At 37.6% G+C, this 144,179-nt stretch overlaps 2 protein-coding genes, 1 non-coding gene and 1 pseudogene across 3 annotated transcripts; 3 read left to right on the top strand and 1 right to left on the bottom strand.

Annotated features, from left to right (window-relative positions):
* Nucleotides 1-3,897: 3,897 nt before the first annotated feature.
* LOC130683958 (NADH-ubiquinone oxidoreductase chain 5-like) lies at nt 3,898-10,373 on the bottom strand (annotated as a pseudogene).
* A 63,651-nt stretch (nt 10,374-74,024) lies between these two features.
* On the top strand, nt 74,025-74,214 carry LOC118931951 (U2 spliceosomal RNA). Its single transcript, XR_005032557.1, has one exon. It is a non-coding gene; the product is annotated as a U2 spliceosomal RNA (small nuclear RNA).
* Nucleotides 74,215-85,581: 11,367 nt separating this feature from the next.
* LOC118931941 (sulfotransferase 1E1-like) lies at nt 85,582-101,906 on the top strand. The gene is given in 8 exon segments (XM_057503242.1): nt 85,582-85,732; nt 87,507-87,632; nt 88,464-88,556; nt 88,954-89,001; nt 89,595-89,605; nt 89,704-89,798; nt 99,243-99,431; nt 101,804-101,906. Coding segments are annotated over 8 exon segments (816 nt in total).
* A 6,872-nt stretch (nt 101,907-108,778) lies between these two features.
* LOC118931948 (sulfotransferase 1 family member D1) lies at nt 108,779-132,627 on the top strand. The gene is made up of 8 exons (XM_036924915.2): nt 108,779-108,922; nt 119,535-119,690; nt 121,663-121,788; nt 122,585-122,682; nt 123,694-123,820; nt 126,077-126,171; nt 129,177-129,357; nt 132,298-132,627. The coding sequence occupies exons 2-8, from the start codon at nt 119,543-119,545 to the stop codon at nt 132,408-132,410; spliced, it is 888 nt and encodes a 295-aa protein (XP_036780810.1). The 5' UTR covers nt 108,779-108,922; nt 119,535-119,542; the 3' UTR covers nt 132,411-132,627.
* The last annotated feature ends 11,552 nt before the right edge of the window (nt 132,628-144,179 follow it).

Below are 144,179 nucleotides of genomic sequence, written 5' to 3'. Positions count from 1 at the left end.
TCTCATGCTTTAGTATTTATCTAATATGTTTAGCTATATTTAAGGATTTGAAAAGAGTAATGGGTGGTGTGTGCATGCTTTAGGGCCGAGTTCAGCTGAGCTTTCTATTCTCAGTTTACTACTGAATCCTCCTTTGGCCCTCATTTTCATGAGGGTGTTTGTTTGTATTCTATTTTAGAAAATGTAGTCCATTTCTTTCCAACTCATAGGCTACACCCTGACTTAACATATTTATATTTTTATAATCTTGCTTACTATATTTCCTTTATAGGGTTTGCTGAAGATGGCGGTATATAGGCTGTATTAGCAAGAATTGGTGAGGTTTATCGGGGTTTATCTATTATAGAACAGGCTCCTCTAGAGGAGTATAAAGTACCGCCAAATCCTTTGAGTTTTAGGCTATTGCTAGTAGTGCTCTGGCGAATAATTTTGTTTGACGAATTATTTAAGTTTAGGGCTAAGCATAGTGGGGTATCTAATCCCAGTTTGGGCCTTAGCTATCATGTGTCGATTGTGATTAGTTGCCTTCGTAATCTATTTTTACAATAACCATGGCTTTCTACAGCTTGGTTAAGGCTTAACTTTATTTGGATTGAGTTCATCTTAGCACGTTTTACGCTGATTTCTTATTAACTAGGGTTAATGGTATGACCGCGGTGGCTGGCACGAAATTTACCAACCCAATAAAATATGGCTAAGTCGAACTTTCATTTATGGCCTAATTTTTATCACTGCTGTTTCCTGTGGGGGTGTGGCTTAGCAAGGCATTTTCACTGGGGCGCAGACACTTGCATGTGTAATTCTATTGAAAATTAATAAAAAGGCTGGGACCAAACCTATGTGTTTATGGAGTTTGTAAACTCATCTAAGCATTTTCAATGCTTTGCTTTGATTTTAAGCTACATTAAATTTAATTTCATAATACATAGGGGGCAAGTAGTTTGTGCTACAGGCACTTATAAGAATTAATTGATATTTGTATTTATAGTATATTGTTTTTATTTGTGGCTAACAGAAATTACGATATAGCCACCATGTGGCTTTCCAGCCATATATGTCCAAGCATCTAAGTATTTTACGGGTAGGCAGAAAGCTGCGTTGGTAGTTGTACAGGTCTACATGCTTATGTAATACTTTGTGCTTATAGTACCTTTGTGTATGTATCCTTGCTTTTAGGGTTTGACAAGATGTTTAGTACATAAGGGTTTTGGGGGTTAAGGGGGGGTTTGATATATCAAACCTAAAATTATAAATTTAAATTAATTACTTTGGTATTTGTTGACATCTGTGATTGTGGTCTTTGATTCCTATAGGCTCAACTCAAAATGCTGTTGTAAAATTCTCTATGTCCTGTAACCATTGACTGAATAACACCTAAAGGTTAATATGTATGACCAATAATATTCAATGAATGTCTATCTACAAGTTATCCACCTGCTTGAAGGTCGGTGACCCAGTTGAACCTCGCACCCCAAAAATTAAAAGATACCAAAGGCTTGACAGCACAGTTATGTTAGGCATGGGCTGATTAGTCATGAATCCATCAAGATGTCTTATTTAAGAGGAACGAGTGAGCGGTTAGAGTGGCATGACCCTGAAGTAAGAACCAGATGCCAGATATAGTTTCAACATAGCTACCCCCAATCTCAATGGGCCCGGAGCGAGAAGAAGGACACGATTGTGGGCAGGTTGGTGATTTCACGCAGCATGGTGATTAGGCGGCCTTCAGTGGTAGGGATACGCATGTTGACTGGAAATGATTTGACTTAATGTACTATGTCCGATCAATAACAGTATGTACTATGTTCTCTAAGGATACTATATCTGCTTATATGCATGAGCTAAATCATTAATGCATGATTAAACATCATATGTCCTATGTACTATAATAATATGATGTACCTGCTTATATGCATGGGGCAAACCACGATTATACATAGCATATACTATATAATGTTTGTCGGACTTTAATTATACTACAGGAAGTAGTTTATGAAGAATTTCAGCTTTGGGTGCTGATGATAGGGCTATTGTCTTCTTCTTGAGTCTTGGGGAGGGTTAGTTCCTTTGCTGGTTTACAAGATCAGGGTATTAAGGTATACTACAAAGACTCTTCATTTTATGAGTTTATTTTCGATGATACCTGCGATTGGCATTGCTGCTAGAATTAGTGTGAAGTAGAGAATGGAGGCTACTTGTCCGATTAAAATGAAAGGGTGTTCTACAGGTTGTCCTCCGATTCAAGTTAGGACTAAGAGGTCAGCTACTAGAAGTCAGAAGATAGTTTGACTTAGGGGTTGGAATATTATAGTTCGTTGTTTTGATGTATGTAGTAGTGGGATAAGTGCTAGTACGAGGATAGATAGAATTAATGCTAACACTCCTAGTTTATTGGGGATTGAGCATAGAATTGCGTATGCGAATAGGAAGTATCACTCTGGTTTAATATGCGGTGGTATGTTTAGGGGGTTTGCTGGTATATAGTTGTCTGGGTCTCCTAGTAGGTTGGGGAAGAATAAGGCCAGGGTCATTAATGCTATGATTATGATAAAAAGGCCTAAGATATCTTTGGTTGTATAGTATGGGTGGAATGGGATTTTATCTGAGTCGGATACGATTCTCATTGGGTTGTTGGACCCAGTTTCGTGTAGAAATAATAGGTGTACTAGTGATAGGCCAAGGACTACAAAAGGGAGGATGAAGTGGAAGGCAAAGAATCAAGTAAGGGTTGCTTTGTCTACTGAGAACCCCTCTCAGATTCATTCTACTATGCTAGACCCGATATAAGGAATTGTGGACAAAAGATTTGTGATTATTGTGGCTCCTCAAAAGGATATCTGTCCTCATGGCAGGACATAGCCCATGAAGGTTGTTGCTATAACCGCGAATAGGAGCAAGATACCGATGTTTCATATTTCCTTGTAGGCAAATGATCCATAGTAGATGCCTCATCCAATGCGTATAAACAGGCAAATGAAGAATATGGATGCTCCATTAGCATGTATATATCGGATAATTCATCCGTAGTTAACATCTCGGCAGATGTGAGTGACTGATGAGAATGCAGTAGATGTGTCTGCTGTATAGTGTATGGCTAAGAACAAGCCTGTGAGAATTTGTAGGATTAGACAGATCCCTAGTAGGGATCCAAAGTTTCACCATGCTGAGATGTTAGAGGGAGTGGGTAGGTCAATGAAAGAGTCATTAATGATTTTGAGTAGGGGGTGTGTTTTTCGGATGTTTGTCATTAGGTTCTCATAGTTTAATTACAGCGATGATTTTTCATGTCATAGGTCATGGTTTGAGTCCATGTGGGAATAATGACATATATTGTGTTTACTTTGAATATTATTTTTGTGATCAGTTTTTTAGGGTTTTCTTCAAAACCTTCTCCAATTTATGGAGGTTTTAGTCTGGTTGTGGCTGGTGGGGTTGGTTGTAGAATTGTAGTTAATTTGGGTGGGTCTTTTTTGGTTTGATGGTTTTCTTGATTTATCTTGGGGAGATGTTGGCTGTTTTTGGTTATACAGCGGCTATGGCTATTGAAGAGTACCCTGAGGTTTGGGTGTCGAATGTGGTTGTGTTTGGCGCTTTTATTGTTGGTGTAGTGATAGAGTTCGTTTTAGGGCTTTATATGTTAAAGGGTGATGGGTTGAGTGTTGTTTTTGATTTTAGTAATCAGGGTGATTGGATAACATATGATATTGGAGGTTCTGAGTTTTTTAGTGAGGAAATTGCAGGTGTTGCTGCTCTTTATAGTTATGGTGTTTGGTTTGTGGTTGTAACCGGGTGGTCCTTGTTGATTTGTGTTGTTATTGTTATGGAAATTACCCGGGGTAATAGGATAAGAGGAGGGCTAGGGTGATTGTTGTTGTAAATGATAGGAAGTAGAGTTTAATTAGGCCTTTTTTGATTAGATGTTATTAGAGAGGCTTTTATGTGGAAATATGAGATTGATTTTGGTAAAATGCTTTCTAGTCAGATTAGGTCTAGAATAAGGGATGCTAGTTTTTGGCTTATTGTTAGTATCCATAGGGGTCAAGAGCAGTGGATGATTGTGGGAAAATAGCCTAGTAGGTTCGAGAATTTAAAGGTATTTGAGGGGTTTTTGTGGCATAGGTTTAGGGATAAGTTGCATAGTTCTAGGGCCAGCATGAAGCCCAGGATTGTGACTGTTAGGGCTGTATATTTTAAATAGTGTGGTATGGTTATTTGGGGTGTAGGTGTTGAGGGGATATTGGACAGTAGGAACCCAGCGAAGGTGCTTCCTAGTATTAAGCGTTTGATTGGGTTTATTAATGAAGGGTCATTTTCATTAATGTTGGCTAGGGTAGTAAATCGGGGTTGTCCTAGGAGTGCAAAGAAGATGATTCGTGTGCTGTAGGCAGCTGTAAGAGAGGTGGCTAGAAGTATAATAAATAGGGCTCAGGCATTTGTGTAGGATATGTTGGCAGTTTCGATAATCAGGTCTTTAGAGTAGAAGCCTGTTAGAAAGGGGGTGCCTGTTAGAGCGAGGCTGCCGATGATGAGGGCAGAGGTGGTGGTGGGAAGAGTGTGGAATAGTCCTCCTATTTTACGATTATCTTGCTCGTCATTTAGGCTGTGAATAATTGACCCAGAGCACATGAAGAGTATGGCTTTGAAGAAGGCGTGGGTGCAGATGTGCATGAAGGCTAAGTGAGGCTGGTTGATGCCGATGGTAACTTTTATAAGACCAAGTTGGCTTGAGGTCGAGAAGGCTACAATCTTTTTGATATCGTTTTGGGTAAGAGCACAGATAGCTGTGAATAGGGTTGTAATGGCTCCTAGGCATAGAGTTGCCGTTTGAATTGTTTTGTTGTTTTCTATTAGGGGGTGAAATCGGATTAGTAAAAACACTCCTGCAACTACTATTGTGAAGTGGGGCTGATACTGGTGTTGGCCCTTCTACAGCGGAGGGGAGTCAAGGGTATAGTCCAAATTGTGAGGATTTTCCAGTTGCTGCTAATAATAGGCCCATTAGAGGGATGTTTGTGTTTTCGGGATTTCGTATAAAAATCTGTTGAAGATCTCATGAGTTCAGGTTTATAAGAAACCATGCTATTGATACAAGGAATCCAATATCTCCAATGCGATTATACAGAATAGCCTGTATAGCTGCTGTATTTGCATCTGTTCATGCAAGTCATCAGCCAATTAGGAGAAAGGATATAATGCCTATACCTTCTCATCCAATAAAGAGTTGAAATATGTTGTTGGCTGATACTAGAATTATTATTGTGAATAGGAAAATTAGTAGGTATTTGAAGAATCAATTGATATGGGGGTCTGATTTTATATATCATAGGGAGAATTCTATGATAGACCATGTGACAAATAGGGCTACTGGTATGAATATTATAGAGAAGTAGTCTAGTTTGAAGCTTATTGTTATTTTTATTGTTTGGATTGTTACTCAATGTCAGTTAAAGATAACTGCTTCTTCATTTGAGTAGATAAATATTATTGCAGGGATTATGCTGATGATAAAGGCTTGTGCAATTATGTTTTTTACATGGGAGGGGTAGTTCTTGCTTGTGTAGATGTTTGTGGGAGTGATTACAATTGGTATAGCTAGTACCGTTAGTGTTATAAGTGAAGAACATGTTAAAGTATTGATTACTTTTACTTGGAATTGCACCAAATTTTTGATTCCAAAGACCAACGGATATCTGTCATCCTCTAAAAGTTTTAAAAAGCCATATTTTTATATATGGGGCAGGAATTAGCAGTTCTTGCATACTTTTTTGGTAAATAAGAAGTCAGTCTTCTATTATCAGATTCACAATCTCATGTTTTATTAAACTATATTTACAGTAAAGGTACCCTAGGATGATTTTGGGATTAATTGATAGTATTAGGAGGGGTAGTATGTGCAGAGCTATTAGGGTGTTTTCTCAGGTAAAGGAGGGATTGATGTTATTGATATGATGTGTTTATTTGCTTTGTTGAGTAGATATTAGTATATATAGGGAGTAGATAGCTGTGATGATGACATTCATTCCAGTAAGAATAATGGTAATGCTAGATCATGAGAATGTTGATATTACTACGAACAGCTATCCGATTAAGTTAATGCTAGGCAGTAGGGCTAGGTTAGGTAAGCTTGCTAAGAGTCATCAAGCAGCTATTATGGGTAAAAGGGTTTGTAGTCCTTGTGCTAATATTATAGTTAGGCTGTGAATTCGTTCATAGTTTGTGTTTGCTAGACAGAATAGTATGGATGATGTTAGACCATGGGCGATCATGACAGTGGTGGCTCCTATATAACTTCATGGGGTTTGGATTAGGATTACAATGATTACAAGTGCTATGTGGCTTACAGAGGAGTAGACAATTAGTGACTTTAAATCAGTTTGGCGAAGACAGAAAGAGCTTGTTATGATTATCCCTCACAAGGATAGTATTAGGAAGGGATATGCTATGAATGTTGTTACTGGTTTGAGTATAACAGTGATACGTAATATGCTGTATCCACCTAGCTTATGTAGTACGGCTGCATGTACTGTGGAACCGGCAATAGGAGCTTCTACGTGGGCTTTTGGTAGTCAGAGGTGTAGGCCATATAGGGGTATTTTTACTATGAATGCTATTATGAATGCTAATCAAATAAGTATGTTCCATCAAGAGTCATTTATAGGTTTTGCTCAATATTGTAACATTAATATATTAAGAGTTCCTGTTATGTTTTGGGTATATATAAGCACTACTAAAAGGGGGAGTGAACCTACTATTGTGTAGAAGAGAAAATAGAATCCTGCATTTAAACATTCTGCTTGGTTTCCTCATCGTGTGATGATGATTAGGGTTGGTACGAGTGTTGCCTCAAATAAGATGTAAAATATAATGAATTCAGAGGAGGTAAATGTTATAAGTAGTAGTACTTGAAGGGTAATTAATATGGTAATGTATAATTTTTTTCAGTTTAAAGGTTCGTTGGAGAGGTGAGTCTGGCTAGCTTTTAGTATTAAGGGGAGAAGTCATGTTGTTAGCACGACTAAGGGTGCTGATAGGGGGTCTGAAAAGAAGGTAGTTGAGAAGTTTATGCTGTTGTGGTCATGTTGGCCTATGGTGCTTAGGGATGTTAAACTGATTAATATGCTGTATAATGTGGCGTTAATTCATACTATGTTTTTGTTTGATAGCCATGTCAGGGGGACTAGTATGGTTGTGGGAATAATTAATTTTAGCATTGGAGTAGGTTTAGATTTTGTACGTAGTCTGTGCCGTATGTGTTAGACATGAGCACTAGCAAAGAGAGACCCAGGGCAGCTTCACACGCTGCTAGTACGAGGAGGATGATGGGTACTATGTTAGCTAGCGTAAAGTGGTTGCTTAGAATTGTGATAGTGATTATTATGAATAGAGATAGTATTATGCCTTCTAGGCATAATAGTGAGGATATTAAGTGTGATCGATATATTAGTATTCCTACTAGGGAGACGGTGAACGCCAATATTGTGTTAATGTACATTAGAGACATTTGATAGCTATGAGTAGGCCATAATCTAATGAGTCGAAATCATTTATTTTGTATAAACTAGCTTCATATTCGGTTCATTCTAGGCCTTTTTGTGTTCATTCGTAGGCCAGACTGATTGCTAGTAGTAAGATGAGTATTAGGGCTACTGTAAGTATAGTATTTAGGTGATTTGTTTGTGATGCTCATGTGACATCATGTGATGTCAAAATTGGGATTCAGATTCAGTAGTCTGAGGGGTGTCCTGAAATCCTGCCTTTAAAAAGCATGTAAAAATTGTAAAATCATGTAATATATATAGCAGAAACAAAGATGTTGAAAATGCTTGTAACAGTGTATATGCCTATATAATAACAGCACTACTATCTCCTCTTACCGCCAACCCAAATTCACTCACGTTACCACCGAGGCTTTTACCTGCTTAAGAGATCTGGAAAAACTGGGCTAAATTTAACAATCCTACCTGTTGAGTTCTTTCTGAAAAACCATGTAATGTGATGGGTAGAGATTTTTGCCTAACAGAAATACATCTTCTTCTGAATTGACAACATAGCTTTCATAATTCATATGCTTTTTCTGGGTATAATAACTGAACATTCTTGTTATTATGGTGATGTATTTAAAAGACATTATTAGCTATCAGGACTTTAGTTTACCAGATAGGTCAATAAATCATCGATCAGCAGAATGGAATGTATTCATATTAATTAATTATATGGTTCTTTATAATGTTTAAAGTCTTCTTCAATTATTATTATTCCATTTCCTCCTCACAGACAATGTAATATAGGGAAAACAGGCTTTAATTTCTCTCATACATAAGGAAACCAAACTTTCCATAAGTTAAGTAAATTCATTTCCATATGAGGGCATGCATCAGTTAAGTAAGTGGTGGCTCAGCTTTTCCAACACCAGAGCCTATGTTGTTCCTGACACAGCATGCTGCTCACTCTCCCACTGAACAAGAGCACTTAGCAGATGCGAGGTATTGTATCTTCAGATAGGTGATAGAGGAGTAAAACCATGGCAAGGGGAGAAGGCATAACATGCATAAAAGATGAACTCATTTAAGCCATGGATACTATGAGAGTAAAAGGAGCTGGTAGACTAAAAAATGGCACAGCATTGCTAAAGACAAACTTCACAATATTCCCACAGAAGTCTGCAAACTGTCGGATATGCAATTTCCCAAATCTACCATCATCCAGCCACAAACTTCTGTTCCTTCCTCATTTTGGTAACTACAATACCAATAACAACGTTTCTTCGTTAATGCTAATTTAGTAGCTCATAAGAATGTTTGGCACTCATATGGAAGTACTGAAGTGCCTACAGTTAAGTACTACAGCAGAGAAAGAAGTTTTAGAATAGAAAATTTTAAAGAAAAGCTCTTGCTAATAAGAGGCTAACTAGTGAAGTGAGGTGAAGATCCTTTAATTGTAGAAAGTCAGCAGTTGGAACCATTGTGTGGTCATTACCCAGGAACTTGAGAAGGAATGGGAAAGAATTCTGAACAGGATTGGATTAGGGACCCTGAAGGCCAGCAGATGGTAGCAGTGATATGAGGACAAGGGCCAAATTTTCCAGTAACAGAAACTACAGGAGGGAGGCCTCTGAATAAAGTTTGTTCAGGAAGTGGAAGTAGAGTATTCCTTCCCTTTCTTCTGACCCACAGATGCTGGTGGTTGCAGAGAAAGGGTGCCTTACCCTGCTTGAAGGAGTTATAAAATAGAGTAGTTTTATTTGGGAAGATGCAAGTCCAAACTTTTGTCTTTCTTAGAAGTAAAGGAGATGAAAGGGGAACCTGGGAATATAACTGAACTTTTAGAGACTCAGTGAAGGAGACCATGAGGCGGCTGTGAAGTTGGAGTGCCTCAGAGGAGAGCACTGAGGTAAATGAGGAACAGGACATAGCAGGCTAGAGAGTTTCTTAACATGGAGGGTGATTAAAATTTACAGCAATGAAGGATATAGAATAGTAGGAAAGATTTCACAGAGGCACATGAAATGTCATGCAAATATTTAATCAGCAGCAGTTATTTCAGGATTTAATTTCTAAATGGCTAATAAGTGAAGTACAACAGAAGTCCAGAAGACCAGCAGCATATGATGGGATGAGGTGACCAGAAATTTGAAGGGATTATTAACATTTGGGTAATATTTGGAAAGTCAAGAAGTGAGAGAAGTTTACAGAGGAGGGAAGTGCTAATGGTAAGTATGTGGAAGCATGAAATTAAAACTCTAATGTAGTTCTTTTGGGGAAATGAATCTATAAATTATATATATTGAAAGGTGCTGTAGTTGTTGAGGAATCCAAGAACTCTGAAAGCACTAAACAGGATGTGTTCTTCTCAATATGAAAGGGTTAGGAAAGAAATTTTGAAAGATGAGCAGAAGTGAAGGAGCTGAGGAACTGAAGAAGGGCGAGGAGATCCCTGTGGAGCTGGAAAGGGGCTTTGATGCTACCGGTTTGAAGTGAACCAGAGCTAGCACGAAGTCCCAGCGAGGAAGTGGTGATGGGTGTGGCGGCAAAGGGAGGCAGCCAGCAGGGAATGGAAGACTGGGCAGTACCGAGAGGATTTGGACTTGGACTTGAAATTGAGAACTGAAAAGCAGCCTTCCTCTAAGGAAGGTGGAAGCCTGACAGGCTGGCACTCTCCCCTTGGGCCTGGAGGTGAAGCTCTGCAGTGCTCTTCACCCTGGCCCCAGCCCTCCCCTCCAGCTCTTACCTGGGTGTTGTAACTTCCTCCTGTTGTTTCAATTCAGGATGGTCACCAATTTCTGGCCCAGATATCTCCAGGATCTTCCTCTTCCTCTGCCTGGAAGCTCTCTGAAGAGGATGTGGGAGTTGGGTCCCTGCTCCAACAATTGGCATGCTGTTTCTAAGTACTCAAGAGAGGACAGAGGAAGGACATTCAAGAGTCAGTCCGCCAACCCAACAGTAGTACAAGCTGACATTTGTTGAGCACTTTTAATAAGCCAGTCACTCAGGAACTGTGTTAGCACTCTTTCTAAGGGTTTTCTCATGACAATCCAAGGAAGTAAATACTATTTTTATCTCAATTTTAGAGATAGAAAAACTAAGACTTACAATAATTACACAACTTTTTCAGGTTAGTACATAAATGGCCAAGCTGAGTTTGAACCAGGCCATTTTATTCCAGAGACCCCACACCTAAGCACTGTGCTTTATTTTTAAAAATACATCTCAACAAACTTTTTGTGCCCCAGTAAGAGTCCTACAAATTGCTTTATTGTATATCTGTGCTTTATTATTTAAATTTTCATACTCAAGTAGATTAATGAAACATTGAAGTCAGTCTTAAAGGTTTCTGACATGTAACTTGTAAAGTGAGGTATAGGGTTTGAGTCACAACTTTTCACTTATTGTAGAACATCTGTAGATTTGAGTATAGTGACTATCTAAATATTTATAAAATCTCTAAAAATCAGTAAGAGAGAAAAGAAAAAGAAAAAGAATTTATTAACCCATGACCCAAAGAGCATCATTGGTAAACATGTAGAATAGGTTTTTTAGCTATGTAATGAGTGATTATATATATTACATCTATTTTGCAATTAGCAATATTTAACAAAACTTCAGCAATTGATCCTGTTCTTCAGAGCTCAAAACATAAATTAGGTAAATGTGCATTTGGTTAGAATAGTGGCCTTCCTGTTGGAATATTGTCCTTTTTCTTCCCTGGGGCTCTTTTCAAGCTCTATGGACCATACATAGATAAACCATAGCTCTACATGATTTTATAAAATGGTTCTACAGTATTCCGTCTTACTAGTATTACAATTCCTGTAGGTGTTGTTAAAGGAGCATTTATTTTCAGAGTTTGGTTTTTGTTTGTTTCCTGCTATTACGTACATGGCTGTGACATGATGAACGCTGCTGCATACTCCCTAGCAATGTCTTCCACATACATTTCTAGAAGAGGAATTGGAAGTTCCTGAATGAATGAGTATAAACATTTCTGATCTTCAATTCAGATTTTAAAATGCCCTTCAGAAATCATCATTTTCAATTTATAAAAGCAGAATACATATTTGAAAGTGCCTGTTTGTCCAGGAGGTTTGTATCAAATATTTTTCATCTGGTTTAGGGTGTTACATCTTTGTCCAATTATTTTTCAGGCAAAGAAATGTATCATATTAATATTGAGTTTCATTTCATTTATTGAAGTAAGGTTAGCCATCTTCCAAATACATGTTGTTCATGTCTACTCTTTTATATTATTCCATATATTTTGTCTTTCTCTTGGGAAATGCTTTTACATTTTTGTATATTTTTATTCAATCATAAATATGTTTAGTTTTTGTGAGTCATTAATTTTGTAGACATGGTTTCATAAATTCCATTTGCCTTTTAATGTTATGATGGGTTTGTTGTTGAGATGGTTTTAATATTTAATCAAACAAATCAGATTTTCATTTTACGGTGTTTTTTGCTGTATTTATTGCCTCTGAAATTAAAAAAAATAATTATAATTTTATATTTATTCACTGTGTTGATATGATAATTACAGATTAATGGATTAAATGATTTTTTTTCCCAAAATCCAAGGGGAAAAATTCTAAGCATTCAAATCTTCAGAGTGTCTTTTTGACTTCATACCCAGGTCTGATCCTGCTCTAATTTTTAAATTACTGCTTATAATATCTATTTCTATTCCCTGGTTTCATTCTTTACTTTTAATTCTAAGTTATTTATTTTTAAGACAAAACAGAAAATCAAAATAGTCAACTTTTTGTTTCAGGCAACATTAAAGACAGGTTGTTGGGGAGGAAAAATATTTCTCTAACCTTCAAAGTTCTAGCTGGTTTTATGAATTAAATTGACATAAGACAGATTAATAGGAGAAAAATAAACTAAGTCTAATTATGTAAGTACAGGGAATCATAGACATGAGATTGCAAAGACGATCAGGGAAAATCAGGTATATATGTCATCTTAAAATAAGGGGGAGCTGGGGTCTGAGACTACAAAGGAAAGGAAAGCAATCCACAGAAATAAGAAAGTGTAAATGTTTGGTAAATAATTGTTTGCTGTGCCACAGAGAAACAATGAGACATGCCCCTATTTCATATTATACTGTAGTTATTTCTGGTGATAACTCCCCTCCTGGAGCAGGTCATCTATCTAAATTCTTACTATGCAATTAGCAGGAAAGTCAAAGCTTCTTTCTGAATCGCTTGGGTCTTTTTTTTGGCTCTAACATAATTAATATGCCAAACGGCATGTCTTGGGGCAGCCTGCCTTTGCATAAGGTCAAGGGCATTCCATTTACCCTAAAGCAATTGTATCATCTTGGATACTGTTAAGACAGGTCACTCAAGATAAAGAGAAGCATTGATTATCTACGAAACAATGGCTTTTCAAAATGGGTCTTAAAAATGTCCTGTCTCATAAGTAGGTTTATACCAGTTACTCCAGAAGTCTTTGTAACAATGAAATATTTAAAGTCTGAGAAATTTCTGCTTTGATATAAAAATTAGAATAGAGCCTCTTTTTTTTAATCAGAAAAAGAGTAATCAACAAATTTGTATATTACATTACTTAAATGTACATTATTAAAAGCAAATAATTTGGGGTAATTTTTATCTGAATTATTCACATGTAACTTATATATGAATCTTTACCTTAAAATAAAACTTAAAACCACATTTTATTATTTAAAGGTATTAAACCTTTATTTCTTCTCAGCAGAATAGTTGCTTACAAAGCCTTTTCTAATCTCATATTCACATTTCGGGGAAAGGGTGTGTAAGTCTGGGGAAAGGAAATCCCGGGGCAAAATACCCCTAAAAACCAAAATCAGTGAAAGGGAGAAATGAAGTTTAAAACCTGTTTATTGCTCACAAACTGCAGTCCCAGGCCATCTTCTCTGCTCAAGCAGCAACCACACGGGCCCTCCCCCTCACCTCTCAGGTACAGTTAAGCCATCTGTAGAGCAGGTAATTACCCATTGATATGGAGATGAACTTCTCCACCCCTGAGGAAAGATGCAAATGCACTAAAGCCATACTTCTTTCCACTTCTGAATGCCTATTGATATGCAGATATACTAAAGCCAGGCCAGATAGTCTGGAAATATTACAATTTTACCCATAATCTACCCCTCCAGAAATCTTGCCTTACGATTTATTCCATCCCCCTCTTCCAACCAATCTAGTAACATGCAATAGCAACAGCAATAAAACCTTGATAATCCTCAAACCAAAGGATTCAGCTAGGTTACTTTACAGCACAATCTCTCACTAAGCACAAAAACACATTTCTACACTTGTTTACTCATTCCTAACAATCATGCTAGATTGCTCACGAAACTTTTATCAAACATTAGAACAAAGTAAAGCTTCTCTTTAAACATTATTTTCTCGACAATAGCAACACAATCATAATTCTCAAGCCAGAGGATTCAGCTAGGTTCGAAGACCCATGCAGATTAAGTCCAAAGCTCGTCCATTCCAGCCACCACACGGCAGCTGCAGCCAGGGGGTGCATCCAGGACACAAAGACCATAGAAGCAAATAACCTTGATTGTCAGAGGCCAATTTGCTGTTGTTACAGGAATACACAGAAGGCCAGCTTCCAGGCATTTCCCCCAAGGTGCCAGAAGAGCCAGCCATTGCCAATCCATGTGTTGAAATGTCCAGGGCCACATCCATTTTACTCCTAATTGCTGCACCCATCCTTGCAACACATGTCCAATAAAGTGGGTACCTCGATCGCTCTCAGTAACCAGCGACCCAACATAGGCTGGAGAGAGATGCTCTAGGACCCTCTTGGTGGTTTGCTGATCTGCACAACGTGCAGGGCACTCCCTCCGGGCTCGGCTGACTTCTTCAAGGGTAAAAGACAAGCCACACCGATGGACCCACATTGTCTTTTGAGGTGTCTGTGCCACGCCACTCTGTGGCCTTTGGGTCCAGTCTTGCACCCACCCCGCGATGGGATAGGAGGTTATTACCTTGGTTGATGCTGTTCCAGCGACGGGCTCTGTAGCCAGCAAGGCGTGGTACACAGCAGTCAGTTGCTTCTCTATCAAGGTGACCTGGACCTCTGCTCCTTTCCATGGTTGTGGCCAGGCTCCGGCTGGCAGCAAGAGCAGCAGCAGTGGCAGAAGCAGTAGCCTTAGGCTCGGGCCACTGGCCGGGGTCGGCGTCGCCAGCAGCGGTGGTGGCTCCTCCACGACCACACGAGTGTAGACACATGTCCTTTGGCGCGAGCGCTGCTTCTCCCCATCATTTCTAGGGGCGGCCCTCTCAGAGGACGCACTGATTATGACAGATTTTGGGTTCACAGTGAGACAGGGATGGTGGGCGTTGTCCGAGTAGGGTGAGGGCTTCTGGGGAAAAGCAAGGCGGAATATTTACAGTCAAAACAGTGTAACAATGGGCAAAGAAGTCTCCATTGAATCTGTTAAGCATTATGCAAAGTCAAGGTCACACTAATTCTCTGGGGAAAGATACCTACCAATATAGACATCTTCAGTGAGATTAGTTAAAGGTCAAAAGGCCAGAAGCAACTTGGCCTGGAATGTTTAAGTGTTCTGCAAGGGTATCAGCATAACCGATGACTCCACTGTCAGCCCTAGCAATCAAGACTATGACCCAGCCCACCTTGAGAACAGGGAAGGTGATGCAAGTCCACACCCCTAAGTTTTTTTAATGTTCTCGAAAAATCCTCAACTGCCTATAAAATCCCCTAGACAACGCACCACTATGGACTCTCTTGTCCCCTCCTGCCGGGAGCTCTGTCCTTTCACTTCATCTCTAAATAAAAGCCTATACCTTGCTCTTCTACCTTGACTGTTTGTGAAGCTCATTCTTTGGCTCCGCAAACAAGAACCCCGGCATCAACAGGAATCCTGCCAAAACGACACCAATTGTAAGTCCGGGGAAAGGAAATCCTGGGGCAAAATACCTCGAAAAACCAAAATCAGTCAAAGGGAGAAATAAAGTTTAAAACCCGTTTATTGCTCACAAACTGCAGTCCCAGGCCATCTTTCTTCTCTGCTCAAGCAGCAACCACACTGGCCCTCCCCCTTACCTCTCAGGTACAAATAAGCCCTCTGTTGCCCAGGTAATTACCACTGATATGGAGATGAACTTCTCCACCCCTGAGGTAAGATACAAATGCACTAAAGCCATACTTCTTTCCACCTCTGAACGCCTATTGATATGCAGATATACTAAAGCCAGGAGAGATACTCTGGAAATGTTTCAATTTTACCCACAATTGTAACTTATGTATGAATCTTTATCTTATAATAAAACTTAAAACCATATTTATTATTTAAAGGTATTAAACTTTAATTTCTTTTCAGCAGAATAGTTGCTTACAAAGCTTTTTCTAATCTCATATTCACATTTCGGGGTAAGGGTGTCAACTGAAATCAACAGTACTGTATATTTAAGAAAATCAGAGTGTACTCATAGTCCTACTGAGGGCCCTGCCCTGAGAGTGGCCCATTAGTGAGCTCTCATAAACAGCTCCTAAGCCCTCGCACGTAGAGATGTCTTAAATACTTTTTCTATAGCAGGGGATACATGAAGAAAAGAGGTGCCATTTATCAATATGTCAAGCAGTGTGGTCTGGATAAATCTAGTTAGTATCCTGAAAGATCGTGCTACACACATTCCAGTGCTTGGTGTGTGTGAGAGAGGAAGAATAAGGTCTCCTTAGGCCGGTGACTTCAGCTTCCTTTGGGGATAGAGAGGGTGTTTGTGACATTATCTTAGTGATGCTGACCAGATAATTGCTAACTAACTACATTTTTAGGGGACGTTGAAACTACAATTAGGTTAGGAATTAAGTCCCAGTTTGGTGAACTGGCCCAGCTGAAGTGACACCGTATTGGGCCTATCTTTTTAACAAGGGTTAATGTAGGATATTATTTTTACCTAAAATACAGATATAAGAACAATATTTCTATGCTTCTATTTCTCTTCTCTTAAAAAAAAAAAAAGTATCACTATTGCTTTATGTTTCCTTTTTGTGGCCCTTTTTAAATTGTAGAAGAATTGAGAGTCTACCCTATGTGCCTAACAAGTCCCCTTCTTTAAATATCTCCTAGCGACCAGTATTAAAATCCAGAGTTCATTTTGGCAGAGAATATATAAACTTAAACATAAGGACTAATTTTAAAATGAGAAAAATAAATGTCTGGTATAAAGTGTTTTTCCAGAAGCACTTGAACACCTGCCAAATATTGAGTGACAATCTCCCAAGGATCTCTTGCTTTTCTGCATGTCTTGCAAGTGGAGGCACTGGTCATCTTTGTTCTGAACTACCTTTGCAAGGATGTTTTCATAACAAACATCCTAGGAAGATAGGGACAGTGTCTACTTTCAGAATAAAGGGCAGGCTTATTTACTGTCCAGTTATAATAAAAATAATGGCTCCCTCCAGGGTAAAGATCAGGTAAGCTTACTACTCATTCTACAAAATTGAGTTCCCTAAATTTGGCTCTCCTACCTTATAACACAACTTTCTGTGTATGTAGATGTTACCTGGCCTTCTCCACATAGCACTGTAAAAACTTAGACTGGAGAAACCAACGTAAAAGCTGATAATCTACCATGATTGTTGTGTGTAATGAAGTCCTTTGTCTAGGATTCAGGAGTCTTGTGTTTTCTGCTGGTATTCTTGACACTGGGGCAGGCTAATATCTTACAAGGAGTGAAACCGAGTTTCAAAGACATGTTAGAATACTTCAGGATCCATTCACTGGGAATCTTTTCCAGAAAACAAAGTTTGCAGATCTTGTTTTGGGCCCCTGATTTCAGGGAAGAAGGAAATAAAGAAGGAGATGGATACCAGGGAAAAAGTCAGAAATGAGGTCAAGCTTTTCTGTGATGAATGATTCTGGAAAAAATAAAAATAAACAAGAGAGGGATTCTCTTGTCCCCTCCTGGTGTGAGCCGGGAGCTCTGTCCTCTTACTTTATCTCTAAATAAAAGCCTCTGCCTTGCTCTCCTAAAAAATAATATAAATAAATAAATAAAAATAAATAAAATAAACAAGAGGAAAATAATGAGAGAGATAGCAAAATACAAGACAAAAGGCAGTACCTGAGTAAAATGCCAAAGCTCTTTCCCAGTGACTCAAGTAAATTTACCTTGGAAAATGATAGTTGCTGTAGAAATAATTTCCTTAAGTGTTTTGGAATATTGTTGATATTACAGCATTAAGTCAATAGCTTGAGAAACAGTTTTCAAAATAAATATGATTCAAGAAATTGTCAGTTTCTTGGCATCTAGAAACCAATATGGTGAATGTGACAACTTAATGAGATTTTCAAATAGGAAAGTACTTCACTCCACTCAAAAAATTATCAAAATTTTTCAGAAAATGGTGAATCAAGGCTTTCAGTTTTATTCATAATAATATCACATTTTAGTCAGAAGTTAAGCTTTGGTGGACTATATGACCTCTTTGTTTGATCATTTTGTATACCAACATGAACAGAAATAAGAAAGGAAAATTCCTAAAATGAAGCTAGAAAGAAGCAATCGAAGAAAAGAGGGAAAGAAACACCAAAGGAGAATAAAAACAAATAATAAAATGGGCTATGAACTTGTGAAAAGACTTCCTTTTAGTTTTTTATCTTCCTTAGTTGTATTTTTTCTTTTATTCCACCACATTTGGGTGAGTTATAGTTCTTTTTTTTTTTTCCATTACTTTCAGTTACTTCACTTACTTTCATGACATTACTGTCTTTCATCCAGAATAAATATAGAAATGTTTGGATTACCACTGAAAATATGTAAGAATCCCAAATTCATTAAACAAACAAAAAACATGTAATAAAAAAGCAAATCCTGTGTAGCTATGCTTACATTGTATGGTAATGGGCTTCACCAAAAGTCACAACTTCATCTGCTTTAAATACTGAATTTTAGTAAAGGAAGTATGGTTTCAATCAATCATTCCTATGAAGATATAAATTAATTTTCTGAAGTCATTAAACTTTGTTTCTGTTTTCAGAGTACGTAACCTAGAAGAGATTAAGAGTTCACCAGTGAAAGACACAGGCCACCTAGAATTTGGTGGACTGGAGGAGATTTTGAAATGTTAGTAGGAGAGGAAAGTGGCTGGATTGTTGGATTTGTATGAGGTGCACAGCTACGTGAGGCCCTGGGTGACATAAAGCTATTCAGTGCTTGGCAGTGCTGGTAGAGTAATATCACCTATGTGGTCAGGAAAAGACTAGGAAAATGCCTAACTGGAAATTTCACAATTTTGTTTAATTCCAGTTCCAACATCATCATTTCTGTCTTTTCATCTAAATTTCCCTCTATTTGTTATAGAACTAGGGAGTCAAGGGCTATTCAAATGCCAGGAATTTTGGGGTATTGGTTACAAACCTCTGAAACCATCTCTGGCTGCTTTGAGCAAAAGGTGACTAGACAGAAGGATTCAGAATTAAAAGAAAATTTAATATTAAGTCATCAAATTTGCTCTGAAGGATGGAAAATAGAATAACAAGGGCATCTAGCTAGAATAGTAGGAGCCCTGTACAAAAGCTGAGCCAAAATATCTATGCTTGTTTTCACTTTTGGGTTACTCAATCAAGATTCATATTTCCAGGAAAGAGGCTCTGATTATCAAGTTTGTCATGTTGGCTATACCAAAGCATAGGATTAGGATCTGGTTCTTTGAGCTTCCATAGTGGGGACTCAGGAATGTGCACATGGCCTCACACTAAGGGTACTCACACTAGAGGAAAGGAGTACCTCCAAAAGGAATTTGGAGAGCTATTTAGAAGTAGAATTTTGAGAATTTATATACTCTAAATTCTACTTAACCATGGATGGAAAGTCTCTAGTTAACTGTTTGATAAATTAAATAATCAGTAGCTTGATAATATGTGAATCATTTATAATTGATGCATTGTAGCAAGTCAGGATGCATAGTCTATGGCTAGAATTACATTCATTGATAAAAGGGGATAACTAGCACCTAAGAGAGTTTTAGTGTAGATAACACACATCTACATGTTATTTATAATCTGGTAATCATATTTGTATTTATTTACTTCTTTGTTTCTTGGCTTCCACTTTATAATATGAACAGCAATCTTTTTTGTCTTAATTTTAACACACAGCATGGTGTTTAGAGATGTATGTGCTGGATACAGAGGTTGATGTATCTCCCCAGATAGGTAAGAAATGAATATGTCCCCTGAATTTCATTTTCTGAATTTTTCTCATATTATACAATAATATTTGCATTATACTTAACTTGGTTAAGTTGAAATTTGAAGTGTCATACATATTTTTCCAAATTTCTGGCTTTTGATCTCATAAAAAACATCACTCAGGAAGTGCTTTGGGTTGAAAAAATGTGGCTTCTTCTCAAATCTGTGAACAGAATCACAATAGTATTTATATATTGAATTCACCATGGAAGAAATTTTTATCCTTATAAATGGAAGAGTAATTAGTGTGGGATGGGTTTTCTCCAAACTCCAAAAAGTTAGTGTAAACTCCAAGTAATTAATGTAAGATGGATTTTCTCCAAACTCCTACCAGGAGAGACATACCAGGTTTGTCACAAGAAAGGCCTTCTATTTTAACAATCAGGATTATTTCACTCAAAGAATCCTGCATAATATAAATAAAAAGTTATGTGACAATCAGTGATTTTCTAATAATCTTGAGGAAGTTACTTAGATTTTTCTCTGCAGTATTCAATTAATAAACCTGAATCTGCATTTTGCAAACTAAATGACACTCTGTAAAATGTTACCGGGTAAAGGGGAAAAAGAAATCTGTGATCAAATATATTAGGTAGGTATTGGTTAAAGACATCAAAGCTTTTTTTTCCCAACTGCTGGAGCTTTCAGAGCCTTTAACTCACTAATCTACTTTACAAATTTTCAGGAGAAAAGTTATACAATGTAGTATTTCCAAAGCACATTTGATAAAGGAACCTTCTTTTTTTGACCTAGCAATTACACTCTGTGAAATTTCTGGGAAATAACAGGAAAAATAATTAGGAAGAGGTCTTGTTGGTGTATCTTAGATTTTTTAAAAAACAATTTTGTTTGCTGTCATTATTATATACTCTTGCCTTCTGTTGCTACAAGTTCAACACAGACTTCTTCTTTGATGGTGACGTCCAGGCCTTTCAATGGTTTATGCTGTCATTTCCAGGTACAAATAAATTTCCACTGGCTGTTCTGATATAAAAATGATGAATCTCCAGTGGAAAAAGTTTTATTTAACAAGTTGAGTGTTATGAAGACACAGAATACTCATTGGCTGTGTTATAATCCAAAAGTGTTGTACACTGTAGAGCAAGAGCTTTTAGAATTTGTAAGGCATGATATAGAACTTTACCTTTTAAGGATCTACTGTAGAATATAGACTATATTATCTCATAGATGAGAGAAATTATAATTCAAATGGTAATAAAAATAAATCAATAATTGGTCAATAGAGTTAAACTATGCAGATAGATCCAACCAATACATTACTGTTGAATGAATGAATAAACACATGAATAAATTAAGAGGGAAAATACTGAGATCATAGTTCCTGAGAACAGAAGGTCAAAAAATGTATATTTATTACAAAATTGCTTCTTATAGAAACTTAATGACCCTGTACTCATATTAGATCCCTTTAGTATTCAGAAGAATATTCTGGCTATAATAGTATAATGGCAATAGAATTTTATATATTATCATAGCAGTAAAATTATTCTATACTATATTTATGTAATACAGCAAAAAATACCATATTGTATAAATAAAGGAGTAGATTATAGGCTATTCATCCACTTTATAGAATATTCTTTAACTTTTAAAACAAAGCATTTTGGCAAATAACACAGAGGTGATACTGATCCTTCTCATAGAAATAATATCCATAAACTCACATAATAGGAAACACTGTACAGAGATCATACTTAGAAAAAATTCTGTGCCTACAAGATTCACCTGGGCTGCCAACATGCTAAATTTTATTCCCTTAGGGAATTCAGACATTCCACAAATCGTGAGTTAGTTCATTTCTTTAAATGTGGAATTTTCCAATCTTTTGAAATTGGGAAATCTTGATAAAACAAAGAGGCTAAGAACATACATGTCTAGGCTGACTAGTAGGCCCCTAGTATTTCCCTCTTTACACACACACACAAATTCCTTAATTTATACATATATTGCCCTGGCTGGCGGGGAGTTCAGCAAGGGCTCGAGGGGAAGTTAACCTGGATGAGAGACAAACCAGACACAAAGAAGGAGACCAAGTCGAAAGTCTGATCAAGGTCTCAAAGTTTATTCTTACAAGGTAGATTATATAGGAGCTAGGAGGGGGAAACAGCCCCAGTTGAAGTGAAAAGGATTATCTAGGTTGCTAGGATACCTAACTGAAGAATGTTCTCTGGAAAAGATCATGGGTGGGGGTTACTGAGAAAAGACAATGTTTTACTAAGGAGGAGATGTTATCACGGCAGCTGCTTAATCTCTATCCCAGCGGTCTAATCGCAAACTGGGTCAATTGATCTTTCGTAAACGGGGCAGGCTTGAGAAACTAGAGGCCTAGGCGAAAAGGGCGAGACCATTGTTTCAATGGCCTGCGGCTCCCGACAATATATAACTTTATAATATATATTATATATAAATCATATAAAATATATATTAATCATGTTTATATAATCACCTCCTATAAGTAAATTATCTTTTATATAAAGTTACCTTTTACACACAAATTACCTTTTAGAAAAGCAATCTAGCAATAACTGAACAGGTTCTTCTAATCTAATCCAGATGTTTTCCTTCTGTTCATAGCCTTTTCCCAAAGCAGCAGTGGCAGAGACTTTATCAACTTTTTGGATTTTTGGTAAGGTGAAGACCATATGGTTAGCACATACTCTGGAAAGAGAAAGTAGAAAAGTTAATCTTGACATTGGGTATTACTGTGCACATTATACTGAATTAAAAGAAAACAGTTTAGCCTCTAAATTTTGGTGTTATAAGTAAGTGGTCTGAAAGAACCAGAGCAATGAGGGGGAGGGTTTAAAATCATTAGCAAAAACATGGATATATACCTGTGCCTGAGTCCAGTTCAGTCTATGACTAAAGTAGGCAACAACTGGGCAAGTAATGCATTGAATCAAAAGGGCACACAGAACCATTGTGAGGAAAACCAGAAGCTCCGTTGAGAAGCAATAACAGAAAAACCCAGAACACTTTTCAAAAACCTATGGAAAAATAAAAGCATTCAGTAAGAGATAAAAAATTAACTACATATTTGAACACATGAATTTAACATACCAATTCTAAGTTAAGTCATACTGTTTTATTTGTTACTCAATTTTCTGTTCAAGGTAATTGAGGGAGCGAGTCAGGGGCAATCTTAGGAAGAAAGGACAATCTAAATCCTCCATTATGCTACGACAAAGATAGAACAGGCATTAAATTCAGAAAGGGAATATTGCACTAGTGTCTAGACATTATATGGAATATTGGGATCAAAAATTGGAACTAAGGAAAAGAGAGAGCTATGCAATTACATGGAATACTATGGATGTACAAATAATACTTTCAAGTTGGTGGTTTGGACACACTTGATACAGCATCACCTTCTTCTATATTAGGCAGCGAAAGTTTTACATCTTGCTTCCTTTATCTTCCCAAGTTTCCACTTTGTTGACTACATGGCACCTGGTGGTTTATGTCCAAGCACCTTAATATTAAATATTTACATATGGAATGAAACCAACATTATCTTTACAACCAGTTCTCACAATACCGTCCTTAACATAACCTACGCTGCATTCAACTGGCCTATTGCTAATTTACAAATTTAACTTAAGTTTTCTCACCTCCCTGCCTTTGTGACTCTCTTTCCCAAACTACTGAAATATACTTATCTTTATGTGAAAGAGTAATGTAATGAAAAAACAATGAGATCTAAAATAAAATAGATTTCAATTCAGCATCAAACTCCATGTACTGGCATAGTCAGGCAAGACAGTCCTTCCTAAAAACATGTTTAGTTTTGTTCAGTTTTGTAAAATCATAGCAAAATCTTGACTGGTACAGTTCGTGTTGAAGTGGTGTCAAACTTTCTGAAAAATGATGTTAAGAAAATGTTTACAGACTAGTTTGTTTTTGGTGTCTATTGGGTACCTTGAGACTAGGGCATGGGAGCCTTCAATCTAGCTAATATGACAGAATGTGAGTAACTGATTTTAGAAGAGACAAACTATAGCATATGTCAGGAGATTGGGTTCAAGAAGAATGATGTCTTATAACTCTTTGTATTTGGCAAGAATTTAGCTAATGGACATTACAGGTGGTTATATAATTTGGTTTCAGAGGGTTTTTTGTTTTTTGCTTTTCTTTCCCGTGTACTTTAGTTACTTCTGACATCATTAAGTGACAAGGGAATTCTCACAAGTTCAACAGCCTTGTGTGAATTCTATCTGAGAAGTGAAGGAAATGTGTTCATGCTTGAAAGAAAATAATATAATAAAAAGATTTCAACATGAAAAGGCTTTGATACCATCACCAGCTTTGATATCAGGAACAATAGTTCAGATAAGAGTTATAAACTGTTCAAGAAAAATCTTCAGCAACATTCTGGATAGGTCTCCATTTCCTGTGATCACACAGAATGTGATTTTATCAAGTCTCATTAAGATATTCTCAGAAAATAATAGACTATGAAAAAGAGAAAACTCACTATAGATTTGGGGGAGGTAGATTTTATAAATTTTATCTGCTTTACCTGAGACACGGTGATGGGCATGATGATGACTCCAAAGTTTGTTATAAAAATGAAGGGAAATAAAATCTGTGAAAGACCTAGGAGTGTATCTGGAATGCTGAGGTGCTCAATAACTTTAAGTTCATTATTCCTCACTCTTTCTGTCCCCTCAGAACGCTGTTCTCATCTACAAAACCCTCCCTGCTTGCTTCATTCAGAAGTAATATCTGCTCACTTTAAACCTCTGTAGTAAATTGGGCTTCCATCAGGGTATTTAAAGTATTGTAGCATTATCATGTCTATCATAATGAATTTCACCTTCCCTCTTTCCTTCCTTCCTTCTTCCTTCTCTCTCTCTGAAAGGTTAAACATTATTATTCATTCTGGTGACCCTCAGGGTGAGTGCCAACTAATAGTGATGCAATATTTCAAAAGAAATATGGGAATAAATATATTAACATGGAAGTTCTTAGATTAAGATATACTCTGATTTTGTGTCTCAGAGATAGCAACCCACCCATAATTAGGGACCTGAGCTTATAGGTCTGAAGCAAACATGATAATATTATGCAAATATAGGGACCAAGGTCAGGCTGCCACTTTGGCATATTGATTATTCTGAACTAAAATGGCTAGAGATAAAACAGAAGCCAAGAGGGATATTCTGACCCACTTCTATCCCTCTCTTCTTGAAACCAGGAAATAAATTTCCCATGGAAAATGTGCCCTCCCTGAAGCAGGAGGTAGAGAGACAGCCTTACTGTCAGAGACAGGGAATCGAGGGCCAAAGAAGCCCACATAAACAAAGCGCTTACTAATTTACTACTCAAGTCCAAATGCTGCTTAGAATTCCTTACCAATGGAAGCTCCCAAACCTGTTTTCTTTGTCCCATCAATCCCTAACAGATGTTATGTTTCTTTGTCTAAAATGAATAAAAACTGCCTGCCTTGGTCATTACTTTGGGTCTCAGTTTCATTACTGGGCCTCTGTTCACACATAATTAAACTTTGGTTTTTTTCTTCTGTTAATTGTCAATTTGATTCTTAGACCAGCTAGAAGAACATTGAAGGGTAGAGAAAAATTCTTCCTTCCTAACACAAACAATAGCTATGCATATGTTTTTGTCCCTCCAGTGCATATCTTTCCTATTAACCAGAACCATTCAAACATTCAATTATTTAATGATGAGCAATCTGAAGCTTGGTATGTGTGTTAAATAATGAAGAAAGAAAGCAAGAAACTAATGTTAGAAGAGATGCAAAGAATATAGGAAGAGAAATAATCCCTAGTGACCTTTTAAAGCTCGAGACAGCTCTATATGAGAACCATTTAAGTATGTTATAGAAAGTTGAACTACACAAAAGGACCCAATTGATGATATAATTACAATCTGAATTGAATTCTTGGCCAAAAAATTTGCCACTTAAAATTCGGTTTTAAATGATGTTCATATGGCATGTTAATAGAGATAGTCCTTTAGTAGATTTATCTAAAACATTCCAAATGTATGAACTTAATCCTAAAATTTGGAAATAACAAAATAAAAGTGGTAATCTTCAAAGTAACAGTCCATGTGACCAAATCTATTCTTTTAGAAAACATTGTTTACACTGATGTTAAATAGACCTAATTTTACAAAAAATACTTTGTTACCTGAAATCATACATAAATCAGTAACAGAGTTACATTTATCACTTAACAAATGGCTTCCATGTGGGGTGCACCTGATCCTCACAAGGAGCCTTTCACAGCTTTCTCCCCCCCCGATCATTTTACCATTCTTATCCCCTTTAGCTTGCTTTGCTCCTTTTTTTCTTTTTTCTTTTCTTTTTTGACAGTCTGTGCCATCTTCTAACAATGTATAATTTTTACTATGTCTATTGAAAGTTTATCTTCTACTTACATTCCTCCAGAAGGTACCACAAGTCAGACCTCTTTGACAGTGCTGTTCACTAACCCTAAGTACCTAAAAAAGTGCCTGACTTCCAGTATTTGTCCAAAAAATAGAATTTCAAGAGTTAAAAGAAATGAAGTGTGATTACCAAGTAGTAATTTATAGATTTTTAAATAATGCAAAGGTTATTATGCATTATAATGATATGTTTTACTTTATAGGGCTATTCTTATTGTAAGTCATCCAATTTCTTTTTCTTTTTCTGACTTCTGCTACTTTCACCAATTTAAAGTTAGTGTTTGGAAGTGAACAAATTCAGGAGTACATGTATTGCTTTATGATCTCTAAACATGTTAAGGCTATGGATATTTCATTATAAAATTATATAAGTTTTGTAAAAAAAGGGAGGTTAAAATACAGATAAATGATGAAAATAGTTCATTTTGGGCATATCATCATTCATGAATTTGAAATAATAAAAAGGGTTAAAATGATATATTAGGAAACTAAGATGTCACAGATAAAGTGCTCAGAAAATAAACATAAATGCACTTCCTAGAAATGTTCTGAACTCACTGGCAATTATTTAAAGGTAGACTGAGAACCAGGAAATTCTTTGCTAGGCTTATTTTAGCTAGTGACACAGGTCTCCAGTGTCAGTATTATTTTTCAGTCAAAATTAATGTGTAAATGTACAAAGAGTAAACTATCCTTTGAATCCATAACAGATTAATTATATCTTAATCTAGATGAAGAATACAATTACCTCATTGTGTTCTTTAAGTTTGGGACGTCAAATTATGGGAGAGGAAAGGACTAGAAAATTACCAAATCAAATCATATTATTTAATAGAATTCAATTCTGATTTGCTAATAATGATACACCAATTCTCACAGTTAAAATTATAACTCAGCCAACTTTATTAGTGCTTATCCTTCTCAGGATTTGAGGCCAGAAATAAAAATACTTTAGTATTTAGAAAAGAAAGAGGCACAGAAAAATGATCATCATAATAGTATTGTAATGCCCAGTTATATGAATAGAGGCATGGATTAATTCAAGTCAATGAAAAAAATTATTTGATTTCCATTTCAAAAATGTAATTCTAAAGTGATATTTATATATAACATTCATAACACAAATATGATTGTAAATTTGGTTGAAATTTCTTATTAGCCACTATAATTCATACCTAACCTATATGGAACTGCAAACGGTTGACATGGAATCACAGCAGCTATTAAGGACCCTGGCAATCTCATCAGAAACCAGTTTCACCAGGTTTTTGCTTTTGCACTTCATTCTTCCATTTTAACATGTATTTTTGTCCTGATCTCACTGTGTGGCTCATGGGGCTCAGGCCTGTGTTTTCCCTTTCTTGACCCTGACCAGATGAGATCTGTGCTGTGCCTCATTCCCCCAGCCACCTGGTGAGCCCAGATCACCCTGGATCCCTCCAGCTCTCATCCTTAAATTCTGCTTTTAGAGTCAGTCACCTGTTTGCAGATTAGGATTTGGTTTTGTCAGTAGCTAAGTGGTGATGACATTCCTAAACAGGCTTCTCTAGGCCTCTGTGCCCAAGCTCAAAAATATGAACAATGAGAGTAAAAGGGATTCAGTATGTGAGAGGATGTAGAAGTTTAAAGGAACATCAAGAATAGAAGTTGCAGGAGTAAGAAAGAAGGAGGGGAAACAGAGAAGATAAAATTTGAGTGTCCAGCTTACTCATCACACTTTACAGTATCTGACAGTGGTAACTGGTGCCTCAAAGGCTGAATATTTTGTTTGTCCGAAAACATTCAAATGTTTGTGACATTAAAAAATTTCATATGTAATTCAGTAATTAAAGCCTTCCTTGATAGATCCAACAGGGCCTGGATTCTTACAGGGCTATATTGGCAGGGGTTGAGTTGTGAGTATGTGCTTTATACAGATTACGCTTCCATTTAACACATTTACCACTGCACCCTTTTAACTTATACTTACCCTGCATCATTCATTGCCTTTGCTGTTAAATGCCTGGCCCCATAAGAATTTGATTCTGCACAAAACCCAACCACGAAAGTAACATTTACCCATCCATTCAAAAATACTTGTTAATAATCTAGAGTGCACAAAATATTGTACTAGCTGATACAGATTATACAAAGATATCCTAAAATAGGGACCTTGTCTTTAGGTAAGCTGGAGTGTAGAAAGAAGATAGATGAGCACAACATCAACTGTAATAAAAGTAGAAAAAGATTAGCATCCCAAGAGATGTTACCACTACATAGAAAATAATGTATTTCCAGTTAGAATATTCAGGAAAGCTTGATGAATAGGGTAGGATCAGAAGAGGAAATTGATAGGTGCTTAGATGGGCAGTTACATAAATATTTACAGAATTATGTTGAGGGGGTAAATCTTACTATCTCTCTATAAAACTGTCAGTATTAGGCATTAAATTAAAGTAATTTAGGGTTTTTTAAATGATGTGTATATCTTACATTTATATCATATGTATATAACCTATGTGTGTGTATTTTATTTATGACATATTTGTGTGATTTATACATAGAGATATTGATATTGATCACTTATCTTCATGCATACATATAAAGTCATTCAGAAATTTATTAGGGAAATCTCCAAGATTTTTAATAATTATATTGTATCCTCTCTTGTGCACTTAAAAAAAGCCTTAGATTGTCTATTATAGTAATAATGACTGTTTATCAAATAGTTATGAAGTTTCAAATACATAAATTATGCTTTTTAAACCTTATAAACACCGTGTGAAATTATTTTTAGTTTACAAACATGGAACCTGAGTCTAAGAGAAGTTAAACAATTTGTCCATGGAAGTACTGAAGGGGCGAAATGAGGATCTGAACCCAAATAGGCAGCCCCAGAGCTACCACTGCAAAGACCCATAATGACTGCATTGCAATAGCAGCTTTATATCAGTGGAAAAAGAGAAAAGATTCAAAGGGCCATCACAACTTCACTAATCAAAGACACATACTTGTCTCATCTGGTTTATTATTTTCTCTTGAGCCTTCTTCCTAGAAATGAGGACCACCACCACCCCACCCCCTGAATTCCCAGTGGTTGTGCTGAAATACATGTAACAGCTTGAAATGTTCTGGGACCTACCTGCCAAACGTGCAGCTTGTTAAATAAATGAGGACTTAAGGAAGAAAATAATGTGTTATACTAATCAGTAGGATTAGCAAAACTGTGTCCTTTATGACACTATTCTTAACAATGAATATCACCAGGAACCAGAAGTCTAGGCCAACGTGTGATCTCTGATTCATCACTTTTCAGTAACTCCTGATTTAAATAAATACAACTTCCATCAAATCTACCCTTTTAGCCTCTTGCAAATCAGGCTTGTCCCCAGTCCCTTCAAATAAATCTTCACACCATCTTCATCGCTCTCCATTTGCTGGAATAAACTCTTGATTGGGCTTGACTTTTTCTTACTGCAGCTTCAGTGATGTTTCTAAAGCTTCAAGGTGAAAATGTCACTCTCTCGCCTAAACCCCTAAGCATTCCTCATCTCTAAGACTGGTCAGGTGCCTATCCTTATCACAACACTTATCTCACTATATTGTTCATTTACGTGTTTTTTTCCAGGACTGTAAGCTCCTGAAAGGAAGGAACTGCAGGTGCCTGACATTCTCAGCAGTAAACAATTGTTGAATGAGCACATGAACAAAAGATACAAGTTAACAAATATGGTATTTAAAACATCACATGGAATTCTTTAAAAGAGACACAGAAATACATTACCAAGCTAGACTGATTTTTAAGATTCCATTTATTACATGCTCTAAAGATTACTCCAAGGAGCTGAATTTGTTTTTTATGAAATACTTTATAGTCTTCATTGTATCCCAGTTGGAAAAGGATGAGTAAGGTTACCTCTGACCATAAGTGGAAAATGATGCAAAATAAAGGACAGTGTCTTTAGCATAACTGGAGCCAAGTTCTAATTTGAGATTCATTTTTATTGAATTTTACTTGGAAACAAGCCATGTTCTATCCTTTGATTTTCTTACATATAGCAGGTGCTCAATTAAAAAAAAATTGAGCATACATAATTGAACATACTATAATGATGTGATATATTTTAAACATATAAAAATATACATATTATATTTCTTTTAATTCAATTAAATTAACATTTTTTGAATATTTACAGATGGGTCTTGGCCCTTGGGTTTTGAAATACTTTATATTAAGGTAGGATCCCTTAATAAGGGATATGATTAGTCATTTCTTGGTGATATTAAAGAAGAATACTACACATACAAATGATAGGCCTAGAAGCCATTTATAGTTCTTCCTGAGACTGACATTTTGTGACTCAGCCTATATATACATTGTATTCTTTCAATAAAGCTGTGGGGAAACTTTTCTTAGAATCATCCACATTGTAGCAAATTCTTATGTACTATACATTACAGCAGAGCAGAGTAATTCTCTTCAAATGAACATTCTAATGTAGATGCATAGCATTCCTCCTTAACAGTTTTTCCTGCCTGGTTTCCACGTACTTGTATACATGAAGAGATCTGTAAACAGTTTGGAGATATGTTCCAACAATACTTGCATAATTCTTCCTATTTTATGATAAACAATTACAAGTAAGGTTACTTACCTGTGTGGGATGTGATCTTATGGCTGGTGATCTTAAATTGCCATTGACAAGTATGTCTCCAGACAGAAGGAAATAGACCTTGGAAACCATAAATCTGCTGTAGGAGGAATCCTGCAGTTCCAAGCAGGACTCATTCTATTTAAACTCAGAGGGCTCACATTCTAGCATTACTCAAAATAAATAACTTAGTGGCCTAAGTATGTATTTAAGTAAGTTAGACTGATTCAAACAGAAAATGAATTAGGAATGGAAGAGAGTAGTCAAGACAGAAAAAATACTGTATTTAAGCATCAAGCAGGAAGGGTTGAATTATCTCTAAGAATTTCTCCCAACAAAAAATATTCAAATTCTAATTCTAAATAATAAAATTAGATTTTAATTGGTCTATGAAATCTTATATTATAAAGTCTCTAAAGTATTTGATTCATCTTCTTGTATTAATATGAGAATTTACCTAAAGGAAGGGTATTTTCTTTTGTTAAGTTTAAGCTTCTGTAACTCTGGGGGAAAATCCCAGGGCAAAATACCTTTGAAACCGAAATCAGTCAAAGGTAGAAATAAAGTGGGAGAAACATGTTTATTTCTTATAAGCCCTTGTCCAGCATCTCTCTCCACCTGGCTGAAGAAAAACAGGCCCCACCCAACCTCTCCGGTCCAGATATGCCCTCCCTTGCCCTCGTAATTACCCATTGATGTGAAGATGGACTACTTCTCTCCACCCCTTGGAAACACCTATTGATATGGAGATGCACTAAAGCCAGGCAAGAGATTGTGGAAATATTGCAATTTTACCCACAGCTTCCTTTTCCCTCTCTAGTTTCTGTGGAATTCTCCAAGGAAATGGTTAATGAATTCTGGAAAATTTCTTATGTTTTGGTTTGTTTTTTCAAGTCTGTTCTTGTTGGAAATTTGTCTGTATAGGATAACAACCACTTGCTTTATCCCTTTCCTAAGTTGGTAACCAAGCTTCTAATTAGAAAATATTCTTCAAGTATTGCCTGCATGTATGGATATGTGTGAATGAGGTTGTTGGCTATTTTTTGATTTGTGGATAGGATTTTGTATTTGCTCTTTAAATTATGAGTACCATTGTAAAAACTTAGCCTGGCTGCAAACACTTACAGAAGACACTTACAGAAAACACTTGAACTCCAGCCACTTGACCATTCCAATCTGTATGTTTTCTCATATATTCAACCCCATTTAACTTTGCATTTCCTCTTATCTACCCCATCTCTCATGTCTTTCTTAAACTCCTGCTAATTGCTCTCTCATTTCTCTAAAAGTGGCCTTCAAGTTTTTTCCACATCTTAAAATCTTTTTCCTATGTCAAAATTTTCACTTGCTAGGTTTTTTTTGGAAAAATTATGTAATCCATTACACACAGTTTTAAATCAATATCAAATATTTTTTCACAAGTTGAAATAGCTGCATGAGATCTAATTTTGGCATACTATAAATATGATTTTAAAAAATGGCCACCTCTATCTTTTAAAGTATTCAAAGAAATTAAAATACTGTTGCAATTTGATACCTGCCATCACTTTTATGAAGTCATGAACAAGCTGTTCTTTAACTTTCAGAAAACTTTTCTCATTCATTTTCCTAACTACCTTACATAATTTTATTTCAATATCATATATTTAGATCCTGGAAGTCTTCTATTAATCATGCTTTCATGATTTCATTCATCATGCTTGATGATAAATATGAATACATTGAAATTTAGTGTTTAAAAATTTTTTTTCAAGAACTATAAATGCTTTTCTAAATATTAAAATGCACCATGAATTATTGTCACATATTTGATCAAAACAACACATATGTATTTACTTACTATGTTAATAATTATTGAAAAAATAAAAATTGTGTTGGAAATAGTTCTTTTAGTGATAATAGTAGTAATTTTTATGGTGCCTTTATGTTTAAAGGTGAATTTGCTGACACCTAAAGCTTCAATTGATCCTTTGCGCCCCAAAGTTAGTTTTCCCCATCTTGGAGAAATGAAGTATGGTTAAATTTGACTTAAATGAGGGGTATGCCTTTATTTTCCTTTAAGCAGATAGACCGTTATTGAGAAAGAGTAGATGAGAAAAGAATACCAGCATGGTACCTCAGGCATGTATTCTGAGTACAATATAGGGAAGAGTATGTTTGGAAGCTAAGCAACTGTAAATTGATTTCTTTGATCTTTCTGTGTCTCATAGACCTAATAGTATCTTCATGAGCATCTATGGACCTATAGATTTGAAGACTGGTACTCTATGCAATTATAATCTTACATTAAATATAACTTTTTTTTAGTGTAAACCTCTGATATGAATCCCTTCGAATACTTTTCATCAATATGCTCTGTTCAATAGTGTATCTACTCATCATTGTGAAAAGTTCTATTAGACATCCCTGGCCTGAATTATCCCAACAGCTAGACTACCGAAGCTTATGGAAGAAAACCACAAAATCATGCGCATTGATGCCATTAGATGTTTACATACTCCAAACCTACCTGTACCATGAATGTTGCCCACAAAAGTGCATACATTTCCTGTCTTCTGCTCTATTTCAAATGCTCTCTACTGGTGAGCGCCTGACTGAAGCAGATCTGCCCTCACCATTGCTGCCAGCAGTCCCGACACTTCATTTGTGCTTCCCTTTGCTCTTTCCCTCCCTTTTCAGTAGAACAATTGTCCTCCTTCCTCTTTCAAAGCAGGTCTTTCACTTATGCTGAGCATCACAACAGGAACTTTGCTCTATTAATATAATCTTCTTTAACTTTTTCAAACTTTCTGTCTCTAATAATTCCATTTAACATGTTGAATGCTCCCCTTCTGGAATAAACAATAAAAACTGTAGGTAAAATTGTAATATTTCCAGAATATCTTGCCTGGCTTTAGTGCTTCTGCATATCAATAGGTGTTCCTCAGGGGTGGATAAGGGTAGTTCATCTCCATATCAATGGATAATTACCTGCCTGAGGACTTATCTGAACCTGAGAAGTTAGGGGGAGGTCTTGTTTGCTTCTGCCAGAGTGGGAGGGAGAGACAGCCCTGCACTGCAGTTTGTAAGCAATAAATGTGGCTTTAAACTTTATTTCTTCATTTGACTGTTTTTGGTTTTAGAGATATTTTGTCCCAGGAGTTCATCTTCCCAGAGTTACAACACAAAGGCTTCTAGAACTCCACCTTCTACTGCTAGGTCTTCCTCAACAGTTTCTTGAAATAATGCCATGTACTTACTTTTTTACATCTGTACCTCATACTTACTCCCTAATAGCCTCTAATTTGTCTTTGACACCATCAGTTCCAGAAAACTGCCTCCTCTGGGGTCTCTAATGACCTCTTTCTGGCTGCTTCCCAATGGATACTCCTCAGGGTGTATCCTAGAAAACATCTCTGCAGCATTTGATATCAACAGTCCTATTTTCAAGGAATACTCTCTTCATATATTGTCCCTAATAAAACATCCTCCTGATTTTCATCTTATCATTTTGATTAATTTCACAGATTTCGTCTGAGCTAGTTTAGTAAGTATTTGCTATCCATGAGGGGTATTCAGTTCTTTGGAATGCCACTCCACATTTCAGTTATTTACCATTTTATGACTCCTCATCTTCTCAAGGCAGAAACCTTAAAATTTGCTTTTTGAGCCTGCCTTGCTACTACAGTGAGGCATGCAACCTAGGTTCTGCCCATCAGATTCAGTCTTAAGGGACTACAATTGGAAATTCAGTGAACATGAAGAAGTAGGCATCTGGAGCATTCACTTCTTGGTGAGTGTGATGGCTGAGGGCTCCAATTCTGTGCTAGCAGAGTGGCAGACTTGCTGATTTTGATTCTCCAGGATCATCTGTATGAACTGCAAGTCCTCAGGGGACAGCAGAACCTGCGTGAACTTCAGTATTTCTCTAGAAATGCCCCATCCCATCCATCATGGGCTCTACCATTGCTCCTGTCTGGTTCCAGGCCTGAATACCTGAACCAGATACTATAAACTACTGAAAATATTTCAGTAAATTCCTTTCCTGCTTAAATACAGAATAGGTTTTTATGTTAGCCACTGAGAACAGTTATTGGTGCAGCTTTGATTTTTTTTCTTCCTTTCTTTTTCATTTTACATGCATTTCTTAAATGATCTGACTCACTCCTATGACTACAGTTATAATTTTTATTTTTAAAACACCTGAATCATAGGACTCACTCAGAACTGTCTTTATATTTTATATCTGTATATAAAGTGCATACTGTATTTTTCTGCTTACATTTATTCATTCAACATGTAAGAAGTGTGTGTTCCCCATAGGCCAACATCATATTAGGTTCTAGAAACCCAGAGATGAGTAAAAATCAGACCCAGTCTTGTCCTCATGAAATCTGAAGCTTTAGTGGATTGAGAGACACTATCACAGTCACATAAACATATGCAAAAATGCAACTTTGATAAATGCAGACAAGAAGAGGTGCATGGTGCTATGGATGCTTCGAAAGAGGCCAGACAGGTCAGAAAAAAGCTTATTTTCTGAGGAGCTGTTTTTCCAAGCTGCAGTCAATAGAATGAAAATGAGTTGAAATGGCTATGGAAGAGCATTTCTGGCAAAAATGACATGATATACCAAGCCTGGTGAAGGAGGATCAAGATATAGTCACAGAACTAAAGGGGCCTGGTGTTTGCTGGAGTGGAAGAGAATGAGGGATCTGGAGGGGAAAGGTGATATATTATCCTGGAAAGGTAGGAGCCAGGCCATTCAGGGATTTGTAGACCAATTTAAGGATCTGGTCTTAATCCTAAAAACAGAGGGGAGATTTGAAAGATTTAAGTAGGAATATGGTGGGAGATTACAAGATGAGATTTATGTAGTAAAAGCTCTCTCTGGCTCCAGAGTGGAGAATAGCATGCAGCAGGGGAAGAGAGAAGCAGGAAGACCAGTTAAGAACCTTTTCATGTTATTCAAATAAGAGGTGATAATGCTTAAATAAGAGGGTTGGTGGGGATGGAGAGAACTGGACAGAGCAAGAGGCTTTGGAAAGCAATGTATATTCTGAACTTTGTAGTAATTTGGATATGGAGGGGAAGGGAAATAATGCCAGCATGGGTATTAGTTCCTTACACTGAAATAGACAACTCGGAGGAGGATATCAGGGAAGTCGTACAGGCATCTCAAACTTGCTATATCTAAAAGAATATATCATATATCACCTTCTGCCCAGGCCTAGTTCTTGTTTCCCTAGATCATTCCCTCAGTTGCTCAGTCCAGACACCTGCACACCATCTTTGACGACTGTGGATAAAATGAGAGTTCCTGTGGCCAAGATTCTCACCTGGCCCTGGTTGACTAGCTCACTGCACACCTGTAGGCAATACATAGCTGTTGACTCTATAAAAAGAGCTCCTCCCAGTGCTCTGGGCACGACATGGTGGCAGGGCTGCAAGGCTGCAGGAGAGCAGAGCAGAGGCTGGAGTGGTGGCACCGCTGAGGACAGAGCCCAGAGGATGGCTGTGTAGGATGACTGTGCAGAGAGGCCCAGAGGACAGCTGTGCGGGATGGCTGTGCGGACAGAGGGCCCCAGAGGAAAGCTGTGTGGGCTGAGAGGCCCAGAGCAGAGACCGGCTTGCTGCATGCAGACTCACTCTGAGTGAACGGGATTTTAGTGATTGACCTGCCACCTGGAAATAAAGTGGGTATAACCCTTTCACCCCAAGAACGTTTTGCTGTCATTTTCTTTGATCTCACTGAATCCATAGTGAACTTGCCTGGGGCTGAAACCCATTGGCAAGACAACGACTCCTTCTCTTTCCCCAATAACCACTCTAGCATCACAAGTTTTTGACTCAACCTACCAAATGTCCCATTTCTGGGGAAGCCACCTTCATCCTATTGGAACAATCTGGTCTCTTCACTCCTTTTACAGACCTGATATTGTTCCTATCTAATCGATGTTCCATACTTTAGCCTGAGCAATCTTAAAAATGCATAGCTGATCATGGCATCTCTCTTATTCAACTCATTTTTTTCCCATTGATTCTCAATTGATTATAGAATAATAGTCAGTCACCTAATCTCACCTACAAATCCCTCATGATCCAAGCATTGCTGACTTGTTTAGCCTCACTTCTCACTACCCTCCATCTCCACTGTTTTCTCAAGGATACAGCCACCTCAAACATCTTTCAGTTTCAGAATGCACGAGGCTTACTCCTCCATCCCTGCACCTTATTTCCTTCATCTAGATATTCCCATTTTATATTACTCTACTCTACCCCTGTTCTTCCAGGCCTGCCTCTGCTTTGTCACTGCGTCCCCTCCACTGTTTGTTAAGTGACCCTTCTCTGAGGTCTTTTGGACAGTGTTTAATTTCCAAATGATCAGCATTGTATCCTATCAGTACAATATTTTAATTGTTTATATTTTTGTCTTCCCCCTCAACTGTGAATTCTTTGAGGGGAAGGATAGACATTGCTGTATCATCAACAACTTGCGGTACTTGAAATGTACTTGGTCATAAATTGGTAGTTTTTAATTGAATTGAAATTGATTTAGCTATTCATCCCTAACCCCATAACCTTGACATAAATTCAAATAATCAAATAAGGACATGCAATAGGTAATAAATTTCTTTGTATATTTTGATGTCTAGTACCTAATAATATTAAATATCCAGGACCTGATCCATTGATGATAGAAATGTCTAGACAAATGAAATGAATAATGCTTATTTTCAGCAAAGATAAAATAATTCATATGATAAACTCATATACTGAATTGTAGAAAAAAAGTTTTGAGTACCACAAGAGCTTTATTTTGCACAATCAATATGAGATATTTGGGATTTGTCCTAGTGAGGAAAGCAGGGCTTTTTCTCTCACACCTGTTACTGACAAGTAAGTTAACACAATTGCAAACTATTAAAAAATATTTTTTAACTGTAATATTTTTAGCTGAAGTATTTTATTATGATCTTTAATGACTGACAGGTTATATTTCAGGATATTTTAATATACCTAAGTCTGGTTACTATTATTTCAATCCAGATAGAGAATCCCTGCCCACCTAAATAAAAAATATAATTTATTGCAGGCCCTATTTAGTTTTTGTTTTTACTTTAAATTTAGTCATCTAAGCAAATTATGTTGCTCCCTGATGCCACCTAGTGATCAAAGGTGATATTTCCCTTCTAAAAAGAAAAGAAACCAGAGTAAAATAGATCTACTGTCTCTTCTCAAATCTACCGTGTAGAGAGGGGATTAAGTCTCCACTGGTGGTGGGTGTAAATTTTGGTGCAGCTGAGAGGGTGAAGGGGGATTAGGTGGTGATTTGTAACTTCCTTTAGTCCATTCATTTAACACTCTTTGGCCCCTACAACTCTTCCCCAGACACAAAATCCAAATATTTTCACTTGGAATGGTAAAAAAAAAAACAGTCTAGAAAGCAAAAAGTTGAACTTTCTTAAGATTTGGAGTATTTCTCACAAAGGTGTTGGAGTTAAAAGAAATACTGGACAAGGGTTCCTCTTGTCTTTCAATATTTGTTCTCAGCTGCTTCCTTTGAAAATCCTTAGGTTTTACCTCCTCCTACTGGAACTAATGTGAATATCACTTTTAACATCTCAAATTAAAGACATCAATTAGTTTTTCTTTGACTAATAGACCCCTCCTGTAAAACCACTGGATCTGGTATTTATTTTCTGTATAGTATTAAATTGATTACTTAAGTCTATAGTATTATGTAATTCTTATTAAATTATTAAATGTGGTAGTTAAATTCTTAATGTAGTAGCATAATACTCAGTAATCACTAAAGAAAGTAATCAAAACATTATGTTTTGGGTTTTTTCTTTGTAGTTATTATTGATTAGAGCCATATTTTGTCAAGACTGTCTCTATTTCATCTTTTTAAAAATATTTGCTGGAAGAAAAAGTGTTCAGAGCTGTCTCATCACTTTCATTGTATACATCATTTGTTCACATTTCCAGTATTGTTTATATGTGTGATATTTTTATCTTAGGCTATTTTCTTGCATCTCCTCAATTTTTATCTTTATTTCAAAGAAAAAAAAGTTGTTTTACTTTACTTTCCCTCTTTATTCATTCTTTCATTTTCTACTCTTGTTATTGAGTTCTGCATCTTTGAGTTTATTATGATATAGTATTTTTTCTAACTCTTAATTTGAATTATTATCTCTCTTTAAGTCTTTTAATTTTAGAACAGTCTTATATATATTAACAGAAAAATTGTGATGATAGTATATTTTTCATGTACCCTACACCAAATCTACCACTACTATTAGTAGAGAAATGTGTCATCTTATATTAGTATAGTGCACTTATTACAATGAATAAACCAGTATGATGCATTATTATTAACTTAAACCCACACTTGATTCAGATATCCTTAGTTTTTATTCATCTTTCTGTCTTTTTTTCCTGCTCCAAGATCCTGTCTAGAATAACAATTACAGTTAGTTCTTATGTCTCCTAGGCTTGTCTTGGCTGTGACAGGCTTTTTTCTTTTCTTTTTTTTATAATATTGATAATTGTCAGTTCTTTTGTAGAATGCCCTTCAATGAGAATGTGTCTGATGTTTTTCTCACCACTAAACTGGAGTCATAGGTTTTGATGAGGAAGAGCATATAGGTAAAGCACCGTTTTCATTTTAGCATATCAAGAGTATATACTCTGAACCTGATTTATCACTGCTGATGTTAATGATAATAAATATGTCATATACTTTGGATCTCATCTCCTCCTGAGTCTCTAATTCAGTAAGACTTGGGTAGACTAACAAGCTTCCAGGTGATGCCACTGGCCTGGGGCCCCCCACTTTGAGAAGCATGACTATAAAGGAAAGAAATATGAATACAGGCAGTGACAGGCCATGAAAGATGGTGAATTTATTTTATTTATATTATGCCTCAACAAACCTGATTTAAACAAAGAAAACAAACAAAAGAGAATTTTTAAGTATTACTATATAGAGAACTAATACGGGTTCTGGGACAGTCATCCTAGCTCTCTCACCTCCTAGGTGAAGGATGTGGGGGACATTCCTTAGCACCTCTGTGCCTCTTTTTTCTTACATGCAAAATGCAAATGATATTCTGTTGACTTCATAGACTTTTCTGAGGATTAGAATAGTACTTGGCATATGGTAATATTCAGTCTATGTTAGATATTCATATAATACAATGACTCATTAAAATAAAATGAAAAACTTATGAGAGAGTATATTTTCTCCATAAACCTCAAAAAAAGAATAAATCTGATTCCTGGTTTTTTCAACGACTACTGGGGTTAGTGAAATGATAGGCCAGATTATTTAAGTGCTTCTATTATTAATAGAATGAGATTTGTAGAATGTATGTAAGATTCTTTTTCTAACAGAGTTGTATTTAGGGAATCAGTTATGCCTGAAATTGCAAATGTAAGCATTACTTTATCTTGTCCTTTACAGAGCTGTGTTATGTTGTGTGATTTGAGTTAATGTATGAAACAGACATTCACAAGTAATAGTAATTGTGGTATTGCTGAAGAATATGTAGTATCATAATGCCTTCATAGGATTGATATTAGGTCTCAGTTCCTCTGCTTAATTTATTTATTATTATGATCTTTGGAATGAGTTACACTGGTAACTCTCAAATTTAACACGTTTCAGAATCATGTCAAGGCTAACTGAAACACAGATTTTGGATCCCACTTGAGAGTTTATGATTCAGTGGGTTTGGAGTGGGGTCCGAGAATTTGCATTTCTAAACTGTGTAGATAATGTTGATGCTGCTGCTCCAAGGATATCACATTTTTAGAACCATTTGGTTAAAACTACATGAGAAGACTGTATTGGAAACCTATGGTATCCTACAATTCTTCAACAACTAATGGAGGTATTTTATGGTATGGAATCTTCACATTAAATGCTATATCTGTGAGTTGTAGACTCATTTCCTATTCATATACTTCCATATCCCACTGACAGAAAAACTGCAAGGTAACCATCCTAACACCTGTGACTATATATGTATGGGTATCAGCCTCTCAAAGTAAAAAGCAAACCACCTCTATTTTGTCACACACTTCTCAAGTTTTGCACCGGGGCTCCTCTCGCCAGTCTCCAACAAAGGCTTACAATGACCTCACATCTCTTCTCCCTGAACCCACAGTCACCTTACAGATTAGTAAGGGTCAGGTGTTTCTGTTTCTTGCTTTAAACTTCTCTATCTTGACACTGGTGTCAGAGCCATGTAAAATGTCCATAAGAACTTTCAGCTTCTTGCTTAAAAGCTATCGAACTCTCCTGAATCTCCCCACTGCCTAAAGGATACAAACAGACCACTTAGCTTTTTGTCTATTCCCGTAAGACTCCCTATCCTTGTCTTCAATTATACTGAGTCAATTTGCGTGAAGGTCCCTTCATGTCCTGGTGAGTTTTCATCACCGTTTCTTTGTTCACATTGTCTCACTACTTGGGATGCTGTTTCTCTCTCATTCTATATCTCATTGGTGAGAGCCTAGGACTCTGATACTTAGGCCAGGCCTCATCTCTGTGTGATTTCCAAGCATCTGAGAAGGTTTTCTAGATAAACGATAAACTTATTTCTGGGCAGGGTGAACATACATCTCAAGTTGATTTCAGAGATCTGGGAGAAGTGTTTAAGGAGGTTCAATTATGTCAAGTAGATGAACAAATCTCTGCTAACAGATAGCTGTTAGCAGTCTACTCCTGAGACTCTAACAGAAGCCTAAACAAGCAGGTGTTCTAGAATATTTATAAAGATCTCAAACATAGACATAGAATGAGAACAACACAAGACATGTCTAAAACTAAATAAACAGCAAACTGGATGGGGCAAAGATTTTTGGAAAGTGAATTAGAAGTTGAGATTGAAACATGTTATAAAATACCAAAGATTTTAAAGAAATATTTAATATGAAAAATTTAAAGCATCCTCAAAAATACAGAATGCAACAAAATTTATCAACCCATTACCCAAACTCATTTTTCAAAGCTTATTTTATTTATTCTGCTCCAATATGATTTTTCTTGGACTATTTTAAAGCAATTCTCAGATGTTGTACTATTTTGTCCTTAAACACTGTAGTGTGTCTCTCAAATGTATTTTTAATATAACCATTGCTATAGACTGAATGTTTATGTACCCCCAAAATTCTATGTTGAAATCCTAACCTCCAGTGTGATGATATGGGGAGGTGAGACCTTTTGGAAGTAAATTGTTCCTGAGGGTAGAGTCCTCCTGAGTGGGATTAGTGACCTTATAAAAGAGACTCCACAAAGCTTCCTTGCTCCTTCTGCCACATCAGGGCACAGCAAGAAGACAGCTGTCTGTGAACAAGGTAGAAGGCTCTCACCAGACACCTAATTTGCCAGCTCCTTGTTCTTGGACTTCCAGACTAACAAATCAGTCTCTCTTTTATAATCCACCCAATTTATGGTAGTTTGTTATAGAAGCTAAAGATGGACAAAAATACAACCACATGCCATTTTTACATTCAACAAAACTAACAATATTTTACTAATACCATTTAATGCTACATACACATTCAAGTGTTCCTGATAGTCTCTAAAAACTCATTTTTGGATCTTTTATTAAAATCAGGATTCGAATAAGTTTCATTTTTAGTGTTTTTAAGTCTTTTAAAATCTAGAATACTATCATCTACTTTCATCATTGTTGTGGAAACAGAAAAATTATTTTTAATTGCTCTAGGTATTTTATTACATAGAATACATTTTTTTCCTTAAAAATATTATGAGTTCTCTGTCATGAACAACATGATTGAAATATTTATTTTGTATATTGAAGATTTCTTATAATCGGATAATATTTGGCTATCCCAGTAATGAAAACAGTTTTAGGAATACCTGTATTTACACCCACTAGTATAAGTTGTACATACATGTATAAATTATATAAAAGTTACATATTTATTTTAGAGTAAGGGCATTGAAGATGAAATCCTTTCATCACATTTTTAGTAAGACAAAGGCAAGAGATATTTTATGGAAAAATAAAAATCAAAAGAGAAAAATTACTTTCAACTTAAATTTCTAATGTTTTAAAAATAACAAGTGTACAAATCACATTGCTCCACTTCCATATCTGTTATGCTGATAATAAAACATAGAAATGACTCTGACCATGATAAATGGATTTCTTACATTTTACACCATTTTCTTAAAGAATAATGATTGAAATCCTATTTTACATCTCTACTTAAGTTTATATTGCATTAAAGTGACTTTACAGGAAAGAACTTGTATCATGCCATAATACCTAAGAATCATTCTTTAACATTCATATATCTACATTAATGTGTATTTCACAGTTCACATAAATAAATCTTCTAGCGTATACCAAAACTTCCAATAGTAACAGCAGCTATTTGATAATGTTAATCAAAAACACATATAGATCACTCATAGTAATTGGTAATTAACATTGAGTAATACCCAAAAATTCATCACTTGTGAGTAAGTCTCTACATGGCAACTTTTTGTTTGTTTAATAGACAAGTATTAAAGAAAATGTGTAGATTACAGAAAAACTGCAGGGAAAGTGCAGAGAGTTCCAATATACTCTCCTTTCCTACCCCAGTTTCCCCTATTATTAACATTATGCATTAGCATGGTACATATATTACAACTGATGAAGTAATATTGATACATTATTATTAACTGAAGTTCATAGTTAATGTTGGGTTCACTTTGTGTTATACAGTTCTATGGGTTTTGGTAAATGCATGTCATGTATTCCCTATCATAGTATCACACATAAAAATGTCCTATGCTTCACCTATTCATTCTTCCATGTCTCCCTGAACCTCTGATCTTTTTACTGTATCCATAGTTTTGCTTTTTTCATATAGTTGGAACCATACAGGTGGCATCCATTTTAGACTGATTTCTTAGAATTAGCAAAATAATTCAAGATTCTTCCATGTTCTTTCATGGTTTGATAGCTCATTTCTTTTTATTGCTGAATAATATTCAAAATAAAAACAGCTAAAACACTCATATGCAGATTTTTCATTCACCTACTGAAGGACAGCTTGGTTGCTTCCAACTTTTCAAGATTATTAATAAAGTGGCTATAAACATTCATTTGCAGGTTTTTGTGTTGGACATAGTTTTTAACTCATCTGGGTAAATACCTAGGAGCACAATTGTTGGATCAGATGGTAAGGTTATGTTTAGTTTTGTATGACATTGCTGTATTCCAAAATGACCTCATTGTTTTGTATTCTCATCAGCAATGGACAAGAGTTCCTACTGCCCACATCTACACCATTAGGTGTTGTCATTGTTTTGGATTTAACTCCTTTAATAAGTGTGCAATCATGTCTCATTATACAACATCAGAAAAATTTAAAATTCATGACTGAAATGAAAAGCTTGGAACAACATAATCAAGCTAATGGTAATGTCTTCAAATTAGTTCTACCTCCAAATAACATTTTGAAACTGTTTCAAAAAAAAGCTTATTATCCAGCATCAGCTTAAGGATTTTTCAGTGTTTTAAAATACAACTTTTGGAATAAAAAAAAGCGTTGTAAGTAGTTTTGATTTTTGAGGAAGAAAAACAGAAAAATGAAAGGAAGAAAGTGGGAAGAAAGAAAGAAAAAGAACTAAAATACCAGTGGTTCCTGTAGCCTGGTAAATATTCAAAAGTTCCATCCAAATATTAAAATAACATCTTGTTTCTCTCTCTGACAGTTTATTAAAGGGGGTGAGTGGGGCACAGGATCTGGTTTACAGTCATGGTGAAGAAACTGCTTTATAATTTCATATTTTGTAAAAGCTAGGCTTATGAAGGAATGCCATAAATTAATTAAGAGATAACCAAGTTATAATCTTCTTGAAATTCCATGGTGTCTACAGACACAGTGCATTTGTTTCCCTCATGGTAAGGTACTTCAATCCTGCAAAACAGGTTCTAATTGCATTTGCCCACATTTTATCTCAAAAATATAGAATATTGTTTGTGCTTTTACTACAGCAACACCACAGAAAATACTTTCTGGACTATTCAGTAAGCTAGCCCTGGCAAGTAGGTAAGTTCAGTTGAGACTGGCCAGATCTGATAGTGAAGAAGTAAGGGAAGAAAGGCAGGAAGACTACTCATTGGCGACCACTTAGTAAAACCATCAATGTTCTACCTTCCAAAGATGAAAGACTCCTCTGAAATGCAACCATCAGTGTAAGAACCTGCCATTAATAATGGAACCACTTGTTAGAAGAGATAATGAAGAAAACCAACTATTCACAAAATCAACAGTAATAACAGAAAAATAACAACAACAAAGAAGAAACACCCCTCCCCCTATTGCTGAAATCATGCAAGACATATGAAAAATATCATGAAAACTGACTTGAGTAATTGCAAGAGTCTCTAATTTACATAGGAAGACACAAACTCATGTGTTTAACAGTTCTTCCTAAATTAATTCATAAAACATTGAATCTAAAGCAATTCAGACTAGGAACACAACTCTTTGATGGTTTGACCTTGATTCAAGGGTAACATTTTAAATCTCCAGAAGAACAGATAAAATTCACTCTCTTCAAACAACTTTCCACAAATATTGCTTATCATAACTAATTTTTGATAAGTACTGGATCATGGAGAATTCGAAGTTACTATCTCTGGCAAGATAAACCTAATTTTGTTCTTTCCTACTTGAGCAAGACGTGGGGGCAAGGATGCGGCAGAGAAGCAGCATGCTCTAATGATGAGACAGAACACTGAGCTCTTCCTGTCCCCTGATGCCACTGTACACATTCATTTGTTCAGCCAGTATTCATTTGACACATATTAAAATAACATGTGTGATGTTTCACAGTTTACAAAGCATGTTCACAAAAATTTTAGAATTTGTTCCATTTCTCACAATAAGAGGAGATAAGTATCATCTTTTATATTAACAAACAGTAGTTAAAGTGATTACTCTGCATCTCTCAGTTAATAACAAGCAGAGCAGGTAGCCTCACTGTAGTGTCTATTCTTACTCAGTAACCTGTATTGTTTTGTATTCTATGAACTTCAAGGGGAACAGATGACTACATTTGATTCCTCATCTCAATGTATTTACAATTTTATGGCATTGCTGGCAATGTTGAGATTTACCTGAATCCTGTGTTCCTGAAAAAAGAGAAAATGAAAGGAATCTCTATACCATTTTGTGTTCTGGAAAAGGGCTTACCACAGAGAAACATCTTTTTCCATAGGGCTTGGACAAGACTCATGGCTGTCCCCTTGTGTGCTGGTCACAAGGCCAGGCACAGACTCTCCAGTGTCCATTCTTTGCCTTGTAAATGATTAATTGAACTGCTGGTCTGTTGTGCAGTGGGAACAAAAATGCTTATTAGCTAGACTTTGGATAAAATTTGCCCTTTATCAGGACCCTGAACTTTGTCTTGTCTTCAGACTGAATCAACAAATGGCTCCTCCTTAACAACCCAAACTGAGCATAGGCTGGCCTTGGGATTAAACATTCTCTGATCTTTTATTCCATCGTGCCACCCTTTTATCCTACTACTCCATGCATATTTCATTCTCATCTTGTTTACTTCTTTGTATGAAATAAAAACTCTTGTGCCTAACTCCTCTCCCTACCCTTAGCTTTATTGAGGTATAATTGACAAATAAAAATTGCAATTAACTGTGTATCAGCTTGCATAGTTACCTGTGTGTGTGTGTGTGTGCGCGCGCATATGGTGAGAACACTGTAGATCTACCCTCTTAGTAAATTTCAAGGCTACGGTACCTTATTACTAACTATATATACTACAATGTGCCATGCTGTTCATTAGGTCCCCAGAACTCTTTCAACTTACGATTGAAATTTTGTTCTCTTTGACCAACATCTCCCAATCTCCCACCTTGCCCCCTGGTAACCACCATTCAGTGCTCTCTTTCTATGAGTTTGACTTTCTTAGATTCTGTTCACCTGAAAATAAAGAGGGGCAACAAGAGGCAAATGAGCATATATTTGGGATCAAAGAAATGCAGTTCAAGAAGCATAGATTCAGGTAGAAACAAAATAGTGTTCCACTTGTAGGGTGAAAGCAAGGTGTTCTTGTGAGGAAAAGGAAAGGTGGACAATTACATAAATTGAAAAGAAAAAGAAAGTTTTGTATTGGTGTTAAGTTAACTACTCTGGGCTATATATTGACCGACTACTGATTCTATCTTCAGAATGTCCACAACCATCAGGATGTCCATTCTCTTGCTGACTTCTCAGGCCATTGCTTGAAACATTTGCCATTTGACCAAGCCCAAAAGTTTTGGCCTAGTTCAAAGATGGGTAAGGCAGTTTCTCTTGTTAAAAAACAAAATTCAGTCAAGTAAATTTCAAGATCAAATTGCTTTTATTGAGGAATTATGAATGGGGCAGCATCCCACTTATCAAGTAGAGAGATGCTCTGAGGAGTCATACAAATTGGAAAGTTTTTATAAACAGGAACGAGGGGCAAAATGTTATTAGCAAAAGGAGAAATGAGGGATTGTTTCAGGTCAGGTCACCCTCCTTAGGAAGGGTGAGGGTCTTATGCAGATTCCCTCACTAGAAATCAGGAAATTCCAGACTGATTGGCTTAAAATTCCACTCCGGGGAGAGGCTGGAACTGCTGTTTGCTAAGGCATTTTGTCCTAGTTTGGTGACTTGGTCCAGCAGAAGTGACCCACTATTGGGCGTGTATGTTTCTTTTTAACAATGCCCCACTTTTGATCACACTCTCAGCTTAACTGAGAGATGCAATAAAAATTTAAGGCATTAGCACTGCTCTCAGCTACTGCTCTGAAGTTCTCACAGTTTATGCTGTTCCTTTTGCGTGGTGTCTGTAGGTCAAGATGTTTTTGCTTTACCCCTGTGATACTCAGTGGTCATGCAAGTCAGTCATTTTCTTCTTTCCTTTTTGACATTCCAAACTTAGATCACTTCCTTGGTAATTAGCAGCTGTGAGTATACATTTAAAGCCTTTCAGAGAATATAACACACCAGGGACATTATTAAGAGAACAATAACAGGATAATTCCCAGTGTTTGCAACTGAGAATTGGTCCTTTGAACCATGGCCCCCAAGACCCAATGGAGGAGCCATCCTTTTAAGTGAAGTTGCTTGCTCAGTAATATTAATTAAATTTCAGCTTCTCCAGAAATGTTAATCCAGTTGCAGCCAGTGATTTTGGCCACAGCACAGGCATATCCTTGCTCAGTTAAAGGATAATCAGGAGCTCTCCTATTATCAAGAACTTTGGCCAAGAAGTCTAAGGATCTTTTTTGGGCAGCTATCGCTTCAGCAGCAGATTATTCCATTACTTCAAGAATCAAGGTGAAGTTCCTGATCATAACCTCAGCTACATTAATCCCTAATCAGGGAAGTAGGAATCTGCCAAAGAATGAACACTGAATGATGAAAGCTTCCTGGTATATCCTTTCCAACTTGATGATGTAAATTTAGTGGCTGTAGGGAAAATGGAAGTTCCTAAGGCCAGGATCCTCACCTGACCCTCATCTACTTGATGATGTAATTGGCCTACTGCTAGGCTAATGCTTACACACCCATTGGTAATAAGCCATTATTGCCTGTGTCACTATATAGAGAGCTCCACCCAGTGCTCAGAGCAGAGGCTGGAGACAAAGGCACAGCCTGGAGCAGAGGCAGAGCCTGAAGCAGAGGTAGAGACTAGAGCAGAGACAGAGAAGGAGATGGAGACAGAGATAGATTTTCCAGTTGCAGATGTGACTCTAGCACTACCCACCACCTTGAATATAAACCCAACTCCCAACAGTGTTCCATTCTCATTATGCAGTCTCACTGAATCTAGAGTAAACTTGCTCAGAGCTGGGAACCCCCTGCAGCCTGGAGCCACAGGGTCACAGTTAGACTTTCTTCTTTCCAGAAATAAATGGTGGTTCTAAATTTCAGAAGTTACACCCCTTAGCAATGGTCTGAGAGATACAGATGAAAGTATTATCTGTTTAGGCCAATGCCAAAGTAAAGGACAGGAAAAGAAGGAATAAAGATTTCATGGTTTGTTAAAGCATGACTTCTTGATCTGTCATCTTCAGCAGAAGCAGTCTACCTTGATGTCCACCTTTCCCCTTTCTCATCAGTTTGATTCAGAGGTTTCCGGGTCTGCACAGGACTAATTCTCAGATGCAACTTTCCATAGCTTTGAAATATGTACCAAAGGCTATATACTTTCTAGTTTTCCAGCAGTGTCAGTGATCAGGAGCACTTGGTAAGGTTTCTCTCAATGGGGTTTGTCTTGCCAATGAGTTTCAGCCCCTGGCAGGTTTGCTATGGATTCAGTGTGACCAAAGAAAATGACAGCAAAATATTCTTGGGGTGAAAGGTTATACCCAACTTTATTTCCACGGTGGCAGGTCAATCACTAAAATCCCGTTCACTCAGAGAAAGTCTGCATGCAGCAAGCTGGTCTCTGCCTCTGGGCCTCTCTGTTAGCACAGCCATCCTCTGGGACTCTCTGCCTGCACAGTCATCCCACACAGCCATCCTCTGAGCCTCTGTCCTCAGCGCTGCCAGCACTCCAGCCTCTGCTCTTCTCTCCTGCAGCCTTGCAGCCATGCCACCTTGTCTCCCAGAGCACTGGGCAGAGCTCTTTATATAGAGTTAATAGCAACGTATTTATTGCCCACACGTGTGTAGTGAGCTAGCCAACCAGGTCCAGGTGAGAATCCTGGCCACAGGAACTTTCATTTTATCCACAGGGTTCAAAGGATCTCTTCCTCTGATGATATTTCCAAAATATCCAGTCATCAGATTCTAGACTGTGATCAAAAGGATCCCTTGAATTGGGATCCAGGAAGGCTTTTTCAGCCTGCTGATAATAGGCTTTTGCATAGGACAACGAGGGATTGTTAGAGAAGACAGTTAGATAGACTTGAGCAGGAGGGGAGAAAGGAGGCTGGCAGACCACCCCATCTCCACCCAGAGGCCGCCCTGTCTCTCTTAGACCAACCCCTTGTGTGGTTCAGCACAAACTGATAAGCAAAAGGTCCTAGTGACCTTCCCCAATTTTAGATCATGTGCACTCAAGGAAGACCTTGTCACCAATGACTCTGAGGCATCAAAATATCATCATTTTATTATTTAAATTTTGCCCCCCCATGGGTTTCTCTTAGATTCTCATGGGAAGAGTGATAAACACAAACTTGTGCAAAGGCTGAAAGGAAGGGAATGAGATGATACAAAAGATAATGTGAGGATGACAAAATCGGTGGGAGCAAACCAAATCAATCCCCATAAAAGACACATTGTAAAACCCAGAAAGAGGCAACCCACCCTTGGGGTCAGCCTGCTCTTCTGTCTCTGGAGCTTATTTTCCTTTTGCTTTGCTAAATAAAAAGCCCCTGCAGCTCTAACTTTCTAGTAGGTGGGTCTCTCAACTGAATTCTTTCCTCCCAGGAGCAAGAACCAAGGATTTCTACAGTCCACTGTCTGGTAACAGGATCAGACATTGGTCTGCTGATCACTGCCTCAAGTGGAGTGAGTCTGTTTTACAAAGAGGGTACTGCAAACAGTAAGCAAGACCAAAGGCAACATTTTTGGCCAGGGAAGTCCAGTAGTTTTGTTACAAGTTGAGTTCATTCTCCTATGTTCTTGTCCCTGCTGCAACAAAGAATCGAAAGGCAGAGACACAGTAGCAAAGAATGAAAGTTTTATTTGAATATGCACAAAGAAAGGAGAGGCCAGAGTCAGGGAAGACAAAGGCAGGTTTATTTGACCACATTCCAAGGGGCGACTGGGCCAGAGTCAAGGTAGATAAAGTCAAGCTCCTTACTGTGAGGCTTCTCTTCCTGGGTTTTTGACAAGGCAGAGGAGTCCTTGCTTAACATCCTTTGGCCTGTGCTCTGACATTTTTGTCTGGGGAATTTTTGTCATCTGGGGAGTCCTGTATTCTGAGGCTTCTTATCTGGGGAGTATCTGTCCCCTTCAAATCACTCTTGGTCCCTGTGGATTTATTTAATTAATCCTCTGAGTTATCTCTGGCTCTCTGATTTATCTGATTAACTCCCTGAGTTTTTGGTGGGCTGTACCCTCTTTTCAATCCATTCTTATCTGTCTTTCTGCCTAACAGTTTCAGCTAGTTAAGAAATTTTTGTTTTTTTTAAAGCACAAGATGAATAGCTGATTATTCTTTGAGACTTGGCTATGATATAAAATACTGAAGTCATAACATTTTATTTTGGTTCTACAATACAACTTTAAGGCAGAATAATAACTATAGTATAAAGAGTATCCACTTTCAGATGCCTATTTGAGTTTTTAAAATTATTGTTAATATACAAGCTTATGTTGGTTTCAAATGAACATCACAGTGGTTCAACAGTCCCATGATCAACTTATGTTGTGATTGTGAATTGTTGGGCCTTTTATCCCCCTCCTTCCTGCATCTGCCCCAACTTCTTCCCTTAGTAACCACTAGTCACTTCTCAGAGTCTGTAAGTCAAATGCTGTTTTGCTCCTTCTGTTTTGCTTTGTTTTTATATTTCAAAAATAAGTGAAGTTATATGGTATTTGTCTTTCTCCACCTGGCTTATTTTAGTGAGCATAGTATCTTCTAGATCCATCCATGTTGTTGCAAATGGCAGGATTTTTTTTCTTTTTTTGGCTGAATAATATTCCACTGTATAAGTATATACCGTATTTTCTTTATCCATTCATCTACTGATGACACTTAGGTTGCTTCCATATCTTGACTATTGCAAATAGTACGGCAATAAACATAAGAGTGCATGTATCTTTTTGAATTGGAGATTTTGTTTTCTTTGGATAAATTCCTAGGAGTGGAAATACTGGGTCAAATAGTATTTCTATTTTTGTTTTTTGGAGGCACCACCATACTGCTTTCCACAGAAGTTGCACCAATTTGCATCCCCACAAACAGTGTAAGAAGGTTCTTATTTCTCCACATCCTAGCCAGCAAGTTAAGGAATTTTAAGTTTTAGAATTCCATTAGTTTTCTCCACTTTACCTGATGATTGAGGATGATAGAGACGGTGATAATTCTGAGAAGTTTGTAGATCTTTCATTAAGTCCCCTATAATTTGCTTGATGAAGTGGGTAATACATTATCTAATAGTTTCATTTCTACCATTGTAACAGAGTATAAAAACTTGGCATCTCTGCCTTTATACTGTATCTATCTCCTTTGTTGCCCTTTGGGTCAAAAAGCTTCTCAGCTCTGCAGCCCTGCAGATAGGCTTGTTAATTATCAAAGGGAATTTTTGCTCATGACTTATGGTTGATGCAAACAACTGTTACCCAAAACTCCCCTCCCCTGAGGTGTTAAGGAAATATGATGACTGGCTTGTCAAGGACTTATAGGAACATCATTGCCAGACTCACATCAACAAAATGACTAGAATCAACTAACCAAAGTCAAGGAGTTTCACAATCCTGTTCAGATCCTGGCTGACTACAAGATGTCTGAGGTCAACTGTCACCTCCTGACCTCAATCCCCTCCTGCTCTTCCCCTTCCTTATATAAAATAAAACTAAAATCAAGCCTGAGTTAAGACAGTGCTTTAGGACATTAGTCTACCATCTTCTTGGTCTGCTGGCTTTCCAAATAAAGTTGCCCTAACAACTTGTCTCTCAACTCACTGGCATGTTATACGGTAAGTGGCACAAGTTTAGACTTGGTAACACCATGTAGGCATTGGGCTTGCGACAAGTGAATGCTTCAACCCATCTGGAAAACTTACATATAGAACATACTGATAACCCATATTAAGTGGCAGTTGAATTAAGCTGCAGGTATTCAAAAGCCCAGAGAGAGAAGGCCTAGGTCCTCTGGGGACAAAATAATTTTTCTTAAATGTACTGAGGTGGGGGAAGAAATGTAAAAATAAAAAAATGGAGTTTATCAGGGAGTTGGGAAAAACCAAGTGACCATCTTGGACTCACAGCCCCAATTGTTCATTTGATATAACAGCCATTATTTACCTACCTTAATTCTTCTGATTCAGGAGCAGACTGCTGCCATTTTTCAAGGACATCATGACGAAAAACGTCTGGCAATGAGGGGTCATTTTTTTTGCATAAGTAGAGTGGACTTCATTCACATGTGCCATAATCTTTATAGATTTTCTGCTGCTGCCTTTGCATGAAAGGCGTTTTTCTAATACTTGTTTTAGTAGAGAGCAATTTCAGAAGACAAAAGAATAATTATAAGTGATTACATTATACTAAACACATCAGATTCCTAGGAATTTCACATAATTTCTAGAATATTGTATACCTATACAAATAATATAGAAGGTTTGGTATTGAAAGGAAAGGAGCGACACACAGCAGCAATTCACCAGAGAATTCCGCTTTATTAGGGAAAGGTGCTGGTTATATAGAAAGGGGCATGGGGTGATTGTGGTGTCACTTCTACAGGGCTGGTGGCTATTGGCTAGGTGCTGGGATTGGGAGGGGGATGAGGGGTGATTGTGCTTCAGGTGGCGCCAGCGGGAACTGAGGACCCGGAAGAGAAGCAGGAGGTTCGCCATCTTATGGGTGGGGGCCCTTCATTCCCCCCTTTCTCCTCTATGGGGTTATGGACGTTGCTTTCTCTCTGATGCTTCCTGCTGAATGGGGGCGGAGAAGGGAGTGAGGGCTTGAGGACAGGGAGGGAAAGGTTGATAGGACTCCCCACAGTAAGGACGAGTAGATGTGGACTTCTTCAGGTTAGAAATCAATGAAGGTTCCCTGTAACCATAGGTAGAGGACTTGTTGATTCCAATGGTGCCAGGAGGATACGGGTGCCAGAAGCCAGGCGTCTGCGGCCATTGTTTCCAGGAACAGTTTCCAGCGGAGAGAGGGGTCCATCTCAACGTGTGGTGAGGAGGTTACGTGAGGGTGAGGGATCTTCTGTGGCTAAAAGCTGGTAGTTCCTGAGTAAAAGCTGGTTGAAAGTTTGATTACAGATTTTACCGACTTGGGATTTGATAAACTTTACTATACAAGGTAAGAAGAGACAGGCAAGAAGAATGATTATTATAGGGCCTGCAATGGGCCACAGCCAGGTGAGGAAGAGGTTTGTTAGTATTGAAGATAATGGGTTGGAGGAGTAATACTGTGGGTACCGGAAGTTACCCATGTAGTGAATGGCGCAAGACCAGTAGGGACATCTCTGTAGGTGTCTGGCCATCGCCTGCAACAGGCTTGTTTTTGGTCATAGAGGAAGCAGAGGTAGGGAGAATAAAGGTAGCTGCTAGTGAACACTTCAGTGGAGGGAGGAAAGTGGAGGTATAAAGGCTCGGAGCAGCCTTTCAGAGGGCAGTCTGATGTGGCATTGAGGGCAGTAATTTTTGTTTGATGCTGTGTGTAAGTCTGTCTGACTTTGAATCTCCATACAAAGGTGGCTGGGGTGGCGGGGAAGACAATAGGAATGAGGAAAAAAGCGAGAGAGAGCGAGGGAGCAGCAAAGGAGGAAAAAGTCATGATTCGGGTATGGATGGCAAAGGGGGTGAACGGGATTTTGGAGGAAAGAGGACAGTAAGGTCAGGAGTCTGGAGGGAGGGAGAGTCTGTAAACTTTTGTAGGTTAAGAGATCCTTTAGGTGATGTGGGGACAGAATGGTAAGGGGCGCCCCGAATGTCAGTTTATGAGCTTCCTTCTGCAAGAGCTGTTCAGCGGCTAATGCCCGTAGGCAGGGGGCCCATCCCCGAACTGTGGAGTCTAATTGCTTGGAAAGATAAGCTACTGGGGCAAAGGATGGGCCATAATATTGGCTTAGGACTCTTAGAGCTTGACTGGACCTCTCATGAATGTATAATGAGAAGGGCTTCGACAAATCAGGAATATGGAGAGCTGAGGCTTCCACAAGGGCTCCACGGAGCTTAATGAAGGAGTGTCGGGGTGAGAAGGATAATGGTTCTTCAGGGGGCCCTTGCTGAGGTCGTATAGGGGTCTTGCCAACAGGGAGAAGTTAGGGATCCACGCTCTAAAATACCCAGCCAGGCCTAGAAAGGAAAGGATTTCTGTCTTGGTTTTGGGAACAGGCAGGTCAGAGAGGAGCCATTTTCTGTCTAAGGTAATGGACTTTCTTTGTTGAGATAGAGGAAATCCGAGGTAAGTGACAGAAGGGGAAGAGATTTGAGCTTTGACAGGGGATACCCGGTAACCTCTGGAAGCTAGAAGGTTAAGTAGGGAGGCAGTGTCAAGTTGAGACTGTTCCCACGAGGGACTGCAGAGTAGAAGATCATCCACGTATTGTAATAAGATGGACTCGGAGTGATCATGATGAAACTGTTTGAGGTCCTGAGCTAGGACCTGTCCAAAAATATGGGGACTATCTTGGAAGCCTTGTGGCAAAACTGTCCAAGTGAGTTGTTCAGAATGTCTTGTGTATGGGTCCGTCCAGGTAAAGGCAAAGAAATCTTGGGAGGAGGGGTCCAGAGGGATAGAAAAAAAATGCATCCTTGAGATCTAGGACTGAGAAGTGGGAGGCTGAGGCAGGGATCTGCAATAAAAGGGTATATGGATTTGGGACTAAGGGATGGATAGGGACGATGGCCATATTGATGAGGAGAAGGTCTTGGACGAGGCGGAAAGATCCATTGGTTTTTTTAACAGTTAATATGGGGGTATTAAACGGGGAGTGAGTGGGTCTGAGGTAATTTTTGTTTAAAAGATTTTGAATGATGGGTTGGAGGCCTATGAGGGCTGAAGTGGTTAGGGGGTATTGGGCCTGACAGATATACTGAGAGGGGTTACATAATTTGATAGAGGCAGAAGGACATAGAGCCATGGAGGGGCTTGTAATGTCCCAAACTTTGGGATTTACAGGGTGTATGAGGGCGGAACTGGAACTTTCATTGGGTAGAGGGGGGTCGTCAGCTATGAGGGCCATCAGAAAGGGAGTACTGGGGGCTGTGGGAGTGGATATAGTTATGGAAACATGGAGGAGAGAAGGGATGTCTCGTCCTAGTAAGGGGATGGGACACTGGGGCATAACCAGGAAGGAGTGGGAGAAAGGTATAGGATTGTCTTGGATTGTGCATAAAGGGGGGGGGTTTTAATGGGAAAATCTGTTTACCTCCTACCCCGACTATAGGAGTAATGGCAGGCGTGGTAGGGCCCCGGTATTCCCGCAAGACTGAGAAGGTGGCTCCTGTGTCTAGGAGGAAGGAGATGGGGCGACCGTCTACTATTAAAGTAACCCTGGGCTCCTGTTTGGTGATGGAAATGGTCGGGCGAGAAGCTCTCAGGCCCCGTCAATCTTCTTCTGCCAGCCCCACTACGGCGGGCTTAGGATGGGGGTTGTTCATCCAGCCTCCCCTTCGGGTGGCCGGGCAATCAGACTCCCAGTGGCCCTTTTTGTGGCATCTGGGGCATGGGGTGGTAGCCCTTGACCAATGTCCTTCTTGTCCGCACTTGAAACAAGCTCCTGTGGGGGGCTTGTTTGTAGAGGGGCGCCCAGGTTGTGGTTTTATCAGCTGGGCCAACAATTGGAAATTGGCCTGATCAGCCTTTTGTTTACAGCGTTCCTTCTCCTCCTCCCGGTTATGGAAGACTTTAAAGGCCACTGTTAGGATCTCAGTCTGTGGGGTAGCGGGGCCCTGTTCTAACTTTTTGAGTTTAGCTTTAATGTTGGGGTAGCTTTGAGCTAAGAAGTATGTCATAAGGACATGTCTCCCATCAGGCGTTTCTGGTTCTAGGCTGGTTTACTGTAACAGGGCTTGAGTGAGTCTGTCTATGAACTCAGAGGGTGTCTCCTCCCTCCTTTGAATTATGTCTTGGTGCTTTTGAAAATTGACTACTTTACGAGCTGCCTTTTTCAGACCTGTTATTAAGCAGGAGGCAAAAATATCTCGAAAGCAGAGACCCACGGCGGTGTTATAATCCCAGTGTGGGTCTTGTTCGGGGACAGCGGTGGGGCCAGGGGGATAGGTGGGGTCAGTCCTGTGGGTTTTGGTGGTGTGCATTTTGGTGAAGTCCCAAACTCGTCTGCACTCTTCAGGAAGGAGGGTATTGGCCAGGAGCATGAAAATGTCATGATGTGTGAGGCTGTATGACTGGAGGGTCCATTGAAACTCCCTGATATATGTCGTGGGATCAGTGGAAAAGGAACCTAGGCGTTTCTCAAGTTGGGCTAAATCTCCTAAGGAGAAAGGGACATGAACGCGCACGATGCCTTCGGATCCTGCTACTTCTTGAAGGGGGGCAATAATTTTGGGATGCCCTCGGGACTGAGTCTGAGGAGGACTGAGGGTTCTGGCTCAGTCTGTGGGGGAGAAACAGGTGATGGGGGCAAAGACGCGATAATTTTGGGAGGCTTTCGGGACCGAGTTTGAGGGGGACTGAAGGGTTCAGGCTCAGTCTGTGGGGGAGAAACAGGTGATGGGGGCAAAGACAGAGGAGGCTCCTGGAAATTAGTTGGAGGGGGGCTGAAAGGCTCAGGCTTGAACTGCAAGGGGGGTGAGGTGGGGGAGGAGATGGTGGTGGAGGAAGGGGGAGGGGCTGTTGTGGGAGAGGAGGGGGAGGTGGTGGCTGCGGCGGAAGAGGGCAGAGGGGTTGTAGGAGGGGGAAGGGAGTGAAAGGGAGGCTTTTGCAGGGGAGACGGCTTGCAGGCTAGGAGAACATGGGGGGAGGCGGGGGGAGGAGGCAGAAAGCCTCGATATAGGGAATCTCCTTCCATTTTTTCAGGCGCTGGCAGTAGTTAAAGAGATCGCGAGTGATGTTAGGATCAAGAGTTCCCCCTGCAGGCCATTGGCTGTTATTGTCTAGGGGGTATGTCGGCTGATCTTGGGAGCAGTATTTACGGAGAAGTTTTGGTTTTATATCAGGCATCAGGGAGAGGGTGGCTAGATGCTTGAGCAGGCATTCAAGAGGTGAATCTTTAGGGAGGGATGAGGAGGCTCCCATGGCTAAAGGACAGAGAAGGAGACAAACAGGGGAAGACGAAAGGGGATCCTCGGACTGGGAACAGACTGCAAGGAGACCAAGGGCGTCCCCGATGATCCTTGGGGGTCTGCGGAAACTCGTATATGAGTCGGTTTCTTAGGAAGTGTGGGTCGTCACCCAGACTTCTCTAAGAAGGCAGAGTGCCGGAGTCCGAGGAACCTAGTACTAGGAGTTTTAGGTGGAAGGAATTTTCGGTGGAAGGAACGGAAGGAGGAGGGGGGAAAAAAGTGAGCGTTCTCATCCGCAAAGGAGTCACCTCGTTTATGGCTGTTGGAGGAGGGGCCTGAGGTTCTGCTGCAGCCGTGAAGGCCTGAGGCGGGGAGAGTTCCCTCATCGTCCCCGAGCGTCAGGACCTTGCCGGACGATCATGGTCAATGGCACTGTGATAGCTCGGGGAAGAGCGGCCCGCTCCGGGGGAAAACTTACCCAAAGGCCAAAGAGGAGTGGTGAGTGTGAGGAGCCAGCGCCGGAAAAAGAGGACGAGGACAAGCTGCTGCTGGTGTCAGGGGGGAAAGACAGGGCCCAGTTGGGGTGTCCCATGTCCCAGGTTTCGGCACCAATGAAAGGAAAGGAGCGACACACAGCAGCAATTCACCGGAGAATTCCGCTTTATTAGGGAAAGGTGCTGGGTTATATAGGGAGGGGCATGGGGTGATTGTGGTGTCACTTCTACGGGGCTGGTGGCTATTGGCTAGGTGCTGGGATTAGGGGGGCGAGGGGTGATTGGGCTTCAGGTGGCACCGGCGGGAACCGAGGACCCGGAAGAGAAGCAGGAAGTTCGCCATCTTATGGGTGGGGGCCCTTCAGGTATGCTTATGTGAAATGCTTCCCATGTAATTTAACATATAAAATGAATCTAGTTAGTTTAACAAATCCTTTGGAATATTTGTTTCTCCCAGGTCAAATCAAAATTAGAGTTTCATTTTGGGAAGTTAATTATCTGTTAACAAAACTTAGCCCTTTTAACATTAACTCAGTTTTCCTAAATAATAGGAAAAAACATTTCCTAAAGACAGAAAACACAGGAAATTTTTTGGATAAAACACAAGATCTATTTTTTAGGGAGATCATTTAACAGATAAAAAAACTTTCACAATCGATGATCAAAAGTAGACCGAAAGTCCAAACAAACTTTGTCCTTTCAGCAAAGAAAACCAAATTCTAATTTTGTACCAGCTTACTTTTGATATTAAAACTTACTCATTTCAATGTCAGTCCTGACACACATAAAAATTCTTTTTCAGAGATTCCCTTTCTCCAAACTTTTACTCTCCTCAAAAAAAAACCTCTATTTCTTGTATTATTCCCCACTGAAAACACTTCATTCCCCCCTCTACACACGGAGATGTCTCCACTACCTCTAGTAGCTTCAGATACAGGCATTAATTAGAACTCTTGCCCCCAGAAATCCCAACCTTCAGTGAAAAATAAGAAGCAAACAACTGTAAACTGTATTCGTGTTCCATGGCCTGATAGACCCAAAAATACCCTTTATGATTTTCAGAAGCCTATGTTTTCTCATTGTAAATTTCTCAGCATAGCATAAAACGTTTTACTAATAGACCTAAATATCTTTAGTTTCTCTGTAACAAGAACCAAAAGTGAAACATGCATTAAACTCAGAACAAAGTTGTTTATCTGCATTACATTCAATATTAATAATTCAAAGACTTATCTGTTTTAATTAATTCAAACTTAAGCTAGCTTTAATTTACCAAAGATTGTCCAGATCTGATGAACTAATTTTAGCCATATCATCTGGAGGTGGGAAAGTATCACACATTCAGAATGTGGGTAAACTTGCAACATTTCCAGAATCTCTTGACTGGTTTTAGTGCATCTCCGTATCAATAGGTGATTACATGGGGAAGAGAGGGCATATCTGGACTAGAGAGGTTGGGTGGGGTCTATTTTTGCAGTCAGGTCATGAGAGACACGGGCAAGCAGAAGAGGATGACTGCTTGTAAGCAATAAATGGGTTTCTCCCACTTTATTTCTCCCTTGGACTGATTTTAATTTCAAAATTATTTTGTCCGGGGCTGGGAAGGTATTCCCCTGCCCTCCACTCCCTCTCCCTCCCTGACATAGACCCATACATTTAGAGACATATTTGAACATGTAAACAGACCCAAACAGAGATGTTACATAGTGTAACTCTAGGGGGAAATCCCAGAGCAAAATACCTCTAAAACCGTAATCAGTCAAAGGGAGAAATAAAGAAACCCGTTTATTTCTTACAAGCAGTCATGCCATCTTACTCCTGACTAGGCTGCAGCAGAAGAGAGCTCTACCCAACCTCTCTGGTTCAGATAAACCCTCCCACACCCTTGTATTTACCTATTGATATGGAGATGGCTACTCCTCTCCACCCCTTGGAAACACCTATTGATATGGAGATGTACTAAATCCCGGTGAGAGATTCTGGAAATATTACAACTTTATCCACATGTACTTATTGATATTTAGGGAGAAGACAAGCATCCTTATGGAAACTGAGCTAGATTTTGGTCAAGGATGCTTTGATAGCCATCTGTGTTTTCTAAAAGTCCCCTTTTTCCATTTTTTTCTTTAGTCTTAGAATTAGGGATGATCTAGGTAAGAGTTCCCAGAAAGGTAAAAAAAACATTTTGAGATAAATAGAGGAGGTTTGGCGATTGGTAAAAGGATTGGTAGACTTTGAATTGTTACTGGAGCTAGACCTCTTGCCTTGTAAAGCCCAGACTTGCAAAACAAGAGCAACTGTTTTTAATTCCTTAAAGAATTGGATTCTTTAATTCAATTGGGAAAAGATTTTTAAGTGATATCAAAGGACTGACACACCCATTCGCCAACCTTACACTTTTTCTTTCCCTCTGGGTAAATTTGGCTTAGAGGAAAAGGTCTAAAAAAATCCTACTGGGCTGTCAGTATCAGCTTCCAATTTGGAAGTTATCTTCTTAAACATCTTGCATCAGCCAGAAAATACAGTAAATATTTCTGAAAGTATTACATAACCTCATGAACCCAAAATATATCCTCAAAAACAGTGAAAAAAGATATTGTCTTCACAAGATCTAAAGTCATTCCCAAAGACAGCCAAAGAAAGAAACTATAACCTACATATCTTGGGCAGGCAAAAAGCCAAGGCTAGTTGTTAGGATGTAAAATGAACCAGCAAAAAGGCAATAGTCATTCCCAGGAAAGAAAGGATCAATAGCCAATTTGGATTTGGAAAGGAAGAGACAATATGAAATTTTATTACCTTCTCTGACCTTGCCTCAGGAGGTAATCAATTTACAAAAACTTCTGAGGGTCCTCCTTGGGTTTAAGAAGATTTTTAAACTATGGACCACAGTTCACCTTTAACCAAAGTGTGAGGTACCTGATAAGTATTGCCTATCGCCCCAGGTGTCTTCATTTTAAACAGTAACTGTTTAATATTCTTTTCATTTTAAACTTTTTACTACGGTATTATTGATATACACTCTTATGAAGTTTTCACATGAAAAAACAATGTGGTTACTACATTTACCCATACTATCAAGTCCCCACCCACACCTCAGTGCAGTCACTGTCCATCAGTGTAGTAAGATGCCACAGATTCACTGTTTGTCTTCTCTGTGCTACACTGTTTTCTCCATGACCCCCCACACCATGTGTACTAAACATAATACACCTCAATCCCCATCTCCCTACCTCCTGACCTGCCCTTCCCCACCCCTCCCCTTCAGTAACCACTAGTCCCTTCTTGGAGTCTATGAGTCTGCTGCTATTTTGTTCCTTCAGTTTTGTTTCGTTGTTATACTCCACAAATGAGGGAAATCATTTGGCACTTGTCTTTCTTCACCTGGTTTATTTCACAGAGCATAATATCCTCCAGCTCCATCCAAGTTGTTGCAAATGGTAGGATTTGTTTCTTTCTTCTGGCTGAATAGTATTCCATTGTGGATATATACCACTTCTTCTTTATCCATTCATCTACTGATGATTACTTAGGTTGCTTCCATATCTTGGTTATTGTAAATAGTGCTGCAATAAATATAGGGGTGCATAGGTCTTTTTGAGTCTGAGAAGTTGTATTCTTTGGGCAAATTTCAAGAAGTGGGATTCCCGGGTCAAATGATATTTCTAGTTTTAGTTTTTTGAGAAACCTCCATATTGCTTTCCACAATGGTTGAACTAGTTTACATTCCCACCAGCAGTGCAGGAGGGTTCCCCATTTCTCAGCATCCTTGCCAGCATTTGTTGTTCTTAGTCTTTTTGATGCTGGCCATCCTTACTGGTGTGAGGTGATATCTCATTGTGGTTTTAATTTTCATTTCCCTGATGATTAGTGATGTGGAGCATCTTTTCATGTGTCTGTTGGCCATCTGAATTTCTTCTTTAGAGAATTGTCTCTTCACATCCTCTGCCCATTTGTTAATCACGTTATTTGCTTTTTGGGTGTTGAGGTGTGTGAGTTCTTTATATATTTTGGATGTTAACCCATTGTCAGATACATCATTTACAAATATATTCTCCCATACTGTAGGATGACTTTTTGTTCCATTGATGGTGTCCTTTGCTGTACAGAAACTTTTTAGTTTTATGTAGTCCCATGTGTTCATTTTTGCTTTTGTTTCCCTTGTTTGAGGAGATGTGTTCAGGAAGAAGTTGCTCATGCTTATATTCAGGAGAATTTGCCTATGCGGTCTTCTAAGAGTTTTATGGTGTCATGACTTACATTCAGGTCTTTGATCCATTTCAAGTTAACTTTTGTGTATGGGGTTAAACAATAATCCAATTTCATTCTCTTGAATGTAGCTGTCCACTTTTGCCAACACCAGCTACTGAAGAGGCTGTCATTTCCCCAATGTATGTCCTTGGCTCCTTTATTGTGTATTAATTGACCATATATGGTTGGGTTTATATCAGGGCTCTCTAGTCTGTTTCTTTGGTCTATGGGTCTGTTCTTGTGCCAGGACCAAATTGTATTGATTACTGTGGCTTTGTAGTAGAGCTTGAAGTTGGGGAGCATAATCCTCCCTGCTTTATTCTTCCTTCTCAGGATTGCTTTGGCTATTTGGGGTCTTTTGTGGTTGCATATGTATTTTTGAATGATGTACTCTAGTTCATTGAAGAATGCTGTTGGTATTTTGATAGGAATTGCATTGAATCTGTAGATTGCTTTAGGCAGGATGGCCATTTTGACAATATTAATTCTTCCTATCCATGAACACGGTATGTGTTTCCATTTATTGGTATCTTCTTTAATTTCTCTCATTAGTGTCTTTTCATTTTCAGAGTATAGATCTTTCACTTCCTTGGTTAGGTTTATTCCTAGGTATTTTATTCTTTTTGATGAAACTGTGAATGGAATTGTTTTCCTGATTTCTTTTTCTGCTAGTTCATCGTTAGTGTATAGGAATGCAACAGATTTCTGTGTATTAATTTTGTATCCTGCAACTTTGCTGAAGTCAGATATTAGATCTAGTAGTTTTTGAGTGGATTCTTTAGGGCTTTTTATGTACAATATCATGTCATCTGCAAACAGGGAGAGTTTAACTTCCTTGCCAATCTGGATGTCTTTTATTTCTTTGTTTTGTCTAATTGCCATGACTAGGAATTCCACTATGATGTTGAATAGAAGTGGGGAGAGTGGGCATCCTTGTCTTCTTCCCAATCTTAAAGGAAAAGCTTTCAGCTTCTCTCTGTTACATACAATGTTGGCTGTGTGTTTGTGATATATGGCCTTTATTATGTTGAGGTACTTGCCCTCTATACCCATTTTGTTGAGAATTTTTATCACGAATGGATGTTGAATTTTGTTCAATGCTTTTTCAGCATCTATGGAGATGATCATGTGGTTTTTGTCCTTCTTTTTGTTGATGTGGTGGATCATGTTGATGAGTGTTCGAATGTTGTGCCATCCTTGCATCCCTGGAATAAATCCTACTTGATCATGATGGATGACCCTCTTGATGTATTTTTGAATTCAGTTTGCTAATATTTTGTTGAGTATTTTTGCAAGTATGTTCATCAGGGATATTGGTCTGTAATTTTCTTTTTTTGTGGTGTCTTTGCCTGGTTTTGGTATTAGAGTGATGCTGGCCTCATATAATGAATTTGGAAGTATTCCCTCTTCTACTACTCTTTGGAAAACTTTAAGGAGGATGGGTATTAGGTCTTCACTAAATGTGTGAAAAAATTCAGCGGTGAAGCCATCTGGTCCAGGAGTTTTCTTCTTATGTAGTTTTTGCTTACCAATACAATTTCATTGCTGGTAATTGGTCTGTTCAGATTTTCTGTTTCTTTCTGGGTCAGCCTTGGAAGGTTGTATTTTTCTAGAAAGTTGTCCACTTCTTCTAGGTTATCCAGTTTATTGGAATATAATTTTTCATAGTATTCTCTAATAATTCTTTGTATTTCTGTGGTGTCTGTAGTGATTTTTCCTTTCTCATTTCTGATTCTGTTTATGTGTGTAGACTTTTTTTTTTGATAAGTCTGGCTAGGGTTTTATCTATTTTGTTTATTTTCTTGAAGAACCAGCTCTTGCTTTCATTGATTCTTTCTATTGTTTTATTCTTCTCAATTTTATTTATTTATGCTCTAATCTTTATTATGTCCCTCCTTCTACTGACTTTGGGCCTCATTTTTTCTTCTTTTCTAGTTTTGTTAGTTCTGAGTTTAGAGTGTTCATATGGGATTGGCCTCCTTTCCTGTGGTAGGCCTGTATTGCAATATACTTTCCTCTTAGCACGGCCTTCACTGCGTCCCACAGATTTTGAGTTGTTGAATTATTGTTGTCATTTCCTTCATATATTTCTTGATCTCTGTTTTTATTTGGTCATTGATCCATTGGTTATTTAGGAACATGTTGTGAAGCTTCCATGGGTTTATGGGATTTTTTATTTTCTTTGTGTAATTTATTTCTAGTTTCATACCTTTGTGGTCTGAGAAACTGGTTGGTACAATTTCAATCTTTTTGAATTTACTGAGGCTCTTTTTGTGGCCTAGTATATGATATATGATCTATTCTTGAAAATGTTCCATGTGCACTTGAGAAGAATGTGTGTCCTGTTGCTTTTGGGTGTAGAGTTCTGTAGATGTCTGTTAGGTCCATCTGTTCTAATATGTTGTTCAGTGCCTCTGTGTCCTTACTTATTTTCTGTCTGGTTGATCTGTCCTTCAGAGTGAGTGGAGCGTTGAAGTCTCCTAGAATGAATGCATTGCATTCTAGTTCCCCTTTTTAATTCTGTTAGTATTTGTTTTACATATGTAGGTGCTCCTGTGTTGGGTGCATAGATATTTATAATGGTTATATCTTCTTGTTGGATTAACCCCTTAATGATTATGTAATGTCTGTCTTTGTCTCTTGTGACTTTCTTTGTTTTGGAATCTGTTTTGCCTGAATCAAGTACTGCAACTCCTGATTTTTTCTCCCTATTAGTTTCATGAAATAATCTTTTCCATCCCTTCACTTTTAGTCTATGTATGTCTTTGGGTTTAAAGTATCTTGTAGGCAGCATATAGATGGGTCTTGTTTTTTTATCCATTCCGTGACTCTACGTCTTTTGATTGGTGCATTCAGAACATTTACATTTAGGGTGATTATCAATAGGTACGTACTTATTGCCATTGTAGGCTTCAGATTCATGTTTATCAAAAGTTCAAGGTTAACTTCTTTACTAAGGTCTAACTTAACTCAATATGCTATTACAAACACAGTCCAAAGGTTCTTTTTTCCTCCTCCTTTTTCTTCCTCCTCCATTCTTTATATATTAGGTATCATTCTGTACTGTTTGTCTATCCCTTGATTGACTTTGGGGATAGTTGATTTAATTTTGCATTTTCTTAGTAATTAACTGTTCTACTTTCTTTACTGTGGTTTTATTACCTCTGGTGACAGCTATTAAACCTTTGGAACACTTCCATCTATAGCAGTCCCTCCAAAACACACTGTAGAGATGGTTTTTGGGAGGTAAATTCTCTCAGCTTTTGCTTATCTGGAAAATGTTTAATCCCTCATTCAAATTTAAATGATAATCTTGCTGGATAAAGTTTTCTTGGTTTGAGGCCATTCTGCTTCATGGCATTAAATACATCATGCCACTCCCTTCTGCCCTGTAAGGTTTCTGCTGAGAAATCTGATGATAGACTAATGGGCTTTCCTTTGTATGTGATCTTATTTCTCTCTCTGGCTGCTTTTAATAGTCTGTTCTTATCCTTGATCTTTGCCATTTTAATTACTATATGTCTTGGTGTTGTCTTCCTTAGGTCCCTTATATTGGGAGATCTGTGCACCTCCATGGCCTGAGAGACTATCTCCTTCCCCACATTGGGGAATTTTTGAGTAATTACCTCCTCAAGGACACTTTCTTTCTCTTTTCTTCTTCTGGTACCCCTATGATGTGAATATTGTTCCATTTGTATTCATCACACAGTTCTCTCAGTATTCTTTCATTCTTAGAGATCCTTTTTTCTCTCTGTGCCTCAGCTTCTTTGTATTCCTCTTATTTCTATTTCATTCATCATCTCCTCCATAGTATCTAATCTGCTCTTTATACCCTCCAATGTGCTCTTCAATGATTGGATTTCCGACTGGAATTCACTCCTGAGTTCTTGAATACTTTTTTATACCTCCATGAGCATGTTAATGATTTTTATTTTGAAATCTCTTTCAGGAAGATTCATGAGGTCGATCTCATTTGAATCTTTCTCAGGTGTTGTATTCATAATTTTACTTTGAACCAGGTTTCTTTGGCATTTCATATTTGTCTATGGCCCCCTCTAGTGCCCAGATGCTCTCTCTACTCTCTGGAGCTGCTCAGTTCCTGAAGCAATGCTGGGGTACCAGGGGAGCAATATTGGTGCCTGGGGGGAGGAAAGAGCTGTTTCCTGCTTCCTGGCTGCTATGCCTGCCTCCACTGCCAGAACCAGTGGGCCAAGCACTCAGGTATAAGCCTCTATGCTTTGCATTTGTAGTTGCTTTAGACTGTGCTTCCCTCTGGCTGGCCTTATGCCAGGGTACAGTTTGCCGGTTTGCTAGGCAGTTGGGGATGGCCGCGAGAAAGTCACAGTAGGCTGCGTATCACGGAGGGGGTCCTTCGAGCTGTGTAGTCAGACAGGTAGCTGGAGCACCTGAAGATGGAGAAAGTTTCCAACCTCCTGGGCAGAGTGCACCTGGACAATTTTTTCTACCTGTCCTTTCTGCTGAGCAGTAAGCTCTGTGCAATCCTTGCCCCTTTAGCAGCCCTCTTGCTGATAGGAAGTCTCTCAGACTGCCCGCCTTTCTTTGGTCCCAGAGCAGCCGGATATGGATCCCTGCTTTTCACAAGCAGCTGGAGTCTCAGTCTCACCAGGTTTTCTGCCTGTCTTAACTTTCCAACCCCTGATGATGAGAGTATCATGAAAGCACCATGAAATGTAGGGTTGTGCTCCCAGAGCAGATCTCTGGAGTTAGGTATTCAGCAGTCCCAGCTCTCCACTCCCTTCCCGCTCCATTTCTCTTCCTCACATCAGTGAGCTGGGGTGGGGGAAGGAGCCATGGCTTTGATACATTACCCTGTTCCATGAGGTTTATTCTTTTCTCCAGCAGTATGCAGTTTGGTACAGCCTTCTTTCCTGTTGCTTTTTCAGGATTAGTCATATTAATTATATTTTTGTATTATATGTGGTTTTAGGAGGAAGCCTATGTCTCACCTCTCATGCTGCCATCTTTAGTCTGTTTAATAGTCTTTCTACAGTAGAAATACAGTGGAGACAGTGGACAAAATTAGAATAAGTATTCAAATAAAGAAGAATAGATGGGAGCAGGAGTTACATCAGTCTTATTTGTCTGTCTTAGTTTTGTGTTTTAGGTACATTTACCTCTTTAATTCTTCAGTAGCCTTTGCAATGAATCTTCCAATGAAACTGTTATGAAATTTTGAAACATTTTCAAAATTCTGACAGGCTTCTGCATGTCAGTGAAAATAAGTAACCCATTGTAACTCTAGGGTTTGGGGGGGAATAAGTTCCCAGCCTGGGGCAAATTACCTTTGAAGCCAAAAACAGTCAAAGGGAGAAATAAAGTGGGAGAAATCCATTTACTGATTACAAGCAGTCATCCACTTCTGCTAGCTCTCTCACCACCTTGCTGTAAAAAGGGACCCCACCCAACCTCTCTGGTCCAGATATTTCTTGCTCACCCTTGTAATTACCTATTGATATGGAGATGGACTACTCTCCACTCCTTGGAAGCATCTATTGATATGGAGATGTACTAAGACCAGGTGAGAGATTCTGGAAATTCTGAAATTTTACCCACACCTATTCTGTGTTTTAATTTGGGAAACTTCACTTTCAATCTTTTTTTAAAAATGATCTTATCTAATTGTCACATTCCCCATAATGGCCATTGTAATTCTAGCTTGCATTTAGTAGATTTTTATATCATACTAGACATATGCAACTCCTGGAACTACAATTCTTATACAAAAATTAGACAGATGTGCCAAAATGCAGCACACTCACTCTCTAGATGGAAAGTATATTATTTCTTTTAGATAGCAAGGCCTTTTGATTATTCAGAGCCACATCAATAATCTAACAAAATTTTAGGCTAGTGAGATCACTTAACAATAACTTTATATCATGTGCACATTAACAAAGAAACATCAGTAGTTAATAGAATTGTGGACACCAGCCTTAAGCAACAAATGAAGGGCTGGAGATAGGATTAGACCAACAGGCCCCATAGAATAGGGACTGCAGACTAATTCAAAACAAATGGAGAACTGTTTCTACCACCAACAGTTCTAGATATGAAACCTGGGGAAATATTCAAAAAAATTGGGGAATCACAGACCTGGCCATCAGAAGTTACCAGCATATAGTCCAAGGGAAAGATCATGGGTTGGGGTTTAGACAGTACTGTTTACTGAGTTGAACAGGGTCATGTGACAAGCATTATTATTAACTTTTCTTGCCTATGATGAAAAATGCTGAGATATAAACAGTATATGTAGTAATAACAGGAGGGACTCTATCTTAAGGCTAAGATTCCATTTTAAAAACAAGGGAGTTAAGAGGTAAGACTCCTAACATATTTTATGGTAATTACCCAGCAACTAACTGTATCTTAAGGCAGGGCAAGTAGTCATAAATAGTATGTTTCCACTGCTTGAGGGTAATCACTATCTTGGAGAAGAGCAGGATCAAGAAATTTCTTGTATTAAGTGTTTCTTGCAGAATATCTAGAGGACTGACTGTGGATGGTGACATAATGTCTCTCACCAGAGATAGACAATGAGGCCATAAGTCAAGGCTATACCATTACCCCATTCTTGAAATCCTTAGAAGACTTGAATCCTAAGCCTATAAGTGTGCCTTCTCTCTGAGGTTGCCCACATTCACCTTTCTTCAAGTGTGTACTTTGCCTTAAATAAAACTTTCTTGCTGCCCAACTTCCAAGCCTCTCAGAAGGTTTATTAAGAGACTCATTTTCCAGTGGTAAGTGTCTTTGTTACTTTCCTACTTCATTAAGTTTTCTAGACTTAAGCACAAGTCTTCACTCTCTCTGGTCTACAAGTAGGGAAGGGCTACTAAGATTTCTGATTTGAGCTTGCAAATTCCTGATGCCTGGGTGACTTGTACAGGACTGCAGCTATAAGATCATACTCTTTAGTAGCCAGCCCAAAAATCTTTCTTTGCTTTGGGAAAGTTTTCAGAACATTATCACACTCCATATGGTGCTCTGTGGCTCCCCCAAATCCTGGGGTGATAGAGGCTTATTTAACATGATGTGCAGTTTCTAGTGGGCACTGGATTCTAGGTGACCCTGGCTTCAGGACTGTCCCAATACCAAGCAGGAGTTGAGTGAACTTTCCTGTCCTTCCTCTCTTCTTCCTGGCTCTCTACTGCCTGCATGGCTGCTGCCATCCACTACTACTCTCACTTTAATGAATTCCTTCCTTACCTACACTCATCTGACCTGTTCAAGAATTCTTTCTCTGTCAGAGACAAGAACCCTCCTTCTTCCGAGTTTAGGTTTCACTTAGTTCACAGGGAGAGACCTCCCCAGGTGAAGCTGCCATACAACAGTACTAGTCAATAGAAGGCCTTGTGTGCACCAACAGTGTGTGGACTAAACCAGCAGACTCCCTCCTACAGACTGTGGACTGGATTTAGGGAAGGGATTAAACCAGCAAGTCCTTCATTAAGCAATTCATGAGCAGGACAGCCTCCCATCTAGCAAGTAGAGAGATGCATGAGGAATTGTACAAAATGTAAGGTTTTTACAGAAAGGAGGGTGCAGCAAGAAAATTGTTAAATGAAGGAAAGAGGTTACTTCAGGCAAAGTCACTATCCTTTGAGGGAAAAAGCAGAGGTCTAATCATGCAGATTTCCTTATCTTCTTCTGGAGGATAGAGAGGTCTCATGGAATAGATTAACTCATGGTTGCTGACCAGAAAATTTCTGACTGACCACATTTCTCAGGGAGGTTGAAACTGCAACTAGGTTAGGTGTTAAGCCCAGGTTTGATGACTTAGCCTAACAGAAATGATTCCATTTTGGGCTCTGCTTTTCTTTTTTGACACTGACTACATAAAACCAAATACTGTAAAATCTAAATTTGATCCCCTGGCTACTTCTGCTCTACCTTGATTTTCTATTATGAAAAGGCCCATTTCTTAGAAACCACTTAGCTGTTCTTTTTTTACTTTTGGTAGGGCTAGATATTAATGCTTTCTATAAATAACACCTATGATTCTCTTGAACACATTAGCTGCTTACATTCAGTTAATATGTATTACATGTTTAGCCAGCTGGATGTCATACACTGTGTTAATTACTAAGACCTTGTTTTTAAGCTTAATGCAGTTTAATAAGGAAGCTGGATAGGCAAATTTTTATTGCAGAAGAGTGGTGATGGTTAGGAGAAAGTTCAAGTTTGGAAGCTCACTGAGGGTTCTATAAAATCTTGTGAGAGTCAGGAAGACCTTTTAAAAGAAGTGTGATCTAATTAAAATTGAGAGAAAAATGCAAACTAATCAGGTTTGGAACTAACTGGGTTGGAGGTACTGGTGGGGGTGGAGGGGTTGGGAGCAAGGGAGAATTTCCTCAACTGAACACAGAGTAGGTACAGAGACATGAAAAGAAGCAAGTTGGGGGACCCATGGATTCTGCAGATCTTTGGCCTTTTATTTTTCTCTTTCTCATATCTAAAGTCCAAAGGTATCAATGGTTTGCTTCACCTGGCAGTTCCACGCTGCACCAGTACATATGTGACTGGCAGCAGAGAGAAGTGAGATTTTAAAAACAGTAATCCAAAAGTGAGTCACATTTACATTATTTCCTTAGCTGTCATCTCTTTTTGATTTTTCAGGGATGCTTAAGAGTTAAAGGCAAAGATGTTAGGTAAAAGGTGTTTCCAATTGACTGGTTAGGACACAAGCAAGCACTACAAAGCCTTCTATGACAGGTTTCTGTACATGGAACAGGGTCTCCCCATTCAGGGTCCTCCCTGCCCCCCTGTTTGTTCTCTGTCATTTTCTTCCTTCTGTCATTCTTGCAAGTCTATTCTTTTGAAAGTTAACCTCACCCATTTTATTATTCATTGGTGAGTAAGGGACTCTCCCTTCCCAAGCTTTCTTCTAATTTGCTCCAAATTCCTCCTCCCAAATCTTTTCCTTTGCTTCCTCTCCCCAATGCACTGATTGCTATTGGCAAAATTTAAGAATCTGATTATGAGCCAAGAATGAAAATAGTAGCAGAGGCTTTCTATATCTCTGTATGAATGAGCATGACTGTGTGTATCTAAAGGCATTTGCAGGTATGTATCCATATTTGTGCTCTTCCATTGCATCACTGGCTCCAGAAAGCCAATCCCCACGAATTCATCTCTGCCTCCTTCTCTGGAATTCAGAATAAAATCTCACCAGCAACAATCTAAATCCACAAGTAGCTCTCATCTTTTTTTGAAGCTTAAAACTGGAATGAAGATTTGAAGAAAACTAAAGTGGATCATGTAGTTTCTTTTACAGAATCATCTGGATAGGTTGTATTTTTATTATTATTACTAATATTAATATTTAGATTTTTAGATATAGAAAGTATAGATGCAAATTATAATCACAAAGTTGCTAAAAAAGGAAATACAGAGAGAATAAAGTATCAATATTTTAATTACTCAATCATGTGAAACATTTAAAGCCTTTTAAAATCACTGTCATTAAAAATTAATCTTGCTTTTATATAGCAATTTGCTGTTTAAAGAGTTCTAAAATGGAAGTATCATAATTACCTTATATGTCCTTCACATTGGACATATTCTCCTTTTTACTGATGAGAAAACAAAGCAAGCAGGGTAGAAACAGAGTGGACACTGACTTCTAGCCTGGTGTTCACTTCTGCAAAGTGTGTCAGGAGCAGCCTATTAATATTGTGGGCCTAGCAAATATTATTGTTACTTTCCAGTGAGAGTTATCAGATAAATAGAGCAGAAATCCAAGTCCTTGGAATCCTTGACAAGTAGATCATTGGTAGGATAGTACCTATTTCATCTAGGAGTCCTTAGTTGAAACTAGACAGTCCACAGAGATTTAATCTAACAATTAAATTTAATAAGTGCATTGGAGCATCTACTCTGTGATACACTGCTGAGGCCTGGGATGGAAAAATGTACAAAAGGATATTCTCTGTTTCAACCATTTTTCCCAAATCCAGGTAAACCCAAGGTGGGGAGAACTAAGTGAGCCTTATGCACCTATACTCACCATGGTATCCCAGCATCTAACATTTTTCCTGGGCACAAGGTGGGGACTCACACAGAGTGTAAGACTTGCTGGATGAAGGCAGACTGAACATGGAGGAGAGGAGGATGGAGATCTCTGAGAGCTAGAAGGTGATTTATTAATAAGACTGATGTGTAATCAAATCTCATAATTTTGTTAGGATTGCATCTGAGATACCTGAGAGGGAGGTACTGAGAGTTGGATTTGCCCCCAGGGACTGAGATATTTTTCCTTTTGGTAAAAGCATCCATAACTGCTAGCCCTGAACTTTCCAAAACAAATGTCAAGCCATAAGAACAAATAAAAAACTCTCATCGTGCTTTTCTTCTGGCATGCAACCTGGGGTCAAAATGAAGTGAATGTCACAGTGAGTTGTCTCAGAGAACTTTATGTAATCAACTAGGAGCAAAAGTCACATTGAACACTTATAGATTTTATCCTTTCCTGTAAGAAAACAGACTATTGACTATGAGTTTCTCCAGATAATTTTATATTTATGAAATATATTCTCAGGAACTTTTGACAACACATATTTCCCCTGTTTTGAACAGAGACATTACTGTGTAATGTGTACTCTTACTAAATGAGAGTTGAAAGTGTCTGACTTGTTTGTATTATTGCGTGGACTTGGCATATAATAAAAATATGTTCACATTTATTAAGCACTTATAATTGATCAGGATTATCCTCTCATTCCTAGTAACTATTTCAGGAAGTATTATAATTATAATCATTCTCAATTTGTAGATGAGAAAATGGAGCACAGTCCAGCTAAAGTAATCTGTCAAGATAATACAATTTCAAATAGCAGAGATAGGATCTAAACCAAGATGATCTACTTTAGAGCCTGCACTCATAATAACTAGACTCTACTCTCTACTACGGGCACAGTGAACGTCTAAATTAACACGAATATATAAATTTTTAGCACGTAAGTACCTTCCATTATGTAAACACATTTAAATATTTAGGTGCCCATACCAACTCTAAGGCAGAAATTTGAGACATTTAATTATATGAACAACAAACTTTTGTATAACATCATTAAAAAACTTAAAAGATAACTGGCATATAAGACGGAAAAACTACAGATAATCTTCAGTGCATAAGTTAGTAACAAATGACTACCTATCAGTCAGTTAGGAAAAAGTAACATTCCTGATGGGCAAAATGGATCAAAATGATTAAAATAACCAATAAACTTATGAAATACAAAAACATGAAAAATTACAAAGCATCTATGAAATACAGATTTTTTTAAAACTGTGTATTCAATTATGGACAATTACAGTAAATAATTCCCAGAACTGTTGAGGATGTAAGAATATAGGCAATTTCATGTGCTGTGCAAATTGGTATACCTTTAGTGATTTTGTAAAAAAAAAAATTGCTAATATCTTACATGTGTATACTTTTACTTTGTCAATTCCATTGTCTATATTCAAAGACATTCACTTCTATGCTAGAGTTATGGAAAAAACTGGGAAAAACAGGAATTTCCATCAGTAAAGAATTGTATTATCTTTGTTACATCCAACTATAGACTGTTATATGTCATTCATAAGAATAAAAACAGATCACTATCAGCCTTTTGCCTAAGATTAAGTCTATTTTCTGTTCTTACCACTTTAATATCTGAAACATCTTCTATCTGAGGACAATATATTAAATGGATTTTGGGAGCAGAGAGATGGAATAGGAGCTTGCTCCATCCACTCCATGCATCAACCAGGTATTGCAGTAGCTCTGGGAATGGTGCACCCTTCCCAAATTAAAAAAAAAGAATAAAAACATAATTTGTGTGTCAGCTCCAAAATGTATTCATGTTATAGAGTTCAGTGAAAAAATAGAGTACAAAATGAATATAAAATAAAATACAAATTATTATACACGTAAGTATATAGGTTTTATGTGTACATTTATATATTTCGAGGAATAAATACAATACTGTTAGAAGTGATTATCCCTGAGGGTAGAATAAGGAAAGCACCTTCATGTTCTATGTTATTTAATTTTTTCAATAATCACATGCCAAAAATAAAGATATTTATATGTACATGTTTACATGTATGCATATATGTGTGCCTATTACTTATCCTTCTTTGAGTAAGATAAATGGTGTTTTTGTCCTCAAGGAGTCTGTTTCAGGACAAAAAACCTAATTGATAATGATCTGCTTTTTCACAGAATTTTATGACATAGAAATAACATTTTAAAATAAAGCTTTTCAAGCCTAGCACAAAACAAGTGCTTAGTAAACAAAATCCATTTTCCTTCTTTTGATGGTTATAGAAAGAAGAGATAATGCACTTTTTGTAGGAAAATGAGATATGCACTATTTACAGGAAGTTAAAATGTTATTTTCAAAATTAATCAACAACTGGACAAGTTCTGAATTAGGGCGGTGACCACAAAGGCAGAAAATGGAAAACAATGGAGATGGAATCAGTGGGACTCAGTGCCTGATGTTGTTGAGGGAAAGTTAGGCAGCAACATCTGAAAGTTTTCATTTGTAAAGGGCAGCCTGGAAATGTGGGGATGGGGGAAACACTACCAGCAGAAGCCTTTAGTATAATTCAGTGGTCTAATTATTTGGTTTGATCTGCAGGACATGTTAACCTTAAAAATAAAACTGTCAGTTATTTTACCGGCAAAATGAGTTTATTTGGAAATAACAGAGAATTGCAATTCAAGACATGCAAGCTTTGGCAAAACCATAGGCAAATCCAACAAAGGAGAGAAATGTTATTTTATGGATGAGAAGAAAGAAGTTGGGAGGGGCTGTTTTGAACAAAAGTCCATTGGAGAAACGCAAGAGATTCAGAGTGAGTACAGTTTGTTCTTGGCTGAGTTGCTGGGATAGTCAAGTTCTCATAGGAGCTGCGCTGTACCTCCTTCCCTGTTGGCCCATGTGATTGGTGATTCTTTCCTGCTGAGCATTCCTCTTGTAGGGTCTGTAATTGGTGTGGAGGAGTATGGCTCCCACTTCTGGTCTCTGGACTATCTGTTAATGAGGTTTCCTTTTTTAAATTTTCAGATACTTTTTCTAAAATTTTACCATCAGATATTTCTTTATTTGGGTTAATCCATTTGTTACAGATCTACTAACTTCATTTTCTTTCTACAGTGCACCCCTCCCACACTGGGATTCTCTGTATTAAAGGAAACACACTAGGTGGCTAAAAGAACTATTGCCTCCAAGAGACTCATGTTATAATACAAACTCTTTGAAAAAGAGAATAAAAGCCATAGCAGTCACAGCTGTGTGAGTGTGTAACAACTTACCAGGCAGCTTTTTGGGAAAGGGTGGATAAAAGAAGACAGAGAAAGGCTAATATCAAGGAAGGACAGATTTGTCAAAAGCTGCATCACAAACTCAGTGGGGAACAGAAGGTAGTGAAAGATGTTGAAAGCCAATGAAGGAAAGTTTGCTTAATTAAATATTCTGTGATTAACCCTGAACATGAACTGGGATGTCATGGGATCACGAGATGAATCACCAATGATAACCATCTTGTTGAACTTTATAATTTTCAGACAAGTTAGTCAATGGGAGTGTACTCCACTTTACTGATATGTAAGAGAGAATAGTAAAGGTACTGTGAGAGGTTACAAAGGAGCCTTCTGTACCCTGAGAATCCATGTCTTAGATATCTATTGCAATGTCATTAATTTCATCCTCTTTAAATACGCTCACCAAGCATTTGAATTTTTTCATTAAATTAAACATATTCAGGAACTAAAGATGCTCTGAATTTGAGATCTGGCAAAAGCTATTAAATGAGACCATCATTCTTTATTGTTATATAATACATACATAATTAATCAAAGTGATTTTTTACCAAAATACTGTTATATTTCTTCTTAGTCTTTTTATGTGCCTCATCAAAATTTTGATAGAGAAATTAAAACCTCTGTGGTTTTCATTCATCAGGGAATTTATTATGCATAAATATGATATAAATTTATCACACATTTTTATATGGTTTTAAATATTTTACTTTATAGTGATTTGTACTTTCTTATTTTTCAATGTCCCGTCCAGCGGGACCTAGTTATTTGTGGGGACGAGGGGGATCCGACCTGAAAGAAAATGGGGGCGAGAGAAGAGCGAAGGCAAGACAGTATTCTGATCAAGCCTTCAAATTTTATTGTAAGACGGGGGTAGATATACACCAGTGTTCAGGGGCAGAGTGGGCCATAGGATACTTGTAAGCAGGGGATTGGCTGCATAGCAGGGATGGCGCAGCGAGTTACATTCTGATTGGTATATGATAATGGGGAAGGAGGGGGAGAAGAGTATCTCTTGGCGCGCGCGGGCTTTCTTGTTGGCGCGCGCGGGCTCGCAGCTAATCTCCAGGAAGTGAAGCAGGAACCTCATGAACTGTGGCCATCTTGTTGTCTTTGTGTGGCTCCCAACATCTCCTCCCTTTCTATTTATTTCAGAAAGGTGGGCCTTAATCGAGTGAGGGAATAGAGGCCTGGCTCCTCCAGCAGGGTAACATTTCGCAAATGCTCTCGGTATCTTTTAGGGAGGAGAGGCAGAGCTGAAAGCCAAATTGATCTTAATATATCAAGGCTTTATGTACATATGGATACCAACCTCTATGCAAGCCAGGCGTATTCTCAGGGAGGACCAGAGAGGTTCTAGGAAGAACCCTCCCTTGCGGTACTTTGTCTCGCACTCATCTCGATGCCCATACCCTCATAGTTAGGGGTATGTCTGGTTCTGGCTGACCAGCATATGGGCCACATTAAGTACGGTGCCAGAATCGATGGTACCATGGTTGAGGCGCCTGTAAAGTTGAGAACTGGAGACCGGGAGCATTGGTTGGTTCGGTGTAAGACTCTTCATCACAGGCTGTAAGTCTGTGATAATGAACAGCAACTGCTGGCTTGACGAGCTGGTCAACCTGCTCTCGAATAAAAACTGTCAGTTTTCTTAAGGCCCAAGGGCCAAGAGACACTAAAAGGAAGAATCCTGCCAAGGGTCCAAGGATGGTGGGGATCAGAGTAGTTAACCAAGGGGTGGCAGAGGTCCAGTTTTTATACCAGGCCTCATCCTTTTCTCTTTGTTTTTGCCTGGCTTCTAGGTTTTTCTTAACTTTATCAATGCTATCTTGCACTAACCCTGTTTTGTCTTTATAGAAGCAACATTCTTCTTTAAGAGCAGCGCAGAGGCCTCCTTCTTTCAGGAAAAGGAGGTCTAACCCTCGGCGATTTTGGAGCACTACCTCAGAGAGAGAGACAACAGATTCTTTCAGGCTGTCTAAACCTTCTTGCAGATTTTGTATGTCTTTATCAATAGCCTGACTAAGAGCATAATATTGTTGTTTAGAAGTAATTATGGAGGCAATGCCTGTTCCAGCCCCAGCTGCTCTTAATCTTAATATCACAGATAAGGTAATGGCGGTTACTGGCTCACGCTTAGTGCAAGTAGAGCCCGAGTAATATGGAAGGAGGTCTTCGGTGGGATGTATGGAAATCTTGGGCATGAGCATGACTAAAACACAATATTCATTGTTAGATATTAGCAAGCGCGGGTTAACAGAGGGCGTTATGCCAAAGGAGCAAGCAAAATAAGTACCGTTGGGCGCGACAAGGAATTCATAGGACAGCGGGGGTGAGAAGGAGCTGTTACAAATGGGTATTAGCTGAGGGGGTAGACGCAAGACGGGGCTATGTATACAGAGGCCTATTCCCGAAAGCTGCGTCAATGTGAGACCCGGAGAGGTCTCTGAAAAACGGGAGGGGTCTGACCAGCGAGTCTTGCTGGAGTCATTGGTAAGTATGAGGTCTGCTGAGGTGTTTACTAAAACTGCTATCCCTTCGTAAAACGGGGGAACGGGGGAGAAACATAACCAGCACTCGCTATATCCAGTGGAGTTAAGGGATTCTGCAGTCACATTAGCCAGGCCTTTAAGGATTTCGCCTGTAGAGGGTAAAACTGGGGGGAGCAAGGCCTGGAAAACAGTACTAGTAGACAGGGGAGAAGGGTTAGAAGGTCTTGGGTCTCTTGCCTTAGGGGCAATAGGGCCAAGGACAACGTGCTTGTTGGCGTTTGGAATGGATCGAATTAATTTGATTTTAAAAGTGAGCCCAGGGTCCTTTCCTGAAACATAAAGCCTTAGCCCCCATTCATGTCCCCTGAGCCATCCATCAATAGGGGCCCTTTTTCCCTTGTCAGTAAAGGCAATGGAGAGCGGTGTACATCGCCCCCTTGTGGATTGGGTGCTTTGACATTCTGGGGTAACAGTTGAGTTAGGCTTGGGATTCCAAGCCCTACTTACAGTTATATAATCCCAGGTGGAGCTAGGCTTCCAACTAGCATCTCCTGTAGTCTCACACCCCCAGGAGTCACAGAAATAGGAGTCTCTATATCCACATTTATAGTTAAGGGCTCGATCTCTATGAGCTCCCGGGCAAACATAAAATTCTGTTTCTCTGAGGTAGGTTCTCCTAGGGGTGTTGTTACACCCAGGAGAGGTGGTAGATTGTCCCTCAGGGTAGGTCTCAGGGGAGGTGGAAAAAGGAAAGTAAATGTCTGGGGTCCCCCAGGCTGCAGAAGCTCCAGCGGCCAAGTCACAGAGGTCAGGGGCAAGAACAGGCCATGGGGGGGAACTTGCTAAGGTAGAAGAACTGAAAACGACGTCTCCTGCTTCACTGGTGACTGTCCAGGTGAAATTGAAAATCTGATGGGTCCAAACGGGGCGAAAGGTCATGACGAGGGTCAATAGTGTAGAAATCTTCATTTTTGCCTCCTGAAAATAAACAGAAAGGGAAGGCTTCTCAGGGGTTAATATGCCCTGGACTGGAATTATTATTGTTTTTGCCTCTATTTGTGTCTAGGAGTTTAATGAGCCTATCTGGGAGCCATCGGGCATTTTGTGCCTTAGCATCATATATACAAGCATGTCCTTTCCCCCATATGAGCACAGGGTCAGGCCCGTGCCATGTGTTGGTCATCGGATCTCTCCACATAGCCTGTGCATAATTATCTGCCGTGGAGGGATGCCAAAGGCGATCAGCAGCGGTTTTACCCGCGGAGTCATAAGTAAGGAAATTAAGAACAAACAGTGCATGATTTAGGAGTGTCTTTGCATTACCTGTTTTCGGATAGAGTACTTCTCCCCCCGACTGAAATTTGAATAACATGTTTTTAAGGGTTAAGTGGGCTCTTTCAACAATGCCTTGGCCTTGGGGATTATAGGGAATTCCTGTTATGTGCTTAATACCTAACTGCGCACAGAACTGTTTAAAGCTAGAGCTGGCGTATCCAGGCCCATTGTCAGTTTTTAAGATTTTAGGTTGTGGTAGATATGCCAGGCATGAGAGAACATGGGTAATAACATTTTTAGTTGCCTCTCCCGTTTGCAAGGATGCACATAGGAAACCACTACATGTGTCAATAGACACATGGATATATTTTAATTTACCAAAGGGAGGGTAATGAGTGACATCCATTTGCCATATCTCTCCTGGAACCAACCCCCGGGGGTTGATTCCGTTATGAGGCTCTGGGAGGAGAGTTAGACATCCTTGACATTGCCGAACTATTTGGCGGGCCTGTTCTCGGGTGATTGAAAATTTGAGTCTAAGAGTGTGAGCATTGAGATGATGTAGTTCATGAGCCCGTTGGGCTGCAGCCAAGGGTGAGTCTGACGTGACAGAGGCTACTAATTGAGTCGCCAGATCAACTCTGTCATTGCCTTTGGCAAGCGGCCCTGGAAGGCCAGTGTGAGCGCGTATGTGCCCGATGAAAAAAGGGGCATCGCGGTTTAGAATTAATTTTTGCAATTTTGCGAATAGGGGGGAAGCATTTGTAGAGGGACGTATGTAAGGCACTGTCTCTAATAGGGGAACAGAGGTTGCTACATAGGCACTGTCAGTGTAAAGGTTAAAGGGGGCATCTATTAAAAGCTCAAAAACTTTGATTATTGCAGTTAGTTCAACAAGTTGTGCAGAAGAGAGGTCTGTCTGTATTCGGGTAACTTGCCCATTAATACTGAAAGCGGCTATACCGGAGGAGGACCCATCAGAGAACACCATTACGGCCCCAGCAATTGGCGTGGTTTTAGTCCTCTTGGGAAAGACAACCGGGGTCTTTTGAAGGAACTGGACTAATCTGTCTGCAGGGTAATGATTGTCTATTGTCCCTTGGAAGGAGGTGCAGCTAATTGCCCAATCATCATCATGTTGAATAAGCCATTGTAATTGAGATGTATTGTATGGGAGGGTTATAACTTCAGGGTCTCTCCCAAACAACTTGAGAGCTGCCTCTCGGCCTAAACGTAAGAGGGCAGCAACTAATTGAGGATAGGTAGCTAAGACTCTAGGGGGGGAGGCTGGCAAATGAACCCAAAATAGTGGATGGTTTTGCCAAAGGACTCCTGTAGGGGAGAAGGGGGTAGGGAAAATGAGCAGCCACAAACTTAGATGTGGAGAGAAGTAGCTAATGGTCTGTTCAGAAATAGCCCGCTCTACAATGGTTAATGCCCTTTGTGCTTCTGATGAAAGCGAGCGGGGGGAGGAAGGATCAGGGTCTCCACGTAGGACATCAAACAAGGGCTTTAATTCTCCGGTGGTCAGCTTTAAATAAGGCCTGAGCCAGTTGATGTCTCCTAGCAGACGCTGAAAATCATTAAGAGTGTTTAAGGAGCTTCTCTTTAACTGAATTTTTTGAGTGAGGATTTTATTAGAAAATAATTCAAAGCCTAAAAAAAGTTGGGGGGGGTGGACCTGGACTTTTTCTGGGGAAATTTGTAGTCCTCGATCTCGGAGGGCAGTGACTAGCTGTTGACTGGCCGCATAGAGCTGTTGCTGGTCAGGACCGGCAAGAAGAATATCATCCATATAATGGATAATATACAAAGTGGGGAAGAGCAACCTAAAGGGGTCTATAGTCTGGGCTACAAACTTTTGGCACAGAGTGGGGCTGTTGGCCATTCCTTGTGGGAGAACTCTCCACTGAAACCGGGGAGAAGGCCCTACACAATTGGTAATGGGTATACTAAAGGCAAAACGTTTGCAATCATCAGGATGCAAAGGTATGGAGAAAAAGCAATCTTTTAGATCAATTACTAATTTGACATACCCTTTAGGGATGGCTATTGGAGAGGGAATTCCCGGTTGTAATGCGCCCATAGAGACCATAGTCTTATTAACCGCCCTGAGGTCTTGTAGGAGCCTCCACTTGCCTGATTTCTTTTGGATTACAAAGATTGGGGTGTTCCAAGGGGATGTAGAAGGTTCAATATGTCCAGCAGCCAGCTGTTCCTGCACTAACTCTATGGCTGCATTTAATTTTGTAGTGGTAAGGGGCCATTGATCGATCCAGACAGGAACATCACTTTTCCAAGTAATCTTGTCTGCCTGGAGTGCAGGAGGAGCAACGGCCCTTACGAAAAATGTTTTTCAAACCCTAAACCTGAGCGGTCTATCTTAGGCGTGGCCAGTATCGGGTTGGGATCTCCCTGTTTTAGTTTGCCCAACCCCTGACCAGGGAGGTAACCCTTTGAAAGCATCTGCTGTGTTACAACTTCATTAGGGCTACACATGATGACCTTCATTTGAGAAAGGATATCTCTTCCCCAAAGATTTACCGGCAACCCAGGAACTACGAAGGGTTGAATGAATCCGGTATTTCCTTCTTCATCTTCCCAGTTTAATAACTGTGAGCTCTGTAAGGTGTTTCTTGACTGCCCAATTCCTTGTAGATGGGTCAAGGAAGCGTGTAAGGGCCAGCTGGAGGGCCATGAAGCCTGAGATATGACCGTAGAGTCGGCCCCCGAATCTAAAATTCCTTCAAATACTTTTCCTTGGATCTTAAGTTTAAGAGTGGGGCGTTCTTTAGTAATAGCTTGGATCCAATATAAGTCTGAAGAACCTGGGGTAGAGGAGCCTCGCTGCTTATGAATAGCAGGGTGAGATGTACTTAAAGGGAGGGGGAGCGCCTGCGCAAGGCGCTGACCTTTCATAATGCTGACAGGGCACTGGGGGGCACTAGCAAGAATTTTTATTTCTCCAGTATAGTCATTGTCAACTAAGGAAGGGTGGACAATAAGGCCGTTTATTGTGGTGGAAGCTCGCCCTAAAATTAGAAAATAAGTATCTTTGGGAGGTGGGCCATAAATTCCTGTGGAAATAATTGTAATTCCCTCTTCAGGCGTTAATATTGTTGAGGAGGAGGCACAGAGGTCAAGTCCTGCACTCCCGGGTGTGGCCCGATAGAGGGCGGGAGTGCTACAGCTAGGCTGTTCCCCGAGGCCGGCTGAAATGGAATTGGCTGGGGGGCCCGGGGCTGGCCCCTCAGCTCGTTTCCCTGAAAAGGGGGGGTGAAAGGATTTGTGGTACTGTAAAAAGGATTTGTTGGATTGTTACGGCACTCTTTGGCCCAGTGCCGCCCCTTATGGCAGCGAGGGCAAATACCGGGGACTGACCCAACTCTAGGAGGAGGAGCTGTGGTAGGGCATTGGCGAGCGAAATGGCCTGGCTGTCCACATTTAAAGCAGTTACGCATAGGCGGTGCGCCCTTGGGGAAGGAAGGAGGATAAGAAGCCGGGGGAGTTTGAACAGCGGCACCTACAGCTAAAAGGGCTTGGACTTTGGATGTAAAAGGATCGACATCTCTACACATTCTCAGCATTTCATCAAGAGTTTTGTCTCGAGTCTTACCGCGGAGGACGGCTCGACATGCCGAATTGGCGTTTTCATAGGCTAGCTGTTTTACAATCTTATCATTGGCAGCCGCGGAACCAAGGGTCCTTTCGGCGGCCTCTAACAGTCTGCTAACAAATTCGCTATAGTCTTCTTGCGAGCTTTGAGTGATCTTAGTTAGAGGAGTGTTAGCAGTCCTGGAAGCAGGGAGTGATATCCAAGCGCCCAAAGCGGCATCTTTCACTTGAGATAAAAGACCAAGGGGAAGGCGCTGCTGCCTGGTTTCAGAGATATATCTGCCCTGTCCCGTAAGCTTATCAAAAGTCTAGGACGCTGTTGGGGAATGAGGGTCTTTTACATTGGCAGCAGCGATGGTCTGACAGCGGTCAGCAAAATCTGCCTTCCAAGTTAAAAACTGACCACGGGTAAGCACAGCCTGGACTATACGCAGCCATTCACCTGGGAGTAAATGTCCTCTTCGAGACAGCGAATCAAGAACAGAAAGGGTAAAAGGGGCATTGGGGCCATAAGCTTTAACGGCCGCGTTCAGCTCTTTTAAGCTTTTGAAATGGATTTTGTGAAATTCTCTAGGGCCATCAGCAGGCTCGGCCGGCTCTGGCTCAGCCTGCTCCTCTCCCTCACTTTCTATTTCCTGAGCAGCAGGGGCGTCTTCGCCGTCGCTTTCAAGATCGCCCTCCTCCGGGCTATGTGTTGTGGAGGTGGGGCCAGAGCGGGCGGAGGCCCGGGTAAGAACAGGAAAGAGCAGTTTTTTAGGTTGTTTTTTAGGTTTTGTGGCTGTAAGCGGTTTCTTAGAGAGGCCCCTTTGCGAATATAATGCGGGACGAACTGGTTGGGAGACAACTAATTTTTGGAGATGGCAAGTTATTCTTTGTTCTACTATCTGTGCTATTAGGTCTTCAGTGCTGGTAGGGGGGCTAACAGGACCGGGAGCCGGAGGGGGTAGCGGAGGGGCCGACGGGGGCAAAAAGGCCGGGGCGCAAACATTGGGAGGCTGAATAGAGGGAGTGTAAGAGGCTCTTTTCAAAACTGGGGGTGTGTAAGAAGGGGGGTTAAGCGACGGGGCGGCAAGGGGCCAATCTGGGTTGTGATACTTGGCCGCTTCGTCTTCTAGTTCAGCCGCGTCTCCCGGATCTAAAGGCTCGCCATTTTGGCTCTTAGTCACGACTGGAAAAACCTTTTGTGTATCGACAAAGTCCGAATCTCGAGGGAGAGGCGGATAAATGCAACATTTGGGAGGGGTATCATGGAGGGCACCGAGCAAAGATGGTGTCGGGCTAGGGGAGGGGGATTTAGCTGATTTTGGGGCAGGGGGATCACTCGAAAGAGACGATTTTGAGGCCGCCCGAGATAAGGGGCGGAGGCAATATTCTGCCACTGACAAGAGTTGACGTTTATCAGGGTCAGTATTTTCAACAATATCTCTGATAAGACCCCAATAGGAAAATACTGAAACAGGAACAGAGTCAGGGCCGTTTTTGATAAGATAATCATTTAAATCTCTACCTACTTTCTGCCATTTTTTAGGATGAATTTCGGGGCCATTAATGATAAACCACGGACAGACTTCATCAACAAAAATAAAAAACTTTACCAAGTCTTTCTTTTTAACTCGAACTCCTCTCTCCCTAAGTGAACTTTTTAGGTCTCTTATGAAGACCGCTTCTTTACTTAATTTAGTTCCCATTTTCTTGTAAGGCGGCCGGTACTCACCAGGGACGACGACCTCCGTGAGCGGCGAAAGGCGTCTCCTATTGTTTCATCAAGAAGGGGTCTGGCCAGACGATATCTTACTCGGGGGTCCGCCTGCGAAGGATCCGCGCCTCGAGCCCCACGTTGGGCGCCACTTGTCCCGTCCAGCGGGACCTAGTTATTTGTGGGGACGAGGGGGATCCGACCTGAAAGAAAATGGGGGCGAGAGAAGAGCGAAGGCAAGACAGTATTCTGATCAAGCCTTCAAATTTTATTGTAAGACGGGGGTAGATATACACCAGTGTTCAGGGGCAGAGTGGGCCATAGGATACTTGTAAGCAGGGGATTGGCTGCATAGCAGGGATGGCGCAGCGAGTTACATTCTGATTGGTATATGATAATGGGGAAGGAGGGGGAGAAGAGTATCTCTTGGCGCGCGCGGGCTTTCTTGTTGGCGCGCGCGGGCTCGCAGCTAATCTCCAGGAAGTGAAGCAGGAACCTCATGAACTGTGGCCATCTTGTTGTCTTTGTGTGGCTCCCAACATTTCAATATGTTAGACTTATCTCTTTAATAGGATCAGAAATTCTTAAAGTACCAAGACTATGTTATATACTTCTTTAATATACCTTTACCCCATCTGTACAACAGCTAAGAAATGCTAGACACCCAAGAAAATCTCAATAAACACAGCTAGTATTAATGTTAAAATAATTTTAAAGTACTTACAAAGTGGAAAATTTTCTTTTTTCTTTCAGTGTACTAGTCTATGATTAAGCCTTCCAAACCTGACTATTTTGAATACTTTGGCAGAATTTATGGAATTCTACTGTATAAAGAATTTGTCCAGTACTGGGATGACATAAAAGCATTTGAGGCAAGAGCAGATGACCTTGTCATTGCCACCTTTTCCAAATCTGGTAAGTCTCCTTCTTATTTCAAATTGGTCCCCATTTTACCTAGAAATGACAAAACCACCTTGAATGGTAAATATCAAGCTGTTTACTTCTTCCACACTCATTCTCCGTATTAAATAAGTATAGATACAGAAGTTTTGGTCCAGACATAGAACATGTGGCATATTATAGTTCTATTCTAAGACCACAATCTGTATCTATGATTTGAGCAGCACATGGACAAATGGGTATTGTTGGTCACTTCAAAAATTATGTAACATAGAACCATAACTAAAATTTAAAACTACCAACTGTTTACCTTATGTCATTGTTGTTATTGTATAGATAAAGTATAAGCAATTTTCACAGATTAAAAAAAATGCAGCTCTTTTTCTACTAACCCACTCCTCTTCTTTAAGTCCCTCCCACAATGTCCATTTTTAATCGATGTCTTTTCTCCTGAGATTAGCTCAACTGTCAATCATAGTTCTGGAGTCTTACAGTCATAGACCTTTAGAAATTAGAAAGGTCCCATCCAGAGTTCTCTACCTAGTTGTTACATTTAGCATTTACATATGTCAAACACTAAATATGTCTTTGGCTACTGACTTGGAAGACATCCCTCCACTTCTCTTCCCTGTCTGGATCAATGTCTCCACAATACCAGTTATCTAAAGAGGCAACCTGAGAGCTGTTCCAGATTTAATTCCTCTGGCTTCTTCATCTCCCATACTCAATCAATCAAAATGTTTTGCCCGTTTCATCTCATAGATATTCACAGTCAGTCTCTTACAGTTCTCTTGTCTCCCTTATTGACCCCTTACCACTGTTTAATTCACTCTGCCACTAGAGGAATTCTTCTGAAACATAGTGCTGATAATCTTATTCTCTTGCTTAATGTACATCGGTGCCTTTCCAAACTTTCAGAAAACCGCCTGAACTCTTTAGAATGAGCTAACAAGGAATTTTAGACTTCTATCTGCCTGCCTCTGTAGCCTCATCCCCATCCATCTCTTCATATAGACTCTGATTTAGGTTTTATAATCTCTTTCCAATTCTTTTCCTCATCACTATATTATTTTAAGTATCTGACCTCTGATTTAAAAAAAAAATAAAAAGACAGTTCTTCTTCCTGGTGGACCCTTCCCTCTCTCACAAAATGGTGAACTGATGCTAGTGATTGGTTAAGGCTAAACTCAGTATCACGACTTAAAGGCATATATTGTTGGAACATTCAGCAACAGCAGCTTACTGAGTTAGTGTTCCTCCCCTGCAGCTCTTGAAATCCCTGTGCCCGCTTGCATTATAACATTTTAAGGAAGAAAAGTATTGTAATTACTGACAATTGTTTTTAAGTCTTCAAAGGTTCTTTGGCCATCATAGGGCAAGAACCAGAATTATTCTCTCTATCCTCTGAACTAGGACTAAACTTGAGGCATAAAAAACTATCCATACAGTTTGCTGTTGAAAACATACTCAAGTCTATCATCTATTATTCAAACCTTCTTACTTTTTAGACGTAAAAATTTAGATCCAAAACTGTTATTAGCTTGCATCATGTCACAGTTCATCATGGACAAGCTTAGACTCCATCAGTGTTGCGTCTTACTTCAATATTAATTGTTATTTATTGAAATTAAATATTAGAGAAAATATTTCTTTATTCTTGTGGCTATTCTGACACCTTTCAAATAATATTGCATTGGTGTCTTTCTACTTTATCAAGTTGTAAGTCCACCATCCCCATCATCAGTCCTGTGTGGTCAGTGGAGAATGTAGGTTTGTTTCATTTTTACAGGTACAATCTGACTTAGTGAAATTGTATACATGATCTATAAAGAGGGTGACATGGAAAAGTGCAAAGAAGATGTCATTTTTAATCAAATACCTTACCTGGAATGCAGAAAAGAAGAGTTGATGAATGGTGATGTTTAAGTTGATTTTAAAAACATATACATTTATTTTAAGTCGTGTAGATGGTGCAAGGAAAGAGACTATAAACAAGAGTGGAAGTTAGTATTATGTTTTCTACATAGGAAAGCATGTAAATTTAAATTTAAATCTTAACTGAGTTTATGGTGTAGCATGTGTCTGGAATAGTAAATAAAGATAGCTCTTAAACACCTTCAGCAGAGCCTAGTAATATGTGAGCACTTAGCTCTCTGTGGGCTGAATGTGATAACATTTTAAACACTAGGAAAATACCCATAAAATTTTCAAGGACATACGCAAAAAGATATTCACAACAGATTCTTTTAATATTTTGAAAAATTATAAATAGCAAATGTTAATAAAAATAGGTAGGAGTGATATAAAAACATAAACTCATTAAAATTTTAGGATATTCTACATTTCTTGACATTGCGGTGTGTATAACATATTGAGAAAAAAGCAATTAAAAGGTATTAAAAATTCTATCTTTGTGTGTGGTATTTTGATGGCTGTATGTGCATATGCATTTATTTATATGGAAGGCTGTTTACCAAACTGTTAGTGATGATGATTTTCAAAGTAGTGAAATTTATATGATTATTTTCTCTATCATTTCCTCCATCCTTTAGATATCCTCTAGCCTTTAGATAAAGGAAATGAAAGAGAAAGTATGATCAAATACAATTTCTGTCACAGTATGTATTATGATTATTATGAACACAACAGAGAATTTTAAACTTGCTTCCATTTTTAATATATCTATAAGATCCACATAAATTTTATACTTTTTGAAGTTACTAACTTTTAATTTTTTAGAAATCAGAAGTTAGACACTTAAAACACATGGCATCTCCTAGAAGAGTGAAGACTCATCTGCCACCTGAACTTCTCCCAGCCTCATTGTGGGAAAAAAACTGTAAGGCAGCCAGCTCCAAGTATTCTTAGAACTTCATCTAACTCAAAGAAATTAAAAAATGATCATGTCTTGTGCATTTGTTTATTTATTCTTTCACTGAATTTATGGACATTTAATAAATGTAGATGATAGCATAGTCAGAGAGTCTAGATTTCAATTCCAACTCCAGATGATTCTGAAAAAACACGTGAGCTCTCAAAGCCACAATTTCATCTGTAAAAGAAGGATAATAATAGTTTCTTTCTTAAAGAGTTGTGATAAGGAGTAAATGAAATAATGCGTGTAAAGAGCTTAACACAATGCCTAGCATATTGTAAACCCTCAGTAAGTGATAGTTAACTTTTGTATTGGTTGTTATTACTGATTGTACTGAAAATACTCCTTTTATGAACTATAGTGCTTGGCATTGTGAGGCATGTGAATGAACTAGACAAGGATAAAGCAGGTAAGTGTCATGTAATAATTGTTTACTGAGTTTCTATCATGTGCCAGCAATGTAACAATTAACATGCAACTCTTGTTTTCTTGGACACATGGTCCACTTGGGGAAATGGAAAGATGAACAGACAATGCAGGAGGTGCCATAGGTCAAGAGAAGAATTCTAGCCCACACACTGAGGGCAGGGACGGCAACCAGGAACAAGTAGCTTCTCAACTGATATTTGAAGGATGCACGGGAGTTAGTCTGTATGATCCCCGAGGCAAACCCTGGGGTATCTGAAACCAGTTCTGTTTAGCTGGAAGGTTGAACACACATGTTGACTGGGTAAGTGAAGGAAGATAAGCTAGGGCTTGATTATAGTAGACATTGAAGCCAAGTTAACATGTTTGGACTCTGAAGATAATGAAGATTTGTAGACACATTAAGTTAATGACCGACATGAAAAATTTTGCTTTTTAGAAAGAATGATACATGTAACTCCAAAGTACAATCAAAACAGTAAGTCTTGGACTAATGATGTTCCTCAAGATGCTTCTAGATTTTACAATTCTAATATTTTAATGTTTCTAATATTTTTTTACCCATATTACACATAGGAGATATTAAAGTACTATATGGAGTCATAACTAACCAAAAAGGGGACTTATCACAATCATTAAATATCTGTAGTCTGATGTCACAAGATGTATTTGATATTTTGTGGAGATCTATGGTCCAAATTCTGAAGATTCTAATGTTTCTTATTTGTTTACTTTTATCATAAAAGCCATGCATCCTGTTAAAATTATTCCATACAGAAAGTCTCTCTCATTAATAAAAGCCATATATGTATTTTCCAGGAGATGTGTCATTATCATTTTTCAAGATATTTGACCAAGTCACTTCTTTCCCTTGCAGAATAGGTTGTAGTCTTGATATTGCTCATTTACTTCTCAAATGAAATAGACACTGTAATTTATAACAGTCCTCAGTCTTCACAAAAACTGCTTAACATCTCAGCATCAATGAGTGGAGATAGCTGGATGGATTCATATCCTGACTCTTTCCAGGGTTATTCACTGAGAGCCAAGAAGACAGATGGATTGAGACAATTAGTAAAAGTGTGTTTGGAGTGTTGGGCCAGAAACTATGAGTGACAAAAAAGAAGAAAGTTGAAGAAAAAGGGAACAAGTTTACAGATAACAGAAAATATTGAGGCCAAGAAATTTGAGGCCTTGGAGTCTGTACAGAAGTAAAAAGCCTCATGGATGACCTAGAGCTAAGTTTTCAATGTGGATCGTGTTCTGAGCTGCAGAGAATATCCAAGACAAAGGAAATAGCATGAAGAAATGCAATGGTTGAATATTCTGAGGTAAATTTTTAGAGATAGTGGTGAAGAGTTCTATTCAGCTAATAGGCAAAAAGGGCTAGAGAGAGTTGTAAATAAAACTGGAAAAAAATTCAATATGGCTAATGGTAGCTTTGATAAAAAAAGAACGTTCACTTTTGTTCTGTAGTAATAGAGGTTTTTATAATGTGATCTTTAAAATGCAAGCCATACTTCCTAGAATAAGCCAGAATATTTTCTCCAGCTGTAGAGACTTCAGTAAGACAAGTTAGTGAGCCTGATTACATCCAGTAAACAGGGGAGTCCACAGCAGCCTTCCCTGATGGCACTGCTCAGATGCCTGTGGGTGGAAGTGCAAGACCAAAGGGATACTGGAATTTAGTTTTTCAGATCCTTTCCGGCAGCATTGAGTATCAAAAGTAGAAGACACGATAGAGATTTGACCCAAGTCACTTGTTAAGTAGATAGAAAATCTAGATCCAAAATGACTGGTACTTTGTACAAGATGATAAAACTTCTTAGTGCCAGAACTAGCAACTAAAGCCAAGGCTCCTGGATTATTAGTTTATGGGTGATTCCTCTCTATATAAAACAAATTTAACAAGGTGTTGGTGAAAATTATATATATATATATATATTTTTTATAAATAATTATTTTTTATTGAAGGGTAGTTGACGCACAGTATTACATTACATTAGTTTCAAGTGTACAACACAGTGGTAGAACATTTATATACATAATTCTAGGTTCCAGCTATCACCCTACCAAGCTGTTACAATATCTTGACTATATTCCTTATGCTATACATTACATCCCGGTTACTTATTTATTTTACCATTGGAAGTCTGTCCTTTTTTTTTTTTTTGTGAGGGCATCTCTCATATTTATTGATCAAATGGTTGTTAACGACAATAAAATTCTGTATAGGGGAGTCAATGCTCAATGCACAATCATTAATCCACCCCAAGCCTAATTTTCGTCAGTCTCCAATCTTCTGAGGCATAACAAACAAGTTCTTACATGTAGAACAAATTCTTACATAATGAATAAGTTACATAGTGAACAGTACAAGGGCAGTCATCACAGAAGCTTTCGGTTTTGCTCATGCATTATGAACTCTAAACAGTCGGTTCAAATATGAATACTCATTTGGTTTTTATACTTGATTTATATGTGGATACCACATTTCTCTCTTTATTATTATGATTTTTAATAAAATGCTGAAGTGGTAGGTAGATACAAGATAAAGGTAGAAAACATAGTTTAGTGTTGGAAGAGAGCAAATGTAGATGATCAGGTGTGTGCCTGTAGACTATGTGTTAATCCAAGCTAGACCAGGGCAATAAAACATCCACGTATGCAGAAGATTTCTCTCAGAACAGGGGGGGTGAGGTTCTAAGCCTCACCTCTGTTGATCCCCAATTTCTCACCTGATGGCCCCCCTGCGACTGTGCCTGTCTTAGGTTGTTCCTCCATTGAGGAATCTTACCCGTCTCTGGCTAACCAGGCATCTTCCGGGGCCATACAGGGAAATGTGAAGTTGGTAAGTGAGAGGGAAGCCTTATTGTTTGAAAAGGTTAGCTTTTTACTTCTTTGCATATTTATGCCCTGTGGCTTCTATGCCCAGCATTTGTCTTGAGGTATCTTTAGCACTTGGAAGAATTATGATACTCAGTAAATTTGATATGAGGCACGATTTCTATTTAAGGGTTGTAATTAGGAAGGAAGAAGAAAAGCTATAGAAGTAGCAGGCGGAAGAAAACATGGGAAGATTGATTATTTCTTTGACCTATCTTCTTGTAGAGTAACTTCAGCATGTATAGGTTTTAAGCTACTACTTAAATTGCGCACACACATTAACATAATAGGAGTATAGTTACATAACCAAAGCATATCTGTAATTACCAGCCATCTCCAGTGAAACCAAGAAAACCAGTTAGGCACCTTAGGCATTTGTGAAAACTTATCTATGATATGGTGGATATTGTCCAACTGAACTTGAACAGTCTGAGAGAAATCAGACAAATTAAAACAACCCATTCCTGGGGAATGTTCACATCCCTTATGTTCTTTTAACAGTAAATAGTCTGTAGTTGTAAGATTTTGGAGCGCTACAATTTGCACTTCTCCTAATTCTTGGTTGAGTTCCAACAGTATAGATCCAGTCAAATTTGTTGTTTTACTGTTTGCACAGACCAGCTTAGATATCTCCTTCCTCATTCCCATGGCAAGTCCAGGAACTGGTGGGATGAGTGCATCTACAGCTGTAGCAGTGCGTGGATCTTTGTTGGGGTTTTTTGATGATCATCTTCTGGCATGAGTCTTCCAGAGAGTGCTGATGTTGGAAGTTCTGTTTCATATCGTATCTTAGTTCATTTTCGGGGTAGCCCAATTAGGCTTTGATCCTCTTTATAAACACAAACAGACCCTATGCCTACACTTTTATATGCCCTTTACACCCTTGTGTAGAACTCGTTGGAGGTTACCACACAGGAACTGCCCTTTTTTTTTTTTTTTTTTTTGCTTTGTTTTTGGTATCACTTATCTACACTTACATGACGAATATTATGTTTACTAGGCTCTCCCCTATACCAGGTCTCCCCTATAAACCCATTTACAGTCACTGTCCATCAGCATAGCAAAATGTTGTAGAATCACTACTTGCCTTCTCTGTGCTGTACAGCCCTCCCTTTTCTCCTACCCCCCCATGCATGTTAATCTTAATACCACCTACTTCTCCCCCCCTTATCCCTCCCTACCCACCCATCCTCCCCAGTCCCTTTCCCTTTGGTACCTGTTAGTCCATTCTTGAGTTCTGTGATTCTGCTGCTGTTTTGTTCCTTCAGTTTTTCCTTTGTTCTTATATTCCACAGATAAGTGAAATCATTTGGTATTTCTCTTTCTCCGCTTGGCTTGTTTCACTGAGCATAATACCCTCCAGCTCCATCCATGTTGCTGCAAATGATTGGATTTGCCCTTTTCTTATGGCTGAGTAGTATTCCATTGTGTATATGTACCACATCTTCTTTATCCATTCATCTATCGATGGACATTTAGGTTGCTTCCAATTCTTGGCTATTGTAAATAGTGCTGCGATAAACATAGGGGTGCATCTGTCTTTCTCAAACTTGATTGCTGCGTTCTTAGGGTAAATTCCTAGGAGTGCAATTCCTGGGTCAAATGGTAAGTCTGTTTTGAGCATTTTGATGTACCTCCATACTGCTTTCCACAATGGTTGAACTAACTTACATTCCCACCAGCAGTGTAGGAGGGTTCCCCTTTCTCCACAGCCTCGCCAACATTTGTTGTTGTTTGTCTTTTGGATGGCAGCCATCCTTACTGGTGTGAGATGATACCTCATTGTAGTTTTAATGTGCATTTCTCTGATAATTAGTGATGTGGAGCATCTCTTCATGTGTCTGTTGGCCATCTGTAATTCTTTTTTGGAGAACTGTCTGCTCAGTTCCTCTGCCCATTTTTTAATTGGGTTATTTGTTTTTTGTTTGTTGAGGCGTGTGAGCTCCTTATATATTCTGGACGTCAAGCCTTTATCAGATGTGTCATTTTCAAATATATTCTCCCATACTGTAGGGATCCTTCTTGTTCTATTGATGGTGTCTTTTGCTGTACAGAAGCTTTTCATCTTAATATAGTCCCACTTACTCATTTTTGCTGTTGTTTTCCTTGCCCGGGGAGATATGTTCAAGAAGAGGTCACTCATGTTTATGTCTAAGAGGTTTTTGCCTATGTTTTCTTCCAAGAGTTTAATGGTTTCATGGCTTACATTCAGGTCTTTTGATCCATTTTGAGTTTACTTTTGTATATGGGGTTAGACAATGGTCCAGTTTCATTCTCCTACATGTAGTTGTCCAGTTTTGCCAGCACCACCTGTTGAAGAGACTGTTATTTCGCCATTGTATGTCCATGGCTCCTTTATCAAATATTAATTGACCATATATGTCTGGGTTAATGTCTGGATTCTCTAGTCTGTTCCATTGGTCTGTGGCTCTGCTCTTGTGCCAGTACCAAATTGTCTTGATTACTATGGCTTTATAGTAGAGCTTGAAGTTGGGGAGTGAGATCCCCCCTACTTTATTCTTCTTTCTCAGGATTGCTTTGGCTATTCGGGGTCTTTGTTGTTTCCATATGAATTTTTGAATTATTTGTTCCAGTTCATTGAAGAATGTTGCTGGTAGTTTCATAGGAATTGCATCAAATCTGTATATTGCTTTGGGCAGGATGGCCATTTTGACGATGTTAATTCTTCCTAGCCACGAGCATGGGATGAGTTTCCATCTGTTAGTGTCCCCTTTAATTTCTCTTAAGAGTGACTTGTAGTTTTCAGAGTATAAGTCTTTCACTTCTTTGGTTAGGTTTATTCCTAGGTATTTTATTTTTTTTGATGCAATTGTGAATGGAGTTGTTTTCCTGATTTCTCTTTCTATTGGTTCATTGTTAGTATATAGGAAAGCCACAGATTTCTGTGTGTTGATTTTGTATCCTGCAACTTTGCTGTATTCCGATATCAGTTCTAGTAGTTTTGGGGTGGAGTCTTTAGGGTTTTTTATGTACAGTATCATGTCATCTGCAAATAGTGACAGTTTAACTTCTTCTTTACCAATCTGGATTCCTTGTATTTCTTTATTTTGTCTGATTGCCGTGGCTAGGACCTCCAGTACTATGTTAAATAACAGTGGAGAGAGTGGGCATCCCTGTCTAGTTCCCGATCTCAGAGGAAATGCTTTCAGCTTCTCGCTGTTCAATATAATGTTGGCTGTGGGATTATCATAGATGGCCTTTATTATGTTGAGGTACTTGCCCTCTATTCCCATTTTGCTGAGAGTATTTAACATGAATGGATGTTGAACTTTGTCAAATGCTTTTTCAGCATCTATGGAGATGATCATGTGGTTTTTGTCCTTCTTTTTGTTGATGTGGTGGATGATGTTGATGGACTTTCGAATGTTGTACCATCCTTGCATCCCTGGGATGAATCCCACTTGGTCATGGTGTATGATCCTTTTGATGTATTTTTGAATTCGGTTTGCTAATATTTTGTTGAGTATTTTTGCATCTACGTTCATCAGGGATATTGGTCTGTAGTTTTCTTTTTTGGTGGGATCTTTGCCTGGTTTTGGTATTAGGGTGATGTGAGCTTCATAGAATGAGTTTGGGAGTATCCCCTCCTCCTCTATTTTTTGGAAAACTTTAAGGAGAATGGGTATTATGTCTTCCCTGTATGGATGATAAAATTCCGAGGTAAATCCATCTGGCCCGGGGGTTTTGTTCTTTGGTAGTTTTTTGATTACCGCTTCAATTTCGTTGCTGGTAATTGGTCTGTTTAGAGTTTCTGTTTCTTCCTGGGTCAATCTTGGAAGGTTATATTTTTCTAGGAAGTTGTCCATTTCTCCTAGGTTTCCCAGCTTGTTAGCATATAGGTTTTCTTAGTATTCTCCAATAATTCTTTGCATTTCCGTGGGGTCCGTCGTGATTTTTCCTTTCTCGTTTCTGATACTGTTGATTTGTGTTGACTCTCTTTTCTTCTTAATAAGTCTGGCTAGAGACTTATCTATTTTGTTTATTTTCTCGAAGAACCAGCTCTTGGTTTCATTGATTTTTGCTATTGTTTTATTCTTCTCAATTTTATTTATTTCTTCTCTGATCTTTATTATGTCCCTCCTTCTGCTGACCTTAGGGCTCATCTGTTCTTCTTTTTCCAATTTCGATAATTGTGACATTAGACCATTCATTTGGGATTGCTCTTCCTTTTTTAAATATGCTTGGATTGCTATATACTTTCCTCTTAAGACTGCTTTTGCTGTGTCCCACAGAAGTTGGGGCTTAGTGTTGTTGTTGTCATTTGTTTCCATATATTGCTGGATCTCCATTTTGATTTGGTCATTGATCCATTGATTATTTAGGAACGTGTTGTTAAGCCTCCATGTGTTTGTGAGCCTCTTTGCTTTCTTTGTACAGTTTATTTCTAGTTTTATGCCTTTGTGGTCTGAGAAGTTGGTTGGTAAGATTTCAATCTTTTGGAATTTTCTGAGGCTCTTTTTGTGGCCTAGTATGTGGTCTATTCTGGAGAATGTTCCATGTGCACTTGAGAAGAATGTATACTCTGTTGCTTTTGGATGTAGAGTTCTATAGATGTCTATTAGGTCCATCTGCTCTACTGTGTTGTTCAGTGCTTCCGTGTCCTTACTTATTTTCTGCCCGGTGGATCTATCCTTTGAGGTGAGTGGTGTGTCGAAGTCTCCTAGAATGAATGCATTGCAGTCTATATCCCCCTTTAGTTCTGTTAGTATTTGTTTCACATAGGCTTCTGCTCCTTTGTTGGGTGCATATATATTTAGAATGGTTATATCCTCTTGTTTGACTGAGCCCTTTATCATTATGTAGTGTCCTTCTTTATCTCTTGTTACTTTCTATGTTTTGAAGTCTATTTTGTCTGATTTTAGTACTGCAACCCCTGCTTTCTTCTCACTGTTGTTTGCTTGAAATATGTTTTTCCATCCCTTGACTTTTAGTCTGTACATGTCTTTGGGTTTGAGGTGAGTTTCTTGTAAGCAGCATATAGATGGGTCTTGCTTTTTTATCCATTCTGTTACTCTGTGTCTTTTGATTGGTGCATTCAACCCATTAACATTTAGGGTGACTATTGAAAGATATGTACTTATTGCCATTGCAGGCTTTAAATTCGTGGTTACCAAAGGTTCAAGGTTAGCCTCTTTAGTATCTTACTGCCTAACTTAGCTCGCTTATTGAGCTGTTATATACACTGTCTGGAGATTCTTTTCTTCTCTCCCTTCTTGTTCCTCCTCCTCGATTCTTCATATGTTGGGTGTTTTGTGCTGTGCTCTTTCTAGGAGTGCTCCCATCTAGAGCAGTCCCTGTAAGATGTTCTGTAGAGGTGGTTTGTGGAAAGCAAATTCTCTCAGCTTTTGTTTGTCTGGGAATTGTTTAATCCCACCGTCATATTTGAATGATAGTCGTGCTGGATACAGTATCCTTGGTTCAAGGCCCTTCTGTTTCATTGTATTAAATATATCATGCCATTCTCTTCTGGTCTGTAGGGTTTCTGTTGAGAAATCTGACGTTAGCCTGATGGGTTTCCCTTTATAGGTGACCTTTTTCTCTCTAGCTGCCTTTAACACTCTTTCCTTGTCCTTGATCTTTGCCATTTTAATTATTATGTGTCTTGGTGTTGCCCTTCTTGGATCCTTTCTGTTGGGGGTTCTGTGTATTTCCGTGGTCTGTTCGATTACTCCCTCTCCCAGTGTGGGGAAGTTTTCAGCAATTATTTCTTCTAAGATACTTTCCATGTCTTTTCCTCTCTCTTCTTCTTCTGGGACCCCTATAATATGGATATTGTTCCTTTTGGATTGGTCACACAGTTCTCTTAATATTGTTTCATTCCTGGAGATCCTTTTGTCTCTCTCTATGTCAGCTTCTATGCGTTCCTGTTCTCTGATTTCAATTCCATCAATGGCCTCTTGCATTCTATCCATTCTGCTTATAAACCCTTCCAGAGTTTGTTTCATTTCTGTGATCTCCTTTCTGGCATCTGTGATCTCCTTCCGGACTGCATCCCATTTCTCTTGCGTATTTCTCTGCATCTCTGTCAGCATGTTTATGATTCTTATTTTGAATTCTTTTTCAGGAAGACTGGTTAGGTCTGTCTCCTTCTCTGGTGTTGTCTCTGTGATCTTTGTCTGCCTGTAGCTTTGCCTTTTCATGGTGATAGGAATAGTCTGCAGAACTGGGACGAGTGACGGCTGGAAGGACTTCCTTTCTTGTTGGTTTGTGGCCCTCCTCTCCTGGGAGAACAGCGACCTCTAGTGGCTTGTGTTGGGCAGCTGTGCGCAGACAGGGCTTCTGCTTCCTGCCCGGCTGCTATGGAGTTAATCTCCGCTGTTGCTGTGGGCGTGGCCTGGCTCGGGCAGCTACTCCAAAATGGTGGAGTCGCGTTGGAGCAGGAGCTGCTGGGAGGCTATTTATCTCCGTAAGGGGCCTCCCTGCTCCCTGCCGCCCAAGGATTAGGGTGCCCAGATATCCCAGATTCCCTACCTGTGGATTAAGTGACCCGCCCTGCCCCTTTAAGACTTCCAAAAAGCACCCGCCAAAACAAAACAACGACCACCAAAAAAAAAAAAAAATAGGAATAGAAATTTTTAAATTAAAAAAAAAAAAAAAAGGTGGTCGTTCGTTTTTCTTTATTCTCCAGTGCCAGCCTCAGGCCTCTGCTCACTGGTCTTTCTGCCCTGTTTCCCTAGTATTGGGGTCCCTATCCCTTTAAGACTTCCAAAAAGCGCTCGCCAAAACAAAACAGCAAAAAAGCAAAAAAAAAATGGTCGCGCGCTTTTCTTATCTCCTCTGTCGACCGGCCTCCGGTGCCCGCTCACTGTTCTTGCTGCCCTGTTTTCCTAGTATTGAGCACCCTGCACTCTGGCCCGGATGGCGGGGGCTGGGTGCTCGGCAGCCCTGTGCTCCGTCTCCCTCCGGCTCTGCCTGCTCTTCTCCCGCCGGGAGCTGGGGGGAGGGGCGCTCGGCTCCCGCAGGGCCGGGGCTTGTATCTTACCCCCTTCACGAGGCGCTGGGTTCTCTCAGGTGCGGATGTGGTCTGGATATTGTCCTGTGTCCTCTGGTCTTTATTCTAGGAAGGGTTGTCTTTGTTATATTTTCATAGATATATGTGGTTTTGGGAGGAGATTTCCGCTGCTCTACTCACGCCGCCATCTTCTGCCCCTCTCGAAAATTATATTTTCACTGAGGTCAATGTTTTCCCACATTAGAAGCCTAATTCCAACATCACAGGAAAAAAAATAGTGTCCTTCTCTCTCTCTTTTTTTTTACCCAAATAGTAATGTATTCAACCTTAATAACTGAATCTTCAAATTATTTTTTTCTCCTTAGGAAATCAGAGGGGAGCGTTAAATTGATGCAGTTCCTAGGAAGGAAGCCATCAGAGGAGTTTGTTGACAAGATTATACAACATGCTTCATTCCAGATGAAGAACAATCCATCTACCAATTAGACAGCACTGCCAGATGAAATCATGAACCAAAAAGTATCTCCTTTCTTCAGAAAGGGTGAGATAGTCAGGTGACCTACCTTTATTTGCTATAGGAAGTCAAAAGTTGAAATAGCTTTTTAGGCAAATACCTGTTGAGGTCTATTCATGCCTGTGGACCTTGCTTGTTTCCCTCAGAGCTGTTTCATATTTAAGCACCTTCTTTTTTGAGTTACTAGTTCTGCAGAGTCACAAAGCATAAATACTTCTGATACTAATGTGAAATTGCTGTGGCTTGTGGCTTACTTAGGCACATGCAGCATATTAAATTAAGACCTACCAGCAGCTGCCCCAGCCTCAGCACCAGCACTGATACCACACTCTACTATCATTGATTAAGCCTCTGTGCCTTAGTGCTGCACCATCTATATTATCTAAATGGCTATAATTCTAAGCTGCTAATTCTCTTTAAATTCCTATCATATCCTCAGGAGACAGCCTCTATTACCTCATTTTGTGATGAGGAAACAAGCTGAGAACAACTAGTCAGTTTTTCCTTGACCAACTGGTATTTTTCAAGACTAAGTGGCAAATGTCCAAGCACAGCAAATTGTACACATTAAATATGTATAGTTTTTTTATATCAATTATACCTCAAAAATCTGTTTTAAAAATACTACGTTTTAAAGCACTTTGACGAATACGGCTCTGTGATATGAAAATATCAAAATACAATGGGGTGATATTCTATTGGAAGGATGCGGAATCAAATGAGATAACAGTCAATTAAAAAATCCAAAGGCACGTCAGATATGCAGAGAATTGGAACATCCAGTTTTACCAATACATGAAGCAGAAACACAATAGGGAAAAATCTTGCCCTTTGAACCAAATTGTCAGTGAGAGGGTCAGGGATTTTTAAAATAATAGGAAGACAAATCTGCGGCTGGATGAAGAGAGGAAACCCCTGAAAAGAGAGTTAACATGCAGGTTATTTTTCAATTACTATTCCTCAGATTATCTCAGTGTTCACATATATTCTTAAGATATAACAATAGACTTAAAATATTTGTCATGCTTGCAAAGAGCTGCTTATTGCTATACCCTCAGACTCTACCTGATTCTTAGGACACACACTCTCTACTTCTGCTTTTTGGGTCATTTCCCTGGGAAAGTTGAGATCTCCTTGAACCTAGTTGGCAATTGAACTACTGACTAATTTAAAATACTTCCTTCTGCCAGGGGAGGATTATATCCAAAGGAAAGCAAAAGAGAAGGGGCTGATAGACTATTGTGATAACACAGGTGGGAAATGCTGAGGAGCTTCTCTGTCAATGGCAGCAGAAATGGAGAGGAGGCAACAGACATGAAGAAAGCCTGAATATGAACAAAGAATTAGATGTTGTGGATAAAATGAGAGTTCCTGTGGCCAGGATTCTCACCTGGCCCTGGTTGACTAGCTTACTGCACACCTGTGGGCAATACATGGCTGTTGACTCTATAAAAAGAGCTCCACCCAGTGCTCTGGGCACAACACGGTGGCAAGGCTGCAAGGCTGCAGGAGAGCAGAGCAGAGGCTGGAGTGGTGGCAGTGCCAAGGACAGAGGCCCAGAGGACGGCTGTGCGGGACGACTGTACAGAGAGGCCCAGAGGACAGCTGTGCAGGCTGAGAGGCCCAGAGGCCGAGATTGGCTTGCTGCATGCAGACTTGCTCTGAGTTAACAGGATTTTAGTAACTGACCTGCCACATGGAAGTAAAGTTGAGTATAACCCTTTCACACAGAGAACATTTTACTGTTGTTTTCTTTGGTCACACTGAATCCATAGCAAACTTACCCAGGGCTGAAACCCATTGGCAAGACAGATGTCATGGTTGAGAAACAACTTCCAAGCTTATGTCTTGGATACTTGGTGTTGCCATTAACTAGGTTATGGAAAAGTACACAAAGAAGACAATTTCATGAGGAGAATATCAATTTATTTTTTAATTAGTTGAATTTGAGATACTCATATGGCATCCAGGTAGCAATGTCACATAGAAGTTGGGTATGGAGACATAGGTCTGGATTTGAGTGGTATTGGCGTGAAGATGGTACTTGATGTTTTGGGAGTAGGTCAAACATGGATTTCATCTTAGGAGCCCCAATATTTCAGAGGCTATTAGAAAAGAAAAATTCAGTGAAGGCATAAAAGAGGGATGAGTCAGAGAAAGAAATTTGCTGTTTTTTTTTTTTTAACATTCAGGAAAAATTCTTCTTTGCAAATTCATATATATATATATATATATATATATATATATATATATATATATATATTCTTTATGGTATATATTTTATTTCCAAAATTGAGGATGACAAGAATAAAATTTAGGTGTTAATGAGGTGATGAATATAGAGAATTTCATGGTTCTGGCTGGAAGACATAGTATTTACTGTATTTTTCTCTTTTGTTACAGGCATTGCAGGGTTTGGAAGAATCACTTTACAGTAGCCCTGAATGAAAAATCTGATATGCGCTATGAGAAGCAAATGAAGGGATGTACACTAAAGTTATGAACTGAGATCTAAGAAGGGTTTTCTTAACACATCTGAGATTAAAGCTTTCTTCCCATCATTCCTTACCTTTGTTTATTTTAGTTTGGTAAAGAAGGAGTCATGTAAAATATGTCAGGGTCACATGGTTGTTGAAATCTTCACATAAAAAGGCAAGAATTATTTTTCCCCTACTAATTATCTTTTTTATTTTGTTTTCTTTTCTTCTTCTTTTACAAATTTTACAAATTTATAACCTATGGGGATGATGTAGGAACACTTACATAGACAGCTCCAGTTCTCAGTCTCATTAAAAATAGCCAAGATTTCAAATTCTTTATTTTTGTGGTTACTTTTTTCCACTTTAGTATAGTATATATATATATATATATATATATATATATATATATATATATATATATGTGTGTGTATGTGTGTGTATACACACACCTACACATAAGTATATGCATATTAACAACTGTCAATGGACTAAATAATAAATCAAAACTGATTTCCAGATGTCTATAAATAATTCCAAAAAGTGTTTGTTATGCTTGAATGTCTCCAGCTAATTTAAAATATTTATGTTTAGAGTTCTTTCTGTCCTATATACAATGCAATGAATTAAAGTTCTATAAACTAAAGTTTTAAACAATATAATATTTGCCATAAAACAAAATAAAACAAAGTAAAAGTAAAAGAATGATTATCTTTTATTTAAACAATATGTTTTGATTTAGGCTTCTGGTTTTCTATGTTCCAGTGATGATTTGTTTTCTATTTTTATTGTAAAAGTCGATACTTTCTTTCTCCAAATCAGAAAACACACAAGATATCGAAAAGTTCATTATGCATCTCAATAGAATACTATATCCTTAATTCTGAAACTGAAAAGTCAAATCTAGGGAAAAATTAATATGAGTATTTTTCCTTATCTTGTTGATAGATATCTGAGTAGAAAATTTTTTTACAAACATAATATTGTGAATATTCATGTACTTGTGTTCTGAAGAAAATCCCCAGTAGTTTCTCTGCATATGAGTCAAATTGCAGGGTCTATGCATTTTCAATTTTCTTGATATCCCCTTGTTTTTCACATCTATGTTAACAACTATTATTGTCATATTTTTATATTTGCTATTTATTGGGCATAAAACTGAATCTTACTGTGATGGTTGTCATATTTCCCTAATTAATAATGATTTACTCAAGAACACAGGTCGAAGGAGCTGACAATACCTAAGATATCACGGGTGTCACAGCAAAAGGGAAATGAGGTGACAAGACCATGGGCTCTTATAGATTTGACACATTTATCATTTTTATTCACATTTTATTGGTCTGAGCTGGTCATATATCCAAGTCTGATATCAATGGGATAGGGAGGTATAATCTTCCATAAGATGAGGCAGGTAACATTTGTGAACAATATTATAGTCAACTCATGTCTTATTCTTGGTGATTTTTTTAATTGTATGTTGGAGGTTGTATTTGAAAATTTGTTTATAGACAGAATTGAAACCCTGTGATAATGTTTTCTTCCTCCAGAAAAAAATACTCACTTATTTCTGCCGTATGCCTAAGGAAACAAATAGTTATATCACTTTATCAATTTTCAGGGATTAAAATGATTCAAAAATTTTAAAAAGTTCTGTTTCCAATTTATCATTACTTCTTTTATTTATTAATATTTTTAAATAAAATATCCCAAATTTAGAGAAATTACAAGATCAGGGAGAAATATCCTGTATTTGTTTCACCAATGTTCCCCAACTTTTAGCTTTTCACCACATTTGTTTTGTCTCTGTGTACATACATATATATATATATGTAAACACATGTATATGAATACACATACATTCACACTCATTCATTATCACTATTCTTTTGCTGAACCATCTGAGATGAAGCTGTAGTATAATCACTTTTAAGTATGCCAGTGTGTATGTGCTACCAAATAAAGGTAACTTCTATAACCATAAGTAACCACATTAGGAATCAACATTGATGCCATACTACCAACCAATTCATATGTCACATTCACATCCATTCAAGCTGCTTCATTAAGAGTTCTATGTTCTTTTCTCTCTGGTCCAGGATCTAATCTGAGATTACGTGTTCCATTTAATTGTCATATCACTTTTTTCTTCAGTCTCAGCAGTTACTCAGTATGCTCTGTCTGATGACCTTTACAATTTTAGCATATAGACATTTAGTTTTGTACAGTGTCTATCAACCTTGCCTATCTTAACGATAAGGACATACATTTTTGGCAGGACTAGAACAGGAAAGTTGCTGTGGCTCTCTCAGTGTATCATGTCAGAGGGCATGCAATATCAGCTGTTCCATCACTGGTGCTGTCAAACTTGGTCATTTGATTAAATTGGTGTCTGCCTTGTTTCTCTATTACAATGTCATTTTCCTATCTTTGTAATTGATTAGTATTTTCTGGGGAGATAATCTGAGAACATAACCCAACCCCCTGTATTTAGCATCCAGAGACCATTTATCCTGAGTCTTTCACCACTAAAATGGTTTTAAATTCTATCAATAGTTTCTATTATTCTTAATTTATTAAAGGGCATTATAGTATAAGAAAGAACTTTTCCTTCCCCTTCATTTATTCATTCATATTAATATGAACTCATGTCTTCCTATTTAATTCAAAAGCTATAATATGCCATATCATGATTTATTTTGATATTCAAATTATCTTAGATCTGGAAATTCCTTCAAACTGGCTCTGTCAAAAAGACACATTACCCTATCATCTTTAAAGAACTTCTTATTTTCTGGTTTATCATGTATTTTCCTTGCCTCAACCCTGGAACCAGCTGCCTACAAAAGGCATTTGAGTTTTGTCATTTAGTCCTCAGTACTTTGTGTGCTCACTGTTACTAGACTGTCATTGTACCTAGGCCATCTTAGTGCACAGTTATCCCATTCTAGTTCTCAATCTCCGGAGTCTAAGTATATATATATACACTTAAAAAAAATACTTTATATCAGTACTTACAATTCCAATCCAAAACCTTTATCTATACTCAATCTCCAAAGTTTTTAATTAGTTCTCATTATCTTTAATATACTTATTTGCTGAATCCTCTATCCCCACCCCTACTGTAAGTAATCAACCTCAAGAACTTGCTGGCCACATTCTGTACCCTTCATTTACTTGACCCCTGGCCTCACTGCTACTTCTTCATCCTCCAGGTATTCTGTTGCCTGCTAGAGCCCAGTAACCCCTTAGTCCTTACCAGGGCTACCACTTCCAAGGGAAAGAAAGGAAAGGAAAAAGAAGAGGAATTTACACTTACTGCTGTGGTCTAAGGTCTTCACAATCCAGTTAAAATCAAAGGGTTATACATGACCTCCTCTCCCCATCTTATCTTTTTCTGGAACCTGGAATCCAACTTTTATCTGCCTAAACCCACAAGGCTTTCAAAAGCTCTGCTTAACTTCTCAGACACCTTGGAGGAAATGAGAAATAGACCCCATAGGAACAGCAGAGTTAAATTCTCTACATTTCTGGAGTTTAGCTTAATATTTTAAAGTCTTATCATTAGTTCACCAAAATAAAATAAATCCAAAAGAAGCAGGAGGAAAGAAAAGATAAAAATTAGGATCAGAAATAAATGAAACTGAATACAGGAAAACAATAGACAAAATTAATGAAACCAAAAATCTAGTTCTTAAAACAAATCAATAAAATTGATAATCCTCTAGCAAGAACAATGAAGATGAATAGACAAAAGATATCTCATCAATATCAGAAATGAAAACAGGAGATGAAAATGAAAGGAATACATATTCTACAGCCAAGAAAGGATAATAAAGAAATACTACAGGTAATTTTATACTCATAAAATTAACAAATTAAAGAAAAGAGAACCAGTTACTTGAAACTCATAAACTATAAAATTCAAATAAAATGAAATATATAGCCTGAATGGGCCTGTAATCATTTTTTAAAAATTGAATTTTTAATAAAAATACTTTTGGAAAATAAACTTCCATTCCCTAGGTGGCTCCAGGACAGAATTTTGCCAAGCATTTAAAGAAAAGTTAAGATCAATTTTATACAATCTCTTCCATGATATTGAAGAGGAAAGAATACTTTCCAATTCTGTATGAACTCATACCCTAATATGGAAATGAATCAAAGAATACAAAGAAAAAAACCATAGTCCAGTATCTCTAATGAACTGATGCACAAAAATCTTTAATAAAAATACTAGCAAAGTGAATCCACCAATATGTGCAAAGAATTTCATACTAAGATCAATTGGAATTTTAACCAAACATGTAAAACTGTTTCAACATTTGGAAATCTATAAGTATAATCTGTCATATCATATCATCATACCAATTGATGAAGAAAAAACATCTGATAAAATTCATCATCTGTTGATGAGAAAAACTCAGCAATTTGGAAATAAAAAGACACTACATCAACTTGATGTGGAATATCTATACAAAGTCTACCGATAACAACATACTTATGAAAGACTGAACACCTTCACCTTAAAATCAGTAACAAGGCAAGAATGCCTGCTCCTATCACTCTTACTAAATATAGTAATAGTTCTGGCCTCTGCAATAAGACAAGAAAAAGAAATAAAAATCATACAGATTGCAAAGGAGAAATAAAGCTGTCATGCAAATAAATGGTGTTCTGAAAAACTGGAGAGTCACATGCAAAAGAATGAAACAGGACCACTATCTTACCATACACAAAATTAACTCAAAATGGTGTACAGACTTAATCATAATACCTGAAACCATAAAGCTCCTAGAAAAAAACAGATGGTAATCTCCTTCACATCCAACTTGGCAATGATTTTATGAATTTGACACCAAAAACAAAGGCAACAAAAACAAAATAAACAAGCAGGACTACATCAAACTAAAAGACTTCTGCACAGCAAAAGAAACCATCAATAAAATGAAAAAGCAACTTGCCAAATAGTGGGAAATATTTTCAAATCTTATACTGGATAAGGGTTTAATATCCAAAATACATAAATTCATACAACCCAATGACAAAAAAAAATACAGTTAAAAAATGGGCTTAGGATCTGAATAGACATTTCTGCAAAGAAGACATACAGGTAGCCAATAGGTGCATTAAAAGGTGCTCAACATCACTAATCATTAGAGAAATGCACATCAAAATCATGATGAAATATCACCTCACACCTGTTAGAATGACTATTATCAAAAAGACGAGAAATTACAAGAGTTGGTGAGGATGTAAAGAAAAGAGAACTCTTGTGCACTGTTGGTGAGAATGTAAATTGATGCAGCCATTATGTAAAACAGTATGGAAATTCCTCAAAAGTTAAAAATAGATCTACGATATAATCCAGACAATTCATTTCTGGGTATTTATGTGGAGAAAACAAAAACACTAAGAAAGATATATGCACCCCCATGTTCATTGCAGCATTATTTTCAATAGCTAAGATATGGAAATAACATATGGATAAAGAAAATGTGACTCAGATCCAGATCTGCTCTCTACCTTTTCCATCTTATCTCTGCTATGGGAAGTTGATGTGTATGGGTTACACCAAAAGGATTCTGGGCCCTCCAGTTTCTATTTGGCAAGAGATTTGAGGGAGGGAAGAGAGTGAAGTTAGCTGTTTCCCTGACTCTTTCCCACTAGGTCAAATTATGTTGGCTGCATCCCTCAATTAAACTAATTTGGGGCATCTTATCATGTAATTCCTGGTTTTCATTATGACACATTTTCTTCTGCTCTATCTAGTGACCCTAAATAGTAAATTCCTGTGTTGTAATTTTTCTAGAAGATATACCTCCAGTGCCCTATAAGGGGCAGAATTGGGGACATGCTGAGTATCTGAAGAGCCTTTTCTAGCTGCAAAGCTTACTCAGAGGAAAACTAGGAATATTTCCCCCTCTTTTTCAGACTAATCTGTAAAAATATCTAATTGCCTCCCATTGTTTTGCCTTCCTTTAATTATTTAGCAATGTGATGTTCAGGTTTCTTGTTATTTTTCCCAAAGCAGACTACGAGAAAAAAATCTCAATCAAGATTTTTCCACTGAAGTCAAAGAAAATATTTATTTGCGATGTTCACAGAGGATGAGAACATAAAATAATTACAGCTTCACAAATTTGTTGAATGAGAGATTTAAACTTCAATTTCCATTATATATCAATTGATAAATTCACAGATCTGAATAACTTTTCTTTGCCCTTTGTCAGCTGCATAGATGCATAATTTCAAGACCTAGAGACAAAAAGGAATCACATCATAGAAAATATTTTGATCATATGGAACATGACAGAAGATTCAAACCAGGTTTTTTTTTAATTTTGAAAGAGGTTTTTTTTTTTTTTTTACTACTCACCACTATTACCAGGTAACTAAAAAAAGTGATATAAGACCTGCCTCTAGAGGGAACAGTCATCATGTAAATAGCAGAAAATGCTCTGACTTCTCCTGGCTTCACGTCTTTTTCCTTTTGCATCCACACAGGGAACATGTACTTGCCTGTCTAACTTGCCTATGCAGCTCTAGAGGTATTTTGAGGATTTCTAATAGGAACACTGGTGACATGAAATATCTGTGTTTTGTTTGGCTTTCACAGTTAAAATAAGAAACAAAAGTAAAAGTAAAGGACCTCCACCTACTATACATATTTGACAGTTAACTCCAGATGCTAAGTTTAGCAGATTTCCACGGGCTTCTTGTTTCATCTACCACTACAAGCAGCAATAAAATGCTTTCCTGTGTTAATTCCGGATTTAAAAGCTCAGCAGATTTCCATGGGTTTCTTGTTTCATCTACCACCACAAGCAACAATACAAAGCTTTCTCTTACGCCTTTAATACTTACATCAACAGTGGACTTTGTGCAGATTAATCATCAACCTCACACAAATCTGTAAGACTTTGTCTTTCACCTGCCTAATGCATAAAACAGATAATCTTGGCTGATTTAACAATTTACAGAGTGAAACTTCCATTAACCAAGTGCTGTAGAAACAAAATCTAGACTTCTACTTCCTCAAGACAGGCGCCTGGTAAGTGATTTATGCACTTTGTCTTTAAAGTGCCCATATTTTTTATGAAACTAAATTCAACAATTGAAAAATTAGAGACTGAGAAATGGGAAATTCTAGTATGGATGTTTTGGCCTAAAAAGGGAAATATTTGGGAATTCTTAGGTCCAAATTTCCTATCATAAATTCACAGGATTTTTTCATATTTAAAATTGTGTTGAGGCAGTCTGTCCTACTAATTTTAAGTTTATAAAACTAAAAATAATTTTAAAGGCTATTGATCTTCTACCTTCTCAGTATTTCTATTTAGTTCCAAGGAATATTCTTGTATGCTACACTGCTTGAGTTATTCAAATATCTGTGTGTGGGAATATGAATATCAGATCTAAGCAAAAAAACCAGTTTTCGAAAGTCTGCTTTTGTGCACTTCCTCAGGTTCCCAAAGACAGTGCATCATAGACATGTTAGGTAAATGCATTTTCCATTGATGACTTATTTCCTTTTTTCAAAAATATTTTCACTACAACACATATATGATTTTTTATCTCTAAATCAGAGAGCCACTACAATGATGTGGTTCTTCAAATTTCTTGATATTCATTACTTCTTAAAGGGTTTTAAAACAAAATTAGAACTATGTTATTTTTTTCACATGCACCTTCCAACTGTCATGTTAATGAATAGCCACTTCAATACAGTCTCTTATACAGCTCTTTAACTTTTGCCTTGAATATATTACAAAAGCAATATTCTAAGAAACCCACATTCATACAAAAAGTCCTAATAAATGAAGTCATGTGATCATTGTTTATTGTAATAATGAAAAAATTTCATATATTTTTAACAAATAGAAAAGGCTTAATATATTCTAAATCCAAATATTTTAACTTAAAACAATTCTAGTAAGTCAGATTAACTTATTTAGGCTAATGCCTGTGACCTATCAACACAACATTTTTTCAATGGATAAATGTTTCATAATTATTATAAAAAAAAGATGTAAATATTTTCCCAAGATACATGAAAATTTATAAATTTGAAATTCGCAAACCAATTTTCTGAACATGTTCCAAAATTGTGTTTTTGCTTATAATGGTATAGATTTGTGAGCTATCAACATGCATAAAACTATACTAGACTTTAAAATCATTATATCCCCAATTTAAAATGTGAATAATATAGTTGAAGTCTTATGCATAGTTTTAGGTATCACGTGATATCCAAATTTCCAGATATATTAAAAGAGGTTTTATGTAGTACATTTGGGGTCACATGTCTCATTTAGTATTTCATAATGGCCCAGAGTGTTTAGAGGGTGTTTTCCACCATCAATTAGATTCTTTGTTCTCCCTGGAATGTTAACACATTTATATCTTTCTTCATTGCATTTAAGAACAACTTCCTCTTGTGTTCTGAAATTTGATAAAAATAATCTTGAAAGAATTTGAAACTGATTTTTAAAATTGGTAGGAAATAGCTTTCAAAACCCTTTATAAATTTGCAGAATATTTTAAGAACCTGTGAATAGGCAGAATTTAGGATGTTCCAGTCTAAGATACGCATATGGGTTCAGGCAGACAGCTATCTATTTCTATGAAGAATTAAAGGGCAACTTTATTGTTTCACAATGTACACAACTCATCTCATCTTGTATCCCCACATCCTGAGAACAGATGTTAGAGAGGAAGAGTGAAGACATTAATTTTCCCTAGAGAAGAGAAACTTATTGTTTGGGAAAAGGTTTGACAATAAAGGATTTGACATTGCTCAACTCATTTTCTTTAGTTCTCATTCAGCCCACCATTGATCACTTTATCCTTGGAAATGTGAATTTAAGGCTGATCCTAACTGTAGTCTTCTCAAATTAGCAGACATGACCAATACTTGTAGCCTAAATCAATACCATTATTTCTCAATGACACTGAATTTTGTATCCTATCTTCAAAAGAAACATGTGTTATAAGTTACAATACTCATAGAAGTTGTAGGTGGGCAAAGAAGAAGAAAAATATTTTAAGGAGAATAATGATATACTTCTGTTAGTGACAGTAACCATATTGGTTTAAAAATCAAAGTAAAAATTTATTTACATATGTGTATATGTGTTTTTATATATACATTTATATGGATTTTTTAAAGGAAAACTTGAGAAACAGATATAGGTTTAAAAAGGTAACAGTACTATTATTTCATAAGGTAGAATTCAAAACAAAAAGGATTGAGTGTTAGATGAACCTAGGGTAATATATATATATTCCATAATAAACATAAAACAATAAAAACTTCAGCTTCAAATAGCATAGTTTCCAAGTAAAAAGAAAAACTCATATACTATGCACATTAAAAGTTTTGAGAGAAATTGACAGAAAGATATGTGCAGAGAGAAATCTTACACATATTAATCTATCCAAAAAATTAAACTTAAAAATTTTTTTGAAGATTTAAAAATATAATGATATTGAATTTCTATGTGTGCATGTATAAATACAAACATTTATGTCTTGTACTACCAATAGATAATACAGGTTGCAACAAAATGATCATCTATTGGCACAAGAAAATCACAATCAAATCTAAAATATAGAATCCTAATCTCCTACTTTCCAGGTAAAACCATACAGCACCATGGTGATAGGAGAGCAAAAGTATTAAAAAAAGAAACATGGCAAAATAAAGTAAAAAAAACCATATATATAAACACACATATTTCACAATTATATTTTTAAAGAAGATGCATGTGACCTACAACCCAACATGTATTTCACTCAGGCTGACAAACAAGCAAGGCCTATTATAAAGCAGAGTTGTTTATGTTGTCAGAAATGAGATAATGATCTCACCAATCCATTCCATTGCTTTGGTACTAGACAGGTGTTTTCTGGATTTTGTTAGGACTCAGAGATCCCAAATGAAAAGTATAGTTAACTTCTTATCATCACATACCTACATTAAAAGATCTTGACAATAAAAAAGTGCCTAATTATAAAAGGCATCTGGTACTTCCTGACCAGGTACAATTAATTATTAAGGAAATCAAAGAATAGGATATGTCTAACCTTGGAATATCTGTATGAGATGGAGGAGACAGGTAAGTGTAAATATCTCTGTTTAAAGACTAAAGTTGCCAAGCACTCCTAAGGTTAATTACTTGTGGAAGACTGATTATAAAGCAGAGATTAAATATAAAAACTTAGACCCATTATCTCTTTCTGTGTGGGACTATAAGAAAGAGAATTATTTTTCCTCTGATTTGAGACAGTGTTGAGATTTAAACAGAGAATGAACTTTGAAATTATGATGGTATAAATTGTGATAATATGATAAAGAATTTTATAAACATTTAAGTTATAGTGAACAATTTTTACATGCCAGGCAGGATGGTGCATCTTTATACACATTAAATTTTTCATTTATGAGATTGTAACAATGATAATGATTCTATGAAATAGGTGGTATATGCTAAAATGAAGAATTCTGTTTAAAAAAAATAATCACTTGCCCAAAGCTACATAGTTTGTAAGTTCTGGATTTTTCTAATAGGTACCTTTCCAACAACAAAAGCTGAATGCTTTCACTATTAGGTGTATTACTTCCCAAGATTTGAAACCTAATTTTACCATTTATGTTTTGTGTAGTTGGGCAAGTTGTATAAATCCTGACAATCTGTAATGACACTATGAATTTCAAAGCTATTATTATTAGCTTCAAGTAGAAATATATGATATGGAAATTATAATGCCTCTAAGTATTCATAAGTATTAATTTTCTTTGTAGCCTATTCTTTAATGTTTATTCAAGTGTTTTGGCCAATTAAATTTGATAATCTTAATATACACTAAGACTGTTTATAAGATACAGGGTGTGGAAAGGAACAGACTCTTCTAGGCATATAGCAAACAAACAAAAGAACAGCAGTTAAAAACTGTGTAATTGGATCACTTATTACAGAAATAAAGTGCCAAATGTATGAAAAATACATAATAGTATTTGTAATATTTATGAATTTTAACAAACGAGGAGCTTTTGTAAATGTGAACTTGGAGTTTTTATATAAAAATGTAAAGCAGCATTTTAATTAATAGTATCTAAATAGAATTTTTCAACAATGAAGGAGTGTTAAACAGTTCATTTGTTTCTTGATTCTACTGTTGTGACTTAAGACGTATAGTTTGGTGATCAGAGAATATTAATTTTACCTAGAGTTGTATAATGTTTGAGATGAAACAAACTAGGGTGACTACTTTGTACATTTCCCATATTTTTGGACAGGGAAAACATGGCTCAAAAATATGAGGTAAGGAGCTCAGAGTCATGCTGCTGGTTGTGGAATAGCTGTAATCAAATGCCTCTCCAGGTTCCCAGTGCTGTGCTTAGAGTCCCGCAAATACTGCATTTCTATCATTAAAATATTTTAACTTTCACATGTTTAAAAAGGAACTAATAAAGCTGTCCTTTTTAGGTCAAGGACCTGTTGAGTATCAAAATATTAGTTTCTACAAGAATAATGTATTATTATCAATTTAATATTCTATTTTTTATGATTAAGGCACGATATCCTTAGGTACAATATTACATTATTTTAACTCACTAATGGGCATGGTTAACATGTGCCAACATTGCCTTTTATCAGTGTGAAGAATATTAGTTTCCAAGGCCTTATAATTATCCTCCAGAGGAAATTATATTTCAAAGGACATCTTCAGAGAAGTAAACAAAACAGGCCCAAGGGATATAATCATCTTCTTTCAACATTTCCTGAGCTTTCACCAACTCAGTTTCTCTCACATAGTAAGCTCTGTGCAACTCAAGGGTATCATCCTTTTAATGATTTTTTGGCTCTGATTCTTAACTTGGGGACATTCTCTTAAAGCTCTCAGGAATTAAAGGTAAGTTAAGCTTGCATTTTTTACACTAATACTTTTGTTTTGGGCTATTTAGGAGTCATACTGCTAATTTATAATATTGATATTGAACTCATGCAAAATTTGAATCAGATCCAGGAAATATTAAAATACAGTGATGTGATTATTTTATCACAATGAATGATCTCTAGTAATCAAATATTGGCAAAAATGCAGATATTCCAAAAACACAAAAACTATGTTAATTAAATGAAACATGTGGTAAAAAATATCAAATACCATATATAAGTCAAATTAAATATGGATTTAATGATTTACTTTGTGTTTGAACATGCAAAGACATTGGGAAACTATAAGAAGAATTATATGTTTATTTGTATTCATCCTTTCTTAACCCTTCCTCACATGTCCATATTAGTTCAATTATGTCATTCTTTTGTTCTAAATCTTAAGTGGCCCTCCGTTTCTTCAGTAACTGAATACAACTTTGGAACCCAACATTCACAGCTACCTACAATAGAGACAATTTTTTTTTTGCCATGTCATTCATTGCTCACCAGACAGCAAATTTTATGTAGGGAAAAAGACTTTTCTGTCTTTTCCTGGCCAATTGTTGGCAAATAATTGCCACTTATTTGCTACTGTTGAAGGAATTACTGGGTGAATATAACACTTTCCTAAAAATGTAGTGACTTTCAGTCAGTGTGATACATTTCATCCTCTACTGAACACATTTCATACGTTTCTTCTCTCTTACCTTTGTTCATGCATTACACACTTTTGTGAATAAATGTGATGTCTGTGCTTGTTAAAATACTGCCAGTCCCATATATCTTATCTCAAATGCTGTCATCATTTTCCAGGCCTTTCCCAATATCTCTAAACAGATGCCTTTATTTTTTGAATCTATATCAAAGATTCTATTTTATGATGTTTATATTCATTCAGGTTTAGATTATAAACACCTCTACCTTTAAGAAAGTTATGTTTGTTAAGATAAAAGCTAACAAAAATAAGCAATATCTGTACATATATTAATGCATTGCACTTAGTAGATACTTCAAAGCTTTTGACCAAAATACATAGAAAACTAAAGTTATAATAAAGTAAGTGTATCAGTTTGTTTTATATGTAGATACATACATTATATATGCAATTTCAAAGTAAATGTACCATAATGTGATTTCTTGAAAAATAACCTGATACATTTGAGTACATTTCATCTGTTGGGTTTAAGTTTTTCAGTGTTATAATCTAAATCATAATCTGATTCCCATGCCCCTCAATCCATGATTCAGCATTCAAAAATACAAATTCATAGAAGGATAGATTTGGAAAGACTCTCAGCCATAGTATATTTTAATACTCTCATTTTATAGATGAGAAATGGAAAGTGAACTGAAGTACTTAATATCCTATAAGAAAATTATGTTCACATAGGATGGCAAAAATGGTTAACCAGAGAGGTGAAGTAAAGCCGATTTCCACTCTACAGACAAGAAAGGCTTTTCTTCTACTACATCTTTGAGATGATGTCACCCAGTGGAGATTTCAAACATGTCACTTAAAATAAAACTATATAGATATTTTAAGTAGTTGAAATCTATATCTACCATTGAAAAGAGAAAATCTCATTTCAGAAAATTACTTTTCCATTTCTTATAATTTTATTTACTTTAATTAGCAGACTATATGATAAAATTCAAAAGGAATGTTTTAATGTTGTTTTCTAAAATAGTGGGTTTTCTAAAGAGATTTGTAGTTAAGTTAGGGCCTAGATAACACAGTAGGAAAAGCAGATTTGGGAGGAAGGAGACAACCTTAGTTTTAAACATTTTTAATACAGGGAGCAGTTGAGACATTGCTGGAAATGTTCAGGAGGTACCTGAATATGTATGTCTCTGAAGGGCTGGTGATAATGAAACTTATATGTCTTATATGTGTAGATCAACATATAGAGAGTATATAAAACTGAATTGGATATCACTGAAGGAAAACTTAGAGAGTATATAAAAATGCTAAAGCTGTATGTGAGTCTTATCACATTTAAGGTGTGGGCACTTATCTGTCTTTTAGTATGAATTCTAGTTATTTGTCCCTTACCATTGAACTTTTTATTATTTTCTACTTTACCATGTTTTATTTTTCTTCATGGCACTTTTTACCATATAGTATATCTATTTTTAGTTTGTTTATCTAACTCTACACTATCAGCTCCATAGTTGTAATTATTTTGCCTTAGAATTTTCCTGTACTATCCATAATATTTTGCACCACACTGTAGTAAAACAAAAACAAAAACAAAATTGTTGATGACTTGACATAATAAAGAATTATTTTTCACAGTCACAGTCCAAAGAAGGGTGAAATGATCAACTCAGTCTTTTAAAGAGGCCATTGAACACATAGACTCCAAGGGCTCCATGTCAGTGGAAGAGTGGACTGGAGGGTCACGAAAGATTTTACATCACCCACAGTCTATCAGCCAGAACTCAGTCACATGTTCCCAAACTAACTGCAAGGGAGACTAAAAATAATATTTGTGTTCAGAGAAAAGAAATATTTTGTATACAAAGAATTTTCTCCTCCCCAGTTCCTGCTATCACCAGTGCCTGCAAACAGTGTTTGCTACCCAGTAGTTCTCAGCAAATAGTATTTCAAAAAATAATAAGAGTTTGTTCTTTAGAAGGGGATAGGTAATGGCTATGAACTTTTTAAACTTTATATTTCTTATATTTGCTTTTCACATGTTGACATTAATGAAAATTAAAAAATATGAATAGGAAATGTTGTACTGCAGTATAATCAAATCACAGCCCAATGCTGTCATAAGATTAATTTTTAGTAAACACAAGAGCCAACTTAATATTGGTATTGAAACTTTATGGTATTTATAAATCCCAAGATTTTGATAAAAGCAAAAAACCCTAATATCTAATTATATACTCCTCCCCCAGTGACATTCAGAAACTTCCCAGAACCACTGGTATATTAACATCTTCTTTTATTAGGACAGAACTATTATTGAAACTGCATAACAGCAGGTCAGTGAACACCCTTGTTCTTGTGGAGACTAGCCACAAATCCAAACACACTAAATTACAAAGAAATAACCCCAAAATTTACAGTTTCCTACACATAATTAAGCTCAAAATTAATAGAAGGAAGGTAATAATAAAGATTAGAGCACAAATAAGTGAAATAGAGACCAAAAAAGTAGAAAATTTTAAGGAAGTCAAGAGCTAATGCTTTGAAAAGATAAACAAAATTGATAAACCTTTAGTCAGAGTCATCAAGAAAAAAAAGAGAAAGCCCAAGTAAATAAAATGAAAAATGAAAGAGAAATTACAATCAATATCACAGATACACAAGGGATCATAAAACACTACTATAAACAATCATACACCAATTAATTAGACAATCCAGGAGAAATTCCTAGAAGCTTACAATCTTCCAAGACTGAATCAGGAAGAAATAAAAAGTCTGAACACATTAATTACTAGTAATGAAATTAAAACAACAATCAAACATTCCCATAAACATAAGTTTAGGACCAGACTGCTTCACAGGTGAATTCTACCAAACATTTAAAGAACTGTTAATACCTATCCTTCTGAAACTCTTCCAAAACATTGAAGAAAAGCTGATTCTATGGTATCATTCTACAATTTAAGCATTACACTAATACCAAAACCAGATAAGACACTACAAAAAAATGAAATTATAAGTCAATATCCATGATGATCATAGATGCAAAAATTGTCAACAAAATATTAGCAAACTGAATTTAACAATAAATTGAAAGGATCATACACTATGATAAAATGGGATTTATTTCAGGGATGCAAATATGGTCCAATATCGTAAATCAAACAACATGATACACCACAGCAAAAAAATGAAGGATTAAAATCATATGATTATCTCAATAGAAAAAGTGTTTGACAAAACCAAAACAGTCAATAAAGTGGGGATAGAGGTAAAGTACCTCAACATAATAAAGAAGGTACATGCCAAACCCTCAGCTAACGTCATACTCAGTAATGAAAAGTTGAAAGCTTTCCTTCCAAAATCAAGAACAAAAAGAGGATGTTGATTCTTGCCACTTGTATTTAACATCTTGTTGGTAGTCCTAGCCACAGCAATTAGACAAGAAAAGGAAATAAAAAGCATACATTAATTGACTATATATAGGAAAGTTTATTTCTGGCCTCTCTGCTTTGTTCCATTGATCTATGTATCTGTTTTTATGCCAACACTACACTTTTGATTACTAAAGCTTTGTAATATAGTTTGAAATCAGGAAGTGTGATACTTCCAGTTTTGTACTTCTTTCTCAAGATTTCTTGGACTATTTGGGGTCTTTTGTGGTTCTGTATAAATTTTAAGATTGTTCTATTTTTGTGAAAAACGATATTGGTATTTTGATAGAGATTGCATTGAATGTATAGATTGCTTTGGGTAGTATGGACATTTTAACAATATTAATTTTTCCAATCCATGAATGCAGTTTATCTTTCCATTTACTTGTGATTTCTTCAATTTCTCTCACTAATGTCTTACAGTTTTCAGGATAAGGTTCTTTCACCTTTTTGGTTAAATTTATTCCCAAGTATTTTATTCTTTTTGATGCAATTATAAATGGGATCATTTTCTTAATTTCTCTTTTTTGGTAGTTTGTTTTTAGTATATAGAAATGCAACATAATTTTGTATATTGATTTTGTAGTCTTCAAGTTCATAACCTTTTAAAATAAAATATATTTGGATGTGGTAGGGTAGGGGTTGCATTGGAAGAACTTTAAAATAAAAAAGTGAAGATAAGTTATTGTATTTCTGAAAAGTTACAGGTTAAATAGTATCCATTACTCCAAAGACTTCTGATTTTAATTCTGGAAGAGAAGTTCAGAAACTGGTTAGAGGGCTTCAGGAAGACTTATAAAGTTGAACTTCTTGGGTAGTAGTTGTTTTCCTAAAACTTTAGAGAAAGAAATATAACCACTCATCTCATGCTAAATTGGGAAAACAACATGAACATGTTTTGGAGTAGGACTTAGATTATATTTCAAGTTCTTCCACTTCTTATAGATAACAACTAAAGAAAAATAAAAGTATTATTCTAGCCTTTCTCAGAATATAAAACGACATCTGATGTCACTAGTGTTAAAAAGTTCATTAGAGCAATGTATCTCAAGCTTGTTTCTTTTACACAGTCCTGTCCTTTTCTTCTTGACTTTCTCCCTCATAGAAACTTTCATTCTTGTGGTCTGCTGTAGATAATTTGGTTAGAATAATTTATTATTCTATCCAGTAATTTGAAAGAGGGAAGTACTAACTTAGACCACTCCTGATTTACAGTTAAGAAGGTCCAGTGCAGTTATGGGCTTGTTCAAATTCTCACTGCAAAGAATTGGCTACACTATGGTTCAGATACTTTTCTTGACCCCCAAATCTGGTAACTTTATTACATATCCCAGAAATCTTTGTCTGAGTAAATATTGTATACAGTTTAGTACATGAATTAAAAGTATTGATGATATTTCACATATAAGCCATATTTATGAAATAAATTATACAACTAATTGAACCTTATTAGTTCTTCTAATATCTTTTCTTCCATTGACTCATAATGCATAGTACTGTGAGCTAATGCTGCTAGATCTCTAGTAGTGAAATGAAATTTATTTAAAAAATAGTAATTTATTTTTATTATTTGATTGATGCTATTGAAATGAAGACTTTATAACACTCTCCCCTTTGCTTAAAATCTAGTCTCAAAAATGGACAACAAGCTGGATGTCTTCAGGAGGGAGTTAGTGGATGTTCAGGGCATCCCCCTCTTCTGGAGCATTGCTGAGGAGTGGGCCCAGGTGGAGTCATTCGAGACCCGACCAGATGATCTGCTGATTTCCACCTACCCCAAATCTGGTAAGATCTTTCCAATTTATTCTTAGCTGCTGATTAGTAATTGACCCATATATTAAACCTGTTAATCTGCAGATCACTAGTTAAGCGAACTCTGTAACAGTTGCTGGGACAGTTTTGGCTCAATTTAGACAGGTTCATTTCCTATTCTGAGAGGCCCTCATTTGAGTGGGACCTATATCTGAGGGGAAATTAATGTCTTATTTTCCTTTTTTAAATTCAAATTTGAATTATTAAATGGCATAAATAAGTGATTTGGGTGCATTAGAATATATATTTTTTTATATACCTTTAATACATTTTAATGTTTAAATATTTTGTTCCTTGTAATATTTAAATGTAATTTGAAAATATCAATATTTTATTACTTTAAACATATTTTACAAATATATAGGAATATTTTGTTATAAATTTAAACAACTGCTGACCTCAGTATATGATCCCACGAAGTAGAATTTAAGGATGCCTAAATAAGAATCAATAAATTTTATTTCTCCTGATACTTTTATTAGTGTTCTGATTTATCCAGTGATATACAGAGAGAGAGTAAACAATGAGTCTGTCTCTTGCCTTTTATCTAATTAATTTACTTGAGGCCATTGTCAGTCAACTATTCTAATTATAAGCTATCAACTTTCTCTTATATTCCTGCCTCATTTCTTAAAGGAACTGATGAAAAGAAGTAAAGAAGTGTTTAATAAGTATACTGGTGATCATTTTAGGTTATAAATACTAAAATTACTTCAAAAAGATATGTGACAAGTCCTGGGAAGAAAGCCCTGAATTCGGGGAATTCTAATGTGCAAGGGTCTCCTACCAGAAAGTAAAACAAATGTACAACCACAGACCTTTGTAGATCATTTGGGAAATGCTTGTTTTGTTTTTTTCTTTTATTACTACTTACATTTGCTCTCTTGATGAAGTTACAGAATGGTTCCCTGAACCCAAATTGTTTAAGACTAAAACTACTTTTAATTTCCTTGTTGAAATAAAAGTTTAGAAGAGGTAGGGTAGTCACTGAGAATATATGAGCTCTTTTGATTTTGTCATTTTTTGATATATTCACAAACAGAAAACCATTAAGATAAATCTTTGGATGATACCATTATACAAATAGTTCATCTACAAAAGAGGTCTTGCAAGTTGGATTTTTTCTGACATAGTAGTAGCTAGATGGCTACACATAAAGTAATTGTATGCTATTTGGTCTTTTAATTTCTTTTCTTTTGTACCCATTGATAGAAAACAAAATGTGGTATAATATTTTGTGGAATTTAGGTCTCTTTCTTTCATGAATGATTGCTTAACCCTAAGCCAGATCAGGCAACAAAATATTCAAGCTTAGTATTGATTCAGTTCACCTTTTTCCTAGCACTGTAATTGTCTTCGTTAGAAGAATAGGAGAGATAGTCTCATATCTCAGATTTAGTGATGATGAGGAGGAAGAGTTGCCCACAAGAGAGGTCTAAAAAGGAGGCTAAAACACTAATATCTGGAAACAATCTGAAGGTGCATTGATGTGCAGATCATTGCTCAAAAATGTTGCTTTTTGCATAGATTATTTAATTTTTTAGTTTCCACTCATGATTATTCCATTTAGAGACTATTACATGTTTAGTAAAGAAGAAGAAGATGTGAACAGCTAAGAATATACTTTTCTCCTGTCTTATTATTGCTGTTGTAGCAGAACCTCAATAACTTAATCATTGAGTGCCATAGGCAATTAAATAGACCATATCCTCATACATATATCTTGCTTGACTTACAATGGGGTAAGAAAGATAAGATCTTCCACATTCATCTTGTGTTCAAGATAGATAGATATCTCCTAAGGAAAGAGAGAAGAGAAAAGGGGAATGGAAATGAAGAACACATTTTTTATTTTGATATTACACAACTTCTCTACCTCTATTGACTTTCTCATACTCTTTTCGACAGAAAAGTTTAGAGGTCATTCCATTTTTTTCCCCCTCAGGAACAACCTGGGTCAGTGAAATAGTAGATTTGATTTATAACAATGGAGATGTGGAAAAATGTAAACGGGATGCAATATACCATCGAGTGCCATTCATGGAACTTATAGTACCTGGAATTGAAAATGGTATTTGCTTCTAATATTCTTTTTCACTATAGGAGTATCTTTTTGTTGTGTCTGAAGGAGTTATGACTGAAAATGATACAGACAGAGCTTGGAAAGTTGAATCTTAAGTGTGTATATAAGAAGAGTAAGAATTTGGTTATGATAATAACAATATTATACTTTCATTCAAAGATAATTCTGCATGAGAGAAGGATTTAATGAGTATAATAATTTTTTTCTTAACAGGACATGTCTTCAAGATTTAAATAGTGTGTGATCATTATATTTAGAAAATTCAATGTTTGATTCAATATAGAATCATATCTACTGTTAGCTGTTGCTCAGAGACTCCAAAAAGGACTATGGGATTTTATGGTCTTGCATTATTAAACTTTTTTAAATTACCCATAAGCCTTTATGGCTTAATTTGATCTACTAGTTTGAAAATAAAAATGCTGGAAAGAGATTTTATAATCCTCTAATTCAGTGTCCCCATATTATAAGTGAGAAAAAGAAGAATATACATGAAGGAAAAATTATATCTTGACACTTGACTGTAGTTAAAGTATTATATTTGAGGATTTTATCATTTATGAATTAAACCTTGCTGATCATAGGCAATGAAACACCCTAACTAAACAGAATTTATCAGTTTTTAACTCACTGTAGATTTTAGAATATATGAAGCCATATAGCCATATAGCAAGTTCAAGCCATACGGTGTGATTAATACTTATAAAGTTTTAGATTATATTGTAATTGACTTTTGCAATTTCAATTTATAATGTAGTTTACTTTTTTTTGTGTGTGCTTGTAGGTGTTGAGTTGTTGAAAACAATGCAGTCTCCTAGGCTAGTGAAAACACACCTACCTGTTCAACTTCTCCCTTCTTCATTTTGGAAGAATAATTGCAAGGTAGCAAATTTTAAAGAAACAAAATCTTTATTTGGGTTGTAATTTCTTTTACTAATTATGCAGAAATTAAGATGAAGAATTGAAAGACTCTGGATAAATCTCTGCAAAAATAACAATGTGTCCCCAATATCCCAAGGTTCAAAATAACCCTCATGGACACCAATGCTATCGACAAGGGATTATATGTAGCATCCTAGCACTGAGACTTTCTCAGGCTTTCTGTTCTCTAAAATGCCTTTCTAAATTCATTCACTCACTATCTTCACTAGAAGGGAAGAGTGAAGCTCTGATTCTATTTAGATGAAAGGAGATTTCTTCCTGAAAGAATTGTCCCTTTCTAAATATATCTACTGCCTGGGTGGCTGGATTCTCAGTAGTATTAGGTGTGCTCCAGAGAAGAAGTGGGCTTCATGGATTTCAGTAGACTTGCCTGAAAACCTGATTACCAATGAGGCATGCAATGTCATTTCTGCTGGGAAATATGTTAAAAATTTCTGCCTTGGAGCAGACTTTAGAGCTTCACAGATAAAAAAGGTTTAAATCTCACACTAATCATTATAAACAGCAAATGGTGTTTTATAGCCATGTTTATGGATGAAATAAAGAATGTCTAGCCTTTATTGATTAAATGTACCCAAATAATGATTTACTTTCAATGAAAATAGTCATTTTTTCAGCTTTAAAATATTGCTTTTAGTAATTCTAATAAGTGATACTGTAAAGTATTCTAAATTTGAGAACAATATTAGTTCATTTATGCTAATTTAATATTTACTATAAAACTGTTATTGTACTCAGTTTTACATGTTTTAAGAAGCATTCTTTTCAAAGTCTAAAGAGAAAACAAGGGAATGAGAGATGAGAAGTCTTTATGTTAAAACAGTGTGTATTTATGAATATTCTATGTCAGATCAGAAAATAGAAAAAATAAGCATTCTGTCAAGGTAAGCAAAAGTTTACAAACTATTAAAGAATATTAACAAAATGATGATTTTCCATATCTCCCCACAGATGGTCTATGTGGCACGGAATGCTAAAGATGTGGCTGTGTCTTATTATTATTTCTACCAGATGGCAAAATTGCACCCAGAGCCTGGCAAGTGGGAGGAGTTCCTGGATAAATTCATGACTGGGAAGGGTGGGTCCAAAACTTACTTTAACCATGGAGCTCCATAGTGAAAAGTCTTTTTTCAAGGAGATATAAAGTTCAAATATAAATCTTGTGTTGATTATAAACCTACTCTGCAGCCAGCAATAATGTATTAGGGAGATAGAAATAGAATACAGAGTTGTCTCTCCCTTCAAGGATTTTTGGGGAATATGTGAAGCCAATTGTTCAGTCCTTAGTCTCATTGTTTCATCAGTGCTTAGTGACTATTAATATGTGTGTTCTTCTCTTGCTGTCGATGCCATTGTATTGTTTTGATTTCTTATATATTCCTTGATCTCTCCTTCCTTTACCATTCCTTCCTTTCTATTATATAAAATGAAAATTCTTGAGTGAAGATTTTATTCTCAAGACTTTGTTCTTTTACGTGTGTATTCTCTCTAGGTAAACACATTCATGCCCCTAGTAGCAACTATATAATTCTAATGTAAACATTCTCCTATAAAAACTCTCTTTTCTAGGCAAATACATCTCCATGGGACATTGCAAAACATTGTTATGACCATTGTTTGTGCTATTCTCTGTCCTTAGAATGTCTACTCATTGATATTATTATCAAAGTCCATCTCAACTTAGATCCAAGCACATTCTACTTCTCACCATAGCCCTTCTTAACCTCTCCTTTCCTACGGTTTTCTCTCCCTCTCCTCTTGTGCAAACTTTCAAACCACTTATAATCTGCATTGCTCAGTATCTGCCATCTTGCTCTTCGAGTTATTGTTTTGTTTATTAGAAGTTGTATTCATTTGCCAGGAATGCCACAAAAAATAAAGTACCAAAGAAAGATTGGCTTAAACAACATAAATTTATTTTCTTAGAGTTTTGGAGGCTTAAAGTCCAAGCTCAAGGTGTCCTCAGCTTGATTTCTTCTAAGGTCTTTCTCCTTGGCTTGTAAATGACCATCATCTTCCTGTGTCTTCACTAAGGTCTCCTCTCTGTTGAGTGTTGGTGTTGTAATTTCTTCTTCTTATAAGTAAACTGGTTAATTGGATTAGACCCATCCTAATGACCTCGTTTTAATTTAATTACCTGTTTAAAGACTATCTTCAAATATAGTCACATTCTGAGGTACTGGGGTTAAGACTTCAACACATGACTTTTGGGGGTACACAATTCAGCCCAAACACTCTGCACTCTGGCCTTTCAAAATGCATGTCCTTCTCATTCGCATGAAATATGTGAACTCCACCCCAACAGCCCCAAAGTTTTAACCTATTCCAGCATCAACTCCAAGTCTAAAATCTCATCTAAAAATATATGCTATATATCAGGCATGGGTGAAACTTAAGGCCTGAGACAATATTTCTTTACAGCTCTGAACCTGTAAAATGAGATAACAAGTTACCTTCCAAAATACAATAGTGGGACAGGCATAAGACAAACATTTCCATAGGAAAAGAATCATACAGAAGAAAGCCTGAGATAGCAGGACCAATTCCATTAGATTTTAAGGCTTGAGAACCTAAAATCTGTGGCTTGATGTTCTGCCCTTTGGGCCCACTGTGGGGGTCCTGCCCCCTGGGCCCTGTGTGTCTCTGGTGACAGTGGTAGCCACGCTGACCTTGAACTGCCCTTTGGGCCATTCTTCCCTTTCCTTGAAAGACACAGCATGTTCATATCCAGATAGTTCTTTTGGCCCATTTCTTGCCTGTTAGAATCCCGGAGGTCTGATAATCTTCTGCATTTTGTCCTGCTACTGTCCTCTTCAATCCAAACTGGCAGTGTTTCTGCTGAGATGGTTGATTCGATCCACAAATCACATAACTAATCTCTTTCCTAAGTCTTATCCAGCCATACTCTGGTGTTCTCTCTAGAACATATTCTCTCATTTTTTTGCACAGGATAAGCTGAGAATTTTCTAAATCTTCAAGTTCTGGTTCCTTTTCTGCTTAATAATTCCTTCTTCAGTGTATCTCCACATTTAGTTATATTCTGAAGTACTAGGGGTCAGAACTTCTACCTAACAATAAGAATTTTATACAACAATTATGTAAAATTGTATCTAACAATTCATCCCATGAAATATTTCATTTTTTCCAAGTAGATTGTAAATTCAGTGAGAAAAGGTGTTATCTGATATACTTCTCTAATCCTACCATCCCTCTTTCTTGAACTAATAAATAATCAGTGTGTGAGTATTGATAATGATGATTTTGAATAATATTTAACAATTCTTTGTTTCATATAAATAGTTCTAATTTCCAAACATTTTATCTTTCAATTTAGTGGCTTTTGGTTCTTGGTATGACCATGTAAAAGGCTGGTGGGAGAAGAAGAAAGATTATCGTATTCTTTACCTATTTTATGAAGACATGAAAGAGGTAAGAGGCAACTATGATTTCTTCTTTATTTTTTAGAAAAATTAAGATTCATCTTCTTGGTATCAAACTTTCTTTTTCCTTGATCTATGAATATGACTCATCTACTATCCTTTGAACACTGCCTTGAAAACTGACCTTTAACTCAATCCACTTCTTTCTACCAGTATTGTCTCCTACCCCTTTTCAGCCAAGTATCTTGACTAATTTGGACTACCTCATTTTTACTTCCATTATCCAATCAGATGTAAGTATCTTCTTGAAACCTAAATCAGAGTATGACCACTCCTTTCAAGTCTTAAGTGGCTTCTGTCCCTTTGTCAAATATAAAATCACTAAGATAATTTATAGAGTTCAGCATTATTTAGTCCCTATCTCTCTAACCTTTTCTGGTGCCATCTTTCCCTTTCTCACTTAGTGACCCTACCTGAAACATTTTCCCCCAGTATTTCTAGATTAATCTCTTCTCATCCTTTATGTCTTCACTTAAGTATTATCTGTCATGTCCCTACTGTCAAATATTCCACTTTGTTGTTATCTATTAAAGTCTCTTTTGCTGCTATTGTTCTTTTTCATACTACCACTATTTCTAATTATTTTATATATGTGTTTCTTTACTTATGCTTTCTTGGTCTCCAGTACTATAGAGTAAGCTCCTTAACACTATCTTGTCCATGGTTGTTTCCCCAAGTGGCAAGCACAGTTGGGGAATTATGTAATTTCTTTATTTAATCTATAAAACATTAGCTTTTATTTTCTCATCTTCCATACGACTATTAGCAAGAAAAATAATTCACTGTCCAATTTGATAAAAAATGTGTCCGGAATTGGTTATTTTAAAAGTCCATTTAAGAAATGTTCCACATCTCTTAAATTGAATGTCTCTTAGAGCACCTGTCCACACCTAAGTTCCTTCAGATAACTATGATTACCATTTGTCTCTTATTTGGGAAATCTATACTACAATCTCTAGGAAAACCACCTTCTGGTAGATTCCTTAGTCAAATTTTCAGCTTCTTCTCATATTGTTTAAACCACTTTGCACATGCCATTCTGGATTATGGAGTAATGTATTGTCCTAATTACGGGTCTAGAAGCAATAAGTAGTGGTTGGGGTGGGTTTTGAAGAAGATAGGCATTATTTTGAAAGGAAATTTCCCACATTATGTCAAAATAAGGTCTCAGATATAGAGGAAAATCTTTATCTGCTGACAGAAGAGGATCAAAATTGCACAAAGGTTCCAGAGTCTCTGGGTTCAGATCTACCCCCCAAATATTCCTATTCCAAGCCTGAACAGTCGACACTTTTCCCATCACTCTTCTATTTAACTTTTACATGATAGGCTTTGCACAATTGAGAATTCAACTTTCACTTCAATTCTTCCACTTGACTAATTAAAGTGTATGCATAATTTCCAACACATACAGTTCTGTAGCTATGAGAAACAGATTATTTTAGAGCCACCACACAAACTCTATGGTTCTGCTTCCATGAGTTGAGATGGGGAGTTCAGGAAAGCTAAATTTAGCATTGCCTTTCTGCCTGATCTCACCAGGTCACTAAGATTAGGACTCTCTGCCTCAGTTTGGTTTGGACCACAGAGAACATCTCCAGTGGGTAGCAGAGCACAAATGGTTTGTCCTGAGTTCCACCTATCATTGGATCTAACATGCTATCATAAGTGCAGCCTGAAGCACAGAGAAAGGAAACCATAATGAACATATCTGTGCTCTTCACTGTTGACTCTTTCTCTTCCCTACCTTTCCTTGGGCTGAAAATGGATAGGCTTCAACTTTACTTTCTTCCTCATATACTCATATAATAAATAAATCTGTGTAGTTGTGAGAGACAGAGTTCGTTCTTTTCACTAAATTAAGTCTATGAGATAGGTAATATATTTTTAAAATTGAGAAATAGTTTACATATAACACAATATTGGTTTCAGGTGTATGGAATAATTATTCAATATATGCATATATTGTGAGATAATCACCACAGTAAGTCTAATTGACATCCTTTACTACAGAGTTTCAATTTTTTTTCTTGTGATGAGAACTTTTAAAATCTACTCTCTTAGCAATATACAATACAGTATAGTGTTACTAAATATGGTTAACAACTGTTCCTGATCTTAGAGGAAAAGCTTTTGGCTTTCACAGTTGAGTATGTTAACTGTGGGCTTGTCATATATGACCTTTATAGTATTGAGGTATGTTCCCTGTATATCCACTTCGTTGAAAGTTTTTATGAATGTATGTTGAATTTTATAAAATGCTTTTTCTGCATCTATTGATATGATCATATAATTTTTATCCTTCATTTTGTCAGTGTAGCATATCACATTTGATTTGCAGATGTTGAACTATTCTTACATCCCTGGAATAAATTCCACTTGATCATGATCCTTTCAGTATGCTGTTGAGTTTTGTTTGTTAGTATTTTGTTCAACATTTTTGCATCAGTGCTCATCAGGGATGTTGGCCTGTAATTTCTTTTCTTATGTTATCCTTATCTGGCTATTGTATCAGGGTAATCCTGGCCTCCTAACATGAGTTTGGAAATCTTCCCTCCTCTTCTGCTTTTTGGAAGAGTTTGAGAAGGATTGGTCTTAATTCTTTTTAAAATTTTTGGTAAGTAATCTAATCTTGATGTTAAATATGCTTAAAAAAAGGAGATCAAGAGACTTTAAAAGTTTACCTTATGATAAGAGTAACTTGTTTTATCACTATCTGTTATTCTACAAGTTAATTCTAAATTTGAATGTGAAATCTTAAATATTAACCCAATCTTTCTCTTTGAATTTATTTAGAACAATTTTAATCTTGCTTCTAGCAGATGGTTGTCTTGTATAACCAAGAATTAGGATATGTATTCAGAAAAACAAAATGAAAGTGCCCATAAAAATGTAAAATGATTTCCTCCACAACACTGATATATAATTTTATTAAGTGCATTGCCTTCTTCATGACTAAATATACCTAATCCTTTTTCTTTACAATTTCTTTAGAATCCAAAGTGTGAAATTCAGAAATTGTTAAAGTTTCTAGATAAAGACCTGCCTGAAGTAACTGTGGATAAAATCCTCTATCATAGCTCTTTCAATGTGATGAAACAGAATCCAAGTACAAATTATACCACTGTACCCAACTCTGATATGGATCATTCTGTGTCTCCCTTCATGAGAAAGGGTAAGAATGTCATATACTAGTTTCTGTATAGCCTACCAGTTGCATCATAGATAGTATAGGTCGGCAGGTAAGAGTGATATCTAAGAAATGGGAAGAAATTGTGTATGCTAGGGAGAAAAAAAATTTAGGAGAAAAAAAACTTAGAGGAAAGAATTTGTGGCAAAAAGCCCCTATCAGTTTTGTTAAGCCTAACATGTAAAACATGACTTCTAATGAGAAATCTTTACTCAAGAGCCTGTGCATTGTGAAACATGAATCTTGGCACCCATTGCTATATTAGAAAAATGACTTTGATTTGTATGAATTACTTAGATATTCTTCATATTCCTTAGGTTTTGCTGTGATAGGTAGCTGGCTTAAATGATTCAGGTATATTAAATTAATGAGGGAAAGTGTCAGCTTCTTGAGGTTGTTGATATGATTATGGTAATCAATATATCCTCAGCATTGAACTTAATTTATAACTAGTATCTTGAATAAAAGAGTCCTTTAATACATATGTGTTGAATTGAATCATGTGTGCATGTGTGAGAGAGGGGCTGATTCTGCTACCTGTGTATTAGTCATCAACTTTGCTATAAAACAAACAACCGCAAGAATATCAGTGGCTTGAAACCAGAAGATTTTTTCATTTAATGTTGATAGATGTTGGCTACCTGTGGCTGCTGTAATTTTGCTCAAGTATTTTTGACTCTGATCAGTTTTGCTTGGCTGTCATGGTCTCAGACTCTTGTGTTTTTTTCTGAAACACAGGTTGAAAGAGCTGTTTGTGTCATATGCCCAATATCATGGTAGAGAGGAAGAGCAAGAGAGGTGTTGGAAACTCACAATGCTTTTTCAAGTTTCTGTTCATATGTGGTATATATCACACATACTCAAATTCCATTGGCCAAAGCCTTTAAAAACCCAAGCCCAAAGTAAATGAGGCAAGGAGGAATTAAACAACACAGGACAATGGATAGAGATGTAAAATCTTACAGTGAATGAGAGTGTGTAGTTATAGATGCAATGTGAGACAGTTTTGGGGAACAGGTGTTTTGATGATAGCTTATAAAGGGACTAGTAAAGGTAATTTTAATTATAATGTATCTTCATATATCCTAGAGATTTTTTCTTTAGAAAGTAAGGAAATTTGCCATGGGTAAGTCTTGCTGGGAATATCTGGATCTCAACTAGGTATGATTTTGCCTCCCAGGAGACGTTTGGTAATGTCTGGAATCACTTTCGATGATCATACAAGGATGTGCTATTGGTATCTGATGTGTAGAGGCCAAGCATGATGACAAATATCCTATAACACGCAGGGCAACAGCCCCCCCACCCAGAGAATTGTCTGGCTTTAAATATCAACAGTGGAGATGTAAATAAATTAAATTAAATGCCACACTTGATCAATCTGGGCCAGATTGACATCATTATTTTGGCATGTTTTCTTCTCCTTTTCTAAAATTAGGTTTCCAAATTTGCCTTCTGGGTCATGAAAGATAAGCTATGAAAATGTCATTATTTTTATCAGATAGTCTTTGCAAATGCTGTATCCTATATCCTTCCTTTAGGGTTTTAGGCATGGTTAGTATTTTGAAGATTAAGCAGTCCGGTTAGCCAGAGACGGGTAAGATTCCTCAAGGGAGGAACAACCTAAGACAGGCACAGTCGCAGGGGGGTCATCAGGTGAGAAATTGGGGATCAACAGAGGTGAGGCTTAGAACCTCACCCTCCCTGTTCTGAGAGAAATCTTCTGCATATGTGGATGTTTTATTGCCCTTGTCTAGCTTGGATTAACACATAGTCTACAGGCACACACCTGATCATCTACATTTGCTCTCTTACAACACTAAACTATGTTTTCTACCTTTATGTTGTATCTACCTACCACTTCAGCATTTTATTAAAAATAATAAAGAGAGAAATGTGGTATCCACATATAAATCAAGTATAAAAATCAAATGTGTATTCATATTTGAACTGACTGTTTATAGTTCATAATGCATGAGCAAAACCAAAAGTTTCTGTGATGACTGCCCTGGTACTGTTCACCATGTAACTTATTCACTATGTAAGAATTTGTTCTCCATGTAAGAACTTGTTCGTTATGCTTCAGAAGATTGGAGACTGACGAAAATTAGGCTTGGGGTGGATTAATGATTGTGCATTGAGCAATGACTCCCCTATACAGAATTTTATTGTTATTAACAACCATTTGATCAATAAATATGAGAGACGCCCTAACAACAACAACCAAAAAAAAAGCACACACTTCCAATTGTAAAATAAATAAGTAACCGGGATGTAATGTATAGCATAAGGAATATAGTCAAAATATTGTAACAACTTGGTATGGTGATAGCTGGTACCTAGAATTATCATGTATATAAATGTTGAATCACTGTGTTGTACACCTGAAACTAATGTAATGTAATACTGTGTGTCAACTACCCTTCAATAAAAAATAATTATCTAAAAAAAAAAAAAAAAAAAAAGAAGATTAAGCAGTCCTATAGTAAAGAAATATGTTTAATTACATTTAACAAAGTAATTTCCAACTACTGCTTGATCATAGAACTTCTTTCATAAATTATAGACATTGGAAAAAATGGCTTTAAAGTGACTGGAAAATTCTCTTTATCTTTTGTTAACAAAGCTCATAAAGCCAAAGAATGAAGATTTTGAGACATTGGATTTTCTCCTGGGGATGTTTCTTCAAGATATTAAAGGGATTCTTCTTTACATATAATACTGGAGAGATCAATGGAGAGTTTTGAAAAACTAAGAATCTAGGATACTGGGTGTGGGAGTAGGAAGCCAAGAAGAGAGTTAAGGAGTAGATATGACATTCTAAAGGTTAAGGTTTAGAAATACAAGTGGTAATTCAAATTAAAACTGAATTTAGAAGGAAATTTTACACTAGTCTCAAATTTACCATCTTATCTTTCTTTTCAGGTATTTCAGGGGACTGGAAGAACCAGTTCACTGTAGCCCAGTATGAGAGATTTGAAGAAGATTATAAAAAGAAAATGAAAGGATCTACACTGCAGTTTCGTTCAGAGATCTGAGAAATACCTGCTCTTTCTCCACCTCCTTAGTTGGCACTTAAATTAAAAGAAAAAAAGCCTTCAAACATTTGCTGAAAGAAACTCTGTATTTAATATTTCCTTATTTACTAATATTAGTACTTTGTAATAGAATATTCAAAGAATGTCAAAGTCTATGTATAAAAAATCAATGCTGTCTCTATGACTTTATCTACCCTCCACAATATTTTTACTATTCTTTTTTTTTTTTTTTTTTTTTTTTTATAATTATTTTTTATTGAAGGGTAGTTGACACACAGTATTACATTACATGAGTTTCAAGTGTACAACACAGTGGTAGAATATTTATATACATAATTCTAGGTTCCAGCTATCACCCTACCAGGCTGTTACAATATCTTGACTATATTCCTTATGCTATACATTACATCCCGGTTACTTATTTATTTTACCATTGGAAGTCTGTCCTTTTTTTTTTTTGTGAGGGCATCTCTCATATTTATTGATTAAATGGTTGTTAACGACAATAAAATTCTGTATAGGGGAGTCAATGCTCAATGCACAATCATTATTCCACCCCAAGCGTAATTTTTGTCAGTCTCCAATCTTCTGAGGCATAACAAACAAGTTTTTACATGTAGAACAAATTCTTACATAATGAATAAGTTACATAGTGAACAGTACAAGGGCAGTCATCACAGAAACTTTCGGTTTTGCTCATGCATTATGAACTATAAACAGTCAGTTCAAATATGAATACTGATTTGGTTTTTATACTTGATTTATATGTGGATACCACATTTCTCTCTTTATTATTATGATTTTTAATAAAATGCTGAAGTGGTAGGTAGATACAAGATAAAGGTAGAAAACATAGTTTAGTGTTGTAAGAGAGCACATGTAGATGATCAGGTGTGTGCCTGTAGACTATGTGTTAATCCAAGCTAGACCAGGGCAATAAAACATCCACGTATGCAGAAGATTTCTCTCAGAACGGGGGGGTGAGGTTCTAAGCCTCACCTCTGTTGATCCCCAATTTCTCACCTGATGGCCCCCCTGCGACTGTGCCTGTCTTAGGTTGTTCCTCCCTTGAGGAATCTTACCCGTCTCTGGCTAACCAGTCATCTTCCGGGGCCATACAGGGAAATGTGAAGTTGGTAAGTGAGAGAGAAGCCTTATTGTTTGAAAAAGTTAGCTTTTTACTTCTTTGCATATTTATGCCCTGTGGCTTCTGTGCCCAGCATTTGTCTTGAGGTGTCTTTACCACTTGGAAGAATTATGATACTCGGTAAATTTGATATGAGGCACGAATTCTATTTAAGGGTTGTAATTAGGAAGGAAGAAGAAAAGCTATAGAAGTAGCAGGCGGAAGAAAACATGGGAAGATTGATTATTTCTTTGATATATCTTCTTGTAGAGTAACTTCAGCATGTATAGGTTTTAAGCTACTACTTAAATTGCACACACACATTAACATAATAGGAGTATAGTTACATAACCAAAGCATATCTGTAATTACCAGCCATCTGCAGTGAAACCAAGAAAACCAGTTAGGCACCTTAGGCATTTGTGAAAACTTATCTATGATATGGTGGATATTGTCCAAATGAACTTGAACAGTCTGAGAGAAATCAGACAAATTAAAACAACCCATTCCTGGGGACTGTTCACATGCCATATGTTCTTTTAACAATAAATAGTTTGTAGTTGTAAGACTTTGGAGTGCTACAATTTGCACTTCTCCAAATTCTTGGTTGAGTTCCAACAGTATAGATCCAGTCCAATTTTGTTGTTTTACTGTATGCACAGGCCAGCTTAGATATCTCCTTCCTCATTCCCATGGCAGGTCCAGGAACTGGTGGGATGAGTGCATCTACAGCTGTAGCAGTGTGTGGATCTTTGTTGGGGTTTTTTGATGATCATCTTCTGGCATGAGTCTTCCAGAGGGTGCAGATGTTGGAAGTTCTTTTTCATATCGTATCTTAGTTCATTTTCGGGGCAGCCCAATTAGGCTTTGATCCTCTGTATAAACACAAACAGACCCTTTGCCTACACTTTTATATGCCCTTTATATCCTTGTGTAGAACTCGTTGGAGGTTACCACACAGGAACTGCCCTTTTTTTTTTTTGCTATCACTAATCTACACTTACATGACGAATATTATGTTTACTAGGCTCTCCCCTATACCAGGTCTCCCCTATAAACCCCTTTACAGTCACTGTCCATCAGCATAGCAAAATGTTGTAGAATCACTACTTGCCTTCTCTGTGTTGTACAGCCCTCCCTTTTCTCCTACCCCCCATGCATGTTAATATTAATACCCCCCTACTTCTCCCCCCCTTATCCCTCCCTAACCACCCATCCTCCCCAGTCCCTTTCCCTTTGGTACCTGTTAGTCCATTCTTGAGTTCTGTGATTCTGCTGCTGTTTTGTTCCTTCAGTTTTTCCTTTGTTCTTATATTCCACAGATAAGTGAAATCATTTGGTATTTCTCTTTCTCTGCTTGGCTTGTTTCACTGAGCATAATACCCTCCAGCTCCATCCATGTTGCTGCAAATGATTGGATTTGCCCTTTTCTTATAGCTGAGTAGTATTCCATTGTGTATATGTACCACATCTTCTTTATCCATTCATCTATTGATGGACATTTAGGTTGCTTCCAATTCTTGGCTATTGTAAATAGTGCTGCAATAAACATAGGGGTGCATCTGTCTTTCTCAAACTTGATTGCTGCATTCTTAGGGTAAATTCCTAGGAGTGGAATTCCTGGGTCAAATGGTAAGTCTGTTTTGAGCATTTTGATGTACCTCCATACTGCTTTCCACAATGGTTGAAATAACTTACATTCCCACCAGCAGTGTAGGAGGGTTCCCCTTTCTCCACAGCCTCGCCAACATTTGTTGTTGTTTGTCTTTTGGATGGCAGCCATCCTTACTGGTGTGAGGTGATACCTCATTGTAGTTTTAATTTGCATTTCTCTGATAATTAGCGATGTGGAGCATCTTTTCATGTGTCTGTTGGCTATCTGTATTTCTTTTTTGGAGAACTGTCTGTTCAGTTCCTCTGCCCATTTTTTAATTGGGTTATTTGTTTTTTGTTTGTTGAGGCGTGAGAGCTCCTTATATATTCTGGACGTCAAGCCTTTATCGGATGTGTCATTTTCAAATATATTCTCCCATACTGTAGGGATCCTTCTTGTTCTATTGATGGTGTCTTTTGCTGTACAGAAGCTTTTCAGCTTAATATAGTCCCACTTACTCATTTTTGCTGTTGTTTTCCTTGCCCGGGGAGATATGTTCAAGAAGAGGTCACTCATGTTTATGTCTAAGAGGTTTTCGCCTATGTTTTCTTCCAGGAGTTTAATGGTTTCATGGCTTACATTCAGGTCTTTGATCCATTTTGAGTTTACTTTTGTATATGGGGTTAGACAATGGTCCAGTTTCATTCTCCTACATGTAGCTGTCCAGTTTTGCCAGCACCACCTGTTGAAGAGACTGTCATTTCGCCATTGTATGTCCATGGCTCCTTTATCAAATATTAATTGACCATATATGTCTGGGTTAATGTCTGGATTCTCTAGTCTGTTCCATTGGTCTGTGGCTCTGCTCTTGTGCCAGTACCAAATTGTCTTGATTACTATGGCTTTATAGTAGAGCTTGAAGTTGGGGAGTGAGATCCCCCCTACTTTATTCTTCTTTCTCAGGATTGCTTTGGCTATTCGGGGTCTTTGGTGTTTCCATATGAATTTTTGAATTATTTGTTCCAGTTCATTGAAGAATGTTGCTGGTAGTTTCATAGGGATTGCATCAAATCTGTATATTGCTTTGGGCAGGATGGCCATTTTAACGATATTAATTCTTCCTAGCCACGAGCATGGGATGAGTTTCCATCTGTTAGTGTCCCCTTTAATTTCTCTTAAGAGTGACTTGTAGTTTTCAGAGTATAAGTCTTTCACTTCTTTGGTTAGGTTTATTCCTAGGTATTTTATTTTTTTTGATGCAATTGTGAATGGAGTTGTTTTCCTGATTTCTCTCTCTGTTGGTTCATTTTTAGTATATAGGAAAGCCACAGATTTCTGTGTGTTGATTTTGTATCCTGCAACTTTGCTGTATTCCGATATCAGTTCTAGTAGTTTTGGGGTGGAGTCTTTAGGGTTTTTTATGTACAGTATCATGTCATCTGCAAATAGTGACAGTTTAACTTCTTCTTTACCAATCTGGATTCCTTGTATTTCTTTATTTTGTCTGATTGCCGTGGCTAGGACCTCCAGTACTATGTTAAATAACAGTGGAGAGAGTGGGCATCCCTGTCTAGTTCCCGATCTCAGAGGAAATGCTTTCAGCTTCTCGCTGTTCAATATAATGTTGGCTGTGGGTTTATCATAGATGGCCTTTATTATGTTGAGGTACTTGCCCTCTATTCCCATTTTGCTGAGAGTTTTTAACATGAATGGATGTTGAACTTTGTCAAATGCTTTTTCAGCGTCTATGGAGATGATCATGTGGTTTTTGTCTTTCTTTTTGTTGATGTGGTGGATGATGTTGATGGACTTTCGAATGTTGTACCATCCTTGCATCCCTGGAATGAATCCCACTTGGTCATGGTGTATGATCCTTTTGATGTATTTTTGAATTCGGTTTGCTAATATTTTGTTGAGTATTTTTGCATCTACGTTCATCAGGGATATTGGTCTGTAGTTTTCTTTTTTGGTGGGGTCTTTGCCTGGTTTTGGTATTAGGGTGATGTTAGCTTCATAGAATGAGTTTGGGAGTATCCCCTCCTCCTCTATTTTTTGGAAAACTTTAAGGAGAATGGGTATTATTTCTTCCCTGTATGTCTGATAAAATTCCGAGGTAAATCCATCTGGCCCGGGGGTTTTGTTCTTTGGTAGTTTTTTGATTACCTCTTCAATTTCGTTGCTGGTAATTGGTCTGTTTAGATTTTCTGTTTCTTCCTGGGTCAATCTTGGAAGGTTATATTTTTCTAGGAAGTTGTCCATTTCTCCTAGGTTTCCCAGCTTGTTAGCATATAGGTTTTCATAGTATTCTCCAATAATTCTTTGCATTTCCGTGGGGTCCGTCGTGATTTTTCCTTTCTCGTTTCTGATACTGTTGATTTGTGTTGACTCTCTTTTCTTCTTAATAAGTCTGGCTAGAGGCTTATCTATTTTGTTTATTTTCTCGAAGAACCAGCTCTTGGTTTCATTGATTTTTGCTATTGTTTTATTCTTCTCAATTTTATTTATTTCTTCTCTGATCTTTATTATGTCCCTCCTTCTGCTGACCTTAGGCCTCATCTGTTCTTCTTTTTCCAATTTCGATAATTGTGACATTAGACCATTCATTTGGGATTGCTCTTCCTTTTTTAAATATGCTTGGATTGCTATATACTTTCCTCTTAAGACTGCTTTTGCTGCGTCCCACAGAAGTTGGGGCTTAGTGTTGTTGTTGTCATTTGTTTCCATATATTGCTGGATCTCCATTTTGATTTGGTCATTGATCCATTGATTATTTAGGAGCGTGTTGTTAAGCCTCCATGTGTTCGTGAGCCTCTTTGCTTTCTTTGTACAGTTTATTTCTAGTTTTATGCCTTTGTGGTCTGAAAAGTTGGTTGGTAGGATTTCAATCTTTTGGAATTTTCTGAGGCTCTTTTTGTGGCCTAGTATGTGGTCTATTCTGGAGAATGTTCCATGTGCACTTGAGAAGAATGTATATCCCGCTGCTTTTGGATGTAGAGTTCTATAGATGTCTATTAGGTCCATCTGCTCTACTGTGTTGTTCAGTGCTTCCGTGTCCTTACTTATTTTCTGCCCAGTGGATCTATCCTTTGGGGTGAGTGGTGTGTTGAAGTCTCCTAGAATGAATGCATTGCAGTCTATATCCCCCTTTAGTTCTGTTAGTATTTGTTTCACATATGCTGGTGCTCCTGTGTTGGGTGCATATATATTTAGAATGGTTATATCCTCTTGTTTGACTGAGCCCTTTATCATTATGTAGTGTCCTTCTTTATCTCTTGTTACTTTCTTTGTTTTGAAGTCTATTTTGTCTGATATTAGTACTGCAACCCCTGCTTTCTTCTCACTGTTGTTTGCTTGAAATATGTTTTTCCATCCCTTGACTTTTAGTCTGTACATGTCTTTGGGTTTGAGGTGAGTTTCTTGTAAGTAGCATATAGATGGGTCTTGCTTTTTTATCCATTCTGTTACTCTGTGTCTTTTGATTGGTGCATTCAACCCATTAACATTTAGGGTGACTATTGAAAGATATGTACTTATTGCCATTGCAGGCTTTAAATTCGTGGTTACCAAAGGTTCAAGGTTAGCCTCTTTAGTATCTTACTGCCTAACTTAGCTCGCTTATTGAGCTGTTATATACACTGTCTGGAGATTCTTTTCTTCTCTCCCTTCTTGTTCCTCCTCCTCGATTCTTCATATGTTGGGTGTTTTGTGCTGTGCTCTTTCTAGGAGTGCTCCCATCTAGAGCAGTCCCTGTAAGATGTTCTGTAGAGGTGGTTTGTGGAAAGCAAATTCCCTCAGCTTTTGTTTGTCTGGGAATTGTTTAATCCCACCGTCATATTTGAATGATAGTCGTGCTGGATACAGTATCCTTGGTTCAAGGCCCTTCTGTTTCATTGTATTAAATATATCATGCCATTCTCTTCTGGCCTGTAGGGTTTCTGTTGAGAAATCTGACGTTAGCCTGATGGGTTTCCCTTTATAGGTGACCTTTTTCTCTCTAGCTGCCTTTAACACTCTTTCCTTGTCCTTGATCTTTGCCATTTTAATTATTATGTGTCTTGGTGTTGCCCTTCTTGGATCCTTTCTGTTGGGGGTTCTGTGTATTTCCGTGGTCTGTTTGATTACTTCCTCCCCCAGTGTGGGGAAGTTTTCAGCAATTATTTCTTCTAAGATACTTTCCATCTCTTTGCCTCTCTCTTCTTCTTCTGGGACCCCTATAATACGGATATTGCTCCTTTTAGATTGGTCACACAGTTCTCTTAATATTGTTTCATTCCTGGAGATCCTTTTGTCTCTCTCTATGTCAGCTTCCATGCGTTCCTGTTCTCTGATTTCAATTCCATCAATGGCCTCTTGCATTCTATCCATTCTGCTTATAAACCCTTCCAGAGTTTGTTTCATTTCTGCGATCTCCTTTCTGGCATCTGTGAACTCTTTCCGGACTTCATCCCATTTTTCTTGCGTATTTCTCTGCATCTCTGTCAGCATGTTTATGATTCTTATTTTGAATTCTTTGTCAGGAAGACTGGTTAGGTCTGTCTCCTTCTCTGGTGTTGTCTCTGTGATCTTTGTCTGCCTGTAGCTTTGCCTTTTCATGGTGATAGGAATAGTCTGCAGAACTGGGACGAGTGACGGCTGGAAGGACTTCCTTTCTTGTTGGTTTGTGGCCCTCCTCTCCTGGGAGAACAGCGGCCTCTAGTGGCTTGTGCTGCGCAGCTGCGCGCAGACAGGGCTTCTGCTTCCTGCCCGGCAGCTATGGAGTTAATCTCCGCTGTTGCTGTGGGTGTGGCCTGGCTCTGGCAGCTACTCCAAAATGGTGGAGTCGCGTTGGAGCAGGAGCTGCTGGGAGGCTATTTATCTCCGTAAGGGACCTCCCTGCTCCCTGCAGCCCAGGGGTTAGGGTGCCCAGAGATCCCGGATTCCCTACCTCTGGATTAAGTGGCCCGCCCTGCCCCTTTAAGACTTCCAAAAAGCACCCGCCAAAACAAAACAACGACCACAAAAAAAAACAAGAAAAAAATTTTTTTTTAATTAAAAAAAAAAAAAAATTTTTAATTAAAAAAAAAAAAAGGTGGTCGTTCGTTTTTCTTTATTCTCCGGTGCCAGCCTCAGGCCTCTGCTCACCGGTCTTTCTGCCCTGTTTCCCTAATATTGGGGTCCCTGTCCCTTTAAGACTTCCAAAAAGCGCTCGCCAAAACAAAGCAGCAAAAAAGCAAAAAAAAAAAAATGGTCGCGCGCTTTTCTTATGTCCTCTGTCGCCCAGCCTCCAGTGCCTGCTCACTGTTCTTGCTGCCCTGTTTTCCCAGTATCGAGGGCTCTGCACTCTGGCCCGGATGGCTGGGGCTGGGTGTTCGGCAGTCCTGGGCTCCGTCTCCCTCCCGCTCTGCCTGCTCTTCTCCCGCCGGGAGCTGGGGGGGAGGGGCGCTCGGCTCCCGCGGGGCCGGGGCTTGTATCTTACCCCCTTCGCGAGGCGCTGGGTTCTCTCAGGTGTGGATGTGGTCTGGATATTGTCCTGTGTCCTCTGGTCTTTATTCTAGGAAGGGTTGTCTTTGTTATATTTTCATAGATATATGTTGTTTTGGGAGGAGATTTCCGCTGCTCTACTCACGCCGCCATCTTCCGCCCCCCTCTATTTTTACTATTCTTAAAGACTAAATATTAAAATGAAGTTTAAAATCTATACATTTGCCCTCTTTATTAAATTCAAGTTCTGGGTCAATGGACTTCTAAAAAAGTTACATAAGAGAGTCTTCAAAATGGATGGTTAGAACCAAAACATCCCTTTAAAAAGGTTTTAAATTCTCTTAGTTATAGGGTTAGAATGATACCAGTATAATGTTAGATTAATGACATTTTTGCACAAGGAGTTTGCTGCAGTGTGTTGCCCTAGAATGGTTTACTATAGATTAACTTTTGGATAGTTTATTAATTATTGTCTCTGTGACTCTGGGAGGAAAAATATGTTCCCAGACTGGGGCAAATAAACTTTGAAGCCAAAATCAGTCAAAGGGAGAAATAAACTGGGAGAAACCAGTTTTTTGCTTACAAGTAGTTATCTGTTCCTGCTCACCTGTGTCTTTTGCGACCTGGCTGCAAAAACGACCCCACCAAACCTCTCTGGTCCAGATATGCCCTCATTCCCACCCACCTTGTAATCACCTATTGATATGGAGATAGACTACTTCTCTCCACCCCTTGGAAACACCTTTTGATATGGAGATGAACTAAGGCCAGAAGAGAGATTCTGGAAATATTGCATTTTTACCCTCAGAAACCCAAGGGATCATGACATGATTGTAAGGCTGGAGGCACCAGAGGGAGGGGTGAGCAAGTCAGACGAGCTCAGCCCTAACCAAATAAAGGCGGGCAGCAAAGCCCCCAACCCTGGTCTAGTAAGGGAAAGAGACCAACAGATTCCGGCCTGATGAAGTGCCTTAGGCTAGCCAATCCTCGAGCCACTGTATACCTATGCTCTCCCTCCCCTAACTTTATAAACTCGCTGCCTGCCCTGCTGGGCACGACTTCTCCCACCTGTGACTAACCAGACCGGTGACCATTGCCTGGGATTGCGCCCTATTAAACTTTCGGCTCCTTTGTAGCCTCCTCGCCTGGTTTTTTCAGCTCGATTTTACCTTACAATGATAAAGTAATATATGAAGAAGAGAACATTTTAAATGGTCTTTTTCTTTTTTATAGAACAGTCTTAAAGTGATGGCAATGAGACAGGGACCGTGGGTGTAGTCAGAGTAGGGTGAGGGCCTCTGAAAAAAGACCCCTACCAAAACTCTGTATTAAACAATTAAGTAAAGACAGAGTCATTCTTCAGTGAAGATTAGTTAAAACTAAAAAGCCAGGAATAACCTGGCCTGGAATGTTTGAACATCCCCCAGATAAGAAAGTACCTCAGCATAGCCCATATCTCCATTGTGTCAATTAAATGAGGCTATTGTAAAATTTACTGTAGCCTGCTAGAAGGCCCAGCTTATCTTCTTTAACTTTGCCCAGATGCTGCTTTTCCTCCTCCAGCTCTAATTAAGTAATATATAACCTGGGCAATTAATATAGCAGGCAGACCCAGCCGTAAACAACATAGTGAAGGGCAGGAAGGATTCCACCTTAAAGATAAGATCGCATTTTAACACCCAAGAAGTTAAGAAGTAAGATTCTTAAACTTATTATTTAACTAATAGACAATAACAGCCCATCTTGAGAGCAGGACAGGCAGCCTTAATTGATATGCTCCCAAACCAAGAAACTATTCTGGGAAAGAATTAAAGCAGTAAATTTCTTATGTTAACTCTGCAAAATAATCCAGAAAACTGGTAAGAAACTTAGTGTCTCTTCAAAGATAAACATTTAGAGACCATCTGGTGGGTCTGCATCCCTAGCTGTGTCTCTCAACCACCTGTAAATCCCCTAGACAACGGACCACCACAGCCTCTCTTGTCCCCTCTTGGCTCACGCCAGGAGCTCTGTCTGTCCTCTCACTGCCTCTCTCAATAAAAGTCTCCTTGGCTCTCCTACCTTGACTGTTTGCTAAATTCATTCTTCAACTCCGCAAATTAGAACCCCGGCATCAGCAACACAAGCCTAAAATAAAACCCAAAGAAAATACATTATGATGCAATTTAAGATGGCTCTAAAGCTTGATAAGGGGGTATGATAAGAGGGGGCTCCGAGGTGGGTTACCAGCTTGGCTACCTGTTCATAGGGTTCACTTAGCTTGGAGCCCTGGGGATAGAGAGAAGAATACGTCCTACTCTTAGATTAATATTCTTGTGATATCACTAGATAAGTATTAAAAAATAAATTAAGAAATGTGCTCTAACTGCTATGATAACCTTTACCTAAGGAAGGTTGGGTCAAATATTTTTCTCAATAGTTTGACTTTTCAGTTATTGTTTATAGAATAGCAAATATATGAAAACAATACCTATTAGCATTCCAGAGTTCTTTTAATAATGGCCTCACACTATTCAATTATATATGAAGTAGTGATAGAATGACTATCTGTTAATTTCTTATCAAAAAATCAGTTTAATCAGTTTAAGCTGATTAAAGAGATTGAGTTCTCAGGGTGTGTATATATATATATATATATATTCTCAGACTTTTCCAAAGGGAAAGAAATATAACCATGCTGTAGAGTTGATATTGAGTCTTTTAAGCCAGAAGGAGCAAATCTTTTCCTTCTTTCCTGGGGCAAGGTTCATTGCTTATTTATTCTTCACAATTACCTAACCCTTAACCATACATTAGATAAATACTTCTCAGTTTCCCAAGGCATTCTCCAATGTGGAATAAAAAATCCTATCTATTTAGAAAGTTCTGCTTTTGTAACAAATTCTAAAATTTTAGAATGCCATATTTTTAGTATGAAATTTCAAGAATTATTTAGTCTCTTTCCCTATCTGCCTTAGCAATATTATTACATCCATTAATAATTACATCCATTGTATTTTTTCATTGTCTTTGATTTAACTGTGTTCATATACTCAAATGAAATACGCAATAAGAAGTTTATCCTCCCAAGATAGAGGAAACAATATTTTGAAATGAGAAAGCTATACTTGTATGTTTTGGCAATCAGGAAATTTCACAACTAATTAGTGAGGAAATTAATTTCCTTTATTGTACAATGATTTAATAAATTATAGGATATGCTTAATGATTCATTGAAAATCCACATTTAAATATGTAAAAATGTCAGGATCATTTGTGTGAAAGTCCTGTCTTTGAATATAGGTCATAACAAATGCTTTAGTTTTAAGACATTGTTAGTAATGAGTCAGTACTGCACCATATATTTTCTCCACCTGACAGATGAGAAGGACTATTATTTATACTGAAATTTTGTTGCTAATAAAATGAATGCCTTGTAGAACATTTGCATTTTGAAACAGTAAGGAAAACAAATTTGTTTTAAAATATCCAAGTCAGCATAAATAATAACTAATCTTGGATTTTGTTTTTCTCTTGACTATGATAATATACACATGATAGATTTAATGGTAAAGGAATTCATGTTAGATACTATAAGTTGAATTCTCAA

The sequence above is a fragment of the Manis pentadactyla genome, chromosome 5 (genome assembly GCF_030020395.1).
Source record: "Manis pentadactyla isolate mManPen7 chromosome 5, mManPen7.hap1, whole genome shotgun sequence".
Lineage (NCBI taxonomy): Eukaryota > Metazoa > Chordata > Mammalia > Pholidota > Manidae > Manis > Manis pentadactyla.
The sequence above is the reverse complement of the archived record's forward strand: the minus strand, read 5'-3'. Positions and strand labels throughout refer to the sequence as shown.

Coding starts and splice junctions, on each gene's coding strand:
- LOC118931948 (XM_036924915.2), top strand. CDS start 119,543: ATGGACAACAAGCTGGATGTCTTCAGGAGGGAGTTAGTGGATGTTCAG. Junction 123,821..126,076: donor TAAATTCATGACTGGGAAGG/GTGGGTCCAAAA, acceptor CTTTCAATTTAG/TGGCTTTTGGTTCTTGGTAT. Junction 129,358..132,297: donor GTCTCCCTTCATGAGAAAGG/GTAAGAATGTCA, acceptor CTTTCTTTTCAG/GTATTTCAGGGGACTGGAAG.